Here is a 104,216-nt window from a genome sequence, read left to right as displayed (position 1 = left end):
CTGGTCCAGGAGGAAAACCATGACTGGTTTTATACATCAGCCATCTCCAGTATAGTGTAAGGACGTAAAGCAAGCTGGAAAATGCTGATGTGGCAGATCGTGTTTCTGCTGTGAATGCAGGGGGTAAATTATCCCTGATTATTCCGTTCTGCAAAGGGCATCTTGCTGATGGCTTCAGGGAGCCAGCAAAAGCAGCGAGCTTTGGCACCCCAGCCCGTGATGGGGCTTCTTCCCTTGCTTTCCCAGAAAAGCCACAGGCAGCTTTATCTTGTGGTGGGTACGACTGGGCAGCTCTACGCTCTCTGTTAGCAGGCGCAGCCCGTGCTCTAGTCTCCTGCTGCTTGCTCTGACTCACCCTGCAGCTCCCCAGCTCGTTAATTAACTCCTGCACGGTACAAACTCACAGCGCCGTTGCAGCCAAGTAGCACAGCAGGGAATGGGAAGCCCGTATCTGTAGGTAGGACAGAGATTTGCTGCAGTCGGGAAAACTCCAGCATTGCTAACGTTTCCAGCCTGCCCACCATAACAGTTGTACATTCCTAACTGGAAAAAGTTGGGTCTCCATTCAGGTGTGGGTTTGTGCACGTGCAGTCACATCATGCTGCCGTCAGCAAAGCTGCACTGGGATCTCTTGGGAAGGGGAGTTTTTCTGCCAGAAGCTCTACAACTACGGGTGCTTTCCCCAGGTTTGCAGCACACTGCTCTCCCATCTTCTTCCAAGAGTCCGGGAATGATGAGGCATTGAGAAACTGAACTTCGTGTTTCAGAAGCTGTTGTGTTTTACTCGCAGTCCCCCAGGTTCGGCTGCAGGCATGCCTGGAATTTCTCGCACAATTTTGCTCTTGTCTGCAAAGTTACTGTGTTGTAAGCAACATGGACGTTCAGGATATTTTAACATACAAGTTTGTCACTGAAGCGCTCTCCGAAAGCGAATTCTGGTGTTTCACTGTGACAGGAGGGTGTCTGGATTCAGCTTCCGTTTTCAGACGTTCATTTTCCACTGTTTCGTATAGTCTGAGTCCACTTGCAGGATTAAGTACCTGAGTTACAAATCTAGAGCAGGGTCAGTTGCCTAAACAAAGGCTTCAGCTGCCGCAGTGGGGGTGCCTCACACATCTCTTCAAGCAGGCTGGTGCCACACCGCAGCGACGCAGACGCGGGTCTGGCTGCAGCGGCAGCTGGCGTGCCCCGGAGCCTCGGAGGTGCCAGTCACGGTTGTGTTTCGGCTGCAACCTGCCCTTAGAGTGGGATGGCGTGGACGTGTGTAGGTAGGAGACGATGACATCTGAAGACTGTCAAGATAGCAACTGCCTGTTTTGTAACTGCAATATGAGTTTATCAGGTTTGGGTTTAGTTATTGTTTTGTTTCCTTCATGGGCACCTCTTTTTTTTTTTTTTTCTATTTGAGCAAGTGCCTAAAACGAGCCCAATGTTGTCGTTATTCTGTATGCTTGCTCAACAACGTCAATTGCTGTTCATTGCAACAAGAAATCAACTCATAATGCTGATCTTTTCCAATCTGCTGCTCTGTGTATTATCCACCTTTGATTGCATGCTGCTCTACAGGTTTACTCCTTAAGCTGAAATAAAAATAGTAGGCTGTGGAATATCCTTTTTTTAACAAAGCTTAACTTTGGGGGCTCTTTCAGCTTTATTTTAGTAATAAATTTTAAATATTCTCTGCTTTGAAGATCAGTCTGGGACAGACGTGTCCAGTTTGAATCAAGGCAGCAGGAAGCAGCTTTGGTTTTGTTCTGTTTTCCTTGAAGAGAAAAGGAAATGTACTTCCACGGGTGAACTGAACAGAAGGACCTTTGGAATTCAGACTTCTGTCCAAAACGGTAGGCTCATCCTTTGGGGAGAGCAAATCTACAGATCAAAAATCACTTTCATCTTATCTGTGGTTAGACTGATGCCGTCATTTTAAATTGCTCTTGTGCGGGGAAGAGCCGCTGATGTTGAATGCGAATGCTTACACACTCGAGCTAAGGAGGACATCGAACAACTGGAGCGTGTCCAGAGGAGGGCGACCAAGATGGTGAGAGGTCTCAAGGCAGGACTTACGAGGAGCAGCTGAGGCCACTTGGTTTGTTCAGCTTGGAGAAGAGAAGGCCGAGGGGTGACTTCATTGCTGACGGGTGACCTCATCACAGACTGCACCTTCCGCACGGGGGCAGCGGGGAGGTGGTGCTGATCTCCTCTGCCTGGTGACCAGCAACAGGACACGAGGAAACGGGACGAAGCTGCGTCAGGGGAAGTTCAGGTTGGACGTCAGGAAAAGGCTCCTCACAGAGAGGGGGTTGGTCACTGAAGAGCCTCCCCAGGGAAGCGGTCAGGGCACCAAGCCCGCTGGAGTTCAGGGAGTGTCTGGACGACGCTCTTAGTCAAGTGGTTTAGTTTTGGGCAGTCCTGTGAGGAGCAGGGAGTGGGACTCGATGACCCTTGTGGGTCCCTTCCAACTTGAGATGGTCTATTCTACTTGAGGGACCCTTTTTGAAGCATAAGCACAAAAAGAGAGCAGTGAGGAGCGAGGTGAAAGACCATCTGTGCTCCTGTAGCTCACAAATATCTACAGTGTTTTAATTGAGTTTTCATTTCGTAGAGCTAGTAAAGACTAAGTTTTTGGTAGAATATGCAAGATACAACCCATTTGTAATTTAATCAGTCTGTCCAAACTCTGCTGGTGTATAGGTAGATAATTCCTGCTGGCAAAAAGGTAGATATTTCTGCTTATAAAGGCTTAATATGCCTTTTTTCCACAGCCGAAGCTGTTCAATCCATACTGTTTAAATGCACTTGTGAAGTGAGTTCACGTGGTTGTCACAATTGCTGCGTGGTTCAGCAGTATTTTGCTCTGGTGATGCTTAACAGCGACAGGTACGTTTTCCAGACAAGGTGTTTTATCATTCTGGAGTATGGAGAGATGACGTGCAGGACTGCACCCGCGGTCAGTCGGGTTGTTGCAAGTTGTTACAGAACTGGAGGATCAGTGAAAATCCGTTACTTCCAAGGGACGAGTGTTTTCATTTCTGTTATTATGGTTAATGTATATAATGAACAGGTTAGTAAATATGAAACTACTTTTCATGTGTTTGTTGTGTAATTACAAATTTATCTGGGTATGGCAAGAATTTTGGCATGGTTACTGCATGATTTACTGCTTTCACGCCATTGAGGTTTTTTGGTATTTGGATGCTGGTTTTGTTGCAATTGACTGTGCTATAACACCTCCTTGCCACAAAACCTCACCTACAAAGGCACAGGACTGCTCTGTGCAGGGGATCACAGCATTCCGTCCTTGTAAAGTGTTTTTATCAGTCTCAGTCTAGTTCTTCACTGCACTGTATAGGCTTGGAGTTCGGCATTTCCCACACTCTGATTTGTATGTCTTATTTACTGACATATTAAAAAAAAAAAAAAAAAAAAAAGGAAGAGAGAGCAAAGGAGGACTCATTTAACTGACCAAAAAATCAGGTTTGGCTAAAAACATTTTTCCTTTCTTTTGCCTTTTTTTTTTTTTACTTTTTTCTCCTCACTGCAATAGATGGAATTTTCTTTTCTGTCAATGTACTTAGTAAAAAATTGGAACAATTTACATTTTCTTCTTTGCCTACCGCCATGTACAGACAAGATGTATTTGTTGCCGCGGTTTTGTTTTTTTCTCTTTCCTTAGTTTCCCTAGAGCCTGACAGTCACGTCGGTGGATTGATTCGATACCTGGAAGGAACCCAACAGGCTGCTGTGTGATGGCCTCTGCTTCTGGTTTATGTGGCGACGTCATGTTACAGTGCAGTTAATCAGAAGCAATCCATTTCTTTGCAGTAAGTTCTACAGCTTTTACAAGCTGTAACACCTCTATGGACATGGCAGAAAACTTGAGTTAGGTGAAGGAAAAGCAAGTACCCGAACTGGTCATGTGCTTGCCTTTTTTCAGTTTCTGATGTAATACAATCCAGTGCTGGTACTTTTCATATTTGTCATAAGCCCAACTGTAATGCTGCTGATTCTGTCATTTTTGGCTGTCACAGCCTGTCACAAAATTGCTCAGACTCAAATGGATCAGTTATATGTGCACGTTGATGCTGAACATGTAAAAGTAAGTATTTCTTTCCTAACTATGGCATTTAACACCCATTTCAAAATCTAGTTGATTTCAAACGTAAGATTTTCTTAGTACTGAGGGGGAAGGAGAGTGCAATTTTAATTGATGCCAGTCAAGAATTCTGAAGCTGTTTCTAAAAGCTGCTCTTTATACCAACGATTTCTTTGTTTTAATTGAAAAAAATCTCCCCCATGGTTAGGAATTGCTGGATTATTCTTGAACCTCAGGAGGTGGCTCAGCACTGCTATTTTTACCACAACATGCTGGTAGACGTAAGAAGGTCAAGAGTTAATCATGTCTTACAGCAAAAATGTAAAAGCACCAAATCAAAACACTTTGTCAAAACTTACATTAGACTTGTGAAGCGTTCACATCTGAATTTGAAATCTTCACAAGTCGTGTTACAGGAGATTATTCTACCTTTAAATAACTGAATACACATTTTCTTCACTGGAAGGAAGGTCGGGTTTGGTAGTTACTCAGCTGGTGTTCGTGATCTGCCTGTGTACGGTACCAAAACAACTGTGCTACTGCAGAGGTAAAGGCAACGAACTGTCAAGTTACACCGACTATTAGTCTCCTGCCTTCTGTGTTCTACGCATCTGCACCACAGGTGAAGTAAAATTGTCTCATTTAGCACTAGAAACCATCTCCGTTGCTCAAGTTGTCTTCTAATGTTAAAGTACTCAAGAGCATATTGCTGTCAGTACACTGGAGGGGATCACCCGAACGGCAACACCTTGGGGGACTGAGCTGTTGGAATCGTTCATTGAGGTGGAAGGTGGAGCTAGTCTGTGCTTCCCACATACCCATGGAAGAGTTTTTCTGTAGGGCTTTTGGCTTGTTTGTTTGTTTTTAACACCCACAAAAGACGCGTCTCATTTTTTCATTCTTGTGAAGCTGGTTAGGGAACCGCTCAACTCTTCCAGCTTCCTGCTTGGACCCGTGAGAAGAAGAAAATATTTGCTGGAACTTCAATTAATTTCTGTTCTGCTGCAATGGAATTAAAGATTTTGGGAAAGATCAGCACTGTTGGAAGAGGGAGGATGAGAAAGAACAGTTCTCAGCTCTGCTTTCCCTACCGAAGATCAGAGACACAAGGTAGCAATAAATCTTTTAACCAAGAGTGGAAGCCTGCTGTCTTTATTCTTCCCAAAAACTGAACGTTTTTGCTTTAGGCATCCGAGAGAACTGAAGGAGTTCTTAAGAACCGAACAGCAGTGAATTTATTTACAAAACCCTATTGCAATGTTGCAGCTAGACGGTCTAGCAGCCAGCAGACTCACTGCACCACTTTACGTTCCTGAGACTATCTCCTGTCTTTAATCTTGTTAGAAATGCTGAAAAGCTGCAGAGAGAAACAACCAAAGTCCTCAATGCTTATCTACCCAAACTGTGTCCAGCCCTGAAGAGAAATGTGTATCATCATTCAGCAACTTGATATCCTTCTTTTTTTTTTTTTTTTTTTCCCAAGAAAAGGCCTGGAAGCTCAGAGGCAAGGAGAGAATGTTGCCACGACAATTTTTTCATCAAGGGATTGGAAAAATCATGATCTAAAGAAGGTGACATTTTTAGTACAATACTACTTCAACATGAGTGCATACTGGTATCATTATTTCCAAGTAAAAAGGACTAAATTTTCATGTATTTATCCCTTAATGGGAAAATCTTAGTCATGTCCTTATAGGGCTCTTTTGGGGGCAGGGGGAAGGAGTTTTTATGTACTTAATTTTTGTTCAAGTCTGTAATTTACTTGCTTTTTTTTTATACAGAAAAGAACTTCTGAATTATCTGAATTATATGGCTTTGAAATATTTTTTCTTACAAGTCTGTAATTTTGCAGATATTATCTCTCCGGTTTTGTTTGCTGTTTCTTAAAGAGGGGTTAGAAAAGACCATGATCTATATGGTACAGAGGGTTTTAATTTCCTTTTTTCAAACTAAAGCAACAAACATCCAGGCTCCTTTATGTGCTATGGGACTGGAGCAAAGTGTCCATTACAAATCTGTATAAAATTATCATTTTCATAGTTTATTCATTTGCTTAAATCCTAATAAAGAACAATTTTACTTAAGAAGCTGGTAAAACAGACGAGCAGCCTTTAGAATAAGACTGAGGAGGAACTGATCTCTTTCAGCAGAATGCAGTTCGTGCTGATCAGTGAGTTCATCGTCATTGGCACAAAAAAAGATGGTTTGATAAGAAACGAGGATTGGGGTTTGATTTCTTTCTTCTTTAAAAACAAAAAGCTGGAGTTAATTAGTAGCTCTACTGTTAAGATTTACTGACCCACTCCTGCCATATCAAATTATTTTCAAATGCAAGCAGAGTAACCCAAGTTAATGAGAAGAATTTCCTTTTCGCTTTAGAGTTCATTGCATCAGACATGACTCCAAGAAATTCCAGTAGAAATTCAGCCTTGCTACCACAAAAATGAGTCACTCTGCAACTACGTGCAGTGACACACAGTTGGTAATTTAGGGTTGTTTAATTTTATACTTTTGTTGCAAGTGGTCTTTTGTATCTACATATTAAAATATTCCGGTCAGAAGGTAAACCAGCAGCAGCACATAGGCATTAAAAAGTAAAAATATCTTAATTAAGAATTGTGCCGCTGCATTGCTGATCTTGGTAAGGGACGTTCATCGTTTGAAAAAAGAATTCTTTTGGATTCCAAATAACCTGTTCTCCTTGTAGTTAGTAGATCTGCTATGTGTTTGAATGAGGAAAATGTGGCATTTATTGGACAACTCGAATTACACAGAAAACAGTATATGATATTTAGTCTCAGGAATAATACATCAGTCTGATCTGAAGTCCTGCTCTGTTAATCCTGACCCCTCACACCTGATAACACGTGGGTCATGACTTATTCACTTGTATACAGTGCTAAACAGGATAGAAAGCCTGATGAAAATATATAATGCCTGTTTGGTTGCATTGTAGTTCACAAAAGAATGTCAGGTCTTTTAATTACCATTGAGGTGATTATAAAATCAGTGATCCCGAAGCAAGGAGAAAGCTGGCCAGGATAACTCCTCAATAAATTATAAATATTACTAGAAAGGATTCTTAATCTAAACTGCCTTTATTCATAACATTTTTTTGAAACCTTACTGATTTTTGCCACTTGACATTTAAGATTAAATAATAAAATAATTGAACAATCGTTTTAATAGTTAAACTAATTAAATTAGTATTTTAATAATCTTGTATTAATTAATAGATACAGTAAGGAAAATATTATTTAACTTTGTTATAGCCTACATTAAAAAGTATAAACTACTGCACATCTATTCACAAGCGTGCAGAACTAATTCTTTTATGGTTTGGGGGATCTAGATCATTTTACTTAGCTATGTATTTCCTGCACTGTGCTTTCTCAGACAGACCTATGCTATATGCTCTTCTGACAAAAATAGTTCTATAAATATATTTAACTCAAAGCAGAGATTTTGCCAGGATTTGCTGTCATCAGTCATACACTCAAGCGTCTGCAGTAGCAATAGAGAAAGGCAGGTATATAGAACTAATTTTCATGGAATTAATTCTGCAGGGTTCTTTCTCACTTCTGTCATAGTATCTATAATTCCTTTGGTTTTCATTACTAGGCCAGACTTTTTTTTTTTAACCTTTTTTCCAAAAATCCCTTCTATTCTGGAGCAGAGAGCAGAGGTGTTGGAGGGCAGTGCAGTGGCTGGCTGTGCTTACACAAAGCGCCTGCGCCCAGGCCAGCGACCCTCCTGGGAACGGCCGCTGATGGGGGAATGAGCTTCCCACAAAACAGAGGGTGACCTGAGAAGATCTAGCGAGTAATTTCACAAGAACAAACAGAACTTCTCCTGCGACTACATAACAAGGGAGGTTAAAAAAGAACCCTCATTTTCTACCTCCTTTGACGCATTTGAGGCCATAACTCTTATGATATGGAATGCCAGTTTGTTTCTACTATCTTGAAACACAGGAATGTGTCACACAGGAAATTAACGGCACAGATATGCCACAAGGAGTCTGAACGTTGTGCTAGGAAGAGAAGAAATCCGTGAGGTTCTGAATGTAGGAGACGAGTCTTGACATTTAGAAAATGTTCTCAAGAACAGCACGTTTCCTAGAGATGAAACAGTTTTGTTCGTTTCTGCCTTTTGTGGTGATTAGGTCTTATTCTGAGGTTGAAAACGTAACTTTTAATCCCCAGAAAGGCTGAAAAATTTCCACAGCTTCCTTTGCCGAGTTTCTCCTCCCGCACACGCTCACAGGCAGCCATTTCCAAAGGTCCAGCCGGAGCAAGGGAGCTTTCAGCTGTGGCCGGGTTTGGTTGTGAGCACCTTTAGATCTGCCCTTGGCAGCCCAAAGCCCTTCGCAGCAGTCTCAGCCTGCTCGTGAAGGCCCTGTTCATTTCTGAGACATAGCCTGGAGGTCTGTGGGAAGAATTGGAGAAAAACAAGCCTGAAAAAGATTCTGGAAACCATCAAACCTTTCACACTCCTTCAAAGTGCAATAAACCAGATCCACATGCTTGGCAAACATTTGTCTGAACTACTTCTGAAAGATTTGCCAGACTGTTTCTGGTGGATATTCTAAAATTCCCTCGGCAATACCTTTCATTACCTCACTAGCCTTATCTTCAGAGAGCTTTTTTTGATGTCTGACATGAATTTTCCTTGCTGCAGTTGTGGTGAAGGGAAATAAGGTATGTTTGCCACACCTTGCCTGGGACAAAATGCTTGTTGACTCTTGCTTGCTGTAGTGGTGGTACTCAAAAATAATGTTGGACGACTCATTCCAGGGTTTTTTCCCCCAATGAAAACAAAATTGACTGGTATATAATTTCTTATCTCTTCCCTTTGTCCTTCTTCAAAAGAATCACTGCCCACTATCCCAACCTCTCAGGGCATTCCCAGCCCTTCACAAGCTGGCAATAACACCAAGTCCCAGTGTTGCCTCCTCTGTTTCTTTAACTCCTGTAATGAGCAAACCACCTGGAACTAATTTGAAGGCAATATTCTACCTGGTTTCACTTTTTCCAATAAGCGATGCAGTCAGCTAGCTGGGAACTTGCAGTAATTTCAGGGTTTAATTAGCACAGATGAAATAATCTGCCACTTCCTGCCAGTGCTTTGCTGTAGCACTTCAGCCTTTCTACATACCTGATTTGGTATTAAATAGGTAATACTGATTAATTAAACGTGATAATGCTAACTTCAAATCTGTATGAATTAAACTGTCAATTTGAAGGGTTTTTTATCTTAATTTTAGGCCTTTCAGGAACACATTCCTGGACAAAGAACTAATCAGATGTTGGAAACAATCTAAGACTTGGCACAAAATGGTACATGGCACCAGCACTTCTTGATCACTCAATTTTGGTTGAAGACTTTGAAGCCCATAAGCGTATTGACACACAGGCAGTTGTTCTTGTTCTGTGGGCAATAACAAGAAGAATATTCAGTAACAATAAGTCTAAGAAAAAAAAAAGAAAAGAAAAACAAAAATTTGAGGTTTTCTAAACCTCTAAGTAGAACTAAGGATTCCTTGTCAATGAGGTAGTGTTTTAGTGACTAATTAACAATATTAGAATTGCACTAATAATATAAAATCTCTTCTGTAGCAACAATAAACACAGAAAAAATAACAAATGTTAACTTCTCCAGCCAGAAAATCAATATGCCAGAACACTCTTCTCCCTTACCTGCATTGCATTTGTTAGCATGCCCCGGTGCTTCCTAGAAAGAATGTGTTTGCTCCGTTTGTTGCATGCCGCCTTCTCAGGAGCAAGATGGAGTCTTCAGGAGTTTTGTAGAAATGGTACCTTCAAAATTGCTCGCTGCTGGTTAAGACGGCTTGGTTTGCTCACATGTGAGGCTTTCAGAACCTGCAGCATGCTTTACAGGGATACAGAAATGATAATACGCTCCTCTGGGAAAAATTCGGGGAATGCAAGAGGATGGGCAAGGAAAGTACAATTCCTGCAATAGTGCACTAGTGCTGGACGTGTGGTCTGTTTTCAGCTGTTGTTTTTTCTATTCATTGGGGGGTTTTTCAGCTTGTTTTACTTCCACCATTGCATATATTCTTCAATATGTATTCTGAGTGACTTCTAACAGGTATCACAATTAATTTTTTCCCCATTTTGGTTTCCTAGCATAACTGTAAATGCTCATGCCCTTTTCGAAGGAGAGGATCTCAGGTTGGTTATCATAAGGGTGGGGATGCAGCGGCAGCTAGCTGACCATGTGTCCTGGTTTTCTTTGACTTGCAGATAACACAGCAAGAGATCTAAAAGTGGATTACGTTATTTGCTTCAATGTTGGTTTATGTGATAAACAACTTGTCCCCTCGAACACGAAGGAGCACAGAGGCTGGTGGGGGAACCCCTATGGCCCAGTAAAAGGAGTGGAGACCCTGTCGCAGCCCATTCCAAAGCTGTCCTCTGAGAGTCAACCACCACAGAGAGCCATCAGCCTCACTGCCTAGCTGTGAGACCCAGACTGCCCAGAACATGCTGGAGAGGCTCTCTGGATCTGGGTTGTGCTAGACTGCCCACGGTGTGTTTAGGGGAGGAACCAAAGGTGGGAGAGAGAAGGAAGGGATCGATATGGTCTGGGGAGGAACAAGCATAGGAAAACAGAGGGAAAAGGGGATAAAAGGGGCTGGTTGTGTTATAAACAGGTGGCCCACCACAACACTTTAAGGCCATCACGCTTCAGTCATCGCATTAAGGCTGTGCTCTGTGACGGACCAGCACATTCTTCCCTGTCGTCTCACAAAACTCCATCTCTAACTGTTTTCTTGGGACCGTGTATTCTGTGGGCACCGGTGCCCAAGGGCCAGCAAGCGGGGCTGGGCCGCAGGCAACAGGGCCCAGGTGCCCGTGCTGCAGCTGCCGGAGCGAGAGGGCGCCCACGCGAGCACGGGGCTGCCGGGGGAGGCCGGGACGGGTTTGTTGGCAGGGAGGCCAAGGAGCCGGCTGCCAGAGCCAACCCCAGCAGGCCCAGGCCAGCTGCTGGAGAGATCACAAGGTATGGGGTTGACTGGGAGACCAGTTGGTTTGGTGCATCCGTGCAGGAGGCAACTGGGGAGAGAGAACGAAGGACCAGCTATTGGATGCTCTGCGTGTCTGAGCCCAGTTACTGGAGGGATCCTGAGCGTGTGTGCCCGTGCGCTGGCATGTGTATGGGGTGGGAGGTCCTCCACCAGCAGCTGAAGTGGGGCTGTGGGCCATGGGGACCATGAACAGATCTCCGTCCTGACCAGCAAGAGACGGGAGCGGGACGAGGCCACGGGTGCCGTTTGTGTGGGGGCTGAGTGTTTCTTGCCATGTTGCTCCACGTGCACAGGGACTGTACCTGCGTGCACCCAGCCTGTGCCGGTGAGGAAGAGGTGCTCAGCGACGGGTTGGACCCAGGGGCATGGAGCTGCAGCAGCCTCGCTGCTGTCGGGCTGCCCCGTTCTGCAGATCCCCAACGTGTTGTTCTCATGAGGTTGGGTTTTTTTGGTTTTTTTTTTTTTATGTTTTCCTCAGCTTTCAGCAAAATGACCATATTAGCATTTTGCAGACCTCCCTTCTGTTATTAATGCTATAGTTATGACATTAATTTAATTTCAATACAGAACTGCCAAAACCACACCAGATGACCTTAAGATCCTGTATTTCAAAGATAAAATTGTCATTCTGTTTTTGAAGTTTCTCTTGCACCTCTAAACGTGCATGTTGTATGATAAAATGCAGCTTGATAACTTTATCAAGCACTTGCACTGACAGTTCTCCCTCGCCATCTCTTTATTGTGTCTTCCTTATTTGCTATTTATAGAGTTAAAACCTAATTAGTTAGTAGTGCACATAAGCTATATAGATATACATAAAGGGCATCACTTACATCATTTAATTTGTGACATCATTAAAGTATTACTTGATTTATCTTTTGGGTACTAGTGAGAATATTTTTAAATCAAGCTACTATTTCATTTTCTCTTTTTAAGATGCTGCACATAGGACTTTATCACACCTTTGAGAGGTTATTTATTCTCAGGCTTTTCCTGAGTGGGCACCCAGAAAGGCGAGTGACCCAGAGCTTTTGTCTTGGCTGTCGATACCCCCATCCTGCCTCTGTTCTACTGGAGGAGCTGGGATTTGGGGGAGGGCAATCCACCAGGACAGCTGAGGACTGAGGATGAAGCAGGTGCCAAAGGAACCCAGGAAGCTGAAGCACGACATGTGTACGATGTTTACATGCTTCCAAGCAGTCAATATATTTTTTCCAATTTCAATTTTAGTTTTCTGTATCTTCAGTCTTGATTTAGGTCACTAAATTTTACTTGGATCTTGCTGTGCTTTGTGGACACATATATATATATAAAATTTGGGTATCAGTTATGAGAGAGATCAGGTGCTCAGTAATCTTTAAGGTCTGGTTCAGTTTCAGTAAGAAAAGTAAATACGAGCATTTTAAAGGGAAAAGCAATTATTTTATTTTCAGTCTTAGTTATCAAAGACAATAAGAATTTAGTTCTGACTGGTTGAATATACATGAGGAGCTTTAAAATTATTCTTTAGGATCTGAATTCTGCTCTGTTGTACACGCTTTCAAAATGGACAAGTGATTTAGCTACAGAGTATATTGCTGAAAGCTGCCTACCAGAACAAGTTTCGCTGGATCTCCGTGTCCCTGTCCAGTGACGGTGAGGACAGGACCACCACGCAGGGAGGTCACGGTGTCCCTGAGCAGGGCCGCGCTGGCCTGGGGATGTACTTGGCCAGGTCACCGCACTGGCCGTGCCACCTCGGCCCCCTGCACTGCTCCTTGTTCTCATCACAGACCGTGACTCTCCGTCCTTCTCGGACACTTGTGGCTTTGCCTTTCCCAGCAAGGACATCAGAGCTCTCCAATATCTTCCCTCACTGCTGAACTTCATATGTAAATTATGCATACATACTTTTATTAGAAAAAGTTATGGAAGGTAGAATAAATAAAGCACCTTTTGACATTTTTATGAAGATATTTTGAGAAGTATTCAGGATTAATGCATACTAGCAAAGTTCTACCCTAATTCACTCATGTCACTCAAGTGTAGGTACAAATAGGAATAGGCATTGATGTAATTCACATAATTATAATGTCATCTTGACAGACTTTGCTAGCTAATATGTGGAACAGCAAGAATAAAATGATTTTATTTTAGCTAAAACTGATTAGGTTTAGCTAGTTTAACTAAAACTGATTTAAAGAGCGTGACACAAACTGGTTGCAAAAAATGGAATTTTATGCCTTCCTCTTTCTTTTTCATTTTACCTGCCAGTCTACACTGGGGTTTTTTCTATTTGAAACTAGAAGCAACAGCATAATTTTCAATTAGCGATATAAATGCTTTCGTACTGCCCACACCCATTTTTGCAAAGCTTGCAGACTGTGTTCATACTGAACTGTGTGTATAGCAGCGAATGAATTATACGCTGTTCTTCAAAGGTTACTAACTGAGAGAGTATCATAATTGCTAAAAAGTGGAGGAAAATGTATAAAGCTCTTTGGGTTCTTTAAAATATCTCACTGTAGGTGCAGGTTATGATGTAATTTTTAACACAATTCCATAGTACAGCAAACCATAAAAATAACTTTTGGAAAATATTCCAGTAGCAACTTGGTCCTTAAATACCATATGGAGGAGCCACTAATCCTATACACGACTAGATGATTCAGCGGGATAATCCACAGGAGAATTTCCATATGGCATTCTCGGTGTTCTTCAACACATCCTTTTCTATCTCCAGCCCGCAATTCTGATACGCTGGCAGACGCACTGCGGATACTGGAGGCTGAGTTGAAAAGCAAAGTGAATATCCATTTTATCTGTATTCAAAGACATCGATGTGTCATCACTTGCTAAATGCTCTTCCTTGTCCCCGTGGATGGTGAGGCAAGGCCAGGAAGAGGACAGGATTTCAACTGGCACAAGCGCAGCCCGTCTCTACAACGGCACAGGTGCGGCTGACTTTGTGTTTAGACACTCGAGTTTAGATTTGGATTTACATCGTTAGGATGGTTGAAGGGTTTGACTGGACTGAACACGATTCCATTTGAAATACTCTCTTTCCCACATTTTGAAGGGATCAATTTTCTACTCCCCAAACTCCAGTCTTCCACTATAGTTTCCCTCATTTCCAATTTCTCAAACAGCAAAAAAATTTTTTCTTCTATCAGTCCCTTAATGTTGTTCCAGAAACCAAACGGAAACAACCTGCTGTCCCACGAGAGGCCCTTTCAGATGAGAGCACTCCACACGCTCACTATCCACCCTACCCTGCGTGGAGTAGGCGGCAAACGGAGGCAGCGACATTAACACGTCCCTCTGCTAGAGAGAGCTCACGGCACAGAGGCTGCAGGGCACACAAAGCGGCATAGAAGGTAAAAAGCCTCTGACCAAATGGCGTAAACCTTAATGTATCTCGGTGACATTTTTTAGGTGTTATTTTTAAGCATCACCTGTAAGACGGAGGGACACAGGAACCTGGCTTTACTGATGCCATTTCCCTGTCTTGCTGCTTCCATCAGCCCACAACCTGGTTTTAAATTATCCACTTCATAAGCTGTGTGACCAAGAAGTTACTTTACTCTGCATTCTCATTTGAAGAGAAGCAGACATGTCTCTAATCCCATCACTGATTTCATGGGGTTAAAATTTAGACTGGCAGGTGACTGCAGTTCCAGGTCGTTTGGTCTGTTGACAGAAGTTACACCATGTAAAGCAGAGCCAGGTTTTTTATAGCACCTTTTGCGAACATCAAAACTGCCTCTGTCAGCAAACACGAGATCTATTTCAAATTCCCTTCCAAAACAACAGAACAGTTTCTTAACTTATTCTCGCTGATGCTGACAGAATCTCATTTATTTCTTTATTACCTCCATAGCAAATTGTAATTAATTACACACTCCACATTTACTTAATCACTTTCAGTTGGCTTTCCTTCCAGGCTTGATGTATGCAACACTAAGTATTTGCCCACGGCAAGATTTTATGAACTCTAATACGCACCACGTGTTCAACTTGACTAAAATTAATTGCAGACATCGTATTTAGCATTAACATACATCTTTATTGGCTTTAATTTCACATCTGTGTTGCTTTACATACAATTTACTTTATCAGTGTAACGGCACACTGCTTCGGATGTGTGTAACAGCAGCCACCAAACCTCGCCTTCGGATTTGTGTTCTACCTTTTAATACGATTCTAGTTTTCTCGTGTTTAAAAAAATGAAGTAATTTGAAAATACATTAATCTTTCTTATTCACTATTTGGAAAGTCATCTGTAAAACCGCCTGAGATCTAATGGCGAAAAAATAAAGTAGCTAAGGTTTGCCCGAGCAAAAGGCTTGCCTGTTTAAGAACAAAATCTCTTTGAAAGAGGCTTTGCTGTGGCAATCCATCCTGATCGCCTGAAGAAACAGGCAGCAGCCTCCCGTACTTGCTAGCACCCTGTGACGGACAGTCCCACAACTGGTACCACAACTCCTACCAGTTTGCACCCCGGCACATTTGAGGTAGCTGTAAAGCCCAGCCCAGTTCCAACAGAGACGAAACAGCACAAGCCTCAGCACAGCAAAGCTATTCAACACGCGCTGAAAACCTGGCACTGGCTTATCATGCAGGTATCTAGCTGTGGATACACAGACAAATTAATGCTAATTAGGGTAAGTCTACAAATGCTGTAAGGTATAGATATCCTAAGGATTACAGCAAAGCAATTTTTTAAAATATTCATTGCTAAAATGCAACGGGTTTAGAAATTACCAGGAGGGAAAATGCTACCGGCTTCCAGTAAGGAGCTAAAATCAGAAGCTACACAAGGCGAAACCAGCCTTGTCTCTGATGAAGTACTGTGCTGAGAGGGGTAGCTCTGTGTATTGGTTCTTGGAGATCTTAAAAGATTGGGAAGCCAGTTTTTATGCTGCACAGGATTTATTTACATCTCAAAATGGAAATAATACTATGTTAAATTCAAACATAGAACGGTATCTTTTCAGTCCCCAAAGTATTTGGCTGAAATATAGAGATACGCCACAGTGACAATACAGTTCTCTGGATTTAAGAAAAACGTGGCATCATTCTACATTCTGAGGGGATCCTAACCAGGTCAGGTCTTTTTCAGTAAAACGTATGTTTGAAGCGGTAATTCAGACCACAGCTACAGCAGAATCATCACCTATTGCCAAAGGAGGCTTCCACCTAAAATACAGGGTAACATTCCAGCCCTTTAATGTTTCACCAGTTTTCAGGGTAAGGGAGCAGGATCAAACACTACTCGGAACAAAATATAACACACTAACTATTCAAGCTAATACAAAAAATAAACCTGAAAGAGCAGATTTTATTATATTCTAAGCAACAAGGAATGCAGCAGATAGAATTGAGTATTTCTTTTCCCTTGGCAGTTGACAGAAGCAGCAAAAAACAAGACACATTTGCAGAAGAGTTTGTATCTTATCACCAGGCTTTAAAAGTATGCTGGCAGTATATTTATAGCAACCTGCTTTACACTGAGGCATTTAATTATTTCAAGTCCCAAAATTCCACTTCTTATTGTTAAACATGGGGTAGGAATTAATTTCAAACGGGTTCTGTTTCAAAAAGACTGATATCCGTGGTTTAACTGGAAAACAGTGCTCTGGAGATTCAACATCCCAGCTCCCAAGGAACACAATTTTGTCTGCTTTCTAGAAGAATCAGGTTAACAATTCTTCTGTCCTTTTGAAAGTTTCTATTATTTCAAAGTTCAGTTTGCTGCTTTAAAGTGAAGGAAAGACTTTCAGTGGCCTCAGTTATTTCCTCTGGACGGGGAGAGGTGACCTGGGGTGGCCACGCAGAGCCCTTACACCACCAGGCCCACCAGCAACTTTTTTCTCTGCCCGTGGGCTCACAGGATAAGTTACTGCTGCTGACGCCTTCGCGCATCAGCGGCGTTCAGGGAAGCAGACCACACAGCCGCTGACCCTCGTCCAAAAATCAAACCAAATTAAACCATTTAGCGGAAGTGGGGAAAAAATATGCATCTAATCGGTTCAGGCCCCTTGTATTTCCAGAGAAATCAAACCCGCCTGCAGATTTGGCCCTCTGGCTGACTCTGCTTTCGGGTCTGCTGCCACCACCTGGGCTCAGCATGAATTTTAAGTCCCGAGATAGCATGCAGATAGAAAATAAATAAAAGTTAGCCTTGGGTTTTGGGGAAAAAGGCCACCTATTTAATGGACACATAAGCCCACTTACATATAAGCATTATTTCTGTCCTGGTGTGAAACGTTGTTTTTTAAATAATGAGGTTACATTTGTCACTTTTCAGTTTCTTGAATTCACAATTACAGCAACAACTTTAATTTTGTAGACTTCAAATTAAGATACAACCAAATGTACTGTCATTTCCTATGGCTGCGCTCCATGAAGAAGCAGCACAATTTCATTCCTCTGGACTGGTGTACAGGCAGATAGAAAAGTTTTTTACAAGTTCTTAAAAGTTTTCCTGGTTTTTTTGCCATTGCTATTGTACTATTACTATTTGATAATGGGATGCTAAAGTGCTCATCCAAGAAGCCTGGAGCTGTCACAAGTTGATCCATTCACAGAATCACAGCATGGTCAGGGTTGGAAGGGACCTCTGGAGATCATCTAGTCCAACCCCCCTGCTGAACAGGGTCACTTGGAGCAGATTTCACAGGATCACATCCAGGCAGGTTTTGACTGTCTCCAGGGAAGGAGACTCCACCACCTCCCTGGGCAGCCTGTTACAGTGCTCTGCCACCCTCCAAGGAAAGAAGTTTTTCCTCATGTTGAGGCAGAACTTCCTGTGCTCCAGTTTGTGCCCGTTGCCCCTTGTCCTGTCACTGGGCTCCACTGAGAAGAGCCTGGCCCCATCCTCTTGACACCCACCCTTTAGATATTTTCTAAGTGTTGAGAAGGTCCCCCCTCAGCCTTCTCTTCTCCAGGCTAAAGAGTCCCAGGTCTCTCAGCCTTTCCTCTAGGAGAGATGCTCCAGCCCCCTCATCATCTTCACAGCCCCCTGCTGGACTCTCTCCAGCAGTTCCCTGTCCCTCTTGAGCTGGGGGGCCCAGCACTGGACGCAGCACTCCAGATGTGGCCTCACCAGGGCAGAGTAGAGGGGGAGGAGAACCTCCCTCGACCTGCTGGCCACACTCTTCTCCATGCACCCCAGGATGCCGTTGGCCTTCTTGGCCACAAGGGCACATCTCTGGCTCATGGTCAACTTGTTGTCTACCACCACTCCCAGGTCCTTCTCCGCAGAGCTGCTCTCCAGCAGGCCAACCCCCAGCCTGTACTGGTGCGTGGGGTTATTCCTCCCCAAGTGCAGGACCCTGCACTTGCCCTCATTGAACCTCATGAGGTTCCTCTGCCCAGCTCTCCAGCCTGCCCAGGTCTCGCTGAACGGCAGCACGGCCTTCTGGCGTGTCAGCCACTCCTCCCAGTTGTGTGTCCTCAGCAAACTGGCTGGGGGTGCACTCTGTCCCTTCATCCAGGTCATTAATGAATATGTTGAGTAAGACCAGACCCAGCACTGACCCCTGGGGAACACCGCTAGTCACAGGCCTCCAACCAGACTCAGCACCACTGATCACAACCCTCTGAGCTCTGTCCTTCAGCCAGTTCTCAATCCACCTCACTGTCCACTCATCTGTCCCACACTTCCTAAGCTCACCGATGAGGATGTGATGGGAGACATTGTCAAAAGCTTTGCTAAAGTCGAGGTGGACAACATCCACGGCTTTCCCTCATCCACCCAGCAGTCATGCCATCATAAAGGCTATCGGGTTGGTCAGGCATGATTTCCCCTGGGTGAATCCATGCTGACTACTCCTGATAATCCTCTTCTCCTCCACCTGTTTAGAGATAACAGCCAGGATGAGCTGTTCCATCACCTTTCTGGGGATGGAGGGGAGGCTGACTGGTCTGCAGTTTCCAGGATCCTCCTTCTTGCCCTTTTTGGAGACTATAGTGACGTTGACTTTCCTCCAGTCCTCAAGCACCTCCTGTCCTCCATGACCTGTCAAAGATGATGGAGAGCAGCTTAGCAATAACATCTGCCAGCTCCTTCTGAACTTGCAGATGTATCCCGTTGGGGCCCATGGATTTGTGAGTGTCCAGTCCGGCTAAGAGATCTCTGACCCAATCCTCCTGAACCAAGGGGCAGTCTTCCTTCCTCCAGACATTCACCTTGGAATGGCCAGACTTGCAGGCAGAATAGCCACCAGCTATGAAGTGAGCAGTAACTTCAGTTTGCTTTGACTTCATTGGATAACATACACTTAAATTTCTCTTGGATTCTAAAAGAATGGGAGAATTTGATCTCTACAGGGAAAAGACACTGCAGCGGTGGCCCTACTGTGCAGAGGTTTCTTCAGTTACAGACTCTTTCCCTGAGCCTCCCCAGGCTTGATTGCCTTTCTGCTGCCAGGGACAGGAGCGTCTGGCCATGACGAGCCTGAGGTGCAGACACAGGGATCCCACCACCACCATCACAACCCGGCCTGAGGTGCGGACACAGGGATCCCACCACCACCATCACGACCTGGACCAAAGGTTAAAGAAGAGCAAAAGCGGCAGCAGCTCAGCAAAACGTCCCGGGTTCCCTTCCCAAACTGAAGCCCATCACGGGCATCACGACCACCAGTGACGGGCCCGGGAAGGCAGGCTGTCCCTGGGCAGGCCGACGGCAGCCCTGCCCGTCACCTCGTCACCCTCAGCCCGGACGGGCACCACCGCGGGCTCGCACCGCGTTAACGCCTGCCCGAGCGCTCCGGAGCAAGCGGAGGTGAATCCACGCGTCGCAGCCGCGACGGCCTCCTCCTCGCTGCATGGGGGGTCACGTCCCCCAGCCTCAGGCACCGGTCCCGCTACGGCGTACGTTGTGCTGTTCGGTTCCGTTCTCCCACGCGGTCACCGGGTAGAAATCTATTAATAAGGCAAATACTATAACGAGTTAATCCAACGTGGGGGGTCTCTACCTCCTCCACCAAAATCTCCTCCTAAACGCCGTTTCCCCCCTCCTGTAAGCCGTGCCCGCCCGCCCCCTCCCTCCAGGCGCGCCCTGGCGGCTCGGCGGGCCGGGGAGGACGGGCGCAGGCGGGCGGGCTGCGGGTGCCGACGCGGGGCGGGGCGAGGGGCGGGGCGAGGGGCGGGGCGGCCGGCGGCGCGGGACGCCGCTCCCCGCGGCGGCAGCTCTCGCCCGCCGGAATGTCCGCGGAGGGGGCGGGGCCTGGCGGGGCTGGGAGCGGGCAGCCAATGGGGGGACTGGGAGCGGGCGCGGGGGGAGGGGGCGCTGCCGGCGTCAGAGCCCGTCGGTCTGGCGGGCGGGGGTCGCGAGGCGGAGCCGCGCGGCGGGCTGGCGAGCGGGCCATGGCGGCGAGGGCCGCTTGGTGGCCCTGGGCCCTGCTCTGCCTGGCGGCGGCTCCGCTGCTCTGCCCTGGGGCGGCCGGTGAGTAGCGAGTCGCGGGGTGGGGGGAGGCGGCTCCGCGGGTCCCTCTTCAACAACATGGCGCAGGGGCGAGGCCGCCCGTGCGGTGCCCGAAGCCGTGGGGCGGTGGCGTCGCCCGCAGGGATGGGGCGCGGCGCGGCGCGGCACCGCGGGTCGCTCCTGCCCGGCCGCGGCTGGGGGCGGGCTGCCTGGCGCCGGGGCTGAGGAGGGACGGCACGCCGGCACCCGCTGCCGGCGGCACCTGCCCCGCGGGAATGGGAGGCCGAGGGGTGCGGGGCCGCGGGAGGTGAGGGCCGGGGTCAGCTCCCCGGGTGCCCGCGGGGCGCTGCCGGGAAGGGGCAGCGTCGCCTTCCTGGCGTCGGTCGTCTTCCCGCTGCCGCTGTCCCGGTGTCCGGCCTCCCCCCCGCCTCCCGGTGGAAGGCAGCCGCCTGCCACCGCGGCGCGGAGACCGGCCGGCGGAGAGGGAGGCTTGATTCGGTAGCCGGGGGAGGGGGGCGGGGGGCGGCCGCTTTCCCACATCCCGCCGGGCAGTGGGATGGGGACAGGCCGCTTCTTTTACCCCACCGGGTCACAGGTCTCGGGGCTGGGGCTTGTGTCTTTGGCTGTTCTGCTGGAGATAGATAGGTTGCCAAGACTGTGGTTTGAACTGGGGAAGACTGGGCGTCTTGCTCCAGATGGGTAAAACCCGACTTCTGGATTGCCCCATGAAATGGCAGAACAGCCCTCATATTCCAGGGCCCGTACTCCTTGCGGTGGTGGTAACGTTTTCAATAAGAAGAATGGTATTGAACAAACTATTGTTTAAAAAGTGAAGGCAAGATGTTTACTAGAGAAAAGCATGGTGGTAAAATAGTTTCCTGTGTTAAAGTTGTGATAGCAGGTCACTTCTTGACAGGACCAAAAAAAAGGTGTAGTGAAAAAAGAAGACAGCACAAGCACAGACATTAGCAAATAGCTTTTAATAAATAGGCCACATTGGTAATGCTGTCATGGGAATGGAAAATACAAAATACGTAATACATTAAAGCAGAAGACTGCAATCACTGAGGCATTTATGGGCATTTTGTTATTCTGTAGTTCTGATCACTAGTGAGGCACAGTTTTATGAAGGCGGCAGTAAAAAGCTAGTGGAAAGAAACACCAGATACTCTCCAGCTTTCCCTTGATAAACCTACTCGTATTGCTGAGATAGCAGATCTCATCAAAGAGTGAGGTGTAGATATTTCATAGTTGGACGTGAATAAAATTTTGAAATGAAACCTGGAAATTTTTTAGTAAAGTTAGAGTGGGAATGAGAAAGTAAGGGACTGAGTGAAAGAGATGTCTAGTGAGGTTGCTGTGTGCCCTTCTCACAGCCCAAAGGAGCTTGAACTCCACAATCTCGTGGTCACTGCAGCCAAGGCTGCTCCTGATCTTCACATTCCCCACCAGCCACTCCTTGTTGGTGAGAACAAGGTCCAGCATAGCACCTCTCCTCGTTGGCTCCTCTGTCACTTGGAGAAGGAAGTAAACCTGCTGGATTGCTTGTGCCCTTGCTTTGTTGTCCCTCCAACAGATACTGGGGTGGTCGAAGTCCCCCATGAGGACCAGGGCTTGTGAACACGAGGCTGCTCCTGTCTGTCTATAGAGGGCCTCATCCCCTCAGTCCTCCTGGCGGGGCGGCCTGTAGCAGACCCCCACTGTGGTGTCACCTGTCCCTGACCTGTAAGCTCTCTGTGAGCTCCTCAGCTGTCCCCAGGCAGAGCCGAAATGTTGCCCAGGATACTCATGAACTCAAATCATAGTGACATACACAGTTAAACATGCTGTCACCTAAGCTAATGTGAATTCTCTTTATGGGTTGACAGCTCTGAATTCTTGGGTCTTTCAAATGTAGCGGTTACTCTCAATAAAAATATATATAATGAAAAATTTCTGGGACTTGCAGTGAAACAAAACAACAAAAACGTGACTGAGTAGCCAGTATTTCTGTTTGTAAGTAAAGCCTATGTTCAAGTACATCTGAATGGATTTCTTTACCTACGACAGTTCCTTTGTTGGGTATCTTTTCATTGTGAATCTGATCGTTTTCTCCAGCACTGTGTGAATGTGCTTGCGGTCTGCTGGCATAGGCACTGAAATTTAGAAATGTTTCTGAAAGTAAGTGCAACTCTTACCTTAGGAAAAACTGCCTGTTCTGAAAAGTTAATGTTTTTTGTTGTTGTTGTCTATTTCTAATACCATGGCTTTAGAACAAGACTAAGAAAGTGTAAAGCAAAGCTTTTCAGTTAAGTGAAAAAACCCCTGAAGTTTGAACGCAGTGGAGCCTGCTAATGGTGAAGTTGATTCTTGGCATGGATCGACTTCCTGAATATCCTGCAGGAGCACCTGCAAGATCCCATGTGTAGCCCTCAAATCAGAAAGATTTTTAAGCCATCTGTGTCACCTCTCAGTCATTTTCTGCGATGGTGAAAATAGGCAAAAAACATTAAAGTCAATTTTACAGTGTCATTCTTTCATTTCATCGTGTCGTAAGCAGGATTTTGGTGCTGTCCTCATTTATTACATGCACTTTGCTCTGTTGTTTCTAATTATTAATGAAAACATGCGCAGGTTGCAATTCCTACTTTGGTTTCTTTTTTTTCCTCTTCAGGAATGATAGATGTCTGCATTAAGTAGTAGTAGCTATTTTAAATTGTCACTATTTCAGACAACCTTTTCAGTGATTTGGTTTTTTTCTTTTCTTCCCCCAGTTCCTTGACATTTTCAAGCTAAAATTTTATTTTCTTTTTTAATGCCTTTTCAATATTGGAGAATTTGGAGTTTGGTGGTGGTGGATTCTTTTGATTTTTTAAATTGGATGTCTTCTTGTAACAGCTATAAGCTTTCAGATGAAAACACTTGTAAGCTGTGAAATTATCAAGGAATTCGTGACTTAAGATCCTTCTGATTGATTCGGTCAAAATCTATTTAGTAACTAGGTATCGTGAAATACAACTTGATATGTGTGGTATCTGTCATATATAGCATTGCTTTTATGTTGTGTCGGTGTGATATGTAGTTCAGATATGGCTGAGCAGAAATCTGTGATCGTTAAATGATCCCGTCTGTGCAGATGTGTGTGGAAGTCAAAGCTTTGAAGGAAATTTCTGCCTGTTTTCTGGTACACTGTTCCAAACACTGGGCAGTGAGAATGAAAGTGAATATCAAGAAGTTGTGCATTTCATTTTAGATTGGCCAAGCTTAACTCTGGATGAAAGAAATATTTGGATGGCAGGGGCAACAAAGCACCGCAAAGTATAATGTTAAAAATGCAACTTTAAACCTTGGCGTTTCATGACTTCTCAGTGCTTCCTTTCTCGTTTGTTTTCCTGTTGACGTGTTCGTATCTGTGTTTGCTCTATGACCTCTGTCTAGTCGGGCAAAACCACTCTTGATCATCCATCACTGGTGAAACAGCTTACAGTTTCGTTCCAGGGCTGTAAGAAGCCGGAGTTCAATGAGCAGCTGTGTTCACCTCTGAAAAGCGGGTCCTGCTCCGATTCCCTTTTCCATCTGGTCCAAACTGATTCTTGCACTTTGCAGATTCTGTGAGCTAGTCCATTACAAAGGCCTATAGTGTCTAGTGTTTTGGTGGGGTTTTATTCACTTTTTATTATTCTAATCTATTCCGTTTTCTTTTATTTCCCTTGGGTTAATAAATTGAATTGCCTCCCGAAGGAATTTGGCAGGTGCCAAGCCCGTGCCGGTTAAGCAGCAGAAGTGTGCTAGAAGGCAAAGGAAGGGGAGCGAGATCTCCTTTTGGTGGCAGTGAGTGTTCAGGAGTAATCCTGTGAGACATGGTCGTCTGTGGACCAGACGAATCATCCTGACAGGCCATTGAGTGGGGGCTGCTGTGCAGCAGTGATAGCGAAGTGCTTCAAGTCTTTTAAATATCTTTTTCCCTCCCCCTGCTTTTCCATAGGCTTGTCTTGTTGTTACCACGCAAAGGACAACTTAATGTGCCGTGATGTCTGTGAACAGGTAAGCCTGTTTTGATTTCAGTTTATCTCTCGAAGTCATGCCTCTAGACAACGATATAGCAAGATGAGGGCTGTAAGCAAATGGTTTTCTGTATGAATACTATGTGTGAATCGTGAGATGTAATATTGTGGTTGTTTCAGCGAGAATGTAAAGCTTTAAGACCATAGTCCTCTTTCCCTTCATAGTGGAAAACACGTTCTGCTGAAGTTGAGGAGAAACAGGAGATACAAATCTGAGGTCAGGATTTGGTCAAGAAGTGATAAGCATGTTAGGAAATGGGAGGGGCGAAGGTATTTTACACAGTTTCTGGATCTTGTGTGTTTCCAAGTTTTTGGGAATGTAAAATGAAGATGATGATGTTGGTGCTGTTCTTTCTTTGTGCTGGGTCTTGTTTCTTGGCTAAGCATCGGAGATACTCACTATGATATATGGCTTTGTGAATCCAGCAAAAATCTGCTTGCTTACTCTGTTCTTAAGGTAATAACAAAGAGGCGTTTGTGCTAAGTTCAAGCTTGGAAAATATTTTTCCACAGCTTATGTTTAGGTTTATACCTTTGGATATACACACTTTGTGTGTGTGTGTTTATATAAATTTATATACAGAAACATTTTACATCAGTAAAGCGTACATACGTACAATTCTTATATTAAAATTGTGTCCTTAGATCATACCTGCCCCCTTTTCTTGTCTTCATTACCCGCTTTGGGGCTATTCAAGTACTAAACCTGGTTATGATTAAGTTTATATTTATCTGTGATTGTACTAACAAAACTTTTAGTTTTAAACTGCACTTCTCCCTCCCTGATAGATTTCTAGAATTCAGCCAAATCCCCTTTCAGCTTTCCTATTGCTAGGGCAAACAAGGAAAAGCCTTACAGCCTCTTTGCATAAGATGTTCTATCAGTGCTTATAATTATTCTTGCAGCCCTTCCAGCATAAGTTTGTCTCTTTGAATACAGGTAAGAAAAAATGTGCAGGGTATCATAAACAAAAGTATAGCGCTAAGTCTTAAAATCTGTGTTAAGACTTGTGTATAAGTAAGAGAAAGATATCCATTCCTGTGTATAAACGAATTTAATTGACGGGTTTAGTAGCTACATTGAGAGAACGAGAGAGGACTAATCTGTCCAATTCTTTCTTCTGTTCCTTCGGTTTGAAGTTCCCAGTTTATCATGTGAATTCCCATTAGCTCTTCATGAAAGGCCTTGCGCTTTTGACTGTCAAATTTCATCCCATTTCTGTTATACCAGTGTGGTGGGTTGACCCTGGCCAAAATGCCAGGTGCCCACCAAAGCCGCTCTATCACTCCCCCTCCTTAACTGGACAGGAGAGAGGAGAGGAAAAAAAAATAACAACAGGCTTGTGGGGTTGAGATAAGGACAGGGAGATCACTCGGCATTTACTGTCACGGGCAAAACAGACTCAACTGAAGGAAAATGTAATTTATTACCAATTAACTCAGAGAGGAGTAATGAGAAATAAAACTAAATCTTAAAACACCTTCCCCCCACCCCTCCCTCCTTTCCTGGGCGTAACTTTGATCCCGATTTTCCTCCCTCCTCCCCCAGCAGCACAGGGGGAAAACAGGGAATGGAGGTTGGGGTCAGTTCATCACACTGTTGTTTTCTGCCGCTCCTTCCTCCTCAGGGGGAGGACTCCTCACACATTTCCCCTGCTCCAATGTGGGGTCCCCCTCACGGCAGACAGTCCTCCATGACTTCTCCAACGTGAGTGCTTCCCACGGGTTCAGTTCTCCATGAACTGCTCCAGCGTGAGCCCCCCCATGGGGTCACCAGCAGCAAACCTGCTCCAGCGTGGGCTGCTCTCTTCCCACGGGCCACAGTTCCTGCCAGGAGCCTGCTCCGGTGCAGGCTTCCCATGGGGTCACAGCTTCCTTCAGGCACCCACCTACTCCGGCGTGGGGGCCCTCCACGGGGTGTAGGCAGTCATCTGCTCCACCGCCCATGGGCTGCAGGGGCACAGCCTGCCTCACCATGGTCTTCACCACAGGCCGCAGGGGAATCGCTGCTCCGGCGCCTGGGGCATCTCCTGCCCCTCCTTCTGCACCGACCTGCGTGCCTGCAGGGTGTTTCTCTCCCATATTCTCGCTCCTCTCACTCGCTGCAATTCCTGCTGCGCAACAACTTTTTCACTCTCTTACATACGTTATCACAGAGGTGAAAAACGCTGTCGCTGATGGGCTCGGCCTTGGCCAGCGGCGGGTCCGTCTTGAAGCCGGCTGGCATGGGCTGCATCTGACATAGGGGAGACTTCTAGCAGCTTCGTACAGAAGCCACCCCTGTAACCCCCCCCGCTACCAAAACCTTGCCGCGCAGACCCGTTACAACCAGTTCTCATTTTTGTGTAGAATTTTCTGTGGGTTTTTTAAGATGTTCTGATCTTGCTTCATCTGGATGATCTGTCTCAGATAATCAGCGTATTCAGAGTCTTTGAGGCGAGAGGTGTAGAACAAGTCCAAAGCAAGACAGGTGCCCTTCCAATTGTTCTGTAAGGAGCTTAGTTACCTCACATCAGGCTGGTAGCATCATTTTCTGAATGATCCTTTAGTACAGGCCAACAAACTGGCTGAAGGGGCTGTCTGCTATTTTTCTCCTGATTTTTGTGTTCTGTAACGTAAGAATTTTGTGCAGCACAATTCAAATGCTTTTTCTCTGTGGAATCCATTTTGGAATGTATTATTGGATACTTACTCCCTTGTCTTAAATGTAAAATTTGTAGGATGAAGTTTACATACGCGGGGGGTGACTGTAAGGGAAGAGTTGGATGAATGATTTGCCTTTCTCTGTCTTTCCGGACACCTTTTCTTCAATATCTGCCGTGTGCTTGTTGCCTTATTTATACCACAAGACTGTACCATCCTGACAAGATAATTTATTTAATAATTTAAAAAAAAAAATTTTTCCTCCTAGACTTGGTAGTTTGAACCATAGAATGGCCTAATCAACAGGTTGTAAACAGTGCCACCAGGAGAAAGACTCCCTTCTGCAGGGGGTGGAAGCGCTCATCTGCAGATGAGAGTTGCTGCCTAAGGTGGTTTGGGTTTTAGGGGCTCAGATCTAGGATGTTGCAGAAATTGCATGGGTTTTTTGACCCTCAGACTGTTACCCATTGGCTGCTCATCTACGTGGACACCAGTGATACTACTGAGGGAGCCTTTGCATGGGTAAAAGGTGACTACAGCCCAGGGGCTAGGGTGAAGGGCACGGGAGACCCAGTGGTGATCTCCTTGATCCTGCCAGTTAAGGAAAAAGGCTTGATTAAGAGTAAGGAATTCTGCTAACTAGTAATTCAGCTACTTTAAGTGAGCCCTTTGAAAAAGAAAACTTAGGTTACAGATTTGTGTGCCAACTAACGTGATTCAAACGTCCAATTATTTTGCATTCTTAGTAAGTATTATTCCAAGCTCGGTTTCACCTCCTTTCCGTGATTACTTGGATTAAGTCTGTCAGATACTGTAGCAAGGAATAAGTCGGCCTGTCTTTCTTTAATTGACATTTTTTCTCCAAGTTTATTGCTGGGAAGTTTCATAATGATAAGGTTCCTGACAGCATTCATCTTTGTACCACTCCAGAGATTTCTATCCAGATCCTCCTCCAAGCATAAGAACAATCCATCCCAGTCCTCAGGAAGACATGTTAGTGTTTCAAGAGGCTGGCTTGGCTAAACAGAGAAGTCATGAACAAGCTTCAATGCAGAAAGGCAGTGTAGAGAAGGCGGAAGCAGGGAAGGGTTTTAAAAAGGAATTTATAAAATTTACCCAGGCACGCAAGGTTATATCGGGAAAGACAAAGCTCAGCTGGAGTCGAGACTTGCAGAGCATGTCAAGGGCAACAAGACATGCTATGGCAGTAGATAAAGGCTGAAGAAGGAAAAATGTGTGACTTGCTGAATGCAGCACGTGATTGAGTGTCAGCAAACACAAATAAGGCAGGGGCGCTCAATGCCTTCTTTCCTGAGTCTTTGTTAACAAAGTCTCTCAGTCTTCTGTGCATAGAGACAGGGTTCGAGGAGGAGTACTGCCAGTGGTGGGTGATGGTTGAGTCAGGAATTAACTGAGAATATTTGACCCATAGAAGTCCGTGGGACGAGATAGACTGCATCTGAGGGTGCTGAGAGAGTTGGCTGGTGTCACTGCAAGGTTACTCTCTATCATCTTTGAGAGGTTGTGGAACCTGGGGGGGGGTGTCCCCTGACTGCAGAAGGGCAAACAAAACATCTTCAGGAAAAAAAAAAAAAAAAACAAAACACAAAAACACAGCCAAAAGAGAAACCCCAAAGGACAGTTCCCAATCCAGCAAACTACAGAGCAGTCATCTTCTCTTAAATCCCTGGGAAAATCATGGACAGAGTCCTTGGAACACATTTCTGAACATGCGAGGGGTAAAAAAATCATGCCTGACGAACCCGATTGCCTTTCATAATAAGGCTGGATTTCTGGATGAGGGGAAAGGGGTGAATGTTGTTTGTGCTGACTTTAGCGAGACTTTCAACACTGCCTCCCTCAATATTTTTCTATCCATTTTAGGATAATATGGTTTTGATGGATGGACATCTAGATGAATAAAAAAATTAGTTGGATAATCAGACTCAGAGATAGAGGTTAGCGGGTTCTTCCCTGCCTGCAGGATAAGAAGTGGAATACCAAAGGGGTCTGTCCTGGGGCCTGTCCTGCTTAACTTCTTTATTAAAGACCTGGAAAAGGCAACAGATTCCACTTCCATTGAGTTTTCAGGCAATTCCAAGCTAGAAGGAGGAGTCGATAATCTTAATGGGGACTTGTGGGATGGAAGAGGACAAGGGGACTTGCACAGATGGAAGGAATTGGCCAACAGGAACTTTATGAAATTCAACAAGAAGAAATGCAAAGTCCTGCACCTGGGAAGAAAGAATTGCTCACAACAATACGAGTTGGAGACGGATTTGCTAGGGAGCAGGTTTGCTGAAAAAGGACAGAGGGGTACTGGTATACAGACAGCAAGCTGAACGTGAGCCAGCAGCGTGCCCCAACAATAAAGAAGGTGTCCAGAAGCAGAGCCAGTGGGTCTAGAGAAATTATTCTCCCATTTAGTCAGCACTTGCTGACCACGTCTAGAATACTGTGTCCAGTTTTGTCCCCCAATTCAAGAAAGCCATCAGCTAACTGGAACGCGTTAGGAGAGAGTCACCAGAGTGATCAGAGAGCTGGAGAGGCTGAGAGAGCTGCCTTTAGCCTGGGGAAGAAGGAACACCTCAGAGCAGCCTTCTGGTACCTGTGATAAGATGGCTCAGAAGACAGAGCCAGGCTCTTCACCGGGGTACACAGTGGGAGGACAAGAGGGAGCAGTCCTAAATTGAAACGAGAGAGTTCAGCTCATTATAAGGAGGAACTTTTCCACCATGAAAACGAAGAGGCTGTGTGTTCTGCATTCTCAGAGGTTTTCATGACCTGACTGGAAAAAACCCTGAGCAACGTGGTCTGGCCTTACAGTTGACCCTTCTTTGAGCAGGAGGTTGAAATAAATTATCTTCCAAGATCCCTTCCAACCTGAATTATTTTATTATTCTATGACCCCGAAAGACCTGAAATCCTACTGCAGTTATTTTCTTGTTTCTAAAATCAGTACTATTGTTCTCTTGTTTTTCTTTCTGTGAGTTTATCATGTTGCAAATTTGGAATAGAGCTGCAGTGTATTTCTCCTTCTGAAAGATTTGAAATGCATCCATGTTTCAGTTATTCCTGTAATTTCCAGTTTCATATCCCACATTAATAGGTTCTTTTCCATCCCTTTTGTTGTCTGGTTTCTTGTTTTAATTTATAAGTGTTTAATTGGACTGCTAAAGGAACAAGAACTAAAAACATTGTTAATGGGGGACCAGAAAACAATTCAAAATGTGCTGAGAGCTCAACTTACGTTAACGCTTCCATGAAACTTTAAAAATGGACACAAAACAACACCAAAAAAGATGGACGAGGTAAAGACATCTTGTAATAAACTGTGAAAATACCGCTACTGTCGTAAGGAAATGAGATGAGCAACACTACAAAATGGACTGAAAGACACATGGGGGGGAGATAAATTTACATCATTCAGAGTTGTATATGAAGGTCGATAAGGTAAGATTTGTTCCCAAGTATAGCCGTGCAAAATAATGTAAGTTGGAAGAGTCATTTTGTCTGACCTCCGGCTCTGAGAGGTGCTAGCTTCAGGTTGATCAGGATCTTCTTAGTCAAGTTTTGAGTATGCTCAGGGATGGGCTTTGCACAGCCTTTCTGGGGGATCTGTTCTGGCACTTAACTCCTCTCACGGTGAAGATTTTTTTTATTTTCCTTTGCATCCAGTCAGAACTTCTCTTGCTGTAACTTGTTCCTTTTGCGGCTGATCCTTGCGCAGTGCGACTCTGAGAACAGTCTGACTTGTCTTTTCTGTGATCCCTCTTCAGGTACTGGAAGACAAGACTTTAGATTCCCCCCCGTTCCCTCTTAACCCTTCCTCAGTTTCAACGGATTCTTTTACCTTGGCCTGTCTTGGTACGTCGTCAAGTCCAGCACCTTTTGTGGCCTGTGGCTGGGCTCTGCAGTTCATCAGAAATGTTCCCCGCACAGGGGTGGCACAAGCTGGCTTTGGTGTTACAGACATGGCCTCAGCAGCACCTAATGGAGGAGACCAGCCACCTTCCTTTAGCCTGCTGGCCGTGCTGTTGGGATGAAGCGCAGGAGGCTGTCGGCTCCCGGTGCTGCATCGGTGCTCTGCTGGCCCGTGTTCGCCTTGTTGGCCGCCAGGACCCAACACCCTTCTTGGCCAAGCTGGTTTCTAGCCAGGGAGCGCCAGCCTGTGCTGTTGCATGGGGTTCTTCCAGTTCAGCTGCAAGATTCTGTGTTTGCCTTTGTTGAACTGCTCCAGTTTCCTGTCAGCCCATTGCTGAAAGCTGTTGAAACCCATCTGGGTGGCAGCTCCGCCCGCCAGTGTACTGGTGACGGCTCCCAGTCTAGGCTCATCTGCGTACCTGCTGGGGATTTTTTCAGTCCTGTTGTCCGGCTCGCCAGTCAAGCCATTTACAGTGTTGGTTTGATTCCTGTATTATACCACTTCTGAGTGGCTGGCGCTTAGACGCTGCGCTGCTGACTGCTAATCTTCGAGCCCTACTGCCCAGGCAGTTTGTCGCCCGCTTTGTACTCCACCCATTCCATCCATGTTTCACCAGTCTGGCTCTAAAAATACAGTGGGAGACTATGCAAAAACCTTTTTACAGTGGAGGTAGATGACATACACTGTTCTCCGCTCTTTTACTAAACCATTCCTTTTGTTACGGAAAGCTGTCAGGCTAAACTTGCCTGGGTCTGCCTGTGCTGACTGTTTCCAGTCACCTTCTTGTCCTTTGTGTGCCCTGACGTGGCTTCTGCGAGGATTTGTCCCACAGTCTTCCTGCAGGGTGAGCTGAGGCTGAACAGCTTGTAATTCCCCAGATTATCCTTCTCGCCTTTCTGGTGATGTGATATTTGTCTTTTTTCTAATCATCATGAACCTCATCCAGTCACCGTGGTCTTTCAAAAATGGTCGCAAAGCTGCCTTGCAGTGGCGGTGGCCAGCTTCTCAACATCCTCAGTTGGATCCCGTCCAGTCTGTTGAACTTCTGGATGTTCAGTTTGCTTAGGGGGTGCTTAACTTGACCATGCTGCACCGTGGGTAGTATTCATTCCCTTGTTAGTTTTGATGGGCCCTTTGACTAGTCTAGGATTTGTTCATCTCTGTTCCACAAAAATGACTTGTTTCAGGGTTTTTTTGGAACTTCGGTTGCCTGAGGTCACGTAACATATAGCAGAAGGTTAATTAGAGTCAGATAGTATTTTGATATGTGGGGCAGAAATCCTCTATGTTTTTCATGGTGCCTATTCAATAGAAACTTTTTGATTGAAGTGTTTGAGGAGGAAATTCTCATTCACTTCTAAATATAAAAATTACTTCTTCATAAGAAGTGCAACATACTTGAAAGACTGTAGACACGTAAAAGAAAACCTTAACTTTGCGTTGTGTATATGTTAACTGTTAGCCAAAGTTGTCAAAGGGTAGATAGCAGTGGAACTGAACCCAGTGAAATCAATGCAAAAAAGGATTCAATGTGTAGTTACATTCTGTATGTTTTAAGGTGTGTTTTGTTTCTGACAGATTCTGTCTTCTAAGAGCGATTCCCGTTTGAAGCACTTACTGCAGCGAGCACCTGAGTATTGTCCTGAATCAATGGTAAGGCTTGTTAGGTTTTAATTAAAGAAAACAAAACAACTGATCTTGTATTAACATAGTTTTACTTGCAAAAGAAAGGTTTTAAAATTACTAGTATTTTATTTACTCAATGAGTTTTGAGCTGGTAGGACATGTGTGTGTGTCTTCAAGCTTCTTCTTCCTTATTAGGAGCACTAGAAAAATTCTTATGATGACATTTGATCCTCAAAGTAGGATTTTTTTTTTTTAAAGCCATCATACATTACGCTGCTTGCAATAAGATGGGACTTGACAATTTTGCTAGGTGTCCTGGTTGTGTAAGCTATGAAATACAATGGAAATCTGACCTATGCTGTAAACAGTTGTGCTGAGTGAGTGTCACTCAGATGTTGAGGGCAGCAGCTCAAATTAGATCGTGTATTCCAGCTTGCGTATGGGACAAAGCTGTGAGGTCTTGGTTGAGCTAAGGCACGGAGACTCTGGTGGCTGCTCTGAATGGTTTACGGCCATATCTGACAAACTGAAGTAGTGCTTTTGTTGTATAAGATCATGGTTTCCTAAAAGTTCTCGAGTGTATCACTAAAAAAATGAAGACTGTAATCTGCTCTCTGTCTTAGAGATGATCTCGTCGGGGAAGAGATAAGTACTGTCGTTCAGATCGTAAATTTTGGAGTCATATCTCTTGGCAGCTTGGAATATCTCAACACATTTGCTGTCAGAAAGGTCTGCTTTCTTCTTGGAATTTGTGTTACTTCTGAACAGTATCAATACTGTTTCCAGCTAGCCTAAAACATATACTCAGCTCAAATGGGCGATGTGTAGGAGTAGTAAATCTGAGAATAACTGTCGCAGATGAATGTTTTAAATCATTTGAATAACTTGTTATGGAATCCCAGTTGACTACGCCAGTTTGTCACAGATGGAATATTTTCACAGGGTTATGATTTAGCAACAATTTAAAGTTTATTAGTGGTGTGAAGTAGATCAAAAGGTTGAATTTTAACATTTCCTAATCATTAACAGATTTAAGGTTTAACAAGGTAATTTAGTAGAATGTGTTATGAGTAAAAGAGCGACTTAGTTACAGATTTGAGAATGACAAGATTCACGCTAACTTATTACGAAGCATCCTAAAGTAAAGTATGTGTATGTGTGTGCCACAAACACACACAGACAGATAAACATGTATTTCCCTTTTTGAGTTTCGGAGTAAATATTCATAATGCATGGGCATTCCTCAACAGGTCATGGTTGGGTCTTGAGAAGGGCGATTTCTCGCCCCTGACCCGCTGTCAGCAGTACCTGAGAGGTGTCCCAGCTCAGGGGCAGTGCTGGTCACAGCCCATTGCAATCCAGGAGAGCTCAAAGGGTCTCATTCGGGGTCGCTATTTACAGGGTACAAATAATTGACTTCTGTCAGGTACTTTTCCATTTTGGCCCAAGTTGGATGATGTAATGTTCTGGTACTTTCCACCAGTTGCACAGGTCCAGAACTTGCTAGATCTTGGAGTTCTGGTACCTCTCCCGTTGGGCCACAACCCGGGTACAGATGTACCAGGCCTGTTTGTTCCTGTTGTGCTTCAAACCGCGGGGGAAGCAGAAGCCGGGTTCGTTAAGGGGTGCCGTAACGCCCCGGCACGCTGCCCACAACGCGGGTGCAGCTGTACTGGGCTGTCGGGCATTGCTGCTTCCAGTCAGCAGGGGAAGCAAGGGCCACGTATGTCAAGGGGGTGCCTTGATGCCCTGGGGCGCTGCCTTTTGCTGCCCGTGGCTGACTTGCCCTAGGTTGGTATGTGGGCCAGGCAGGGGGGTGTCACATCAAGTACCGAGCGGCCCAGGAGGCAGGGGGAGTCATACCACCGTGAGAGCATTTCATAAGCAACTTTGCAAGAGTATGTTTGTGGATGGCTTCCTCCTGTGTGTCAAGAGAATGGTTTTTTCAGTGTTTTGTTTCTGTGGATCGTCAGCTCAAAGGTCTTGGAAAGTTACAGATCGCTGATGGTGTGGGTAAAACCTGTGTCATGAAAACATATCAAAGTGGTGAATAGCATTGGTTTTGGTACTGGTTTTCTTTTTTATTCCCTGGTAGGGAGAGTAGGATCTATCTGTATAGTAGAGGAGTGCTTTTTTAGAAGACAGGCTTGGAGAGTATCTGAAAGGGGGAAAATTGTTGACACAATGATTTATTTTTTTAAAACTCCCAGTTACCATCTTTATGAATGGCAAGTTTACTGCACAGTGTATATCCTAATTTAATATCACTGAACTGGTAATATTTATAAACTTCTGTAAGAGGCATCTAGATATAAGGTGGTTTACAGTTCAACTCAATACTATATTTGCTGTTTTCAAATACCACCTGTCTTGGTTGGAGAGGTGTTCTAGTGACAGTCCACAGATGAGTGGATACGTCATGAATTTGATCAGATGGTCTGTTTTCTGCAGCACTGGTTACAGACACAGTGTTGTCTGTATTGCTTCTGGTCATAAGATAGAAAGGGTATTGCCTGGCATTAGGTAACACAGTAACTGCCAACACAAGAGGCAACTTTATTGTAGAGTCGTAGGATCAGTTAGGTTGGAAAAGACCCTGAAATAAAGGAAGTCAACTGGATCAATGGGGTGGAACTAGTAGAAGTAGCAGCTTTTCACCTTTTTCTTTTGAGCTGACTTTTGACTCTTGTTTAAGTGGGAAACTCCCAGATACGGAGGAGGTCAGTTCTAGATCATTAGATACAGATCCATTGCAACTGTAGGAAGTCAGTAATTCCCATGGTGATGGAATCATTGCAGGACAGTTTGGGTTGCTGTTTCAGTGTGATTGAATTGAACTTATTGGTTTGTTTTAAAGAACGTGTTCAAAACTTTTGCTTAAAGCCCCTTGTGGTGGGTTGACCTTGGCTAGATGCCAGGTGCCCTCCAGAGCCACTTAATTCTGCAGGGGAGAGAAAACAGGACGAAAGGGTCGTGGGTGACGATCAGGACAGGGAGAGATCACTCACCGGTTACCTTCACGGGCAAAACAGATGCAACTTAGGGAAATTAATTTAATGTATTGCCAATCGAAAGGTCAGAGTATGGTAATAAGAAATAAGAACAAATCTAAAAGCACCTTCCTCCCACCCCTGCCTTCTTCCTGGGCTCAACTTTACTCCCAACTTCTCTTCCTCCCTCTGAGCAGCGCAGGTAGATGGGGCATGGGGGTTGTGGTCAGTTCACTGTGCGTTGTCTCTGCCACTCCTTCCTCCTAGCGCTCGTCCACTGCTCCAGCGTCGGGTCCCTCCCACAGGAGACACTTCTCCACAAACTTCTCCAATGTGGGCCCTTCCCAGGGGCTGCAGCTCTTCATGAACTGCTCCAGCGTGGGTCCCTCCCATGGAGTGCAGTCCTTCAGGAACAGACTGCTCCAGCATTGTGCCCCATGGGGTCACAAGTCCTGCCAGCAAACCTGCTCCAGCCTGGGCTGCTCTCCACAGGGCCACAGCTCCTGCCTGAAGGCTGCTCCAGCGTGAGCTCTGTGCAGGCTGCAGCTTCCTTCAGGGCACATCCACCTGCTCCTGTGTGGTCCTCCACGGGCTGCAGGGGGACAGCCTGCCTCACCATGGTCTTCACCACAGGCTGCAGAGGAATCTCTGCTCCAGCACCAGGAGCATGTCCTCCCCCTCAGTCTTCACTGACCTGGGTGTCTGCGGGGCTGTCTCACATATTCTCACTCGTCTCTCCCAGCTGCTGGTGCACAGCAGTTTTTTCCCTTTCTTAAATATCTTATCACAGAGGGCTACTAACATTGCTTATGGGCTCAGCTTTGGCCAGCTGTGGGTCCGTCTTGGTGCCAGCTGGAACTGGCTCTGTCAGGCATGGAGGCAGGGTCTGGCATCTTCTCACAGAAGCCGTTCCTGCAGCCACCTCGCTACAAAAACCTTGCCATGTAAACCAAATACACCTCTTAAGACTTGTCGCTCGCTGCCTTACTCTCTGTAGAATTTTCCTCTGATTTCATCCAATTAAGGTTTTCCTAGTGCTAGCTCAAAAAATACTGACTTCAGTAACATTGTACTAAAATAGATGTAATCCTTCAAGGCTTTTCTGTGCTCTTGTCATTTTAAATACTCTACTACAATCACATTGTCTGAGTGTTGTAGGACTCCGGTTGCAGGCTGTTAAACCTCCAGCATGCTGTGTACAGCAGCTCCCATGGCTTCTAATTCTTCAGGCTTCTAACACAGCGCACCCCCTGTAGCTGCGACATGTACCCATTTCTGACAGTTGAACTGAAATTCTTATCTTAGATGGAATTCTTGCTCTGCTGCCTAAACCTCCTTCTTCCAGGGTGTTTGTAACTTTTATTGCGTGGGTAATGGAAGTACCTGGGGCAGATCAGCGTCTGACCTGAGACAGCCCCAGTGTAAAGAATCCCTCATAGGCAGCTTAGCTGGTAGTCTCAGTAATAACAGTAATGAGAGAGAGGGGGACAGCAACCCTTTGGTAAGCGCATCACCTTTTTTTTTTTTCCTGAAAAAAACCCACAAAAAACGATTTACATAATTCTTCTGCTTAATACCATCAGCCGCTTTGGTCATTTAGCAGAACTCCTGCTTAGGACCAGAAGTGCTTTGCAGTTGGGGTGAACCCAACAAATTCCTATTGTAACGTTTCATGTTCGTAAACTTCACTTACACAGCTCTTTCCATGAAGCCACATTTCTCTGGTCTCTGGGGTACCTTAAATCTCTTTCTTTTGTTTTTTGTGGTTATATGTGGTGTTTGGGGTTTTTTTTTAAGCTGGTCGAAAGGAGTGCTAAGGCAATAAACGTCTCCACAGCTCTTGGTCCTAGATAAATCTCTTTCTTTGTCTAAACAGGTGCTAGTTCTCTAAATGGTGGTGGAGAAAGTTGACTAGCTGGTATGTTCCAGGTAATCACAGTATGTTCTGCACCTACAAAAACACTGCTGTTGATTCCATACTCTGTAGATGGCAGCCTTCTTGTCAAAGCAAGTGGAACTCAGCTTATATCACTTCTTCAAAAGATGGTTTAGACAGAAGAATTCTTCCAATAGGATATTTAAAACCCAGAGCAAAAATGCTGAAAATGCTGTTTTGTGTCTGCTAGAAACTCTTATTCTATGTAGACTTACTTTTGCTTAATTGCATTTTACTTTTCAGGGAGAAGTGTGGGGTTGTATAAATTCTTCTTTGCCAGGTAAGAAATACTAGTTTACTGTTGAATTGTGTTGCTTTTTCACCATATGCATTTTTTTGATGTTGTGTCTACCACCTGCACCTATAGATTTCATGATAATTTAGCCTTCGTTATGCTTCCATTATAAACCGTACTTGGTGTCTAGTTTCTTTTATTCTAAACTGTGCTACCTGTGCATTTTAACACATTTTTTTAACACATTTATTTTCTTTTCCTAATTAGAAAGTGTTTAATATGTTTGTATGATTAAACATGTGTCCTTCTGTGGTATCCTGGGCTTGTACCTTGAACTTTGTACCTGCATGAAGCCAGTCACTTTTCGTTCTTCTTGTACATTAAGTGACCTTACTGTTTTCTTCTTTGACGTGAGCCACTTTTAAAGTTCTTTTAAGTATTCTCCAGTGATTCCATGCACTGTAGGATTTGTAAACCAGTGGTGTGTATATAGGACAGCATTATAGGGGAAGCTGTTATTCCCTTTTTGGGAAGTCAGTACAACTGAGTGCCTGTGAGGTGCTGTGCGCTGGTGCATGCAGCATGGGGAGCAAAGGGCAGGAGTTAGAAGTCTCTGCAGTTACGGGCCTACAATTTCGTTGAGGTCACAGAGACGTGGCAGGAAGGCTCCCACAGCAGGAGCGCTGCGGTGGGCAGGTCCAGGGAGGACAGGCCATGAAGGTGAGGGTGGCAGTTGTCCTTCATGTGCGAGTGTGACTGGCATGCCTGGGGCTCTGCCTGGGCATGGCTGGTGAGAACAGCACGTGGGCGTACGAGTGGCACAGCGTGGGCATATCTACCTGTGGGTGATGTTGTGGGTGTCAGCTGCAGGCTGCCTGATCAGGAAGAAGTAGTAGGTGAGGCCTTCTTCATAGTGCTGGAAGACGTCTCGTGTTCACAGGCCCTGATGCTCATGGACAGCTGTAATCACTCGGGTACCTTCTGAAGAGGCAACAAGGGAAGGGACAGGCAATCTGCTTGGAAGAATCCCATGGGATACAGCCCTGGAGAGAAGAAGGGTCCAAGAGAGCTGGTTGATTTTCAAGGATCAACTTATCCAAGCTCCAGTTATGCATGATGGGGTTAGAAAAGCCAGAGCCTGTCTGCAGTTGATGCCGGTGAGATATGTGAAGGACAGCCAGAAAGCTGCCCTGTTTCTACAGCTACATCAGCAGCGAAGGGAAGACTAGGGAAAACGAGGGCCTGCTGCTGAATAGGGCGGGAAACCTGGTGATGAATGACATTAAAAAGACCATGGCCCTCTTTGCCTCAGTCATTACTGGTTAAGGTGAGCCTTCAGGAGTGCTAGATCCTTGAGATCAGCGGTGAAGTCCAGAGCAAGGAAGACCTGCACTTGACAGAGGAGGATCAGGTTAGTTTAAGCAAACTGAACACCAGTCTGTGGCATCTGAGGGATACCCTTATGAGCGCTGAGGGAGTTTGCTAACGTTATTGCAAGATCACTCTTGATAATCTTTGAAAGGTCATGGCTAGTGAGAGAGGATGCTGAGGACTGGAAGAAAGCAAATGTCAGTCATGCCTGTAGAAAGGGCAAGGAGGACCTGGGGAGCAACAGGCTGATCAGGCTCACCTCAAATCCTGGGAAGGTAATGGAGCAGATCTTCCTGCGAACCATTTTCAAACACATCAAGGACAAGAAGGTGATTTGTTACAGTCAGCATGGATTTATGAAGGTGAAATCATGCTTAACCAACCTGATGACCCTCTATGATGAGATGACCGGCTTGTTAGATGAGGGGAGAACAGTGGATATTCATAGAATCAGAATAGCTTGGGTTGGAAGGGACCTTTAAAGCCCATCTAGTCCAACCCCCTGCAGTGAGCAGGGACATCTTTAGCTACATCAGGTTCCTCAGAGCCCCGTCCAACCTGGCCTTGAATGTTTCCAGGGATGGGGCTTCCACCATCTCTCTGGGCAGCCTGTGCCAATGTTTCACCACCCTCATTGTGAAGAATTTCTTCCTTAGATCTAGTCTGAATCTGCCCTCCTTTAGTTTAAAACCGTTACTCCTTGTCCTATCACAACAGACTCTGCTAAAAAGATTGCCCACTTCTTTCCTGCAGCCCCCTTTCAGCACTGAAGGCTGCTTTAAGGTCTCCCCAGAGCCTTTTCTTCTTCAGCTGAAGAACCCCAACTCTCTCAGTGTGTCCTCACAGGGGAACTGCTCCAGCCCCCAGATCATCTTCGTGGCCTCCTCTGGACCTACTCTAACAGGTCCGTGTCTGTCTTGTCCTTAACCGTCATCTTGGTATTCTGTTAACTTTCTTTTATGGCTCATCCTCACAGAACAGCACTGTAAGTCATGTTTTATTGTCCTTGCCAAAACAGTGTCGCAAGCCTTAAATACGGAAGAGTAGATGTTTTGAAAGAAAATTCTTTTTCTGTGTTTTCTGGAGGCAAGAATCAGTAGTTTGTCAGTGTGTGTTGATTAAATCCAGTAGGCCTACAGAACACGTATTATTTTTTGGGACTTCTCTAGGAAATTAAAGTTTCTTTATGACCACACACACACGCTGCTGCTCAGGAAACTCCTTACAGAAGATGCTCAAGGGACCCCCAGCTGGGGAGGCCAGGGAGGAGGGCAAACCCGGCAACCTGTCACTCTCAATGATAACTACACTCTGATTTTAAGCTTTATCATTTACGGTAAGCAGACTGTAGAAGACTTCAGAGACAACATGATTCTGACTTGGGCTTTCTTGCATCCTTCTTGACACATGCAACTCTTGAACGTGAGAAGCCTAGTTGGTTTTCACTTTCTTCTTTTTCCACCTTCCTTTTTGGTTTTGTCCCATTTCCTCAGAGTCACAGTGATCCAGCATTTCTCAGCTATTTTCAGAACGTAGGATGTTTCTCTCATCACAAAATAAATGTATCAGAGATGGCATTCTAACTTTTTCATGTTTATGCAGCTTTTTACCTCTAACTTCAATACTCTTGTAGAGACTGCAGTAAAGTGTTTATAATAAGGGAGAAAAATGTGTGTATTGTAAGTCATCTCACGAGTGTGAGGTGGCTTCTGGAAACTTTTTGGAGGAGATGTGGGACAAGAGCCTCTGTTGTGCAACTAGATGATCATTTATAGTTCAGGGATCTGTATTGTACTTCTATCAGCTAATTTGGCGAACAATCAGAACTATGAACTCCGGTCAATTAATTGCAAGTGTATTTTCATGTAGAAATGCATGCATTTTAATTACCTTGACTATAAAATTAATTTATAAGTCACTGTATTGAAATTGCAGTTCAATGTTTTTTGAAGGTGTGGCATCCATTTTTTTCTCCACAAGCTTGTCTGCTACTTGTAAGTGTCCTGGGGAGAGGGCCACTTGCCAAGAACACGCTAACAGTGGATGAAGCTTATCAGTGTCCTTACTTTGGCATGTGCTTGTAGCTTGCTTCATCCTTTTAGCACAGTTTAGTTCCAGTAAAAGTATGTCTGAAAACCACAGGCTCTGTCTTGCACAAAATATGGATGCTTCATTATTCAGTGGTGATTCACTGGTGACTATTCCGTGGTGACATTGCCCTTAAAGCTGTCAGCTGGATTTACCATGTGTTTCTCCTGGATGTAGCTCATTATTGCAGCAGAGATTTCTGGCAATCTTGGGGGTTTTTTATTGCACATGGTATTTCTTTTGTTTTTTAGATTCCTTTTACCTTTACAACACCGATCCTACTAATAAATATTCTACCAAACATTACTGGTTTGATTGAAAGGAATCTGCATAAAGCTCCACATGTGAAAGTTAAGCAGAAACAACTGCTACGTTATTTTAGGCCTAAACCAGAATGTAGTCAGGGGCTGATTTGGCAATTAACGTACGTACGTACATAGTTCAGCATATGTGCGTGACGTCCGTGTAGACATGCATTTGCTTTTGGAATTAGTTTAAAACAATGCACCAAATTCTGAATTTTTGAACATTGATTATAAACTACTGATGTGTGCATGCCAGCCATCTCTTCAACGCTTTCAAAAAGGTGCTCGGTCTCTGAAAAATTCATTCCTTACCCCAGTTATGGAAGTGGAAGGTGAGCTGAATTTGCAGTTGTTTGTGGCCTTCACAGCTGCTTTGAACGAGTTTGAACTGGAGAAGTGAGCCGATACCCTGCCGAGATGTAAGGAGGGTTTGGGCAGTCTGCAAAAAGCCCAGTAAATCGCTGGCCTGCAGCGCTTCCAGAGGGCGTGCGCCGTTCGGGTGGCACGCGGCCACCTCGGGCTGACAGAATGCAGGCGGCAGCCAAAAGCTGTTCTTGCTCTTTGCCGCTCTGCTCCCTCCTCCGCGAGGCCATCCTGGTCTGCAGTTCTTTACTGGTGCTGAGCAGTAAGGTTTCAAATTGCATTTTAATGAATGTGATTAATATTTTAATTTGCTGGGGACAATTTAGCTACAGATTTTGCTTCTTTATAAATTTGCTATTAGTGTGTTTCCTTAATTTGTCCTTCAGAATGTCCCGAAAGACTGGTACTGGTCAGGCTTGCTGTGCCACCTGTGTTTGTAAAGCTGACAGAGTATTTTAAAGCAATTTTGTTCATGATAAATACCTGCTGGCGATTGAAAATAATTGATTGCAATGATTTTTAATGACTTCCCCACCCCCCCCCCCCCCACCCCGGTATTTTCTTATCATTTGAATTTAAGCTCACCGCTGGCTCTTACGCGTCCCTGGTTTTAAAGCTGGACATCCCATGGGACTTTTCTGAATAGGGATTTCTACTAGGCTTAAGAGCCTTTTTTTTTCTAAATTAAGTATTTACTTCCTACTTTTTATTTCTACATAAAGGATATAATTTGTGCATGTCCTAAAATACTGCTTTATTTTTACAATATAACAAAAATGACTGGGTCATTTGAGCTAAATAGTTCCACCCCCACCCTAAGAAAAAGGAGCGTAACAAATTTGCCACAACTGCATCGGTTAAACCTTCCCTTTAATTATTTCTGTCTTTAACGTTATGTGAGAAATAGTTAGAGGAATGCATTCTTCTTTTGTTTAATTTCTGATGCCTTGAAAACATCAGAAAATCTGTATTTGTGAATAGATGAAGAGGATGAAACAACTTATGGCAGGAATTTGCATTTCTCTGTAACTTTATGGTAAGAAATTAGGATGTTGGGAATAGTGAAATAAATGGAAAAAGAGAGACAGGGACATGGGAAGCTTTTATTGAAGATAATTCTGGATACAAAGCCATGTTATTGGGGGGGATAAACTGCAGAGGAAGTGGTGTGGTTTACCCCAGGTGGGCAGCTCTGCACCGCACAGCCGCTTGCTCACTCCCCCGCCAAGGGCTGGGGGGGCAGCAGAAGGGTGAAAGTGAGAAAACGCGTGGGTTGTGATACAGACAGTTTGTCATTAAAAAATGGAGGAAGAAAAACAACAAAAAGAAAGGGGGGGGAAAAACCAACCCAGAAGCAAGAAAAACAAATGATGCAAAAGAAAACAACTGCTCACCACCAACTGATGGCTGCCCATGCAGCCCGTGCCAGCCCACGCCCCGCCGCTTTGTCGCTGAGCCTGACGCCGTGCGGTCTGGGATATCCCTGTGGCCGGTTGGGGTCCCCTCCCAGCTCCTTGGGCCCCCCCAGCCCGCTCGCTGGTGGGGTGGGGTGAGGAGCAGAACAGGCAGGCCGTGGCTCTGTGAGCATGGCTCGGCAACAGTGGAAACGCGCCCGAGTTAGCAACGCTGGTTTCAGTGCAAATCCAAACCAGCCCCGTACCGGCTACCGTGAAGAAAATGAACTCCATCCCAACCGAAACCAGTGCCGGAAGCTTGAAGAAGAAAGCAGCACATTCAGTGTTGACAGGGTTAGCAGAAAAATATGCTGTTGAACCCAACAAGAGGATGAGTCTGTGGGAGATGAGGTGGTTAATTTTACTGAGGGTTTTTTTCCTGTTGGTTTCTGTTGCCTTGTATTTCAGATTAGATAAACTGAATTATCAAACTCTGGTTCTTCCAGTGAACAAATACAATAGTTTGCATAAAGCATCTTTAAACTCAGTGCATAGAAGGTACTTCATAATTCCCAAGTTGAACATTTGTTAAGGCACAGACATGCCCTTGCTTCAAGTAGGTATGGAACGACATCATAAATTCCAATAAAGTGTAACCTGTAAACAGGGTTCTTGAATGAGAGCAGGATTATCGAATTTGACGATAACTGTCTCATGGAGAGGGAAGGGAAAATGGTGGCAGTTTCTCTTTCTACTGTAATATGTACTGTCATTTTATTTTCAAAGGTGTTTTGAAGAAGTCTGACGGGTGGGTTGGTTTAGGATGCTGTGAGCTAGCTATTGCTGTGGAATGTCGGCAAGCATGTAAACAGGTAAGGCTTTCTGATTGGTTTGCAGTGGTTAATGTCAAGTGGTGCCCTGTTGAATTCGTTTATGTATTACTGTTGATGAACTTCTGGCTTAATGCATTTTTGACATCAAAATTAATTGCAATGACTAGATACTTCCTGGGAAGTACCACTGGTAATAAATGCGAGAACCCCAGTTCCAAAAACCAGACCAAATAATTTACACTTTAAAAGTGAATTTTCAGTAAAAAAAAAGTAAAAGTTCAAGTCTACTGAGATGAAAACCTAGTTTAAAAGAAAAGTGGTGAGTTTTGGGAAGGGGATTTTTTTGGGGTATGTGTTTTCTACTGTGCTGTAGGACGAGGCTGTTTGCTGTGACTTGATGAGCCTGAAGAAGAAATGTTAAGACCTCAGGGTCAGATATGCCTTTTTTGTACATTCTGATGCCACCTTTAATTGCTCGCTAATGAAGATCTGGGTAAGACGAAATCTTACTGTGTTTTAACTTGGACGCCGCAGAAGCTCCAGCGGGAGAGCAGGCGAGCTGGCTGCGGGCCCTTGGCAAAGGCAGGTGCTCGGCTTCCTTCGGCTTTGCAAGCAGCAGGCGTGTGCCTGTTGCTGATGTGCCCTGGTTTGTTACCTCCTAATAATTTATCAACTGAATGGATAAAGATTCTGAAGCTCTCTTTGGTTACGCTGAACTTAATTTCTTGATGTCTTGGGTTTTTTTTGGTCATAATCCCTACATGGAAGCTGTTGTTCCACAGTACTGCGCAGTGGAAGGCAATGTGAGGCTGTTTCTGAGCTCGCTTTTTTTGCAGTGTAACGGTCAGTGATGCAACATTGTGGTTACAGCCCCAGGTAGATTTTTTTTTATTTTTTTTTTTATTTTTTTTTTTTTGTGCTTCTGCAAAGAGGTTTCCATTCATCAGATGGAAGAAAGTTGGTTTTGGTGTTAGTATATCACTGTTTTCATCAAGTGACAATTTTAAGCATAACACATAAGTTTAGCCATGACCTTTTTATTAAAAATCTGTGAAGCATTTTGTGATTGGGTTTTTTTTTCCCCAAATATATGCTTGTGACCTTAAAAACATAGTCAAAGTCATAAAGCATGAATCATTTATGATCATCCTTATAACTCAGTTGTGGGGCACGGAGGTACTTCATGTTCGCTGTAGTGTCTTGCAAGTTACCTTTGTGATCTTAATCATGCAGCAGCAGCCTGCTGCAAATTGTTGGTATGCCAAAAAAAAAAAAGCTGGTGCCTTCACCCAAAAGCATGTAAACTATTTGACAAGAGATGAGCAGTGAGTACACAAACTGAGTCGTGTGGAAAAGAGATGGGGAGTGAGTAAACATCCTGGGTACTTTTGATGCTCTGAAGAGCAGATACACGTATCTGTTCCCATAGGCATTGCTTAGCAAAGTTTTAAATTTATCCTAGTGTTTGTTTTCCAGACTGGATAAAAACACTTGCATTTTTTGCTGCATCCTATGAAATTCTGTTAATTTAATCTTGTGGTTGTTATCTCGTTTCTCATTATTCTAAGAATCAGATGCTGTATTGCTTCATTGCAGACTCTGCTGTCTCAGAATCTTGGCTAAAGTTTGTACTTTAGCTATTTCATATGATTTTCATTTAAACTAAAGTATAGATTCTTGCCAAACGTTAGGGGTAATGTGAAATATTTGGATTTTAATTTTGATTCTTGAAACTTGAGGGGTTTTTTGGAAGCATTTTAAAGAAGGTAGTATGATAGGTCCAAGGTCATACTTTACCCTGGTTTTTAATTTCCCTGGAGTGTTAGTGTTAATAATAATTTTCTGTTAATAATAATGTTAGTGGTAATAAAAATTTTGAATATCTGTCATATGAAGAAGGAGCGAGAGGTGCTCTGCAGAAGAAACTGATTGGCAGTTTGAAGGGAGAATTTCTGCAACTCAGTTTGACAGTAGGAACTGTAGGACTGTACGTACGAGAGGGAGGAGAGAGGAAAGAGGCACATAAGTGGTAGTGAGCATACAAAATAGGGACATTTTTGTGCTCTTCTATTTCCTACATGTTTTCTGTGTTCAGCTCTGTCTGGTAAAGCTTTCATGAAAACAAAGTTGCTTTGTGTGCTTCTGGTATCAGCTAACTTGGTGCAGAAGTACGAGGTTTTGATTTTTAATTACATGTAGGATTGACAGCCATGATTTCTGGTTTTTTCCTTAAAGCTTTACTTGGATTCGTTAGGTTCTTAAAAGGGGACGTTTAAATAGATCATGAATCCATTGTTGTCACAGTTAATATAAAGGTGGAATCGTCTTTATTTTGCAATGTGATTTTATTTTTTTTCTACTACAAATGGAGAAATTTATCTGTCTTTCAGGCTTCTGCAAAGAATGATGTTTTAAAGGTCTGCAGGAAGGAATATGAGGTATGTGTATATGTGTCTGGATGTATCTTAGTAAAAATCAACTGGTTTATAAATTCTGTAAAAAGTATCCTGTAGAAGAAGGAAAGTCCAGTCTTCTTTATAGTCATGTGTCTGGATATGCTTATTTTCAATCCAAATGTAAATTGCCTCTCTCTACAGTCTTTGTAAAAGTATAATCGTTTGCAGTGAAAAGGTCTTGTCTTTTTTTAGACTTGCATATATCTTAATTTGAATGAAAAAGATTCAAAATGAGGGCCATGGATTCCAAAAACCCTTGTTTTGTACGAGTCCTGATGGAAGTCAGCATTCATTGTGAGCGTTCGTTCCATCAGAAGCATTTCAGCTTCTATAGTGGGAGGGTCAGCTTGAAAGTCACCTAAAGAAATAAACTCAGGAAAGAATAACCTTTTAAGTATCTTATCCTAATGTAAATCACTTCAAATTAATAAATTTTTGTAACATCAGTGAAACTATTAATGCTTGCAGTTGTTTTTACTGTTCTGCTCTTAAAGTTAATCATCAGGATATTTTTCAGAAATCTGCCTTTGCCTGTATTCTACCAAAAAAAGTAATTCTACAATTAGTAGAAATGCCATTCTGTTAGAACTGCTTTTCTTTTGATCTGTTTCTTAATTAAAAGCCAGATTCCTCCTCCTCCCTTTCATCTCATTTCCTTCTGCCCTGAATTAGCTAGTCCTGCATAAACTCTGCTCATAATCAACAGGTCAGGATATCGGACAACTCTCTGTTCTCTTGATTTGGGCAGAAGTGTAGCGGGTTTCCTGTTTTTCCAGGAAACATTAAATTCCTCCCCTCCCCCCCGCTTTGGTCCTTTTATCTAATCAATCTAGAGTGTTTTCCTAGATTCTCCACTGTTGAAGTTACCATAGCTTGTTCTCTTAAAAATGAATTTTCATTTTAAGTAGTTCTGTCTCCTCTCATGCTACGATAAGCTGTGCTGTCAACATCTGTAAGCTTCTGCTCTATTATGCTGGTCTGTTTCCTTCTTTTTTTCTGGATTTCTGCATTGCTGTAGGAGGTTGGCCAATATGGGTTGAAGGAGAGCGGGAGAGGAAAGGTAAGAGATTAAAGAATGACTACGAAATGGTGATAGTCATCTTATTTCCTTTTCCTAGTTCTTCTTTTTCCAGTTTTTATCTGGAATTCTGGAAAGTGGGTCCCTCACTTACTCAAGATTGTTCTTACTGTTATTGTACAGAAAACCTTAACTCTTTCTATCTGCAACACTAAAGAGGAGAGGGCCAAAAATGGTGGAAGAAGGAATCAGTCTTCTGGTTGGTGAAGAAGGAAAGAGAACTTTTTTAATGAGCCTTAGGTGTAGTAGACACAGCTGCTGTGTTAGGGACAGAAAATAACGATCTGACGTGGTAGATCTTTTATTTATTATTATTACAGAATTTTGTATGAGAATGGGTTTTCCTGTGTACCTAGGCTAACAGGCACTCGTGAAAAATGGTACTTGAAATGCTCTCAAGAGACCCATTGGTTGTATAAGAATCAAGGAATTTTTGACTAAGATAGGAAATTCTGGAGGGGACCTGTGGAGCCTTGGTGAACGTGTCCTGCTCCCTCTGTAGTCTGTAAGCAGCTTCTGTGTCTGTGACCAGTACCATGCTTGGCACTCAGCTGGGCTGGCTGGGGGAGAAACAGCACAACGGGGAACGCGGCTAGGTAAGATGGAGAGAGATGGCGTCAGGTCAGAAACAGCCCACATAAATGCAATGTCGTACATACTGTGTTTGCCTTTTGTGTTTAAGAATTCGTACTTGAGTCACTAAAAATGAGGATCCAATTTGAGAATTAGTTTACAGTATAGATCATAGTGCTATTCATCAGCTCTCAAGTCTGTTATTGAGGTATTGAATATGTAAGTATATGGCATGTAAGTAAAAACTAGCTGAATTAAGAATATCCAAGAATAATTCTCCTTTTGTAAACACTCTCATAGCTTACCGACTTTCATAGCTTACTTAGGTTCTCACGCAAAGATTTCCCAGAGGGTTTTCACAAGCTTCTTACAGTAGTTGACTGAACTGTGCATAGTACTTTTCTGTAATCTTTTGAGATTAGGCAAGCAACTTCATGAGTTACCCGTCAGCTTTACGCTGAGTTAGTGAGCATGAAGAATGAGGTAAGTCTTCGGGGGTAGGGGATAGGGGTCAGAGCAGTGAAAACACCCCAAACTCCAAGCAGGAGGCGTCACAAAGTTTGGAGTTGCTAAGCAGAGTCTGCTTGTACAGTAGCAGAATCACTTCAGTATTGATGTGCCAGCTTTTCACAAGATTAATTGAGGATGCTTTTTCTGCTGATTATGTGTTTCTGGATTACTTTTACTGTAAATATTTATGAAGCTTGCGATTCTTCTAATTTGGAGAGTTTACACATTTTAGCAATTAATCATGTTGTAATCAGCTATTTGGTTTTCATCAGTGTATTGAAGATTGCGTGTCCTGTTGAACACGCATTTTTTATTTTCTAGTAGCACTGTGTACAGACATTGAAACATTTGACACAAGTTGCTGAGTATTTTTGAGTATTACTGAAATGTACTTTGTCTTCTTTTGAAAGTTTTTATTCTGGTAGTCCTTTTTCCCGTCTTCTGCTTCTCAGATACTCATTTTGTCATCTTCGTTTTTTCTCTAGTTCTGTGCATCTCAACTCTTATCTTTCACCACTTCTTCCAGCTTTCCACTATCCTGTTCATCTTCCTCTAAAAAGGAGGTAGGTAATAGTCAAAGGAAGAAGAAAGAAGTGGTAACTGTCTGGATTATATGTAGGATTTTCTGTTTGTCCTATTTTTAAAAGTTTTGTGTAAAGTTGAGGTTTGTTTTTGAAAAGACCACATGGAATACATCCTTGGAGGAGTAACTGAAAATAGTTTATAAAGCTTGAAATAAGCTGTAAAGGCTTTATTATTGCGTTTAAAATCACTTTTCTTCTGTGCATGTATGGGTAGCACTAAAATTTCCGTTAGATTGCAGCTCTTGAGTCTCTACATCCTGGCATACTGTGAGTTTACCTCTGCACGTTAAGAACCGCAGTGCTTGTTTCATGTGTGCTGAGACATTCTGAGGTCTCTAGTTAATTGGCCTTACAAGAGCTTTGCTGCAGCTGAGCACTATTAACATGTGCCGGGAGGTCAAAATAGAATTGGAAATGTTGCCAGTTATTTAGCTTCTGCTCTTAAAGCTGTTTTTGGTGTCCCTGGACTGTTTAAAGGTACTTTTGTGCTCTCAGGTTTGAGCACTGTTTAGCTTAATCTGGCTTTGTTTTCTTGCAGTTTTTAAATACAGAAGCTTCAAAAGCAGTGCCTGCAGCTTCAAGTGCTGCAGTAGGGATTCAGAAAAATATTCACTTTTTCACAAGTGTTTTATCGTCTAGGGTCACATCATCCTGCATTGTGCTGAGGTTTTAGTGAATGCTGGCCACTAATTACCCCTTCTGAAAAACGCACTCAGCAGTTTTTAGCTCTTCTCTTGGTTTACTCAGAGACAATAGATTATAACTCAAGGAGCTGTTTAGGACATTGTGTAGGAAAAGGTTCCAAAACAGGTTTCATGAACTCCTGAGGCACATGGCTGTGTGCGGCCCTGGCAGTCCTGCTTCATGGATTCAGGGTGGACTCTGACCATTGTAGCTGATATTGCTGTCATCATATCTGCTGGTGCTTTTTGTCTGTCCTCTACGGCTCAAAGAAGGTTGATTGAACACTCAAGGATCTTGCCAAAATTTAAGTTCCCGTGATTTTGTTCTACCTTCCTGTGCAAGTGTTCTCACTTCTTTACTGGTTTGCCTCGTTAAGGAAAGCCTTGGCCTTACTTGTTGATTACTGCAAGTTTTTAAAATTCTTGACAGATACGCACCATCATTTGAGACTTCAGCTGTCTCCACTTAAAATTAGTGTGTAACCTTCTGGCTTTATCTTCTGTTGATATATTCAAAGATATGACATCAAGGAGAGATTAACAAGATTTTCATTGCAGTTCTCATAGAGTGAAGCATTTTGTTTCCTAGTGTGTTTGTTAACCGTAGGCAATATTTCTAAATGAAGATGGCCTGAATTGAGTAGGATCTATGTTCAAATAGTTAACATGGCTAGGTTGCCCAAGACAACAGTACTAAACTTATTTTTCTGCCAGAGTTAGTAGAATACAGATACCATGATAATTTCTAGGGAGGAAAATAATCTATGATTTTTAACAAAATAATCTTAATTTCTGGTGTGAAAGAACAGCATCGATGTCGCTTGTCATTGAAGACACAAGAGGCAGCCATTTAGAAAAAAATGCACTTATATATTATAAGCCTGCCTTACGATGCAGAAGACTCCTTCCTGTGGCAAAATGCTCCCTCTGTTTGTGTTTGTGTGCGTGCATTTTGGTTTTTGAGCCGTTACCTGCAGCTGATGAGCTCCAAAAAGAGCGAAACCAGTTAGGTCCTGCAGTACTGGCTAAAACCTTGCTTCAAGGAGCTTCTGGTGAGGAAGACTGGGCGATGTTCTCTGCTGGATAAGTTTAAATTGCCTTTGTCTGTTTGTGTAACACCAAGAGGTCTTTGGGACTCTCTCCTTTAAGGCATACACGGTTGTGTTGCCGGTGTCCGCCTGCCACTTTCCATTCTGTCTGCTTATGGCCTCACTGGCTTGAATCACCAGTTTCAGCAATGTTTGGTTTTAAAGAAAGAGAGGCCTAAAGCTGAGATCAATGCACAAGTAAAACAAATCATTATGTTTGTGTCCTATAAATTTCAATATTGCCCTCTCTGTTTACTTAATATTTTATTCACAAGTCGAAAATGGAGTGTCAGGCTCTGTCTGTGTACACAGTATTGCCTTTTTATCCTCATTTTCCCAGATCTTGATGACTTAGTTCTGCCTTTAAAGAGAATATCTTTTTCTGCCTTTTTTTTTTTTGGGGGGGGGGGGGTGTTTTCTTTTGTTTTTCCTTGCCTCTATCTCCGTTTTATCTTTTGCTTTGTTTTCTCTGTCTTTCTCTTCTGCCAGTTCACTAGCAGATTCAGAAGGAAGCTTGAGTGGGCAGAAAAGCTGCTGATTTCTTAAACATGAGTGCTGTTTTACTAGAGATGGGCATTAACCCTGTTTTCTGTGATGAAGTTATGGTTAGTAATTCCAGTCGGACTGGCTGTCGAACGCTGTTAGCAGCTTTATTTACCAGCAGGTGACTACACGCTGTTTTTTCTTATTAAAGATTCTCCCATGTCTGTGTAGCTGTGCACTCCCCACACGTGTACCTGTGCTTTCTGGAGAACCGAACAGTCACCCAGATCTACCCGGAGAGCAGAGGCAGCACCCTGACGAGCACTGTGTTCTGTGGTGGCTGCAGGCACTACAGTTTCATGAAATACCATGGGTGCCTTTAACAGTTCAGTGCAGCTCAAGTTTTTCCTGTTCCTTCCTGCAACTGCCCTTTCTCCACCTGCCCTTTCTCCACATACATTCCCTCCCATGGCTAGCCGTACAAATATACTTCTGCTTACCTTACTCTGCTTCTGGCATCTGGCAGGTCCTTCTAGAAAATGATATCTGAAAGGTAGATGATATCTGAGTGATTATGCTCTTCTAACTTAGTATTATACATGTTGAAATCACTACTTTAAATCTCTAGAAGATGAGATAGAGGAGTTTTCAGCAGGGTTACTGAGAAAGATCAGGTCATGAGAAGATAGTTAGTGCCAGAGCTGGTGTAAAGGCATAAACAAGACTATACAACTGGGAACAGCGAGAGAAGGTGGAAAACAAGGTGGTGAAAACAAGGTGGAGAAGAGAAGTAAGACCACCTCCTCTTAACAGAAGCACAAGCATTATTACAGTGATTCAGCAGTCTGTGGAACTACAGTTTCAAAGGACAGAAAGAAGATGATTTATTATCTGCTTAGGGCATCCTGCATATATAAAATTGGTGTGTAAAATTGCTGCAAGAAGATAATTTTGTCTCAACTTGAGCCCTTCTTTAGAGGAGGAGCGTTGGTAGACACCATAATCTTCTCAACATTCTTCTGTTTTGTGTGTAGTTATAAACTGCAGTCTGAGCTGACGGGGCCAGTGACACTATTGTCCCTGAACTGATTTTTAATTACTTTTTTATAACATTCAACTTTTAAATGACATGACAATTCTTAGCTGCTTTTCTAGCAGCATTGCATCATGATTCTAAGTGTTGGTTGTGCTAACAGTGTGGTCAAGGACTTAGGGATAACCATGACGGACAGACTTCAGCCTTTTCAGGAGCCTCGAGTGTCCCAGTACATCAGTGCATACAGTTACAGCGGTGCTTTCCGCCTGTCTGGTTTGTGTGCCACCTCCAGTGCTTGACACGGGGCGCGTGCCGTGAAATCTGGTGTCAGCAGCTCTGATGACAGCCAGGTTTGGGTCAGTGATGTTGCGTATGCAATGCCTGTGTGACACTGTGTGACAGTTGTTCCTTTTGTCACCCATGGAAGGTCCCAAAGAAACCAGGTGGTCACGTTGAAACAGGGTCTCTCTGATAACTGATGTCTGGCGCCCGTAGAGAAGGGCGCGTGGTGCGATGGAAGTGGCATGAGCCGCTAGGCAACAGTATAAAGTGTTCTGTACTCTGTCTCCACGTTCTGTTTCCGTGAGTTCTCTTGTCCATGTTACAGAGATGAATGGGTGACAGGATTTGTTTTGTGGGTAGTAAAGGAAAATCTGAATTGACTCCGATGAAAACTGGCTGCTGGGATGAGGGGTGTTGCTGCCAACTCGTTCTGAGTCCCTGAGCAATGAAGCAGTATCTGTGCTCTTGGGAGAAAAGATCTAAAATTTGGTAGGGGATATTAGAAGAGGGAAAATAAAATGCCTCAGTTGTTACTTTGTGAGGTTTTGGGCGTTGTTTTGTGTAAGGCGGACTTTTGAATTTTTGTGTGAGGTGTTCCCAATAGACCTGTGCTTTTATTCATGACTGCTAAAATTATAAGTAGCTGGTGTTCGTGGAAATCTAACTTACATTTTCAAGTTAGATTTGTGTTCATTCTCTTCGGGTCATTATTTCAGTGCCACATCTGCCATGGTTTACACATGGTTTAAATCAATTTATTTCTGTAAATAGAAGAAGGTGACGCGGCTCACAACAGTATTGGGACTGTCCTCTTTACAATCTTGCATTTGACTCGTAACGTATTTCACTGTCCAAGAGTATATTCTCCAAAAAGATGATATAATTGTGAGACTGTAGAAAACAGGATCATGGCACTTGATTTAAACGACATAAAGAGTAATTGACTAGTTGGAACTTGTGATTTCAATTACAGCATAAAGTCGTTAATGGTATGATATAAACTGAAACGTCAAGGCTTGAGGCATTTCAAATCTAAGCTAAAATGTGAGTCTTCCACCTTTTGGTGCAGTAAATAATTCTTTTGGCTCATCAGATTTTCATCAGAACTGTCTATGCAGGAATGCTAATTTTTTTGAATGCTCATTCACACAGAGAGCAAATCTGTGTTCTGAAGTGCTTACTCTTGAATGAACTCAGAAAAGAGGGTGAAGATAGCTATGAAAATGAACAACATCTTTAAAAGAATCATGTTTGTACTTGGGTACTTACAAAACTTTCATAAGGAAAAAAAAAAATCTTAAGAAAGTGGGTTTGTAGAATTCCCAGGTTCTCTAGAGCAATACATGTGCTTAATGAGTAGCACTTCAGTGAAATAAGAAGTTGGGACTCTATAATATTTACTGATTCTGGTGTCAGGATTTAAGGTGTCTCTGAGGGTGAGCAGGTAAGGGAAGGGGTGCAGAAAGTGTGGGTTATATACTGAAGCTGTCTGGTAGAGACAAGGCTGCCTGTTTGTGCTGCTCCTGGGAACAGAGAGATGCTCTGTATTTACCCTTCCCCATTCAGCCTAACCGAAGGCGAGCAAGCTGCCTGAGAGGAAACCCTCAGCATTCAGATGTTGTAGTTACTGGCATTTTTATGAATTAGCCACTGGGAGTTTTGATCACTTTGGTATTTGCTTTGCTTTTCTCTAATCCTACCTAGACTGTAGGGGAGGAAATCGGGATTGATAAAAACAGGTTGATTGACTCGGATGATCTCTGAGAAGAAAGCAAGTAGAGAATAGGAACTGAAAACCAAACTCCTGCGCTCTAAACAATCTCTAAGACAAAAAGAAAAATAGAAACATCAAGATGATTCCTAACGTGTTTGTATTTTCTTCACTTTAGAAGTGTAATGCTTCCATCTATTTGCAGCAGTACAAATTTTCACAAAAATACTCCAGAGATTATTGGGGATACCCATGTCTCTGCAATGCAGTAAATACGAGTAACTAGCATAGGTGAAAGATCTAGTGAACTGCCGAGCTTAAGTTAGGTCTGCGTCTGAGGTCTCTTCCTTTTCTCATGTAGCAGTGGTAGCACATCTGATATTTTGCTGCACTGAAGCAGGATTTTAATCCCACGTTATGCTTGTGGATCAGTATGACGGTGTTTCTGTTTTCTTCTCTAGATGCTGTGTAAAATACAAATTTGTGTAATGATGGGGATAGGGGAAAAGATGGAGATCAGGAACTTTATGAAGATGGGGATTGTGTTTTGTCACTGTGTTATGTATTTGATCACTTCTTATAATCTGGTCTTCTGACAAGTGTGGAGGTCAGATGTGGAGGGTGTTCAAATTTCTTTTCTTTTTCACCATCTTTGATAACTGGCAACCACATTTTCCAATTCCAACCTCATGACTTCATCTTTTCATGGAGTTCTGGAAAGTTTATATGTGGTATCTATGTTTTTAAGAAGAAATGTGCTTTTTCAGTGTGGGTAAGACTGTGGTTGTTTTGGGCAAGAGTTCAGTAGTCTTGAGAGAGGAGATTCTGCCCCTCTGCTCTGCTCTGGTCAGACCCCCCTGCAGGGCTGCGTCCAGCTCTGGGGGCACCAGCACAAGACAGACACGGACCTGCTCGAGCGGGTCCAGAGGAGGCCACGAAGATGCTGAGGGGCTGGAGCAGCTCCCTGTGAGGACAGGCTGGGAGAGTTGGGGGTGTTCAGCCTGGAGAAGAGAAGGCTCCGGGGAGACCTTGGAGCGGCCTTCAGTGCTGAAAGGGGCTGCAGGAGAGGTGGGGAGGGACTCTGGATCAGGGAGGGTGGTGATAGGGCGAGGGGTAACGGTTTCAAACTGAAAGAGGGGAGATTTAGGCTTAGATATAAGGAAGAAATTCTTCCCTGTGAGGACGATGAGGCGCTGGTCCAGGCTGCCCAGAGAGGTGGTGGAAGCCCCATCCCTGGAAACATTCAAGGTCAGGTTGGACGGGGCTCTGAGGAACCTGATGTAGCTAAAGGTGTCCCTGCTCACTGCAGGGGGTTGGGCTAGACGGGCTTTAGAGGTCCCTTCCAGCCCAAACCATTCCATGATTCTAGGATTGTATTGTGGATTCGAGTCCTCTGAAACAGCAGAGTGTGTGTGTTTCCCCTCTTCTGTCCTTTCCTGTGTGCTATATCCCCAGTGGTACCTTGCGGCTGCAGTTTGAGGGAGCTGGTAGCATGTTTTGGCTCTTCAGGTGTATTGTTGTTGAGTTAGGTTGTTGACATTTTCTATTTGCAGGTGTGCATCTGTGCAGAGTTCTTTTTCTCACATAGAAACTTTAAAATTATTGTCATTAAAAAACAAACAAACCAACCATTTTGGGACATCGTATTGTAGCATACTGTTTCTGAGTTAGTCCGGGAAAGTCTTCTTCTTTACTTGCTTGAATATTTATTTGTGTTATTATGAGTGCACACAGAACTCAAGTGACCCCTGATCTTCTAATTTCCTACTTTCAGTGTTTTTGTATAGTGTTTTTGTTTTAATCCAATCTAATTGGAACAAATAATAACAGTTAGATTTATTAGCTCATTATAAGAAATGACTAGACACTTAAATATTTATTTGAAGTTTTCTGGCTTGTAATGCTATTTTTGTTTTGATTTCAGAATGCTCTCTTTAGTTGTATTAACAGAAATGAAAGTAAGTATGTGAAGAATAGTTTGTCTCTGTTGTTTTTCTTTTATATCATTCTATCCTTTTTTCTCTAAAATGTGAGAAATTCTTTGAGTGTACATATACACAAATCACATGGATTCAGTTCTGTAGGAGGACAAACCACATGCATAAATTTTCTTGCTCAAGTGATAAGGGGATTGGGCTGTTCATATAATTTACATCAGTTTTTCATTTTTGTATCTGTATTTGGTTTTTGTGTCCTGTTTTGACGATTGCTTAGAAGCTTATTTTTACCTTCTGCTTTATTCGTTTGATGAGTGTTAAGTTACAATATTAAATGCATAGCTGAAATCTTGCACCGTGCAAGTATTTTCTTGCCTGATGCCTCTCTATATAAAGTGAGAAGAAATGAGTGTCTCAGGATTAATTCCAATAAAATTATTTCTCAAGAACTGCATATTTAATAACATATCAAAAAATGGGTGAATCACAATACTGCCTCTCTTATTTTTTTTGAATGAGTTTTAGGATACTACTCTCATATTTATTTATTTACTACTAAAATTTGTCTAATAAATCAGTTATAGGACAAATCTGGTTACTTTAAATAAGAACAAAAGAGCTGAAGATAAAATTCAGCTGGCTTGCTGCTGTCTTGAACTGGAGTTCAAGATGGCTGTAGGGACTTTTTTCTCCAGCCAAACAAACAAATGTAATTTGGCCAGTTACCGATATTCCCAGTCATCCTGTAGACAGAGATTATTTTAATAGAGCGTGGAAGAATTTCTTCTTTTTTTTTTTTCCTAGTAATCGCACAAGCGTCACGTGTGTGCTACAGACATGCTCGTTTCTTCATTTCTGTCTGTAGGAACCCATCGATTTTCTGTTGTTTGTTTGTTTGTTTCCCCAGTGGGGTCAGTCTGTTGCAGTTATGCAGGTCATCACACCAACTGTCGGGAATATTGTCAAGCAATTTTTCGGACAGATTCTTCTCCTGGTCCTTCACAAATTAAAGCGGTTGAAAATTACTGTGCCTCTATTAGCCCTCAGCTTATACACTGTGTGAACAACTATACACAGTCATATCCAATGAGAAATCCCACAGATAGTAAGTATAAAAAGTCCTTCTTCACTGAAAGTTATAAAAAATACTGAGAATGTTTGAGGATTGTATGTTCTTTTTAGACATAACCTGTTATTGTTTAGGTCAATTGTATAAATTGTGTTAATGTATTTCTATATTATAATTGTATTTGTATCAGTTTATATAATGATAACTTTTCTTTGTAGGTGCATTATTGATTTTTTTAATTTATTTTTTTTAAAAAAAAATCTACATATTGGTGGTGGGTTTTTTCCAGGATTGATTCTGTTTGCATTTAAAGGAAGCAATATTATTTGAGATTATTTGGTGGGGAGGGAAGCCTCCTTATAGCACTTTTCCTCTGAGGGCTGCTGTGTGATGCGTCTTGGTGGTTGTTGTTTGCTTGATCACTAACTATTTTTAATTTTTTGACAGGTTTGTATTGCTGTGATAGAGCAGAAGACTATGCGTGTCAGACTGCTTGTAAAAGAATTCTGATGTCAATGAAAACAGAGCTTGAGATTGTCGATGGACTTATAGAAGGCTGTAAAACAATGCCTCTCCCTCAGGATCCACTTTGGCAGTGTTTTCTTGAGAGTTCAAGATCTGTTCACCCAGGAGTCACTGTGCACCCTCCGCCTTCAACAGGCCTCGATGGGGCTAAGCTCCATTGCTGTTCGAAAGCAAATTCTTCCACATGTAGGTCAGTATCTCTCCACCCTCATTTCTACTTGTGGAAACACTTCAGAATTTCTCTTGTATCAGGCCTTTGCCCGAATCTTGCTATGTACATCAAATAAAGAGTTGTGTGAATTCTTAGAAAAAATACAAATTTAGGTGATCAGATGGGTGTCACATTCTGTCCAACACGTACTTTGTTCCTCAGAAAATACTGTTCTATAAGAGGAATCACACTTTTCTCACATTTAGCACTGGCTTGTTACAGCAGCCGCACCAAGATAATGAAACCTATGCCTTATTTGTGGTCATAAAAGCCAATTGCAACAAGATGAGGGGGCCTGAACCAGATGCTAGAGACAGCCAAGGGGATAATGATCTGCACAAACTCTCTCAAGTTCCCGGTTGCTGCATGTTAAAACCTTAGCTTAAAACTGCATGTTAAAACCTTAGCAGTATTCCTTACTAGATGCTACTCAGATTCTTTTCAGTGAAAAACAAGTTGGGTCATTTCATAATTAAATAATGGAAGTAACTATTCCGACATTCCAAAAAAAAAAGTTTTCAGCAAATATTGCACAATTGCAAATGACCGTGATTGGAGCCTAAACTAAAAAGTTTAGAGTGGTTATCTGTCCACTTTAAAAATAGATCATTATTGCGTTTTAAATGAATCAATAGTCAAAATAAATTGCAAACATTGATTTTTGAGCTGTTGCTTCCTTCTATATCAAAGTTTCCAGTAACAAAACAATGGATCCTGAATGCAGCAGTATCTTATAAGGAAAACAACACAGTGCAAAAGTATCAATATAAATTCTCACAAGTCTCAAGATTTGTGATGTACATGGCAGAAAAGGGAAGTTCAGTCGTAAAGCCCCCGAGATACGTTATTTCTTAGCACATTGTAGCATAGGGCAGTTGACACAATATCTTTTAGTTGCTTGCTTTGACAATGAGCTCTAGAAATGCATCCTTCCCTCACGTTTTCAATATACAGTAGACTTTCATAATGCAGTCAAGTTCCATACCTTCAGCTGGGAAGGGAACACTTGTGGTTTGTAGGGTATCACTGTGAACAAAGTGGCTGGAGTATTGCTCACACCAGGAAACATCTTGCCCACAAGCAACAAAGAGCACACCTGTTTCAAACATCAGGGCAAAAGAAGAAATGTGTTTTGCTTGCTAGTCATTTCTGTGGGAGGAGAAGGTGTGATTAGAGGTTGTATATTGTCTTGTCAGCGTAGATTTATTACAGGTAAAATTAGGTGGGATAGTTCTCACCTCGAAGTCATTAGTTCAGGTTTCCAGCTGTTAGGTTTTTGTTGGGTATTGCTGTTGTGTATTCTGAAGTCTGTCAGACTCACTAGCTTAAAGATTTGTTAGCATTCTTAAGCAAAACTGGAAAATGTGGAGAACAGTGGAGTTCTGCTTTGAGCACAACGTTTGGATACCGTTGCAGACTTCGCGGGCACTTCTACAGGGCGTGCTGCCTGCTGTGATCAGCAAAGAAACGGTAGCTTTGCTGTATCTGAACGACTGCTGTTCTTTTTTGTTTCTTAGTCTGTGTTTTTTTTTTCAGAGAGCTCTGCACTAAACTTTATAGCACGAGCTGGGGCAATTCACAGAGCTGGCAAGAATTTGATCGCTTTTGTGAGTATAATGCAGTTGAAGTTTCCATGTTGACCTGTTTAGCAGATGTACGAGAACCTTGTCAGCTGGGCTGTAGAAATCTTACTTACTGCACTAATTTTAATAACAGGTAGGAGAGAGACACTGAATATTTTATAAAGGAATTCCTGTGCTTTGATTTAAAAAATAAAATGTTTTTCAGGCTTATTTTGAGGTTGCATGTAGTTGTCTTTCTGCAAATGTTCTTTTAGATAATTTAAAAATAAATAGTTTTTCTTTAGAATAAACTTTTGGAAATGTATTTGACAAGAGACGTAACAAAACTTACAAGAATAAAAGCTAACCCATGAACTTGTAAAATGTCATCATGTATTAGCAGCATATTCCTCTGTCTTGCTGTATAACAAGTAAGCCATGGTTACTGGAATGATGTGTATTACACATAAGGTTAAAATGCTTGTTAAATTTACATGTTACTCTTTTTCAAAATTCCTTGTCTTTCAGAGATATTTCTGTGTTTTTTTTACTCTATAGGGCAAAATGCATGATTTAAAAGTGGTGTCTGAATCAGTAATTGCAAGGTTACAAATTAAATACTTTGAGTTTAAAAAAAAAAACAAACCACATGTAAACTTTTATTAGCTGTTAGAGATCTCTGGCTTTTCCTTGAAAACCGGCATGAGTGTTGTATGAGTAGTAGAATCACATGTGTGATAGATGCAGCCTGGGCAAATATAAATGATAAATCAACTTGCATTAGTGATTCAGCAGGAGACATTCGCACAGATCCTCAGGATATCCAAGATATTTGCTTTTAAGTCAACTTTCCTCAGGTAACAAAAATTTAAGTGATACTTGATCTAAGAGGTAGAGGTGAGAAGGGAGTTTCAGCCTTGAGTCTTAAAGAGCTTATTTTCCTTAAAGACAGAATTCAAATTGATTTTGATCTTGCTTAACTGTGGAAGGGATTCATTTATTTTATACCACAAAAAGCAAGCTGTGTCAAGGTTCATAGAATTCATATAGTGAAGTGTAAATGTGTGGTATTTTCTTTTTCTTGTATACATGCCATATCTTCACTTTTTCTTTTAAGACCAACAGAACTTTTTAGGAGCTGCAATACCCAGTCAGACCAGGGAGCCATGAATGACATGAAGCTGTGGGAAAAAGGGAGTATTAAGATGCCGTTTATAAATATTCCTGTGCTTGATATTAAAAAATGCCAACCAGAAATGTGGAAGGCAATTGCCTGCTCGCTGCAGATTAAACCTTGCCACAGCAAATCTAGAGGAAGTATTATCTGCAAGTAAGTACTGTGGGGAAAAATCCAGTTTAGAGGTTCTGCTAAGGATTTTAATGAGAACTGAAAGGGTGCAGTAGGAATGTGTTTGACTTAGGTTAGGAAAACATGGCAAAGCAAACACTGAAGGAGTGAGCTTGTGCAGTTGCCATTGCTTGGATCTCCATCACTGTAAACAGAAGGTGCTTGCTTGTTAGTGAGATGGATGTATATGCTGTAAAGTTGATTTATTGGTGGGGGTTCTTTTGGCTCTCTGTAAAACCTTTCTCCTTTTTCGGTTTTGGGACCTACTGGTGATTTTCAGCTGACAGAAAGGTCTGAAAGAATGTTTGTTTTTTAAAAAAATTAAGTTTGAAAGTAGGTGATTGGGTAGAAAAGAGACCAGTTAATAGTACAGGTAGTGAGATAGAGTTTTAACCCATATTAGACATTAGTAAATCAAGGAGATGCTTGGTCTGGAAAGATATGTGCATATGATGCCATAAAAAAATAAAGATCACCAAGCCAAAAGTGGAGGAAGAGCAGTGTAAGCAATAGTTCCTGTCTTTGTGTCACGAAATCATTCCTCCCCTGTACGTAAAATGTAGCCTATACATGCGTATATGTATAAACGCTCTGTTGTGAGGCAGGAGGAGAAAGTGGTGGGGATTTGGGGATTTTGGGAAAGGGAAGAAAGTGGAAAGAAATCTTTTTCTTATAAGACCTGTTTTCTTCAAGTAGTGCTCATGAAGTTCTGTTTCTTTATTTATCTGAAGATCAGATTGTGTGGAAATACTGAAGAAATGTGGAGACCATAATAAATTCCCTGAAGGCCACACAGCTGAAAGTATTTGTGAGCTCCTGTCTCCAACAGATGACTTGGAGAACTGTATCCCATTGGATACGTACCTGAGTAAGTATCAACATACCTGTGCAACAAAACTGGAACCCAAGGTACTTTGAATGCTTACGGTTGCTTTTGATAGTTTTCATTATTTCTTTTAAAGAAAATTGTGTTGAATTTGAGACATTTTATTTAGTGTGTTAGAGAAAATCGGCTTTTTCAAATTGCCATAGCTCATTATGTTTATTCCTTCTTGTGTTGGGTGTACGTGGCAAGGCTGTTTCGGTAGGGGTGGAGGCAGTGGGAGAAGATGTCAGGGGCTGCACCGTGCCAGACACAGCCAGCTCGGCAACAGGCCCGCTGTAGGCCAAAGCTGAGCCGCTCAGCAAGGTTTGTGGTGCCTCTGTGAAAACGTGTTTAAGAAATGGCAAAAAGTGCCAGACAGGTGGAGGAGAAGGGAGCAGGAAGAGTGAGAAACAACAGAGGAGGAACGAAGGTGAGAGGAGCAGGAGGAGAAGAGGAGGTGCTCCATGGTGGAGCCGAGGTCCACAAGGCAGCCTGTGGGGGACCACGGGCCGCAGCAGGTGGGAATGCCCTGAAGGAAGCTGCAGGCCATGGAGAGCCCGTGCTGGAGCAAAGGCGTGAGAAGGAATGAGCGGCAGAGAGAAGCTGCTGTGTGCTGACCGTAGTCACCATCATCCCCCCCTTCTCAGTCCCACTGCATCACTTGGGCAGGGGCAGAGAAATATGGAGGGAAGGAGTGAAGGTGAGCTTGGGAAAGGGAGGAAGAAAGAAGTTGCTTTGATGTTTGTCTTTTTTTATTCCCATTATGTGAATATGTAATTAGATATTTATTTAAATTGGCAATAAATTTAATTCATTTTCCCCAAGTCAAGTCAGTTTTGCCTGCAAGGGTAGTTCTTATGCACTCTCCCAGCTTTTATCTCAGCTCATGAGCTTTTCTCTTCCTGCTTTACCTGTTTTCCACTGTCGTTCCGTTTGGGGTGGGAGTTTGGCTCTTAGCCAAGGCTAACCCGCCACGCTTCTCCTTCGGGGACTTCGTATATTCAGTGCAAGTACACTGATCTGTATCACCTGATAGTCCAGCTTGTTGAATTTCAGTGATTTTACCTACTTGCAAATAGACTAGTTCATCTTACTTTAAGAAAACACTGTTCTTCAAGAAGTCATCTCACATGCCAAAAAATACTGTAATAATAAAACCACTAGCAGTATTTATTTACAGGACAAAAGCAGAAGCATGCTTGGGAGGAGTGATCTCAAATAAATGTCACTTAAACAACAGCATGATTTAGAGCACAAGTTCTTGATGTACAAAATTACGCTTTTGCCTGATGCATAAACTCTGTTCTTTAACTGTGCAATTAGAATAATCAAAACCCAAAATAACTCTTGGGGCAATAGAACGTGAGTTTAATAGGTACATGGAAGAATTAAGGGTTTTGATTCTATTTTCTTCCAGAATGTCTTGTCCCTCAGTGTGGAACTCAATTGTATTAGTAAGCTTTTGTCTTGGTTCTAGATTTCATTTAAATGCATCTTTTTACATTGTTTTCCAAATCTGCTCTAACCTATTACTACTTCCTATTGCATATTTATCTCTTTAGGATTTAGACCTTTTTAGCTGTATAGAATGTATCTATTCTAGACCTTCCAAATTAAATTTTGATATTTATTTGTCAGAATACAAGGAACTTTGAAAATAGTAAAATTTTGGTTAGTAAGAGCTGCAGCTGAAAGCATACCCCAACAAATAGATTGTTCCCAGAGAGACTATGTATTGAAGCTTTGGGTAGTTCTTTCCATTTAGCTCCTGCTCCGTTTAGCTCCTGCTTTTCCATGTTGACCTCCCTTTCCTCAGTCTTGTAACAGGAGAACCTTACTAGTCAGTTCAAGGGAAGACAGAAACAACACTTTATCAATGATAGCGAACTTGGTTAAAGACCACGTGTACTTTAAACCTCCAATTTGTTAATCGTTGGCTGTGGGAGTTCTCTTGATTAAACTGCCGCTCATTGTCACTTTGTATTTTTGTCATATAGAGAAAATTATGGGGGAAACAAGATAAAGGAAATATATTTTGCTTGCTGGGTCATTATTTCCAGGATTGAGGACTAAACTTTTGAAATAAGTTAACTACCTTGTCATGTCAAGCTTCTACAAGTACAGTTAAAAACATAAAAAAACAAAACACAAAAAATATTTCATATAGAATTGTCAAAAATATGATTTTACTGAATATAAGAAATGCCATGCTTTAGTCAAGAAAAATAAACCTCATTTCAATCCATATAGATGCTGTATATTCTGTTTTCAGGCCCAAGTTCTTTAGGTAACATTGTAGAAGATGTTACACATCCGTGTAATCCAAATCCATGCGCAGCTAATCAGTTATGTGAAGTAAATAGAAAAGGATGCCAGTCTGGAGAGCTGTGTCTTCCGTATTTGTGTGTGCCAGGTAAGGGGTTTTGGACTTCTGTGTACCTGCATTTTGCTCATAAACATATGTTACTGAAATTTGTTGAAAGTTTTGAAGTGAATTGCTCATATCCCAAAAGAACTGTTATCACAATGATTTTGTGTTTTCAAAAGCCGTAGCCTACCTTCTAGCTCTTTTCAGTGTCTTTCTATTTTTATTGTCCACTGAAATGTAATGTCTTGTTAGAAGATACATTACTTTGTTTCAGAAGAAATAAATGTCTGTGCATGGTCTCTAAGCAGCCTGCCTGCTCTTTAAAATTACAAGCGTGCGATACTGCAAACAGCGTAGCTTGCTGCTGCTGCAGACGCCGTGACATGTATTTCCCTCTATGTCCGTACATTATTAGCTGTATCTGCATTCCTTTCCTTACTGGTGAGATAAATGCACATTATGTCTTGCCTTGAAATGAATGAAAATGAGGCTGTCAGTCTTGGGAGGACATCTTGAGAGCTCTGAGAATCTGATCGAATGCAGAGTGCCCTGGGATGTGCATCTGCATTGGCAGCAATTCCGGTGTTATATTAAAGTTCAAGATGGTGTCTTACATGGAATTGTCCCAAATCCTTCTTCATAGGCCAGGTCAACTTCTCAAAATACCTCCAGCAGCTCATGGGTAAGGAGTTCCAATCTGAGTAAATTAAGACTCGGACTTTTTCTTCAGAGCTTTGCTGTTGCTGTTTCACTGGATTCAGAGTGCCCAGGTTTTGGGCTTGGGAAGGAGGTGACATGGCACATAATTTGTTTGCCTCTCCTTTCTTCTCTCTACCACTTGAGCTTGCAGCACTGGTGCAGCATCTCTGCACTTCATCTGTGAGGACTGATGGCGCTGTTGGTTCATTGGCTGGAGAAGGCGGCAGGACCGCCAGGCAGATTAGCTCTGTGTCTCTTCCAAAGCTGTGCCTAGACTCCTAGTGTGGAGGAAAATGACACTGACTTTGGGAAACAGCAACAATATCGGCAATGGATCTTGTGCTGCCTCGTCCTTTCACAAGACCCACAGTACCACTTCTCGTTGAAGATGACATCTGGAGATGCAGCCGTACGCAGCTGACTGCATTGCCGCTGCGTTGAGCGATACATTTAACGTAGGTGCACTGCACTAGAAAGGCATTCGTGGCCATTTGCAACTATTTTTTTAGAGCACAGGTGTTGTCTGAGTTCTGTGAGCTGATCGAGGAGAGAGCCTCCTGTAGAATGAGTTCCAGCTGCCTAACTTTGAAATAGCAGACTTGGATGGTGTTCTACGGAAGGAGGTCGGAGGCTGTACGATGGCCAACTTCGGCAGCCCCTTCATGGTTCCACCTTGACATCAGTAGTGCTTGCCACAATTCTTCCCCTTCCTTTAGAGCAGAAGGTATCATTCAGGGACATGAGGGGTCACCTGTGGTTCTTGAAGCAAAGAGGAAAGTTTGCATTTGGTGACTGCTTGAGCACGTACGTTGAGAGAGACTGAGCGAGTGAGGGCAACAGATTTTTAAACTGAATCGCACGAAGCAGCCTCCTTTCTAGAGGCAGTGATAGAGAGCATTGCCGTGACTGTCTCCCGTCAGTTCCCTGAGCCTCTTTTGGTCCAGCAGTTCTGTGGCTGGTCAGCAGTTTCTCCAGTGATTTTTAATTACAAAGAGGAAAACTGGGTTTTGCTTCACTCATACGTCTGCTACACTTGTGCTTTTCTAGACGTGAGGATAGACTTCAGCTCATTCTTGTTGTGAGCCTAGCGACGTTTGGTTATGGTTCTATGGCCGTTACAAAATACTTTTATTTTTCTGAAGAGCTGAGCGTTATTAATACAGAGGTTGCATTGTCTTCACTTTCTGCAAAAGCTGTTCAAAGGGATCTGAAAACAAGCTCACCCGGAGCTTTTGAAGAGGCAGTTTACTTCCTCTAGAGGTTGGAAGGTGACTCCTGTGTTTGGATTCAGTCTTCTGATTGGTTGAAAGTTTTGGAGGATTTGTTGAAGGTCATCACTTCTAGGGTGATTTTAACCTACTATTTTTTTTTCCTTGTAATTTTTGAAACCATTTTTCTTCTTTTCCATTTTTTTTTTTAAATCCAGTGTTCCTGCTTTTTCCTCCCTTTCTTCTTTCTTCACATCTACCTGTAAGAGTCCTTCAGTGTTCACATGAGAGATATAGGTAGGGAAGGAAGACACGATAAATACATGAGTGGAAATGACTGGGCTTTACTTGTGAGACCCTTTAATTCAGGTTCTTTGTTGGAGAGAGTGAAGCATCTGTGGTATTTGTCATATCACATGCATTTCATACTACTACAGAACTGTGGAAAATGAAATTACTTGAGAACTGTTGGAATTACCAGTCTTTTTTTCTGAAGTGACATTTCTACAGGTACTTCAGAACATTGTCTCAAGCAGGTATCTTCTGTTTCTGCTATTTGTTGCCTCTATGAAATGAGTGAATTTGTCTAAAGGGCAAGAGTGGGGCTGCTTTAGGAACACCTTAGCTTTTTCACAAGTCAAAGAGTAGTAGTTATTTTTGTTGGTGGCCCTTGCTGAACTATTTATTAAATATGAGCTAAAATTTCTTATTTTATATAGGTTGCAAGCTGGGAGAAGCTTCAGATTTTATTGTCCGTCAAGGTACACTTATTCAGGTTCCATCCTCAGCTGGTGATGTTGGTTGTTACAAGATTTGTACCTGTGGACACAGTGGATTGCTAGAAAACTGCATGGAAATGCGTTGTGTTGACCTCCAAAAATCATGCATCGTTGGAGGACAAAGAAAAAGTAAGTATTAGGACAGCAATTATCTCTCTATACGGCACCTGCTCCTTAAGTAACGAATTTTGAGGTACATACGAAGACCCAGAGGATCTGAATGCTGAGTTTATCAGAAAATACAAAAGTCAGTGTTTGCATCCCTATATATAGTGCCTGTTTAAGTCTTAGGTATGCCTGAGGGTTCCGTTATTTAAATCAGTACTGAACTGTGTCTGTCTCAACCAAAGAGAGTCCCGTGTGAAGCGTGCATCATTTTTCAACCAAAAGGTCGCTGACTGGCCTCACACCTGTATTGTCTGGTGCTTGTTACAGGTAGCTTCCTTTCTGGTAGAAGAACCTGCTGGTGGGAGCTCTGGGGATTGGGGAGGGAGAAAGTTCTGAGAGGAGCCCGTAGGCAGCAGGGATGAAGCAACAGCAGCAAAACAAATTGCTCTGCTTGAAGCATGCTGTAGTTCTGAGGTTTAAGCGCAGTGTAGCTGACTGGAAATGGCTGCCCATGTCCTGGATTCCAGCTTTGCGGGTACTCTCCGTCTGCTTTTAGCAGCGTTGGATGTCCAGTGACCCATAGAGGTGTCTGGGGAAGAGTATGAGGAAAGGCAGAGGATTTAATCATACTTTCTGTGAATATTCTCCCAGAATCTGTTCTGTGCTTCAGACCACAGACCCCTTGAGCAGAGGGTGGTTTCTTTAATAGCTCCAAATGGTTTGGGGTGGTTTTCGTTTGGTTTGTTGGGTTTTTTTCTTCCATGGACTTTAAATAGGTGTTAAAAAAAGTCTGAAACTTTTATCATGAGCTATAACCTCTGGCAAGAGGTTCCACGTGCTATGATATGTGTGCCTAAAAACACTCCTCTTTTTTTTGTTTTTTCTTTTTTGTGGGGTTTGCAGGGGATTTCTTTTAATTTGAGCCTCGATAGTTTGTTTTGTCTGGTTCCTCTTAGTTCATGAGATTCATCCTAATTTTTGTATTGAAAAAGCTGATGAACAATTGTTCCCTATTTGCCTTCTCTTTCAGACCTCTGTCATATTCCCTCAGCTTTCTGGGTTTTTCTCCAAGCCAGTTGCTATTCGATGTAACCATTCCTTATGTGAAAACAGTTGTATACTTTTGACCCTATTTGTTACCCTACTGTGTACCTTTTTCTAGTTCTTACATTTACTTTTGAAATGGGAACTGGAACTTCACACACCATCACAATGCAAGTGCCCAATCAAGTGTGTGTAATAGCAAACTGATGTTCCGTTCGTATTCATTCTGAACATTATCTTTTTTTGGCTGCTGATTCTGTTGACATCATGCTTTCACAGAGCTGTCTGTTGTAACACCATGGTCCAGTTCTTAAGTGGAAATGATCAGCTCACAGCTCGTTGTGTGAATTGTAGAGATTTACTTTATGTTCAATACAATGAATGTTCTCTGCTGTGTCCTTTCCTAGTTGCTCAGTGTGGTGAGATTTTTCTTGCAGTTCTTCCTAACTTGGTCCTTTGTACCTTAATGTTACTGATAGACTTCGTCATGTAAATATTTGCATTTGTTTTTTGGATCACATACAAATGTGTTGAACTGAGTAGCCACTGCATAGATCGTGGAGACTCCTCCGGTGACCTCCCTTCATTATCCATTTATTCTGTTTTAGTTATTTATCCATGTGAGCGCCTTTTTTTCCTATCCTTACTTTTTTTCTTGAAAGCCTATGTTAAAGAGCTATTAAATGTCTATTGGGTGTTGAAGTGTATCAACCTGATTTTCTGTGGTCCATGTTCTTATTGACTCCTTCAGTAATCCTAAAAGATTTGGTTTGTGACATGCCAAAAACTAGGGTTCCTTTACCCAAGGTACCATATTTAGGTAGGCATCCACTGATGCAAATTTTTATACTTTTACGACATTTGCGTTGCACCAAATTTGCACTGAAGTTTGCCTATCTTTATTATCCACAGAACCCTTTTGAACAATAGATACATATATACTTTTGCCCACTTGCATTGGTATCCAAACCCTGGGGAAGTTGAAAGCAAGATGTTACAAATAAGTTCGCTTATATTAGCAGGTATTTCACACCTGAGTTCATCTGGAATTTTTTGGTGAATACCTTCTGGTCTTGCAGAGTTGTTAACGTTTGTCTGTCCAAGAGCTGCTTTTGAGGCAGGTTCTCTAATACATTGGCCGTGAAGAGATACTCAGCTTAGACCTTTAACTTCCTCTGCACAGAACAGGGATGCAAGAATTTTTTTTACTTTTTGTTGTGGTTGTTGACTTGTCTTCTGAGTGGTTCTTCTGTGTATGGATCAGGTGTTCCCTGTATGGTCCTCCCTCCTACCAGAAACCTAGCTGTCAGTGTAAAAGTCACATAAACTTGGGTTTATCAAAATAGTTGTTGATGTCTGAATTGGCAGTGAAGAAACCCAGTAATCACTGGATGTGTTCCCAGTAGACACATGCACAGAGGCGTGCATACACACACACTGCTAACGTGGCCAGCCACGCTGGTGGGCACAGACAGAAATTGGTGCTGTTACTACATAAACACACATGGCAGTAACATGAACATCAACAGCAAATACGGCCCAAGCCTGTTCCTGTTCTGCCACTGCTCAGAAATGAAGCCCACTGATGAACTACATGCACACACACACAGGGTAACAGTAGGATTAAATAAAAATATAAAGATAGATTGTGGTGATCAAGTGAGAGAAGCCTATCGGCCAGCCACCTGCTTCCACTCAACCGTTCCCCTTTTCCCTCAAACCTTCCTGCGTCATCCGTCGTAACTCCTCCTTTTCCTCATCTTTGAGCCTTCCACTAAACATCCCGTAATCGGTTTTGCACAATCCCTTTTCCCTTGGCATCACGTCATAAATCTGATACCCTTCAGACACAGGTTCTTGTGCCCTTCTGGAGAGGGCGTTTCGTTTGCCAAGTGGCGTTGGCGAGTGCGACGCCGAGGACAGCGGTGACGGGGCTGCTCTGCTGATGCGCCTGGGTGCGTGGGAAGGACAATCCTCTGCGCTTGGATTTCTTTGAAACCTTCATAGCCTGCCGTTCAGTATCACAAGGCGGCCTGTGCCTTTCAGAAAAATAACTTCCTAATTTTTTAATTAAATTAATATTAAATAAGAATTATAGTTTAACATATTAGTCAGTGGGGCTAACATATGCTTGAAAAATGAACGTGTAAGTGGATACAGCTGATAGCAAAGGTATATTGAACACTGTGGTGCTTTAAAGCCTTCCTCAGCATGGTGGGTCTAGACCTGCTGGTTTCCTTCTGCCAGGTGACTGTAAGATGAACAGCTTTTTATTTTGACAATAAAGAACACTATCTATCTTTTTCTTGACTGAGATTTAAATTACTAATTTTCTAAAATTACCGTTAGTGTTCAGAGGTTAAATTAGCATGGGTAACAAGCGTTAATTGGGTTCTACTTAATTTGACAGTCAAAGTAGTTGAAAGAAACACGACAAATGATGCTACTTAAAAGATGATACTGATTTATTTTCTGATTTATTCATTGCTTGTGGGTTTTAAAGGTGTATTTTTGTCATGCAAACCAGCGCTGTGCTCTTTGTAAGAGACAACAAAATAAAAAGCTACTACTAAGATAGAGAAAAATCTTATAAAAATAGCTTGAATATAAAATAGAATCTGTGCTGAGCCGTAACCTGTCTGAAGCTGATGTCTTTGAATCTGTCGGCAAGCGAGAGATTTTCTGCTCATAAACAGTTACAGATTTCAGCACTGGACATTGTTTAGTCTGTCTGTAAATCAGCCCTTTTAAAATAGTGTCAAACTGAAGTCCAAGCATAACTAAAGCAAGTCAAAGGTACCTGAGAAGTCCAAAATAAGTCACTTTTTTTTACCACGTAAAAAGAGTTATTTTCACTTTAAGTAAATCTTAAGAATCAGGGCACTTGCTGTAGTTACGTTGGTCACAATCGTGATTTTCTGATGGTGAACCAAACCCTGAAATCATGAAAAGTAAGTAACTGAGATATTGCTTTCTCTTAAAAGATACCAAGCAGAGCTGAAATTGTACCATTATTTTCATCACTCAGGAAGGTCTGCTTGTAATGTTCCATGCATGGACAGCTTGTAAAGGTTGGGGGGGATTTTTGTTCTTCCAAAGAGAAAGTCAGCCAAACATAGTTAAAACTTTTGGGTTTATTGCCAAATTGGTACTACTTGTTCATGGAAGCAGAACACTGAAAACATTTTTCAGTATGGGCAGTTATAGAAGGTATGTGGTGGAAGTAGATGCTTTTAAAACACAGTCATTAGCAAATATATTATTTAAATTTTGACTGAGACCTTTTATGGACCGTTCTGTCCAAAGAGACTTGTACTTTTTCTGAACATAATCACAAAAATGTCAGAAGTTGTTTTACATTTGCATAGGGAGGAGCTGTCTCTTGTGGTAACTGTAACAACAATACGTGCAGCTGGTAGGTGTTCAGTAAGTGCTGTCCATTTGAAAGAAAAAACAAAAAACGAAAAAACTCCAAACGAACCACTATGAAACCAAAACCAGACAGCTTCCTCTCTCTTACCATAATTACTCATCAAGTGTATGTGGTGATTAAAACTGTGTATAATAAAAGATAAAAATCACTATGTTTCAAATTCATTAGATTAAAAATTTATGGTCACCATATGAACTTTTTGTAGTGCCTATATTTAATCCGTTTCTGTGTCAGTTGCAAACAGCCAAGGTTTAGTCATAAAATCCAAATTGTGTTTTTTAAAACTGTTCTCTATAAACCAACCAACCCCTAAAGCTTTATCTGATGCTGGGATTTTGTGTGTGGTGAATTGGCTCCAGTTAACGAAACAACTGCTGATGAAGGGGACAGTTTGTTGTGTGCACTGACAGTGAGAGCCAGTGGTCTTGCCAAGTTTTCGAGTGGCTCCTAAGTCAGTTACTCTGAAGAATCACCTAAGAGATCCCGTGTTTGGCATTACCTTCAAACCTTGGAAACTTTTCTGCTTCCCTGCTGACCAGTTCCTTCTTCCTAGCATGGTGCTGTGGTTTAAACAGAGCTTCTTGTGCTGCAGTCTTTCTCTCGCTCTTGTTCTGCCATCTCAGGAGTACCTCTCCTGAACGGCTCAAATGCTGGGGATTTTCCTTATGCCCCTGCAATAATTTTCAAAAATTCTAATCCTTTATCTCAAGTCTTTGAAAAGAGATTAGAGAGCGCTGTGATGTTTTATAAGGTGCAGTTTACTCTTAGGTTTTCCTGAAGAGCCGTGTATTTGTTGGTCGTCTTTAATAACGGATTTGGTTATGGATGGATTGACTGTCACCAACAGGAGTTGGTTCTGCATAAAACATACAACACAGCGAAGGGCAGTCATACAGACGGCCCACGGAACCCAACTTCAATTGCTCAATTGAAGAAAAATTCCCTAAGTTTGCAGTTTGGTTCTTAGATTCAAGTGTGAAGAAGTTACTGACTTACAAAATGCAAAAATGAGGCCGATTGCTCCGTCCTTCAAACACAGCTGAGAGTCAGCTGCGTGACAGAGTGCTCCTTTCTGAAAGGCAGTGGGTGAGCACAGCCTCTGGGGGGCTGGTGCTGGGTCTAGACCTGGGTTCAGCTTTGCTCCAGCCTTGCTCCCTGCTTGGGACAAAGCTGCATTATAACTTGTACTGCTTGTGGGGCTGAAATGATGACTATAGTGGATGCTGCAAAATAACAAAGGTCGGAATGAAGCGTTGGCACTTCTTACCTCTTGACAGAAAGTACACACGAAGGAAGGAAATGAGTACTGCAGAGGAGCTTTGCATCGTGTAGGAGAATATGGCTGACAGTTTAGCAGTCCTGCATAGCATTAACTTAGGAGAAGTTATCTTTACAAAACCTTTACCTTAAAAAAATCTGGAGCTTGCAAGACAGAATTTGTCTACCGTTTCGTCTGTTTTCTGAGTGTATTTCTTTTTGCAGCTTTAAATTGTTCTTAAAGAAAAAAAGAAAGCCCAGCTTACACAGGCTTCCTTGTTTAACTGATTAATCAAAACCAGATGTGAACAGACTGTTTCTTTAAGTGCAAAACTTGAAATCTAAAAAAAGATAGAAATTTCAGTGGGAAAATAAACTGAGGAGGGGAAAATACAGGAACAATTAACAATGAAAATGTAGTATCTATGTAATACATATGAGTATATCTGTGTAACATACAAGTTTATAGTCTTCTGGTATTTTTGCATTAATTGTACGCATTTGCTTAATTTCTTTGAAGGCCATGGAACATCCTTTAATATAGATTGTAATGTCTGTTCCTGTTTTGCTGGAAACTTGATATGTTCTACACGTCAGTGTCTAACTGAGCATAGTTCAGAAGATGAACGTCGGAAGTTTACAGGTAACTTTCCAAACTGTGGAAACTGTAAGTTTAATATTCTTAGAGCGAGGATTAGCTTCTAAAATCTTTCTACAGTGCTAATGGAAAAATGCTGATAATATGTTATTAATATGTTCTTTAAACTACTTTTCTCATGTCCAGCCTGCACTTCAGAAAAAACACATACCTTTGGGAAAAAAAAAAAAAAAAATCAGTGCTGAAAAATAGAATGGTGGTATGTAGAAATAGGTAGAGACAGGGTAATGCCACTGGGGACAAGAGATAGGGAGTTTGGGGAAAAAATGGAGAAAGCTGAGCAGCATCAGTGGGGAGGCAGGGCACAAACTGCTCTGCCTCCTGCTTCCAAGGGCAGCACCCGCGCTACAGCGCGGCGCGTTGAGAGGAGGGAGGGAGTGGTTGCGGACAGGGCCCACCTTTGCGTTCGCTGGGAAGCAAAGATACCGTAGTGACCCTGTGTGTATTTTCTGGCGTAGGAAACAAGCGTGCACCCAGCCCCTGTTTTGTGTGTTGCTTTTACAGGTTTACCGTGTAACTGTGTGGATCAGTTTGTACCAGTGTGCGGTCAGAATGGGCGCACGTACCCGAGTGCATGTATAGCTCGTTGTGTTGGGCTCCAGGACAATCAGTTTGAGTTTGGATCGTGCATTTCCAAGGATCCATGTAACCCTAACCCTTGTAATAAAAATCAGAGGTAAAAGCAGAGTATGTTTCTAAGCTTTTCTTTGGCATCTTCTACTCATAAAGCAGATTTACTTTTTCTTCCAATGTGTTGTATATGGTAGTAACATTCTACTTTTGGGATACTCCAGTAACTGTTTGAAGTAGCTACTTTTTATTTATCACAGTTAGTAATGGGCTGTAGTAACTGCCAGTTCTTGGTGCTGTTTATGGAGTGCTATGTCGTTTAAATTCACGGTGCAGATCTCAGTTTTAGCAGTAAGACAAAACTGATGTATGCTTTCAAAAGTGGGAGAATCAAATTTTGTTGAAATGGCTATAACTGTCATTTTACTACTTTGTTTCACACCTTCTAGTAGTTTAAAAAAAGAACCCACACCTGAATTCAAGACTTGGAATCAGTCCTGCTTGTTCAGTCAATATCCTGTGCTTTTTAGGTCTAAAACAGGAAAATATCGATCACTCTGGAACACTTGAGTTTCTCTTAATTAGATTGATATCTTGTGAAAGCTATGTCTGTACAGTCTCTGGTTTTGCAATGTTAGAAAAAGCAAAATCTGTATAGACAAACATTAAAACAAAAATATGCTCTGAACTAGTGTCAGGAGAAAAGAAAATCTGACCTTTCATACAGAAATCAAAGTCTGTGGCTCATAATGTTGGTCTGTCTTCAATTTTCTCAGTGTTGTGCAATACTGCACTCTCCTTTGTATTTGTGCATTTTTCTGTTTTGAAAGAAAGCCACCATAAGAAGTTGTGTAATACTGTGCTTTCATGAAAGCCGATGGTAGCGGTTTTTGTTTCTGTACTTAATGCAGAAAAGTGCAGAGAAAACACTGTAGTTTTGTAGCCGGAGTAGCCATTGTGGCCTTGAAAATTGGAATTTCAAAGCTGCATTGTGGTTATACGCTTGTTACCTTTTGTAAGTATAGAGAGGTTTTTCAGTTTTACAGAATAGCCATTATGCTTCGAACCTCAGCTTGTAGTTTCGGTGAAGGACTGTACACAATATGTTTCTCTGGATCAGTTTGACAGTGTAGTGTAACTAAACATGCTCATTTTAATACGTCTCTGAAGTGTTAGAATCTTTTTGAGATCTTACATTCCACTTGTAAAGTGTTTCACTCTCAGATTTTCTGGGTCTTCCCTAATACAAAAGGAATATGTGTAAGCACTCGGAGAATAAGGACATATTGTACATAATCATTTCTGGAAGGAGGAGGTGGTTAAAAAAAAACATTTGACCTTTCATCAGTCCATTCATCCAGCTCTCTTGGCTGGCATTTCTCTAGCAGAGGGATGTCTTGCTGGCCATATGGCAAATGTTTAGCAGGTAGGACCGTGGAAGGTCCGTATTTAATATAAAGGGGAAAGAGTTTCTGCTCTTTATTGCTCTGTACTTGTCTGTGAAGGCTCAGGAGGGCTGCATGCCAAAACAGGGAGATCGTGTTCATATTAGACTTTTCCGTTTGTTGGCAGTCATCGCCAACGATTGAATGCGATACAGTGTACTGAACCTGCGAGGCTAGAATGCGATTAGATAGTTGTAATTGAAACCATATAATCTTAGGTCTTGTTTTCACTACCTTCTCGAGGAGGGGTGAGGCTAGATCTTTCCAATATAATCTTTTTCTCTTGCAGTTCACTGTTTTCACATTTTCTCTAGTTTTCCTTAAATACGCATTTACAAAATGGAGCTTGAGTATGTAAGAAGTTTATCCAAGACTTTTTTGAAAATCCATTGAAAAATATTTGGTAAAAGATAAACTTTAGTGAAAATTCTAGTTGTGCTCCCGTGCCTTGACTAAACATGGTGTGAACCAGTTCCAGGTTTATGATGAGGCCTGAAATGGGTCATTCAGAGTGTTTGATCACTTGCAGTTCCTGCAGCTCTGCTGATCCGCAGTTAGCTCTACAGCACTGGAGAAGATTTTGCTGAAAATGTTTTCCCTGAATAATTTGAGACTTTAAAAAAAAAAACCAAAACACTTGCATGACATGATACAAAATTATTATTACTTTATGCAGGTGCATACCAAAGAAACAAGTTTGCTTGACTAGTTTTGGCAAGTTCCAATGTAGCCAGCATGAATGTGTGCCGAGGCAGTTAAATTGTGACCAGACACGGGATCCTGTTTGTGACACGGACAATGTGGAATACAGTAACTTGTGTACTTTGTACCAAAAAGGAAAAAGTTTAGCATACCGAGGACCATGCCAGGTAGGAAGTGGTTCTAGCAATAAATATCAGATCTTCTTTGTTCTTTGATGTTCGATTTTGCAATATTCTGGCTTTTTGCAATATTCTGGTTTTTATAGCTTACCAAATGTTTTCAATGAAAGTAATCCTTTAAAAATGTCATTTCAGCTAGCGTAAAAAATACTCTTACAAAGTTGTATTCAGAATTTTGTCATGTATTTCTCTGCTTTAGTTAACAGTTGTCTCAAAACCAATCAAAAGCTTTACTTACGCTTTCTTGGGAATAATACTCTGCTTTTTATATTAAGTCTTCCTATATTTTTCACTCTTAAAGCTTGCACTGAGGTATGTTTGCAGTAATTAGTCTAGCTCCCTGGTTAGTTAAATGGTAGTTTTTAGCAATTTGAACTTGTTTTAAATAAGGTTTAATGCCTGGTCATAGAAAGTCTTTAGCATTTCATGTGGTGTGGCCCTGGTTTACCTAGTTCGTTGTTCAGGGTCCATTTACACCTAGGTTACGTTGGAGACTAGGCAGTCTGTGATATTTTCTTTAGTTAGTCTGGATTGGATTAGTCTTCATATTAACCCTGAGAAGGATTAGGATTCGGTTTAGTTTTCATCCCAGCGCTCCCTGCGGTGTTGGTAGCCAAGCTATTGCCGTCGCTGTACGAGAAGTCAGGAGCTACTCGCTTCAAAGTTCCTGGCTGTACTGTTGAGAGGCTGTTCATTGCCAGGTTTTTCTCAAATGATGAAGATGAATTTGAGACCTTCTTTCGGTCTCAGCTGATGGATATTCTTAGAAGTGCAGAATGTTTTTTCAGGGGTTTTCTGTGTTGTAAGTGCTATTGCTCTTTTAACCCACTCCTAGTTTCTGCCTTTCCATCTTTCTACCTTCTTGTCTCACCCTTTTTCAGCAACCTCGTTAAGTACAGATAATTCTTCTCATTGCACATCAGGTATCTCGTGATATACTCGGAGAATGTTCAGCCCTTGAACAGTGAGGACCAAAGGAATATTGCATGGCTATTTTTTTCCCTCCAGCAGCTGTATGTCTAGTTGTATCCATGTTCACAAAGTTTTTGACACTGGTAGCTTTTCGTTTTCACTCTTGCTTAGATAGGGAAGATGACCGCAAGGTGTGAAGCTGTTCGGGGTGCTCACATTTACTTGTCCTCTTACCTGTTTTGTTGCTAGCTTGGGTGTGTAACATAGAAACTGCAATTATCTTGCTGTTTTAGAGAATATACGGTGATTGTATAGCTATGGTGACTTACTTGAAATATGAGTTAGTTTGCAAGAAATTGTGGAATAGGTTGTGTCATTTCACAAGACTTTGGACAAAAGTACTAGTCATCCCTTGTCTGCAGAGAGTCAGCAATTCCATTTCTTCTGTCCGCTTTCAGAACCTTATTGGCATTTGACCTCTTGAATATGTTGGACAAATCTGTGTGCACAGGCGGGATAGGAAGAAAATGTATTATGATTTTCTTTGGGTTTTACCAAGTGTTTGAATCAAATTACATGCTAGATATGTTTTTCTGAGAGAAAATGGACACAAATATATTTTTATAGATGTAAAAGTCTCAACAACGTATTTTTGACAGAGGTGTCTAGTAATGGATTTTATTCTTTTGAAGTAAATGTATACATTTAGCTTCTCAAATAACGTTAGGAATACATGCACACTAAATTTTAAGAATAAAAAACCCACACTGAGATGAATGGATAGATAAATTATTAATAAGTCATTAAAATATTAATAAACACTACCATAGCAGATGCTTCATTAATACATTTTATTAATAAAATAATTTGGTTTTACATAATAAAATTATAATAAGCAAATCTAATTTATTTTATGAGCAGGTTAATTTCACTGACATGGTCATTTTATTTATTTGAGTATTAGCCTAGAATAAAAGTTGTTGTTTCCCAAAACACGTCTTATTGTACATTTCTCAGATTCCAACTTACGTTTTTCTGTCACCTTCTTTAAGTACTAATCTTGGCATTTCTTACCCATTCATAAACTGGCAGGTTATTTACACTATTTTGAATGGTTGATCATGTTAGCAGCAAATTCCCATTAACTTTGTTTTTCCTCGTGTTAAAACCACCCCGAAGTTTCTGCAGCACTAATAACTTGGTCTTTGAAATGTTGCTGTGTGTCTCAGCCGTTTTGCAAGTCGGTGGAACCCGTCTGTGGGCACAACGGAGAAACCTACGGCAGCGTCTGTGCCGCCTATTCCGACCGCGTGGCCGTTGACTACCACGGACCCTGCCAGGCTGTCGGCGTTCTCTCGGACTATGGCTTCCACACGGAGTGTGCCTTCGTTAGCTGTCCCCGGCTGGCGGCGGCTGGCTGCAAGCCGGTTCTTGCGCCAGGTACGGCAGCACGTGGTTGAAGGGGAGAGTCTGCAGGCTACGGGTGTAAAGGGGTGTATGTTTGCCACGAAACTTGTGCTTTAGAATACTATGTGCTGTAATGTCTTTGGGACGTGTAAGAGAAAGGATGAAGTAAAGATCTTTCCTTGGGGCTAGAACAAGCCAGTACTGGGCCTTGGCTGAGTAATTCTGAAGCGGAAAGGCCTCGGCTTTAGGAGTCGCGCCCCTTCAGCCTTCAGAAAGCGGCAGCTGTCCGCGTCGGACTGGTTTGGGAGAAATGAATGTGGGCTGTGGTGGCTGGGGTGGAATGTCGCCGGGAAGGGGATGAGTAATCCTGCGGAAGTGGCAGCACAGATACCGCACTGGAATGCCAAACTGTCATCAGAGTAGAGCTCCAGGAGAACAAGGATGGTATTTAATTAGAAGACAAAGATACCATGTGTGTTTATGGTTCTCTGGAAGAGGAAGGCAGTTGGAATAGTTTTGCAGTTGTGCTGTTTTGAACTGATTTTTTTATTGTTTATGAAACAGCAACTAATTACGGGTAATACACAGAGCAAGGAAAGCTTAGTTTTTAAAAAGAAACCGTTGATGCATTTTTCTCATTCGTGGGTTTGAAAAAGGGTCTTTGTGCTTTGGTATTCCATTTAATACTGTAAAAGTCACTCCGTGAATGTGAATTATATATAATAAGTTGGGGAGGGGAGTGAATTAAATATACAGTCATGGGTAGAAAGTTGAAATAGTAGCCTTTTGGTTTGTGAGGTGGTGAGGAAAAACGGTAGGAGAAGCGTGATGTGCTTCTGTGTTAAACATGAATCTGTCAGAATCTTTATTATACAAAGATCCTAAGCTCCAACATGGTACAACTGCATGACTTGGTATTTGCAGTGTGCCTGGTTGTTTCAGTCACGTCCTGGCTATTCCAGCTCTGGAAGGCCATCCTTTCCGTAGCTGCCCATGCATGTGTCTGTACAAAACCTTGGCCTGGGGTACCCACAGTGCCTGCGGTTTGCAGCAGACAATAATGTGTCATCTTGAAACAAATGAAAAATCATCTTGTTGCTTCACGTTCATAGGAGGAAATGCGTGTTGAAAGGCGACTGCTTTTGCATTATAAATGTTTTCAACAGTAAAAAATGGTAGAAATTGAGCAATTCTGGTATCAAATTGAAACAATAACTTTGCTTTGGTAGTTGTCCTGTTTCCGTTCCCAGTTAGCGTTCAACTTTCGACCTCTGCTTACTTCAAAGTGAAAAGCTTTGCTTTTATTTCTGAGGGTTTTTTTATTCACACAGGAGCCTGCTGTCCACTCTGTGCTGGAATGCTGAGAATCCTGTATGACAAAGACAAGCTGGACACTTTTGCAAGGGTAAACCCTTTAATCATGCCTTGTGTTACCTGGTACATGGAAAAGTCAAGTTGCTGTGTAGTCTCTCCTGAAAAGTTAACACGTTACCAAACCAGTTCTTTTTCAGTAGGCAGTGTGTGGTTTGGGTTTTTTCTTTATACTGTTTATGTTTTCCTTTATTTCTTAACAGCAGGTAAAATTTAATTACAATCTAAAGCAAAACAGAGTTAGAGTAGGCACAAACAGGGACATTCAGGTTTGCAGTTTAGATGACTTGTAACAGTAAAGACACATTATAGGAGAACTGCATCTATGTCATGGTAGTAAAAGACTGTATATTTGTTATTTATGGCCCTTTTTGTGAAGATTGTTCTGCTAGCTCACTGTTTCCTGATGTAGGTAACTTAGTTCTGACATTGCCTTATGTTTAAGCTTATTATTTTATACTCTTTGGGATATCTAGATAGTTGTCACTTATTTTTGTAGCTCATCAGCTAAAATGTTGGATTTTAATTTAACATCTCTGTAAGTTAGACACCAGCATCCTTCATTGCTGCTCTTTGAAAACCTCCAGTGTAAGATGGATCTCCTGATGTTGATTGTCCATTGGTGAACACAACAGACTAGGCCCAGACTCCCCATGTGGTGTATAAAAGGTTTGCACTTTGCTGACCCCTGCTTTTATGCTTCGGAACAGGGAACAGAGCAGCTTGATTTTGGCAACAAAATCGAGTAATGTGAAGATCGTGCCTCGCAAAGCAAAACAATTCATGTTTGCAGCTGCACGTGATTTTCATTTTTTTTGAACATCAAGAAGAAAGAGAATTTCACCAAAACAGTATAAAATTGCATTAACCTGTTTATATATTTAAAAGGAGAGGTAATTAGCTATTACTGTAAAAACACCGAAAAATTTAGCTTGAACATGACCCCTGGAGATCATCTAGTCCAACCCCCTGCTCAAAGCAAGGTTAACTCCAGTTAGATCAGCTTGGCCAGCTGAGTTTTTAAAACCTTCAGGAGTGGAGATTCCACAAGCTGAATGCGCTGGATTCTCTCCAGTTCATCAGCGTGGCCTGGGGACAGGGAGTAAGTAAGGGGGGACAGTGACTTCTGCTGGCTCTGTTCCTGCTGGTGCAGGCCCATAGGCGGTTGGTCTTGGCCGGTGTGCCGCTGGCCGGTGTGCCGCTGGCCGGTGTGCCGCTGATTTCCTCTCAGAGACTTTGTGCGTGTCGTGCGTGTGTGTGCGTGGACCAATTTTGCTGGGTAACAGTGTCTGTCAGGCCATGACTGCATCCTGGAATGTCTCCCAGTTGTCATCTCTAATGGTACCAGGGACATGGTGACCGCTCCAGCTTCTCAGTTCATACATTACAACAGGTAGCAGTGAAGAAGAATTTTTAGGTTTAGTTAGAAGAAGGCTTTCTAGTTAAAGAAATTTATTGGACTTACTCAAGTAGTTATTCAAGTAGTCGGTCATGACTTAACTACTCTCCTCTCGCCTACTAAGTACTCAAATACCTGGATTAGGGTACTTAGTGGTTGCTTTTTTTCTTCTTTTTTGCCACCTCTCTTTTTTCTTCCGTTTGTCACCACAGTCTTGCTGACTTTCTCTTCTCCTGCCCACCTAATGCTGCAATACACAGTCTTCAAGTTTTCAGGATTTGTATATATAAATGTATATATATATTTAAATTTAAAATACGTAATCTCTCAAACATTAAAGTCAGCATTTTCTTAGCCCATACTAGATATTACAGAATTTTGACTGAAGCGCTGTCCTTTGGAAACTTCAGTCAGGGGTCATCCAGTAAGCACCCAGAGATGATCTCTAACTAGTCACAGCCACCCAAAGACTGTGCATGGTCTGACACTGCCCTGAGCATAGAGAATTGGGAGCTCTGTGCCTTTGTTACTCCAGTGTGAGTCAGAGGCCAGCTAATATCTCCTAATAATACCATAGAAAATCATAGAATCACAGACTGGTTTGGGCTGGAAGGGACCTTAAAGACCACCCAGACCACACCTCCCACCAGAGCAGGTCGCTCCCAGCCCCATCCAGCCTGGCCTTGAGCACTGCCAGGGAGGGGGCAGCCACAGCTGCTCTGGGCAGCCTGTGCCAGGGCCTCACCGCCCTCACAGGGAAGAATTTCTTCCCAATCTCTCATCTCAATCTCCCCCCTTTCAGTGTGAAACCGTTACCCCTCATCCTGTCACTGTCCTCCCTGATCCAGAGTCCCTCCCCACCTCTCCTGCAGCCCCTTTCAGCACTGAAGGCCGCTCCAAGGTCTCCCCGGAGCCTTCTCTTCTCCAGGCTGAACACCCCCAACTCTCCCAGCCTGTCCTCACAGGGAGCTGCTCCAGCCCCTCAGCATCTTCGTGGCCTCCTCTGGACCCGCTCGAGCAGGTCCGTGTCTGTCTTGTGCTGGTGCCCCCAGAGCTGGACGCAGCCCTGCAGGGGGGTCTGACCAGAGCAGAGCAGAGGGGCAGGATCCCCTCCCTCGCCCTGCTGCCCACGCTGCTCTGGATGCAGCCCAGGAGGCCATTGGCTTTCTGGGCTGCCAGCGCACGTTGCTGGGTCATGTTCAGTCTTTCACCCACCAGCACCCCAAGCCCTTCTCCCCAGGCCCAACTGTGTATTTGAGTAGATCTGATATACTTTTGTCATTTACATGAAATTAATGTTAATAACATTGATCTCCTCTGATTCCATCAATTAAACTATAGGCAGCCCTTGCTTTTGACAGTGTACCTCTACATCAGGTGTATACATCCACCGTACTGGGAGTGGTTAAGTCTCAGACAGATGGAATCATCGCTAGGAATGCTAACATACACTTTAACCAGCCCAAGAGGGCAAGGAGTAGTAATGTATGCCTATTGTAGTTCAGACCGGTGGTTTATATGAGAAAAAAATGCTTCAGTTACTGAAGAGTTGTATAAATCTGAGTTTTGGGGTTTTTTTCTCCCCCCACTGCTCTGGCTTTTTTTGTAAAGATAGCAGGAAACAAAATCAGCCTCTACACAGAGCAAAGAAACATTAGAGACCTGCTAAAATTCTCATCTATTCTACTAGATTTCTCGTCAAAGACGTTAAAATCCAAATTTGACACTATAGGTCATCCTTAAAGTATCCATGTGCTTCAGTTTTAAGACTGTTTGAAGAGGATTTGCTGATCAGTCAGCATGTCAGACTGCATTTTAATGGGGCTGTGACAAAGAAATCCCTCAGAGATGTGGTAAAAGAAGTGTTGTGCGACCCCTTGCAAATGTGATTCCTGTAGTGTACTTGGATTTCCCAGATTTCCATCTGTTAAGGTCCTGTACCAGTGGTCTTAAAAGAAACGAAGCTACAGCAGGGTGAGAAGGTTGGATTTCTTGCAGCTAAAGGTAGAAAATGGAACACAACCGAATGACCAGAAGGCCCAAGTGAAGTATTTGCGTTGGTGTCTGCACTGTACTGTGCACATCCAGAAGTGACCCGGAAAAAAGGTGAAAAACCTTTAAGGTGTGGCAGTCCTGAACGAGACTGAGTAGCTACAATCGAATTACTGTTTGTCAGATACAGGCAGCGGGACAGACACCAGAATTTTAAGAGAAAAATATATCAATATATCGTAGTTATGGAGTGATCTTGAAATGTCACCTATTCCCTTACATACAGACATGTATGTGTCTTCACAAAGCCGTAGCTCTTCAGTGCTGGTGGCCCTTGGAGCAGGTTCAGTGATGCTGAGGCGTGCCAGCTGGTAGGGCTGCTCTGCCTCGTGTTTCCCAGCGTGGGAGCACGAGTCGCTGTAGCAGAAACCTTTCACGTTGCGCTGAGGTAGGTGATACCTACGCATGCTGACCGTGACAGTGGAGAACAACACATACCAAAACCATGGTCAGTTTAAGTAGTAAATCATTCTTCCTTTCACTTTTTTATATTTTGGGGGGGTTGTTTGGGTTTTTTTTTCAGAATCATAGAATCTTTTTTTAGAATGGTCGTAGAAACATTGAATCATGTCAGTTTTTTGCTGGAGAGTGGAACCAAGTAGTTTAATGGCTGAAGCAACTTTTCTGGCATGACATTGAGTTACTGAAACCGAAGAGGAGAAATGTAATTTAACATAACATCACGTCATCCACGAAGTTCTTTGTTTTCTTCCAGGTAACGAATAAAAAGCCTATAACAGTACTTGACATACTTGAAAAAATCCGCCTGCACGTCTCCGTGCCACAGTGTGACGTGTTTGGATACTTAAGCATAGAGTCCGAAATTGTGATTCTCATCATCCCTGTGGATCAGAACCCCAAACCGCTGCAGGTAGACTGTCTTGTTCACCCAGCATGGATTTACTTCGTTTTCTTTTGTGTACGCTTTACTGTTTTCAACACAGCAGTTCCAAAACTGTACGTTTTCCTGTGTCCTGAACACGTGGGAATTTCTCTGGTGACTGGGATCTGCACAGCTGGGGTTACAGATGGTGAAGTGGGTCTTGAGGATCCTGTTTTTCTGGTCAGAGGCTTTTGTGGTGGGCAATTAGAGGGGGGAGGCGAAGGAAGGCCAAGGATAGAGTAGTATGATTTTTCTTTTTAAATTAATAAATGCAGAACCCTCAACTTCCTGTGGCTGAAATAACAGAAAATATAAACTGATGAAAATAAGTAAATTACTGAATGACCTGTTAAATCAATATTAATCGTATATTAATGCATGCTTGCATAGGAAATGGTATCCCTTTGTCCCCAGCGTCACGGTTAAAAGTAGATCGAAGCAGATGTGATATTAAGCTGAAGCACATCGTGCATATTCATTTCATATTAATACATTGTGCACAGCTCAGTGTTAAGCCGTAGTTCGTACCAAAGAGGATCTGTTGATACTATTCGGAGACCATCCTGGTTTTGATATTCCCTTCCACCTTATGGTACAAAGTGCTGGGAGATCCCCAAATGCTATTACGACCTGAACAGAAGACAACCTTCCAGTAAGGTGCCGGGCTTGCTGGGTCAAAGCTAGCTCCCGCTGGCAAACAAGAACCTACCATTCCCAGTACTCAACTCTAAAGGTAACCAACGGTGCAGCTCAAAGGTCTCCCAGTATCGTCTTCGGTCAGTTCAGAGCCCTTGGCTGTGGTTGCAGTAGTGTTGTCTTGGAGCTCTTAAAGAGCTTCGGTTGTACTTTGTGCTTGTTAACCCGTGCAAGGCCGCTGAGGACATCTGCTTCCCCTTCAAAGGCACCTCGTTCTGGCCACGCTGCCGCTTTTTCTAACGGTCTCGCCTGGCCCTGCTGGCAGCGCTGTGTGGCGCAGCCCCGTGGCAGGGGAGCTGCTCTGGCTGGTTCGTTCCGTTCCCCGACAAGGTGTGAGCGAGTGTAGAATGGAGGGCTGAGCTCTGAACAGGAAGGGGAGAGCCGGCCTGCCCACCGCACTGCTCCTTGCTGGTACGAACAATTCAGGCGGGTTCATTTCACGTCGATGGCTGCTTCGCGTTTCCATTTTATTTCTACAGTCTAATTTTGCGTTGCCTCTGCGACGGGCTGGACGCAGGCTGTGGTGTGAGGGGACAGAGCCACTGCCCTAAACTTTGCAAGCTGCGCTGGCTGACAGGGTGGCTGTTCCTCCGGCAGATCTGTTGTGTGTATGTTGCTTGCCCGTGCTACTGGAGCGACGCTGCCACGTCCAACTCAGCTCCAACTTACGTCCCCTCCTTCAGCAGAAATAGCCCCAAATGTTAGCAGGACTTAGGAAGCCAGGTCTGGAGCCGTGCCGATCCGGTCAGCTCGCGCTTCGCTTGCAGCAGGTGCTGTCAGACGCCTGGGGAGAGGAGGAACCTCTGAAATCAGGGAGGCCGCCTGAAACCAGGGAGGAGCAGCTCTTCTCACCGGTGACACCCGCTGCTGAGCTGGAAGTTCCTAAAGTTTCAAAGTTTTGGCCCTCCAGATATTAGGTTGGGCAAGTTAAAACTTCCCCAGGGGCAGCTTCCAGAGCTGTTAAAGAGGCTTAGTGCTAAATTGATTCTTGGGTTGCAGTAGAAGTTAAGGTGTAAAAAAAGGATTTTCTAACATAAATTCATCATTATCATCGTGTCAGTGGGGGAGTGGAAACCTGGGGTTTCTCAGGTTTCCCTATTACTTCCATTCTTCTCTTCCCTTCCCATAAAAGAAACCTGTTTTCCTTGATTTGGAAGAAAAAGCCCAATAAGCAGAAAATCCTGATTTTTCCACTGTTGCAGACTTCCAGGCAGTCTCCTGGTCAATCGGGAGGGAAGTCCTCAGCTTTACAGGTCCTTACTTTGGTTACAACTCCCTGCGAGCTTTTCGGCGTCAACATTCCAAACACATCACCCACGATCACTTGGATGCAGCTGCCTTCCTTCCCGTTCGCCACTACTCGGGGCTTCCACAGCAGGTCTCATGGCACCAATGCCTGTGATAAGAGCTCCCATGTGTTTTCTAACAAATACTCCCCAAAATTATATAAATCTTATGTGCTGATGGGAATCGCTCAGATTTTCTTTCCTGAGTTTTGCTCTCTAGCAGCTTTTTTGCATTGACATTTTGCATGGCAAGAAGAGAAATAATAACTTTTTTTTTTTCCCTTAGATTGAAGCCTGCAATAAAGAAGCAGAAAAGATAGAGTCACTGATAAATTCGGACAGTCCCACATTAGCATCACACGTGCCACTGTCGGCTCTAATCGCATCTCAAGTACAAGTGTCCTTCAGCATTTCTTCTCCCTCTGTTAAAGCAGTGCCTGTTCTGCACTCCCTCTTCGGCAGCCTGTTACTCACCTGGTCAGCGTTCATGTATTACAAATAACTGCTTGGGCGGCGTGCGCGAGTAGCGCGGCCGTTCGCGTTGTGAAGGACGCTCAGAGCTGTTGGTCACTGAAGCGGAAAACAAACATTGTAGAAGATCTGGTGAACTAATCTTTTTCAATGAAGAACTAAAAGTATTTGGAATGATGTGAAAATATTGCTCTCTTATTCGTTACTAGTCAGATGACTGTTTCAGCACAATTAGATTGTTTTCCATTGATCTGGGAAACAGAAAAGTGCTCTGGAAGGTTCTGACGTTATGGATTGACGATTTTTGCAAGAAGGGATCTTACGGGGGGGGTTGGGCAATGGACAAAGCAGTGTTCGGAGTTTATTGAAGAATGTTACTTTTATGTTATGCAGATGCATATCAGTGACAACGAAAAGCATGCACCTATTTTAAACATCATTTTTGGAAGAAACAAATTGCTGCTACTTAATTACCTTACCAAAAATTTAAGAGTTTATTCTCATGTAAATACGCTTTCCTATTTTATTGTGAAGAAAACTAACTAGCCCTCGGCCTATTTCAGTAGACGTCTTTACTTGGACTAGTGAAGATTGGCAGGACGTGGGGCTCAATGCTTGTAAAATGACAATCAAGCTCTATACTAGTACCTGACTTCAATGAAGAAATCTGTTCTTTTTATAGTTTTGTACATTTCAGAATCTCATATTGGATGCAAAATTATAAAGAATCTCAGTATCTATATTTAAGTGCCATTTAAAATACTGCAGTATTTGCATGTTATCTAATGAAATTTATACTTTAAATGTTTATGCAAACAGTATGTTTTATTACTTATTGTATTTTATGCACCTGACCTTAGCCTACATGAAGTATTTTATATCAGTATTATGATAGCCAACTTTTGAAGTATATACAGATAAACTTATTTTTGCCAAAATGCTGAACTTTGAAAGAAAGCACTGAAAACTTTTTGAACATGTATGTTGTTGTAGCATGTTTGTAGCAATTATTTTCTGCTAAATCTTTTAAATGCAAAAGTATTAAAGCTTTTTATTTTAATAAAACACTTTGTCATGTGTTCCTTGTACACGAATGCATGTAATGGTACAGAATTCTGCAGAACAGCATGTTTTGCTCTCTCACAGCAACACCTTAACTGCAATGACACACGTTCCTGACTGACACACTTTAATGCTGACAAACAAAGTACACTTCGGGGGGGTGGGGCTGATTTTTATTTTTTTACCAAATCTGTCCCAGGCCGGTAAGTTTATGCTGTGTCAGACTCAGTGAACTATAGAAGACGGCTGTGGGTGCCTTGGGTAAGGTTACAGTCATCCTCCGCTTTGGTTTGGAAGAGGCTCCTCTCGCTGCAAGGCTCAGCCTCCTCCAGAGCAACCGGGGTGACTCTGGGCCAGCTGACGGAGAGAGTTCCTTCGAACCCTCCATCAGCTGCTGTTTGTTGTCTCTTGGTGAGGGAAGAGCACTTTCGTACGGGAAGCACAGCTGTACTCTGCAGTTTCTGAGTCCTTTTGGTGGGTGACTAAAATGCAGAGACTCTTTGGGAGTGTTCTGGCCAAATCGCTCCAGGAAGAGTCATGCACACCATCGTCCGAGTCTGGATGCAAAAACCTTGTTGAATATGTTGATAATTGTATGTGAATAATCTGTTTCTCAAGTTTCTTCTGTGGATTCTTTAGAAACTTGGAGAGAAGAGCGTAATGAATGCATTTGACAAGCTTTTTGATCTGAAAGGGCTTAGATGATCTCCTAGAAACTGCAAGCAATGGTTTATCGATTTCCTTATTTTTTCCAAATCATTAGCAAGTATCTTTTCAACACGGAGCCTGTTCGCTTGCCTAGCGTGTAGCTGAAGCAATCCAATGTCTACTAAAATGAATTATAAATGTCTTTAAAAAAAATAAAATATATATATACATTTATATATATGCCACACTGGAAAAATTAAAGAACTTAAAAAGAAACTTTTCGTGGAACAGAATATATAGTGGTATTTATTTTTACACCTGTGAAGGTTTTCTCCAATGAAAGATAATAACAAAAAGGTTGCTTCAGTTTGCCTGATGAATCTGGAAAAAGCAGCCTTTAAGCCCAGAGACTTTTGAATTCACACGTGAGTGTCCAGAAGAGAGTGCTTGCTAGAAGAGTGAAGATTTTGAGTGGTGATGTTAAACGTGCATAGAACCAATGAGATTTTGTGTAATCCTAAATTCTCAAACATAAGTCCAGCATCCGAAGTGTACGGGGCTTAAGTTCATTTTCTGGATGAACAAAAGTACTTGAGTATTTTCTGGGTTTTCTTAAGACCTCGGACTACCTCAAAGGAACAACGAAACTATTTACTTACGGGGTTTGACTTCAATGGAAGTAGGAGAAAAGATGGAAGAAACCCAGTCCAGTTTTACTTGCAGCTTACAGAAGTGAAACCTAATGGGGACAAATGTGGTACAGGTTTCAGGTGAGTTTTCCATATAAGTGCTAATGATGTTCTGTCACCATCTGTGTGGAAATCTGTGTTCACTGAAGAAGGAACGGAGACAGCACGAGGGCACTTCAAACCAGCACAAGCCTCTTTGTTTCTTGTCTGACAGGATCTGCTGCAAAAGCCAGAGAGACGCGGAGCTTAAAAACAAACAAATTCGCTTTGAGAAAGATGTTTCCAAGCCCTGGCAGGTTGGTTTGTCTCGAGTTATCGCACTGCAGTAAAAGGAGATGCATTAAGTAGAAACAGGATCATCGGATCGTCAAATAGTTTGGGTTGGAAGGGACCTTTAGAGGTCATTGTCCCTCTAGTAGTACCTCAGCTTTTGCTAACTAATGCCATGAAGCTGAAGGTTTCAGTCACTGTAGTTGAAGCTGTTCAATTCAATACAAATTCAATGCTCTCAGCACCTGCACCCTTGGAGCTGACTGTGTGTGACCAATGTGCTTCTGCAGCAAAGGGGATTACTCTGAAAATTGAGGAAACACCAATTGTCCAAAACCTTTCTTGATGTTGACGGGCTTTGTACGTGCGCTGCTGAATGGGAAAACGTACGTGCAGCTCCTCGCAATACAAGAAAGTGACTTTTTTACAGTGAGACCAATCAATCACTGGAACAACCTTCCCAGGGACATGGCAGAGCCCCCACAACTGGAAGTTTTCGAGATGCAACTGGACGCAGTTCTAGAACAAGCACTGAAGGGTTAGACCAGATGATTTTCTGCACTCCCTGCCAGCCTGGGCTGTTCTATGCTTCTATGATTAAAGAAATACTTTCAGTTGCAATACGTGGAAATTTTTTACTTGTTACATCATTTTCAGATCTTACCTGACGAACACTGTTGGGACTCATCATTATTTTTGAAATGACATAAAAAACTAGTATTTCCCACTTTAGACAGCCTTTTTCACAATATACACATAAAAGCCTGTAGAATAGATTTAAATACATTACACTGGTTTAAGTTTTTATTTAAATCATGAACAATAAAAATAGACTTCTGCATGCATACCCCAGCAACAGCTTTTATCATCAAATTCTTTATCTTCTACTTGAACTCCCCAGTGATATTAGGGGAGGAGGAAAAAAAAAATCAAACCTTTCCTTTAGTCCATTATTTTCAAACTACTGGCTACTGTTATTTAGAAACAGATTCGTGTATTTTAAGCACATCACTGTTACACAATCCTGTGCACTGACACCCCCCTTCTGCATTCTTCAGCAAGAACAAAGTTACGGTCAAAACTGTTCATGCTAAACGTTTTGGAGGAGACTTACCCAAAGGGCAACAGTAAAATGTTTAGAAAGTAAAAGCTCATGTAAAAGGGTGGGGTTTTCCCTTGCAGCTGCTACGACATAAAGGAGAAAAAACCCAAAGGATAGTCTTTCCTGGGGATGCAAAACCTCATGAAATAATGCAGTAGCCTTGTCACCACTTACATAAAGAAAGGCTGTTAAATTTTTCATGAGATGATCAGAACTGTGGTCTTCAACACAGACGGAAGAGCACAGTTGTGATTATTATGTATAGGTGTATGTAGCAGAGCTGTGAAGCCATGAAGGACTTCCCGATGTGTTCTGTCAACAGAGCCCTGTTAACCAGCTCTCAGTCCATCCTTAGAACAGAACAAAGCTGGTTTTCCCCCAAAGTGTTCTCTCATTTGCCTTCCTCAAAGCTGTTTTCTGCTTCATTGGGCCAGGTCCAGTAAAGTGAGGATCCCGAGCCAAAGGGTGTTGATGGGTCTGCGACTCTGAAGGCACTTAACAATCCTACGGATTCTTGCTGTAAAGAGCCACCCTGGTGTTTTGGCAAACGCTTTCTGTTTTAGTTGGCAAGGTTTCGCAGTTTACGTCATCGTGCTTGGATCTCTGCATCAGCTGCAATATATGCAAAGGTCTCCAATCTGGTTTTTTTCAGTTGTGATTCTCCTTCTACGCTAGCATTCCTCTGAAGCGCTTCTGGGCAACCCTGGAAGGTTAAATGATGTAATGAGCAGGTTAGGATATGCAGCAGAACAGCAGGTTTTCTTGCAAAACCTTCTCACCAGCACTAGTGTGGCAGGTTTCAAATTAAAGCCTTCAGCTCAGTGATCTACTATTCTGCACCATTCACTGACAGCAGAACGAGTGGGTGGGTTATTACTACTGTTGGGGGTGTATGTTTCTTTTTTAATCAATATTTTAGCTGCAGCAGCAGGAGTAACATCAGTAAATATATATAAAGATACAGTCACATGCACACCTATACACACAGCGGTATAAATGTGCACATGTGTGTCTGTCTCACAGTGTCCTGTCTCAGGCTCTCTATCAGCCTCTTCAGGAAGAGCACATTTGGCCGTTGCAGAGAATTAGGCAATCTTTTCAATAAAGAATCCAGATTTTGGGAGTTAGTACTTTGAAGTTTGGATTTCAAGTACAAATAGCAATCCAAGGTGCGGGACCAAACCGTTGGGCTCGTTACGTGATCCACACGTGGTGCTGTCCAGCTGCAAGTGTGCAAAAAGTTTCCAAAGCCATCTCGGGATTGCTGCATTCTGCTGTGCACCTGCAGCAGCAGCAGCAGCGCATTTTCCTCTGCAACAGGAGCAGCTTCCCAGTGCCAGCGCCAGCACGAGGCAGGAGCAGCCACGGACCGCCGACCACCAGCAGGAGTTCGGTTCCTCTGGCCCAGGAAAGTGAGTTTCGCCCTTCGGAGCCGTCGCTCCCACGCGGAACGCGCGCCAGGGCCAGGAGCGGGGCTGTGCTCTGCCCGCTCAGCCGAGCGCTGGCGGCAGCCGGCTCAGAAGCCGGCACGTGACTTGGCCAAGGGACAAGGGACAGCGAGCAGCCAGTCTGGGGTTTGGGCTGGAAAACAAATGCTGTCGTCAACACATTCGCTGTGCATGTGTTAAAGCTGTCAGGTTGTGCATTTTGCGTTTTTAACAGATTGGAAGTGGCAACGTAAACTCTGGCTCAGCATCTCGTGGCTGTAGCGGTTTCCTACGTGCTGCTCATACCCATCAGGCTGGACTTACTGTGTCCCTGGACCACAGTGTGAAGAGCTCACTCAAGACCCAGATGAATCAAAGGTGTGAGCAACGCAAATACATGTTTCAAAACTGGGAAAAAATAAAGCTACGGCGTTTTTTAACTCAGTTTGGCCACGTCAGGTTAGAACAGCTTGAAGACAAAGTAACTTAGGCTTTAACTTCCCCGTGCCATATGGCAAGGATGTGTGCCTTTGATCTTTGAATGCTTCTGGGAGGGTCCAAGACAACAGAGGTTCTTCATTCCAGTGCTCTGCGGTTCCCAGCATGGAAATTGGCAGCGTCTGGTCAAGTTACTAGAGTGTTGGATAGAATATTGTATTAGAAAAAGTTAGTGTTGGGTAGAACATTGCATTAAAAGAAATTAATCAGATGTGGCCTTCCCTGTGCAACAGAAAACCAGAGCCCCTGTTTTCATAAATCTCGTTTGACTGAAACTTGATTTTCCTAAAGGCACAGGACACCACCACAAAACCGCAGGTTGGCATTTACTTACAAAGCTTTTATAACAGAATTTTCTAGGGTGGTTTGTTGGGGTTTTTTTTTTCACTACCCAAAAGAAAACTGTTATTTGGAATTGATGATTATTTCTTCAGCTTACGGTTAACAGAGTTATGCACTTGGCACTGCGTAAAAGTAAATTATATGTCACGTCCCCTGTTGCTGCAGGCTTTGTTGCAGCATAGCAAAGTCTATGGGCACAGCTGGAAAAGTTTGGAGCATTGCTCATAGAGCTTGTTACAGCCATTTTAGGAATACGAAAATAGATGGATAGCTCTTTTTCCATGGCCTTCCACAATTTCTATCACCACATATCTCCCCACCATCATTTGCAGCTTATTTTTTGTTTTTTTTCCACTAGTGGCAGTACCTGTGACTTGACCATTTATTTGCCAGTACCAATGAACCTTTCTCACACAGCACTTCAAATATTACGAAAAACCTTGGCTATGTGGGTTTTATAGCAGTGCAGAAAAACCCGTTCCTTAAAACCAGACATGTCTGGTCTCCTCTTCAGCAGCGCGTGCCTCTGGTGAAACCACGACGGTGTGTGCCCCTCTGCTTTGTCTGACATGAGTTAACTCACCTGATGTTACAGTACCAATACTGGGTATTCCCCACGTACCCGGCATGGATGAGCGCTACATTTTTAACTGGGTGCACGCTAGTGTGTACGGAAATGTTTTATTTTCCTGGGTCCCATTAGATTCATTTGAAAACTGCAGAATATCTAACTACATGCAAAATACCTGTCTTGCCTCCAAACTGCACTGTGAGCTGGTGCATTAGCGTCGCTGGTGTAGCTGTGATTGTGTGACATGGCACGTTCCCCTGCGGAATCCCCCATTGCAAGTCACAGCTTAAGTTCTCCAAGTCTTTTTTTTTTTTTCCCATCCAAATCAAACAGCCGCCATGGTTTCATGACTTTCTGTTGGAATTCTGATGCCAGATGTTGACTTCTCCTGCTCACGACGCACTGTAAAACCAAAGGCACCCAGTTAGCTATTCAACACTCTCCCGGTGTTTATCTCAACCCAGCCAGCAGTTCCTCGTGTATCTGAAATGCGGTGCCGCAGGCGCAGACATCTACTTGCTCTGCGTAGGGCAAGGTTTGCTCTTTTCACAACCAACGGCCCCCAGGGTATTAGCAGGGCACGGAGAGCTGTGTGTGTCTAAGCACCCCATCACAGTCTCACTCATATTTAGCTCTTCAGGCCAAGCCAGAGAAATTACGGTCCCTAACCATATCACCAAACGTATTAATTATGAAATATCGCCTCTCCGGCTTTAGGAGGTTGCCACAGGGGAAACTGTACAGGCAGAGGGAGTCAGAGGAACGAACCCGTACCACAGAGCGCCTATGCCAAAGGCTGGCAGGACAGAGAGGTGGAAGCTACGTCCAGCCAGACGTGATGTGACAGGGCTGCGCCATCACCGCAAGCTCCAGCATGGACTTCCCAGCCCTGCTCTGCTGCCGGACGAGCGAGGCAGTGCTGATGACAACAGCAGAAGCCTGCAGCTTTATAACAGGGCAGGCAAGTCTGCAGCTTTATAACAGGGCAGGCGAGCTGTGGGCGCGATGGGGAGCTACGTCAGTCTCCCAGGTTGGTTAGCTGTGACACCAAAACAGCCAGCAACACAGTCGTGACTGTAACAACACCGAATTCTGTTACACCATGATTTTGTTGTTGCTTTTCTTTTGTATCAGTGGCCATTTTGCACGTCTGAGGTGAACCCCTCTCTAATCACCAAACGCCTTCTAGCAGCAGAGCTGAACCTGATGTCGGGTTAACCTGCCCCCAGTGAGCTGCTCAAATCCTAGCGGGCTGCAGCTGGACTAGCCATCGGTGGCTCCTGCAGTGCCCATGGAGAGAAATAAGAGTTTTTCAGGACAAGTCACCTGATGTATTTTAAATACACATTGTAGGGAAAGGAAGATTGCTCTCTGGGAACGCCTGGCTGGCCAAAGGGGGGCTGCTCTCACTGCCCTAAGGAGCAGTGCATGGGCTATCTCCTTAGCAGCGGTACACATAACCAGGATGCTTTTCATTATTCTTAGAAGATTTTTAGCCAGGTTTAAGCACACTCAAAAATAGGCAAGGGCGTGATTAGACTCCGGTAACATGCATCCGTCACGTTCATGAGAGAAGTTTTTCTTGGCATGTATTTAAAAAGCTCCAGAGGCAAACAACATGGGTGTGGGCAGAGACTCAGAAATTTCCTTTGAACTTTTCACATCCTTACTGCATCAAGGACATGTGTAGTACAGCAGCACTGCTTGAAGCACAGACTGTGACCGTTACTGTGAACCTTCTGGCTCTGACGGTGTAGCTCGTGAGCTACTATACCTCGTACTCATTTTCTGTTACATGATTTGAAGAAGCACACTCGCACCTGCACTCAACAAGTAAATAAAATAAGATAGAAAATACCAACACTAATAAGCAGACTGTGTTAACGTCACTGGAACAAACTCTGGAAATGAACTGATAATTCAGTACTTGTTCTCAATGCCGTAATAAAAATCTCCAAAACTGAAGAGTTCACCTGAGTTTCCTTTGCACAGCAGTGCTGTGCATCCGACACGAACCGATCCAAAGAGACGGGCATTGGCAGCACGCGTGTAGCAACTGTGTCACCCCGGGATACCCTGGTTTTTAACAGCAGAATAGATGTTTCATACCAGACCAATTCTAAAGGAGCATTTAGATTTAGATTAGATATCAGGAAGAAATTCTTCCCTGTGAGGGCGGTGAGGCCCTGGCGCAGGCTGCCCAGAGCAGCTGTGGCTGCCCCCTCCCTGGCAGTGCTCAAGGCCAGGCTGGATGGGGCTGGGAGTGACCTGGTCTGGTGGGAGGTGTCCCTGCCCACGGCAGGGGGTGGGACTAGAGGATCTTTGAGGTCCCTTCCAACCCAAACCCTTCTGTGATTCTATGATTTATTCTGAGTCAATGCAGCTGCAGCTAATGATGATCTTTTGATAAAGTTTCACTGCACACTGCAGTAGACTTTTAATTACATTATTATTGATAGAAGTCAGTTTTCCAAGGACACATTCATAATGTGGCAAGGGACATGAAGGCTGGCCAAAAAGGCTTCTACAAGTACGTAAAGAGGGAGAGGAAGACTAGGGAAAACACAGCTCTTCTGCTAAAGGCAGTGGGGGTGGGGACACAGGACACAGCCAAGGCCGAGGCAGTCGGGGCCTTCTCCACCTCAGGCTTTACTGGCAAGCCCAGGCTTCAGCCACCCTGGGGGCCTGGGACCAGAGGGGAGGTCTGCAGCAGGGAAGGAGCACTCCTCCTTGGTGGAGGAGGACCCTGTGAGGGCACATTTAAACACCAGGCATTCCTAAGACCATGGGGCTGGAGGGGTTGAATGCACAAGCACGGAGGGATCCGGCAGATGTCCGTGTGATGGAGGGGCTGGAGCATCTCGTGTGTGAGAAGAGGCTGAGAGAGCTGGGACTGATCTGCCTGGGGAAGAGGAGGCTCGCGGGCATCGCATCCATGGGTATGGATGCCTGAAGGGAGGGAATGGAGAAGCAGGAGGCAGGCTCGTCTCAGCAGAGCCTGCTGATGGGACAAGAGGTAACGGGCACAAATCAGAACCCCCAAATCCTGTCTGAGCACAGGAAAGCACTTTTACGGCACAATTAGTCCCACACCGGCACAGGTCGCTCAGAGAGGCTGAATACACCTTCCCCCCTTGAAGAGACCCAGCACACAGCGGGACACGGCCGTGGGTGGCCTGAGCAGGGTGTTGGGTTAGACGGTCTGAAGAGGTCCCTGCCCACCTCAACCACGCTGTGATTCTGCAGTAAAGCTCTGAGCAGCTGAAAAGCAGCACTGTACACGCTAACCAGCTTGCCGGTCTACTCACTTTGCGTTTTTCAAAGGTGGCCCTTTCCAGTATGTGAAGCTCTAATCCATGCTGTGGTTTCTCCTTGCAAGCTAATTCCAGATCAACAATCCCATTGCAGCAACACGGGTCATGTAGCAAATATCAAACACCTTTGCAATGTTTTGCTTCGTGCATCCCACCCCCCCTGCAGCCATTCTGCAGCGCTGGGCTGCACCCCCGGGCAGGTATTTGTCACCTGAGGGAAAAAAATGGCACTGGCTCAGTAAGAAGGTTGAACTTGTCCAGTCCCTGCCTGTCAGAATAAAAGTGGCCAAACACCCAGCAGCCCCTGGACTTGAACAGAGTTAAAGTTCTGTGTATTACCTGGGGAATTCAATCCACTATTTATTAATGACAGTTCAGTCGTTGAAAAGAGTCAAGGGAATTGAAAATGTATTTTACACATACTATGTATTTCTCAGAGGTACCTCATTTTCCTCATATATACTATGGCCTTTCCTGCATTGTGAAATGAAAGGTCTTGTCCAAACTTCACAGGTTAAGGACTCACGGCCATAACGCAGGTGTCTTTACTTTGAACATTTTAACACCCAGATCATCTGTCCAGGGTTTATGATGTTCACTTTGGACTATTTGTGTTAAAGCTTTGGATTTATTTTTTAAAGTTTGTATTTATTTATGGCTCCAAAATGCTAATCTTTTAATACAGAAATCCCCTACTCTCCAAAACAAGTATCCATTTCACAGCTTCTAAATCATTGCTGTTACGTCTTCACCAACCCAAAAGGTTTTTTGTAGATTGTATTACTTTGATGATTTTTTCACACAACAGTCCTCGTAGCTGCTAAGGGTCTTTTTAGAAATATTTCTGTGGGCTGTGGGAGGAACTGAAAGCAGTTCCTAAGTTGTATGAGGTGTTCATGTCAGATGTGCTGAAGGCAGAACTCTGAAGTTTCTGAGAGGGAATACAACTTTCCTTAGATGAACTACAGAAACAGCCAGCTACAGCGCGGGAAATGCTTATTTTGATAGACTCGTAGGGATGCCATGCTCTTGTGGTTTTAAACCAGAACTTCGACCCTAAGATTAAAACCACAAACATTGTGGCCAGGACTGTGTCCCCACAGAAATCCCGTAGGTGGCACCGCAGCCTCAGTTTAATTACATTTCAGCTGCTTTTAATTTAGAAGGAATGCAACCCCCTTGGGAATTTTTTTTAGGTGGTTTTTTTTTTTAAAGCCAGCGCTTTTCTACAGCTTCAGCTCTGTTTTCTGTGCCACTTCATTCTCCAAATCGAATCTGCACAGCCCTGATGAATCTCTCTCGCTTTACATCAATGTACTGTCTCCTGCAGACGCCCATCGGGAAGCACCCAGGACCACCCCAAGAATGTGCTTCTCCAGTACCTAAACTGGTGCTTTTGAATGGCTTTTGAGGAGCATACCTGCCATCAAGGGCATGTGTGGATGCACTAAACTGTTGGCCTGGGAATGAGCCGAATCCATAATGACTGTTTTTGTCACTAGCAATCTACAAAGTTCCTCTAACCGGGCATTTCAAGAGGCTGATCGGACACAGACACTCCCAAGGTTTCAACCCTTGTGAGCAAAGAAGTGAACATTTTTAAGATTTTTTTTAAGAAACCCCTGGTTGTTCAAGGAACTCGTGCACAGACAGGAAAATATCACGAATTACAGTATATTCAGCATTATTGCCTTAATTCCAAGGAGGGAAAACCAGCAAATGAGGAAACCAAGTTACAGCTGGAGATGTCACCGGAGAAGACCAGAAAGGAGAAGCAAAACTTCCCGCAGTGTTTGGCGGTGACGAGAGCTGCCGCACCGCTTGTCTGTCGCTCGGAGAGGACGTTACACATCACCACTTCATGAACGTCTCGATAATTACCAGGAGGCGTCAGCACCGTTTTTCCTCTGGTATGAGTGGCCCCTGTGAGGGGAGGACTGGGAAGACTGGTGAGGAGCCAAGGTGCAGGGGATCCAGCCACAGCTCCCAAAGGCAACCTCCCAGCCCCGCCAACGGCCATCAGGGCACGGCGCCCCTCGCTCCAGCTACGGCGACGTTGAATCGCTCAATGCGCAGCCACCTGGGCACACAGGCTGCCGGAAAGCCAAAGGATGTAAGTTGAGGCAGGGACGCCCCAGGGCCGAGCCTCGACCGGGCGCCTGACCTGAACCTCTCCTCCTCCCTTGCAGCCTCTGCGTGCTTTCTGGGCTCCCTGAGCTGGCTGCAGTGTGAGGGGATGGTGCTTGCTCAGAACACCCCCAGCTACGCACACGCGTTGAGTCTCAGACGAAAAGTGCCCAGCATTGCTCCCACCCGTTCTTAAGGCACGTTCTCCAGAGAAGGTCTCCCCGCTCAGGGACCTCCGACCCAGCTTTGGAGGGCTCGGGCGGCGCGCCTCCGTGGGGTAGGTGAGGGGAAGCAGACAGGTCACACAAACAGTCCACTTTTATTTAGCAGCATGGAGGGAAGGGAAGAAACTGCAGGAGAAAAAACCCATCCTTGCAGGTTTATCACCCTGCTCAGGGCTCGCCACCCCTGCAGTGTGTCCAGCCCAGCTTACCCCTCCTGTCTCAGCTGGGTCTGCTATAGGGTTTGTGAATTCCTTTGTCTGAAACTGCCTGGGTACATCTTTGCCTTTCGCATTCCTTTAAAAATCCACCTCCTTCCACCCGCAGAGAGGGAACAGGGCTGGCCCCGCCAGCTAAACATCTCCTGATAGTAATGTCACTGTAATCAAAAGTTTTCATGGCCCCAGGTTTCCCAAAATTGGTGTTTCCCAGCATGACACAAACACTCCATCTACAGCATGAAACGGGCCAGCAAAACCACAAGTAGATCTCTCAATGTTCAGTCACGAATTCTTATGAAGCAGAAGTTCTATGCAAATTAACAGAGATTCAGTTGCCACTTCTCTTCCACCTGCTCCAAAACCGGACAGAAAGCGGACAGAAAGTGTCAAACCCACAGCAACACCTCCAGGTACTTCTGGGAGCAGCTGACCTCACAGGTACATGTACCTCTGACCCGGAGGTACCTGTGGCTTAGGGAAACAGAAACAGTCAGAAGCACACAGAAGCATCTGCTCTAAGAAAATGTCTCTTTAAAAAAAAAAAAAGAAAGAGAGCAACTAAAAATCTACAGCGCTTCTCTGCCATCTCTCTTCTGCTCCTCTTTCATTAACACTGCTTGACTGCACCTTGGCATTCTCCCACCCATCCATATCCGTGCGTTCCTCTTCGGCTGCTCACCCACCCGGCAGACGTCGGTCAGTCGAGGAGCAGTGAGCAGCCACCGCCCCAGGAAGGCTCCTGCGGTCCAGGGCTCCTGCAGCCCTTCCCTTCGCTCCAGACCGAGGCGCCGGCACCGCACCACGCGCTGCACCACATGTGCATGCACGCTGCCAGCTCTTCCACACCTGGCTTACTTGGGGCAGCTCGAAGCATAAAATGCCCACCGGTCCCATGGTCTTTAAGATACTCACCCACGTGACACGCTGCGACGGCAAGAACTGCTATTACAGCTGGCCAGAATAAAATAGAACAGTACTTGCAAAGATAGTTGAGGCCTCTACCTTCCCCCGGTTTTGTTATAAGGTGCTCTTCAACTTACCTCTAGGTAAAACACTGCGTTAATAAAGAGTAGCTTGTGTGGAATTAGAAGATGGGCACCCAGCCCACCGCCGTGTCCCTGGTATCTGCTCACCTACTCCCCTCACCCCCGGGGCAGCACCGTACGCACTCACCGCAGGCACCCCCTCTAACCCAGAATGTCGACCTCAGACAAATTCAAAGCAAAAAGAACTCTGTCATCCATGTTTGGGGATCTGGTACCCAAGTACAGAGAAACGGCCACAACTACATTCGATATTAGGAAAATTTCTTCACCGAAAGGGCTGCCAAGCCCTGGAACAGGCTGCCCAGGGGAGTGGAGGAGTCACCGTCCCTGGAGGTGTTTAGAAGACGTGTAGGTGTGGCACTTTGGGGCATGGTTTAGTGGGCATGGTGGTGTTGGGTTAACGGTTGGACTCGACCTTAAAGGTCTTTTCCAACCTAAACGGTTGCATGGTTCTAACTGCAGCTTGCCTGTCACGTCAGAACAGCTGAAATGAGAAACGAGATACTACGTAGGCACTGAAGGGAGGTGTTACAGCTTTAAATGCAGCACCACAAAGTTCTGCTTCATTCATTAATACCTTCAATTTGTCCTTTTCACACACATTCTGCAGAGAAGGGAGTGAAAATTCTTCTGACCTTTAAAACAAGCCAGGCACATTTTCTGAAGGTTTTTTTTTGTGTGTCTTTTTTCCCCCCTCGCTATTAGACTGCAGCTTGTTCCTCCATGTACCTGTACTTTGCTATTCAGCACCAGGTACCTCTCCTGGAAAAATGTCCCCACAGTTAAGTCTGACAAAGGTATGTTTGGAAATGGCATAACCAGCTGCAGCAAAATTCCAGTTTCTCAGAGATGTTTGTTGGGAACTGCACACCCCAAACTGTATTTAACAGCTACTTAAATAAGCCCCTAAGCTTTCCTGAAGAACTTAAAAGAATGAAGGGAACATAAAGTTGGACGCAACGCTGAGCTGTGGTACTCTGCACAAGAATACAGGACCGAAAACCAACCAGGAGAGTGTTTTGGGTTTGGTGCCCTTCCAAGGTGTCGGTTACCAAACTACAGCAACTTGACTGCCCGCACAGGCACGCACGCAGAGGACACATCACCCAGCCACATTATACCAACAACCCATTCACATCGTCCCTTACCACGCTATTGCACAAGCACAATCTTTCTGCTCCAAACCTCAAGCCACCACAACAAACTACTCCTTGAACAGAGCGCTCCGCAGACCAGCACCTCTCAGAAGCACAACACGTGCCGGTATTTTTGATTACTCCCCTCAGGGACAAGTACTCACTGCAATCACCCTGCGGACCATCCAGCATCCTTCCCAGCTGAACTTCTTCACCGCAGAGCAGAGCTTCATCCACGGGCTTTAAGGACTTGCATTTGGAAAGCCTGCTGCAGGTGGCAGCTCCGTCGGGAGCCGTTTTCCCCAGCAGCATGTTAGCGCAGTGCCGGAGGCGCTCACCATCCTGCCCACCCGTAGCCCGACGGGGCCAGCAGCAGCTTTCCAGACGAACGCTTCCTAACCGAGCGACTTCACCCGCGAGAAGCCTACAGCAGAAGCCTCGTTTAGTTAAAGCCACTGATTTAACCTAGCTGTTTCCAGGCCCCTTGGCTTTTCTGAAGACCCTGACCAGACCGTGCTTCAGTCGCTACTTTCACTTTTCAAAGCTCAAGGGGTTTGTTTTTGCAGTCCCCGTCCACTGAGAGCAGGAGCATTTACTGACAAACCAGTACCGGGACTTAAGGACATCAGCCTCTAGGAAAATATGCAGCTGCCAGTATCCAAAATGATAAAAGATGTTAATACAATGCACCAAGGTCTCCCTAGATACCCAAAGCAATTGGATCTAAGCTCTACGTCTGACTTTCCTTTTTTTGGCTTTCAACAGCTATTTTTGACCAAAAGGAACTTTCACATCAAGTTCCCTGAATACATTGACAAGGAAGGAGGGGAGGAGGTAGGCAAGCACTTGCACACACACCTAAGAGAAAGTTAGAAACTGGTTTATTTCAAACTGTGAAATCCAAATCCAATAAATAAAAACGCTTAACATCACCACCGGACACTACGCAGGAACACTCTGGAAAGGCAGGACTGCTGCCTTGGTGCTCCCAGCATGGACGACCCCTGCCGTGACCTCCCCGTGCCAAGGCAGGCCGGCACGTTGAGCACCCCTTCCCTGGCACAGCCAGCCTTGCCCCGGTGCTGCCAAACCCGCCCTGCCACGGCCTCGCCCGCTCCGGCAGCGCCACCCAGACGTGACAGGGCTCACGGGACCGAGGTCTGGAGAGCGAAAAGGAGCGCCCAGATCTCAGGACTTCTGGAGAGCACCCCTCTCCCCAGCTCGAAGCCCTCCAAGCTGGTTCACCCACCGTGCTCTGCCCAAGGATCTCTTATTTTCATCCGCAGGGCGCCATTCCCAGGCGGCACGAAGACGCCAAGCGCTCCCTACCCACTGCCGCTCCTCGGGGTGGGGCAGCCGAAGCCATGAACAGTGCTTACGTTTGTTCACCGCTGCTGTCAAATAACTAGGGGTTTCTTCAAATAGCAGATTCTTTCAGTTTTAGTAATGGCACGTTACAAATACATTAAAACTCTTTGAAGCAACCAATATGAAAATATCAAGCTTGTATCCAAAATAGAATTTCAAACAGCTTATAGAACCTCAGGTGCACAGTCACCAAATTCTGCTAAAAACATCATGCCCTTTCAGGAACAGCACAAAACCCAATTTATATCTACTTTAAGAACTATGGCACAGGGCAAAAGTATGCTTACTACTTAAAAAACCAGGAATAAGCTTGGGCGTATCGCCCGTTCCTTGCAGCGCCGGCACAAGTGAACTGACAGAGGAACCTGCTCTTTCGTTTTTCTTCTGGGAAAGAAAAAGGGGGAGGGGCAGGAAGAAAAACTAACGCACGTTGCAGGTTATTTACTACACAACCGGCTATTAACGGCTGCTGGAGGCACCGTCTGACAGCCAGATGAAACCAAGCACGCCCAGAGAGGGCAGCGCTCAGCAAGGCCTCGCTGCGGCCGCCAGCGCCACCGTTTGTTCGACTCCACCGAACCTCCCCAACAGCTCTCTGTGGGGGCAGTGCTGGCCCGCCCCGAACGAGGTGGGCTCTGGGGGTTTTACACTAGCCTTGCGCTCCCTCTAGGACAACACAAGCCGTTCCCTGCACGAGCGTCATCGGTCCAGGCACTCCACAGCTTCGAGTCTTGACGCCAGCCGTTAGTCCAGCGGCAGTCTGTGCGGCTCCTGACCGGGAGGACTCCAAGCCACGGCGCACCCCACTTGCCGGGGAGCAGGCACTGCTCAGCCACTACCTCACGCAACAGCAGCTTGAAAAGAACATCAGATTTTTCATCAAACCTCGGTGACATTTGGATGGGGCTTCCGCAGAGAAGCGATGCCCACAGAAG

At 43.7% G+C, this 104,216-nt stretch overlaps 1 protein-coding gene across 1 annotated transcript; it reads left to right on the top strand.

The window, feature by feature from the left end:
- The first annotated feature begins 20,501 nt into the window (after window positions 1–20,501).
- On the top strand, window positions 20,502–87,270 carry RECK (reversion inducing cysteine rich protein with kazal motifs). The gene is made up of 22 exons (XM_086472480.1): window positions 20,502–20,580; window positions 24,524–24,582; window positions 32,749–32,823; window positions 37,966–38,002; window positions 44,265–44,350; window positions 46,702–46,749; window positions 47,786–47,827; window positions 56,720–56,753; window positions 57,640–57,837; window positions 58,249–58,516; window positions 60,074–60,253; window positions 61,217–61,429; window positions 62,179–62,315; window positions 64,585–64,725; window positions 67,307–67,495; window positions 73,729–73,851; window positions 74,371–74,542; window positions 76,558–76,750; window positions 78,904–79,114; window positions 80,413–80,486; window positions 84,619–84,774; window positions 87,055–87,270. Exons 1-22 carry the CDS (start codon window positions 20,502–20,504, stop codon window positions 87,268–87,270), a joined length of 2,931 nt encoding a protein of 976 aa, XP_086328606.1.
- Window positions 87,271–104,216: the final 16,946 nt, after the last annotated feature.

Source organism: Leptosomus discolor, chromosome 13, assembly GCF_034619465.1.
Source record: "Leptosomus discolor isolate bLepDis1 chromosome 13, bLepDis1.hap2, whole genome shotgun sequence".
NCBI classification, from domain to species: domain Eukaryota; kingdom Metazoa; phylum Chordata; class Aves; order Leptosomiformes; family Leptosomidae; genus Leptosomus; species Leptosomus discolor.
Note: the sequence above shows the minus strand (reverse complement) of the source record. Positions and strands in the feature narration are given on the sequence as shown.

Bases quoted from the DNA above. Each gene is read 5' to 3' on its own strand.
- RECK (XM_086472480.1), top strand. From the start codon at position 20,502: ATGGCGGCGAGGGCCGCTTGGTGGCCCTGGGCCCTGCTCTGCCTGGCG. The intron at 47,828-56,719 runs GTAAGAGATTAA...TTTTGATTTCAG, and splicing joins AGGAGAGCGGGAGAGGAAAG to AATGCTCTCTTTAGTTGTAT. The intron at 74,543-76,557 runs GTAAAAGCAGAG...TACTTTATGCAG, and splicing joins CCTTGTAATAAAAATCAGAG to GTGCATACCAAAGAAACAAG.